The sequence below is a fragment of the Barbus barbus genome, assembly GCF_936440315.1.
Source record: "Barbus barbus genome assembly, chromosome: 44".
Lineage (NCBI taxonomy): Eukaryota > Metazoa > Chordata > Actinopteri > Cypriniformes > Cyprinidae > Barbus > Barbus barbus.
In genome coordinates, this window is record NC_136722.1 from 19,286,902 (window position 1) to 19,400,000 (window position 113,099).

At 37.7% G+C, this 113,099-nt stretch overlaps 2 protein-coding genes across 4 annotated transcripts; both read right to left on the reverse strand.

Annotated features, from left to right (window-relative positions):
- Positions 1-1,132: 1,132 nt before the first annotated feature.
- Positions 1,133-16,439, reverse strand: LOC306863130 (noelin-3-like; the record flags this gene model as incomplete). The annotated part of the gene is made up of 6 exons (XM_079406330.1): positions 16,213-16,439; positions 10,100-10,243; positions 3,752-3,907; positions 3,328-3,547; positions 1,986-2,092; positions 1,133-1,810 (listed from the first exon to the last, which is right to left on the reverse strand). The coding sequence occupies exons 1-6, from the start codon at positions 16,279-16,281 to the stop codon at positions 1,133-1,135; spliced, it is 1,374 nt and encodes a 457-aa protein (XP_079262456.1). The 5' UTR covers positions 16,282-16,439.
- A 21,067-nt stretch (positions 16,440-37,506) lies between these two features.
- Positions 37,507-108,210, reverse strand: col11a1a (collagen, type XI, alpha 1a). Of its 3 annotated transcripts, XM_079406830.1 has the most exons (67): positions 107,858-108,210; positions 103,183-103,347; positions 101,909-102,122; positions 99,453-99,615; positions 93,575-93,700; positions 90,232-90,318; positions 88,933-89,037; positions 87,422-87,730; positions 86,610-86,672; positions 86,430-86,471; positions 86,219-86,281; positions 84,780-84,854; positions 83,245-83,328; positions 82,797-82,853; positions 81,423-81,476; positions 80,840-80,893; positions 80,661-80,714; positions 80,515-80,568; positions 79,398-79,451; positions 79,246-79,290; positions 79,031-79,084; positions 78,907-78,951; positions 78,233-78,286; positions 77,269-77,313; positions 76,204-76,257; positions 75,836-75,880; positions 75,365-75,418; positions 75,232-75,276; positions 74,407-74,460; positions 74,203-74,310; positions 73,982-74,035; positions 69,550-69,603; positions 66,317-66,361; positions 66,176-66,229; positions 66,050-66,094; positions 65,364-65,417; positions 65,228-65,281; positions 64,869-64,922; positions 64,662-64,769; positions 63,237-63,326; positions 60,831-60,884; positions 58,100-58,207; positions 57,762-57,869; positions 56,853-56,906; positions 56,366-56,419; positions 56,167-56,274; positions 53,864-53,917; positions 53,644-53,697; positions 53,454-53,507; positions 52,721-52,774; positions 51,920-52,027; positions 51,541-51,594; positions 51,295-51,348; positions 50,526-50,579; positions 48,006-48,059; positions 46,953-47,060; positions 46,249-46,302; positions 46,059-46,112; positions 44,979-45,086; positions 44,067-44,120; positions 42,744-42,779; positions 42,599-42,652; positions 42,258-42,504; positions 41,678-41,790; positions 40,531-40,599; positions 38,896-39,129; positions 37,507-38,813 (listed from the first exon to the last, which is right to left on the reverse strand). In XM_079406830.1, exons 1-67 carry the CDS (start codon positions 107,976-107,978, stop codon positions 38,667-38,669), a joined length of 5,463 nt encoding a protein of 1,820 aa, XP_079262956.1. In that variant the 5' UTR covers positions 107,979-108,210; the 3' UTR covers positions 37,507-38,666. The 3 variants fall into 3 exon arrangements, with proteins under 3 accessions (XP_079262956.1, XP_079262957.1, XP_079262958.1); XM_079406831.1 differs by lacking the exons at positions 87,422-87,730; positions 88,933-89,037 and adding an exon at positions 89,251-89,409; XM_079406832.1 differs by lacking the exons at positions 87,422-87,730; positions 88,933-89,037; positions 90,232-90,318 and adding an exon at positions 89,251-89,409 and having other exon boundaries at positions 107,858-108,179.
- Positions 108,211-113,099: the final 4,889 nt, after the last annotated feature.

Here is a 113,099-nt window from a genome sequence, read left to right on the forward strand (position 1 = left end):
TTTGGCTTTAAATAAATAGCTCACTAAGTAAAATTTAAATGACTTAAAATTAGTTTGAAATGGGGTGGGGACTGCACAAATGTCAAAACTAAAAAGCTATTTAAACTTTCTGATAGCAGATATGTTGCAAGACTATGTCGCAAGAAATATTCATAAGAGATGCAATGTGTGTGATGAGAGGAAACAGCAGTAGTAAATCCCTGTGGGTGATCTATTCCCATCACTGAATTGATGGCGGTAAAAGTGCATTTAAATTCCCAGTGCCCTAGCAGACAGGGATGCTTGACATAGACATGAAGGGAGAGGAAATTGCCGAGAGAAGTTGGAATCATCCCTCCCAGCTCCTGTACCCTTGATCTTGATTGAAAATGCCAAAGGACAGCATTCAAAGTCATCAAGTAAGAACGGCTGCCCATAAATGAATGTGAACGAAACCGCGGTCGGGCTTGTCACAATCATCAGCAAATGACCTCATTATAACCCAGACCGAATCCTGACGAAATTGCTCTGTGTCGCACACAGCCCTTTTCTATTCTGTTGGTTACATTTATGGATGTAGATTTGTGGCTTCGTTCAAGTTGATTTATTGTTTTGTTCTAGATTTAATATAAAATATTTCCTCTCACAGTGACAATGAATGTTACAATCGTTTACATAGGTTCATATTCACGCCTCTACAGTTTGTACAACTAAACTTGACACAACATTAGGTTACCAGGAGAGTCTGGAGAAATCAAAGTCGCCAAAAACACGCCACTATATAAGAAAATGGAATTTCTGATATACAAAGACGGAACGGATAACAAATGGCAAAAGAATCAGACATTCATGCAGTAGAGCAATCCGTCTGCGGCTCACGTTGTGAAATATTGCAAGTAAGGCCTAACTTTCAGAGCAGCTATGAGCAGATGAATAAAAGAACTTCAAAATCGTTCTGTTTGTAATGGCGTTGCATCATCAAGTCTTCATGTGTCATCAGTCACGGCAAGACGATGCTTGACTCAAACTGCAGTCTATGGTGAAGTAAAGGCAATATATCTCATTAACTTTGGGGAAAGAACCATAAACGAGTAGAAAATAACAGCAGAAATTCAAACTGAATTGTCCTTCTTTCTTTTATCCTTTGAGTCCATTAGGAGTCGTCTTCGGTTTTGATGACATGAAAAAGCGTGACATTGAAAATGACCTGATGTCCATTGTTCCAGGCGTAAAGCGCCCGTTCTCGAGCATTGTAGTCGAGCATGGAGATGTGAAAGTACTGGTTGTGGAACGGGATGTCCATGTACTCATACGTCGAGGTCTTTGTGTTGTACGAATAATACACCTTGGCTCCAGTCAGGTGGGAATTGGTGATGTAGAGCGTTCCGCAGATCATGAAGGACTCGCCTGCGTTCCTTTTGGAGTATTCTGTGTTCCACGTCTGGAGAACTTCTAGCGTCTGCGGTTCTAACTGAGAAATCACAATGTTTCCTGCGTTCTGATTGGTGGCGTATACAGCCCACAAACCCAGCTCGTCCGCCATCAGGTCGATGTCTGAGAAGCCTCCCCAGGTGTAGGGGTAGACGTTGTGGAAGCCGGCGTACTCCAAAGCTCGTTGGGCGAGAACCCGTCCGGTCTCGAAGCTGTATTTGACAATGATGTTGCTCTGCTCTTTATTGTAGTATAGAGAACCATTGTAGACAACATGGTTGGTTCCAGCCCATTTAAAGGGAAGGTAATAGGTTCGCGATTCCAGGCCAGAGATGAAGTCTGCGATGCTTTTGTACTCTCGAACCACCTTGCTGTTGGTGTAAGTATCCATATACCAAACCTGTGGGAATATGACAGAGTGAGATTAAAGTATGTAGATAAGCGGCACACTAAATTATTTTACACCTGGTGAAAAGCAGGTGTTAGTAATCCTGGGGAGGAAGAAGATTAATCAGGTATATGGCAGAACATTCATCAGACTGAAGAACATAGCGCCTGCCTACTTCAGAACTCACCCGGTTATTTCTTGGAGATGCAAGAGGGTCGGTCATCCATGCGCCAAACCGTGTTCCAGATGTCTTTATAGTAACAGGGCCGGTGATTTTCATTAATTTCCCACATGCTAGAAAAAAAACAAATGAGTATTCGTTATTTAAATATAATCATCTATTTTTCAAACGGCTGATTTCGTAGAAGCAATTTCATGCATTCTAAAGACTGTTGCTTTCGGTGCATGTAAAAAATAACAGCAACTCTTAATGATGTAATAGCTTAGTGCATCCAACCCCCAACGCTAGGATGTAATTATCAGAGATATTAATAACATATTGGAACATCTGTTGAATTTGCCTAACCAACTTATTAATACTGTAAGGCTTTTTAGCACTTCATCTTCAGAATCACAGGTGTTATTTGAGGACCCCTGAAAACACATTGTTATTTAATTGCCAAAAAATAATTCAACCTCCATTACAGAAAAACAGAGCTTGGAGGTAAATCTATTATTTTTGTATTTTGCTTTGGGCAGGATATTTTATTTTTCAACTGAGACATCACTTTGTGTCTTTATTTTGCAGGCTGAATTGTAATGTACTTTAAGCAAAATTAATTTTGGGTATTTAAATTTTGCTTATTAATGTACACTGTGCTATAAATCAAGGGGAAAAGGAAAAATAAAAATATTTTCACATCCGGTGCTGTTTAAATTTTGGTGTCAGTGTGATTTTTGTAAAAGATTCAGCAAAGATGCATTAAATTGATCACTGAGCCACTAAAGAACCCTAAATATATTAAGCAGCACAACTGTTTTCAACGTTTATAACAATAGGAAATGTTTCTTTATGTTTCACCAAATCAGCTTATTAGAATGATTTCCGAAGGATCATGTGACACAAAAGACTGGAGTAATGGTTTTGTAATAGTTTTGAAGCACTGTCACTACAGCCATAAACATTCAGACAGATGCCTTTGGCTGTTTTGACCCATCTCATCATTTTTTGAGCATCCTGCCTGCCACGAATATCGCATTTTAAAGATAGCCTGTCATGTTAAAAAAAGTCCAACAGTTCAAACCCTGCATTTTAATTCCTTCACCTACACCTTCATCTAGCTGTTTTTAAATAAGCTACATGGAAATACCCCTTCAGAAACTCATTGGAGCAGGTGAGCCTGAATCCAAATTTGGCTTGTTGATCATTAACCAAAAATTTTAGTCAGTCATAGCAGATGTCAGTAACATATAGAGGTTTTGATTTATCTTTAAATGTTCTTTCAAAATGATATAATACTAGCAGAATATGGTCTCTTTAAAATTTCACAAAAATGCTTTAACTGTGCATAGCTGTGGATTATACTTACTGAGTTTGCTCATGCAGTTTCGTAGACGATTGTCCAGGCTGAGCACTCTCTGATAGAGCTGCTCGTAGTCATAAGCCCCCAGCTCCTCCTGGATGCCCATCAGCACGGCAGACAGATTCCTGATTTCCTCTTTGAACTGAGAGATCAGCTTAGCATCTGTTTTGTACTGCTCTAGCACAGGAATCAATGGCTGGAGTTCATCCATATGATCTTTCAGCTCCTGTAGACACACACCCACACAGATGTTGTTACGCTTTACACGTTGCTCACAACAAACAATGTTTAGCCGTAAAACGCATTCCATTATAGTGAAATTCGATTATGCATATATTTCACCTTTTAACATAACACATGCAATATTCATGGCTAATTTTGATATTTGCATTTCCAGCAGCAGGTCTTTTGTAACTTAATAAAAACGTACCTTAAAGTTTCTAGCCATTATAGTTTTCCTGTCCTCTTCAATTTGCCGGAACTTGGTCCGTAACCCTTTCATTTGATTTTCCATTTTCATGACATACTGAAAATCGCGCTGCGTGCGCAGATTAAGGACTTCAATTGATTGAGACATATTCTGTACCTGTGTCACAAAACCACAATTCAGGAAGTTAGACAAAACTATATAAAATAAATAATAAAACAAAGAACGGATTTCAACATTGCTAATAATAAGCAATGTTTATTGAGCAGCAAATCAGTATTAGAATGATTTCTGAAGGATCATGTGATACTTAATCCTGGAGTAATGATGCTGAAAATTTAGCTTTGCCATCACAGCAATAAATTTGATTTTTAAAAATATTAAAATAGAAAGCAGGTATTTTAAATTGTAATAATATTTCACAATTGTACTGTTTTTACTCTATTTTTGATTAAATGAATGCAGCCTTGGTGAGCATAAGACACCTTATCACCAAAAATAATAAAATAAATCTTACTGACCCCAAACATTTGAACTTCAATTTAAGGTACATTTTTGTTTGTTTTGTTCCTTAAGAGAAACTGTTCGCTTTTTTTATGGAAAACAGTACATTACTTGGGCGTCTTGAGGGTGAGACGATGAAATTATTATTGTGTGATCTCCATTCCACCTCAGCAGGTCTGCGTAAGACATAATGGGAAGCACTTTCCAAAGACACGTTTCTTTGCATAAGTTATGGATAAACTGACTACAATTAATGAATCTTTAAAAAGGGGCTGATAAACCCCCCCCTAAACAGTAGCTCCAATCTCACTGTGTTTCACAATTCGTCAAACGGTCTGATTAGCTACCTTGACTGGGGCACGAGAAAAGCGGAAATCCATGAATCATGAATGAGAAGCGTCCTCTGTAGGCCCCGACTTGCTTTTCAGGCTATAGGGAAAATGGAGGCGTTAATAAATGTACATATCAATATTAACTGCAGTCAGGCTCCCGCTGGATTGAGGCATGTATAATTTATCATAAAATCAGGTATTAATGACCTGCATAAAATCAGCCTCTTGCGAACACAGTTGAAGCACCCATCAATGCTTTTTCTTTTTTACTTTGTGCGTGTGTTTAAAGGTCCTAAGTGGGAATGAGACTGATAAAAGAAGATAGAAACTGATGGGGAGGGGAATATGTAATGTGTGACTGAAAGACTGAGAGAAAGAAAGAGCAAATGGACAAGTGCATGTGTGTGTGTCACAGATCTGCCAGGCTCTGTCACCAACCAATCACAGTGCACTCCCTCACCTGAGTACTGATCACACGCACCTGCACATCATTGATCCACTCATTAGCCATGCCATAAAAACACACACCTCACAGCACTCAGTGTTCCGTTCATGCAAAGAGGACTACCATAGCTATCACAGCTCTATGCCTACTACTTATCTCCTTGTATATTTACCTGCAGTGTCTCTTTCCGAGTGTGTTCTCCAGCGATCTCCAGTCAGTCTGCTCCTGTGTTCTGTCCCCGTCTGTCCTTACTGGTTCTGGAGGGTTCCACTGCCGATATTATCCTCGGACAGCCTTGGTTTGTTCAACATGAGCCCAATATTTCATGGCATACTGGTGAGATCCTGAAATGGGGTAACCGATGCTTTTCCAACTGTTTTCCTAATGCACCTAAACCTGTCTCTCCTTCAGTCGATTCCATCGCCTTGAACTCCACGTCCATTGAAAGCCCTCCAGAGAAGTTATCAGTAGACATTCCTGCCTGTTACTCCCATTTCAGTTATGTGTTCTGTCCCCAGAAAGCCTCCCAGTTGCCTCCACACCGGCCATGGGACTGTGCAATAGACCTCTTACCGGGTGAGCCAGTGCCCCCATGGAGGAGTATATTGAGGAGGCACTCAAGTAAGGTTATATCATCCCTCCACATCCCTTGCTTCTTCGAGCTTCTGTTTTGTGGCCAAGAAAGATGGAGGATTACGACCTTGCATCGAATATCGAGCCCTGAACAAGATAACGGTCAAATTCCGTTATCCCCTTCCTCTCGTCCCAGCGGCATTAGAACATCTTCGCGGAGCCACCATGTTCACCAAGTTGGACCTCCGCAGCACCTACAACCTCATCAGAATACGTGAGGGGGACGAATGGAAGACGGCCTTTGTGACCCCTACTGGCCACTATGAATATCTGGTTATGCCCTATGGTCTTGTCAACGCCCCCTCCGTATTTCAAGATTTCATGCATGAGGTGCTCCGGGAGTATCTCCACAAATTTGTGTTGGTCTACATAGATGACATCCTCATCTACTCCCGGAGCATGGCCGAACATCGCCACTACGTTGCGGATGTCCTGCAATGCCTGAGAGACTTCCACCTATTTCTCAAGGAAGAGAAGTGCTCCTTCCATCAGTCATCAGTGCAGTTCCTTGGATATATCATCGATAGTGGTGGCATCCAGATGGACGAGGGGAAGGTGGACACCATTTTATCGCCGCTTCATCCATAATTACAGCTCCATTACCAGCCCACTGACCAACCTGCTCCGCAACAAACCCAAAGCTCTCTCCTGGACCCCAGCCGCCACCGAAGCCTTTGAAAGGCTCAAGGAAGCGTTTACTAATGCCCCAGTCCAGACCCCTGGAAACCATTCATTGTGGAGGTCGATGCATCCACCTCACGAGTTGGTGCCATACTCTCCCAGCAGCCGGGGACACCAGTTAAACTCCATCCATGTGCCTTCTCTCGCAAGCTCAGCCCGGCGGAAAGAAACTATGACATAGGTAACAGAGAACTTCTAGCCATTAAATTGGCCCTAGAAGAGTGGAGGCATTGGTTGGAGGGTGCACAACATCCCTTCACAGTTCTCACCGATCACAAGAACCTGCAGTATCTGAGAGAGGCCAAGAGACTGAACCCTTGTCAAGCCCGATTGGCCCTCTTTTTCACACGCTTTAATATGGCCGGAGATGTTAGTAGGATCGTCCAAGGCTTGACTGTGCCATGTCCAAAAGTCCACGCCACTTACCAGCAGGCAAGCTGCTTCCTCTGCCCATTCCCTATCGGCCCTGGTCACATCTAGGAGTTGACTTTGTTACGGACCTTCCTGCCTCCGATGGTAACACATGCATTTTGGTGGTGGTTGATCGATTTTCTAAGTCATGCCGTCTTCTTCCTCTCAAAGGCTTACCCACAGCAATGGAGACTGCCGAGTTGATGTTCAACCATGTCTTCCGATACTTTGGTATCCCTGAGGATATCGTCTCTGACCGCGGACCCCAATTCATATCAAGGGTATGGAAAGCCTTCAAGTTCCTAGGTGTGACCATCAGTCTGTCCTCCGGATACCATCCCCAGACGAATGGGCAGACCGAAAGAAAGATCCAGGAAGTAGCACGATTCCCTCAAACCTTCTGCCATGGCCACCAGGACTCTTGGAACCAGTTCATTGGCTGGGCCGAGTACGCCCAGAATTCTCTGCGCCAACCAGCCACTGGTGTGACTCCGTTCCAGTGCGTACTCGGTTACCAGCCACCCATGTTCCCCTGGTCTGGGGAACCGGCGGATGTACCATCAGTAGACTACTGGTTCCGAGAGAGCGAGAGGGTCTGGGATGCTGCTCACCACCATCTTCAGCGAGCAGTGCGTAGGCGCAAAATGACAGCCGACCTTCGAAGATCCGAAGCTCCCAAGTACCAACCTGGACAGAGGTCTGGCTGTCAACCAGGGACATCAGGATGCGCCTACCCTGCAAGAAATTAAGTCCCAGATTTGTTGGCCCCGTCACCATAATCAAGCAAGTCAACCCGGTCACTTACCAGCTTCAGCTTCCCCCTCAGTACAGGATTCACCCCATATTCCATGTTTCACTGCTTAAACCTTACCACCAGAGCCGGCGCCAGGGCACCTCCATTGGGGTGCATTTAAATTTCTAGAGGGGGAACAAATCATGTTGTGTGTGTGTGTGTGTGGGGGCGGGGATTGCATGCTCTGTGTCTCATCGGGGGCGGCGGCGGGGGGGGGAGGGGGACTTTGACAATCTGTGATCGCGTGCAGTTGCTGACGCTCGCTAAAGCCTACAATCGCTTTCTTATGTGCGCTCTTTTATCGGTACTTTCGCTTTCAAAATCGATCGCGTTCAACAAGGAGGGGAGAGGATGGAAAGTGGGGGGGCACAGTAACTCGTTTGGTACACACACGATCACAGTAACCCTGCTTACCACTCTACTGTTTCTCCCTCCACAGAGCCTGGCCCGACGGAGGAACCCGCTCTCCCATTGATCCTGGAAGACGGCACCATCTACCAAGTTAAGGAGATCTTGGACTCCCGGCGCCGTGCTGGTCGGCTGGAGTATCTTGTAGACTGGGAGGGCTACGGCCCAGAAGAGAGATCATGGGTTCCCAGAGAGGATGTTCTTGATCCTGTCTTTCTTGAAGAGTTCCATGCCAGCCATCCGGGACGTCCAGCACCCAGAGGGAGGGGTAGACCACCACGACGTCGGGGTCCTTGGCCCTCGGGAGCGGGCCGTGGAGAGGGGGGTAGTGCCGCAGATCTGCCAGGCTCTGTCACCAACCAATCACAGCGCACTCCCTCACCTGAGTACTGATCACACGCACATGCACATCATTGATCCACTCATTAGCCATGCCATAGAAACACACACCTCACAGCACTCAGTGTTCGGTCTCGTTCATGCGAAGAGGACTACCATAGCTATCACAGCTCTATGCCTACTACTTACCTCCTTGTATACTTACTTGCAGTGTCTCCTTCTGAGTGTGTTCTCCAGCGATCCCCAATCAGTCTGCTCGTGTGTTCTGTCCCTGTCTGCCATCTGGGTGAGGTGTGTGTCCAGTTCGTGTTCCAAGTTCCCTGTCAAAAGAAGATACTCAAGTTAACACTTCTCCAGATTACCGAACACCTCCAGGATCACCACTCACCTGTCTCACTCCTTGTTGCTCAGCTTTTGTCAATAAATACCTATCAATTCATCCACCTCTCTGTCCTAGTCCTACTTCTGTAACAGTGTGTGTGTATGTCAGTATTAGTGGCAGGCTACAGTAGCTCCTGAAATGTGTGAGTCCCTGAGGCAAAACAGTACATTAGTTGTCCACACAATATATACTAGCCAAATGATGCCTGTGTATGTTGATAGGAAGAACAGAAAGCAAGAAGAAATGCAGACAGATAAAAACGTGTGCTATTACTAGGCTTTGCGATAATTTGAATATTCAAATTATTTTTGCAATTCATGTGCTATAGAGATATAAAACTAAGAAACAGTGTGAATATCATGATTTTAATGTGCTGTGTTTTTTAGCCATTAACTTTCCAAAAGACAGTCCCAGATGGATAGTTTTCCACTCTTTTGTGAGAATGAGAACATTAAGACAGAAATATTCTAATAGCATTAAATATGTTTTATAAATAAGTATTCAGTTGCATAAATGGCATTGGAGTTGTAAGTTTGATTCATTGTGTGTATACATGCACTACTGTTCAAAGGTTTTTGGTAAGATTTTTGGTAGGTAAGAAGCATAGTTTGCCTACCCATTTGATCAAAAATACAGTAAAACTTTAAAACTTTGAAATATTAAAATTTAAAAGAAGTTTCTTTTATAATAATTTTTAAAATGTAATTTATTCATCAAAGCTGAATTTTCAGCAGCCAATACTCTAGTCTTCTTATATTTATATTTATTCATTTAGCTGACGCTTTTATCCAAAGCGACTTACAACTGCTATATATGTCAGAGGTCGCACGCCTCTGGCGCAACTAGGGGTTAAGTGTCTTGCTCAGGGACACATTGGTGTCTCACAGTGGATTCGAACCCGGGTCTCTCACACCAAAGGCATGTGTCTTATCCACTGCACCATCAACACCCGTGATGTCTTCTGTGTCACATGATCCTTTAGAAATCATTCTATTAATAATAATAATAAAAATAATATATTGTTGATTTACTGCTCAAGAAACATTTATTTTTGTTATCAATGTTGTAAATGGTTATGCTGCTTAATACTTTTGTGGAAACCGTAATAATTTTTTTTTCAGAATTCTTTGATCAGCAGAAAGTTAAAAAGAACAGTATTTATTTGAAATGTAATTTTGTATGTAAAAGTATTTACAGTCACTTGATCAATTTAATGCATTTTATTTATTGCTAAATAAAAGTTTTATTTCTTTAAAAAAGGTCTTACTGACCCCAACCTTTTGAATGGTAAGGTGTATATATATATATATATATATATATACTGTAAATATGTATCTCCAGTATAGCGTGTGATGAGATGTGATGTGATATACATCAGAAAAATAAAGAAGTGTGATAAAATGTGTGTGTTTATGCATGAGACCTTCTCCAGTAGCTGCCGGAGCTGTCTGCTCTTGGCATCCCTGGAGCAGAGGTTTTGTTCCGGTGCGACCACAGTGCAGATACAGCGTCCGTCAGCATCCTGTGCTGAACTATACACCTGCCATCCTTCCTTGGGACCAATCGTCTGCAGAGACACACACACATATACTTTAAAAGACTAGTTCACCCAAAAATTCTGTCATCATTCACTCATCCTGATGTCTTTCCAAAACAATATGATATGACTTTGACAGTATGATTCTCTTCTGCTTGAAAGAGAAGACTGTTAACTTGAGAGCCGAATCAGTCCGATTCCTAAATAACTTGAATCAGGTGTTTTATCGTAAAGATCCAAATGAAAGTATGATTTGTTTATGCATTGGACATTGCTACTTTTCATGAAAATGCTAAGGAAAACTAGGGCAAATGTCAAGATTTCCATCTATTTGTTGCACAAAGCAATCACACAGTATGACTTCAAAAGACTAACTATTTCACACAAGTCACATGGACTGCTTTTGTGTCATTTTTGAAGCTTGAAAGCTTTTAAGCTTCATCACAAAAAGTCATACCAGTTTGGACTGACATGAGGGTGAGAAACTGACATAATTTTTAGTTTGGGGGGAACTGCCCCATTTACTTATCATTGAACTCATTTATTTTATTGTGCTGTAGGCAGGTAAATTGACAGATTTTATCCACTGAGTGAATTCAAAGGAATGTCATTTTAAATTATATTTCTTGTGCAGCCTTTAGATTACCTTTAACAACAAGGATACGGCGTGAATGCTAAAACCCACGGTTGTCTTTTATATGAAGCAGGCGAAGGCCTTGCTAACTGTTAAAGACTTGTTTTTGCGGACTATAACAGTCAAGCAGGCGTGCCATTACCCCCAGACAGCAGTTTCTCAGGAGATTAATGAAATAAATAGCTTGGGTGGACTGAAAAGCCAAGGAGGTCACATCATAAACCTGCTTTTATCTATTGAAAATACTGGACCCGAGTGCCTGTGACATCATAAAGTGGGTGTGTCCCTGTCAGTCACAATAATGCCAGTGTTCTCTCGCTCTAATCCACTTGCGCTGTAACTGATCCAATTCCCCAGCTTTGATGTATAATTTGTACAGTCGAGCCTGAGAGTTGATATGCGAGACGTGTAACCGTGCACTCAACGGATCCACAAATACAAGCAAGGCTAAAAAAAAATAAAACAAAAACAATACAGGACGAAAGAATTGGGATAGTGAAAAGACAGGATGGAAAGCGATAGGGAGGTTTTGAGGATTCACTTGAGAGAACAAAAAGATAAGCTGAGGACAGAGGCATCCCATGTCATATATGCATGTGCACACGCTGATTTTACTGTTGCCATCCTTGACTGCCTCCGCTTCTTTTTTTTCTACCACTGCTACATATTTTCAATTTCTTAAAAAAACATTCTCTTCTCCATTTATGATTTTTTTTTGCAAGTTTGACATTGCTGTTATACAACAGTTCAGTTAACAAGACGTTAATTCATAGCTTTCAGTCACGTGACCGGCTCCAAGACATGGAGGGCAAAACATCCATAGAACTGTAGCACAAGCCTGTCAGTTTTTCATCTGTTTCCCAGCCGCAAATATTTAGATCACCTCTCAAAAGAATAAAACAAAGGTATGTGAACAAAATGCAAGTTTTGGCCATTTGCAATCCATATTAAGCACCCGCGGCAATATTTCAATCATTAAACAGTGCGACAAAACATTGTAAAAAACACCTAAAGTGCCTTAATATATTTAAAACAGTAATATTAAAAGATCAAATTTAGTAATCACCATATTAATGATGCATGATGCTATGAACACAATCCGCTTAATGGTTCAGTGTTTTCCTTATAATGGTTTTCTATGGGAAACCATTTAATGGGAAACTTTGCACATTGTGTTTATATTGTGGGTTCATCTGCTTGCCTGTACAAAATATACATCATTGATAAGCTGAATTTCGCCTTTTAATATTTTTAATATTTAATATGTTTCATTCAAATTTCATTGGTTAAGTGTAAAATTCAATGACTCGCATATAAAAGCAGTCTTATTTCATTCCTGAATAATTTGGAGTTTTGAATGAATCGTTTAAGTGAATGGTGACTTGTTCATAAAGGCAGCCATTAGTTTTGTTTCTGAATGGTGTTTTTTTTTTTATGAATCAGTTGAATGAATGATGGCTCACTCATAAAGACCATCATATCTTTCAGTCCTGAATGAATTGGTTTGAACAAATCAGTTTAGTAAATCGATTGACTCGCTCATAAAGATGGCCACTACTCCTGTTCCTAAATAAATTGGTGTTTGTTGAATAAATTGGTTAAGGGTATAATTCAATGACTCATAAAGGCAATCTTGCTTAATTCCTGAATGAATTGGTTTGAGTAAATGTTGACTTGCTCATAAAGACAGCCACTATAGTTCCATTCCTTAATTGATTCTCTCACTTATAAGGTGATCACATGTCACCACCTACTGGCAAAACTATATAATTTGCATACAGAGTGACTGAAAAATCCCCACCACTAATGCACAGACTGACAGCCTGTCTAAACCACTAGTGAAATTGCTTCTATTTTGCATTGCAGTATTTTCTGAAAGAGTAATTTCTGATAAATGCAGTGTAAGGCAGTTATGCATGTACCTTACATTACAACATCAGCAGTATCTCAACAAAGCACTTCAGTTATGAAATGATGGATTCTTTTACAGTCACACAGAGTACGACATTCATGTCCACTTTTAAGTTGCTGAAAAAAAATCGTGCATGCCATCCAGACAGAGAGAGAGAGATTTGAAAAACAGAATATATCACTACAGAGCGTGGAGGAATATACAATGACCATCCAGGTACTGATGATCATGTCTTTTAAATGGACTCCCATTTCTGTCCTGACGGTGGAAATCATGTTTTTAAAAGTGACTGTTATGACTAAATTCAAATAGTTCATTTGAAAAAGTTTGGTGGGGAAAAAATGTGTAAAGTTGTACATTTTGGGCATGCTGCTAACACAGTAGTAAATGCAGGGGTTCATGTCTGATATTTGTACTGTGATAATTAAATACAAAGCAGAGAAAACAGTCCTCTAATCTTTTGTTCTCACTAGTATTTGACTCTGCCATGCTTTGCATCAAGTGCTGGTATCAACAACACCCGTTTGAAAATTAAAAGGCTTAGCCTGCTGCTTACAGAAATTGATATTCTTTTTTTCTTTCTCCCTTTCTGTGGCTTGCTTACTCTTGCTTTCTTGTGCTCTGACCTCTAGACTATATCTCCATATCTGAGTACACTTCTGAAAGCTAGCGAGGCATAGAAAGATAAAAGAAAGTCTTTCATTCATTATCAGCTATCTTTGTAAAGTCTCAGCGATAAATCTGTAGAGTAAAAAGTGAGGGTGTGGCAGTTCGTGCATAGCAGATTTAAAAAAAAAAATTCTGTATAGGTATGATGGTTTATTTCATTCATCATATGTGTGTACTATGATTATCGGTACTGCAAAGGTAAATGGAAATACATGTGTATGCGGTGACTTTCATTCATTCATTGTTGTTCATAATGTTTGGATTAGAAGAGTAGATAGTCAGCAAACATATCTCTTGAGATTTCATAAAGTCAGCTATGCTCTGGGTATCTTTTATGAATGTCACGTATAGGCTACATCAATATTTTGAGTGTATTCTGGGTCAGATGACGAAAGATATTCACAACTGTTATTTTAGTATCACTGAGATACAGTATAGTTGTATAATTTTAATTCGTTTTTATTGTTGTATTTTGTTTTTTATCTTAAAGTTTTTGTCATTTTGTTGTGTTTTTATCATTTTTATTATTATTTTTTTTAATATGTCAATATAGTTTAAATTAATTACTATTTCTGTTTTAGTTTTAGTTATTTTAGTACAGCAAGTTAAACTAAATGAAAATGACCAAATTTTTTCCTCGGCAACTGGCTGAAATAAAATATATTTTATTTTATTTCAAGTAATGCAAATGTTTATGGATTTAATTAATAAAACCCTGATTCGCAGCACCACATTAAGAAACATAATGACATTGGATCAATACATGACCGAATTGACTTTTCCATTCAAACTCATACAAAAACTGTCCTGCTATAATACTAAACTCTGAATGCTAAATGAGGTGAAGGTTTGCATTATTATGGATCCCTTCACCAATATTAGAAAGCTGTATCCCGTAGGTGTGTAATGCAATTTGTCACCATAAAAAGCACATTTCAGCATGTCAAATTAATCATCATGAATCACTCATCCCACAAGCAACAACAATGTAATTAGAAGCCCATTATGCTAACGTCCATTCAGTTTCATAGTCAAATAGCTCAAACACCCTCTTGCTAGGGTCTATGGGGGATTTGCAGTTTTCTTTTGTATGAGTGTTTATTTATGGACCTTTTGACATTCTGAAGAATTTCTATGGGGAGGTTAAAAAGCCAGCATAGAACTAGTAGTAAAGTTCATTGGTTAAACAAATGGTTTCCGAATAAAAGCAATTAATTGTCTAGTCCATCAGACATATGTCTCTGTATGTGATTAGTTCACTTCAGCACCACGGCAGTGTGGACAGCTCCTGTCTGCCTATGACTAAACAACTGAAGCACATCACTACACTCATTTTAGCACTTGTTACATCTTGTCATGGGGATTTGTTTTTTTCGGCAGGAGTATCTTTAAATTAAAATGTCATGCAGTTTTATTTGAAAACGCTGTATGAAAAGAGATAACTGCTTAAAAAAATCAATACATTTCATGAAAATGCTATTCGCAAACTAAATGTAATATATATTTTATTATATATTGTATTTACTATTATAATATTATATATATTTATTATTTATTCATATTTTAATACCAAAATTTACCTTTTTTTGTTTTTAAGGCTATAATCACCTGAATATGAAAATGAATATGACTGTGTAAATCCAACATAATGCAAATAAGCAGTTTTAAATTTACATGCATTGCCTTTCAGTCCCAATCGTCCCCTTCCCAGGGTGCACTGGGTGTGAATAATTATTGTTGCATTTTCTAACCGTTTGCCTGTTTTATTTACGCTGTTGTTGATTTTGTTGGCACTTGCTGGTTTGTGCATCTGTTTGCATTTAAAATGATGAGTTTGTTGTTACCTTGTCTTGTTTCATATGTGCATTTTAAACACTCTTTTTGTCACGTTTATGTGATGAGTATTTATGACAATAGACAATCACTGGGCTTTTCAACAAAGGAAACAGTTTACTTATCATCTAAATACAGCATTTTCAAAAATATTCTTAGTTAACCAATATAATTAAGAAATGTTTTATACTATTCATAAAAGTGGAAGTTGTTTTGCAACAACATATTTTTTTTCTGTTCTATGCAGTTGCTCATTTTGATTATTCACTTTTGTAGAGCCCATTTGATTAATATTTTAAACATTTTATTTAATTAATAATATTGCTTTATATTACTTCCTCTATCATTTTTACAGTGACAGGTTATTTTGCTTATTTACTGTGCTGGGCAGTGGACCAGAATTTAGTATTACACCATTATATTCACTGGCTGGTGAAATCATATCATAAGTATGCATCTTATGAATCCATACTGGCGATAATGTAAAATAAAATAAAATAAAATAAATCTACAGAATTCACATTTCCAATGCTTATAAATATCTGCTGCATGTCAGTTTTTCTGTTTGTAACTCACTAATGTAATGCATTCCCAGCAAAACTGGAAAACATCTGGAAAGACAAATGGTGCTTCATGCTTGAATAAACCAAAGTTTATTATCTGTGGACCTCAGATGCAATAGATTTATCTTCCTACAACACGTACATACCACCTAGTATATGATGCATAATACTGAGGACTCCGGTGTTAGAGGACCCCATGAAATTATTCTATACCAAATTACATCTTTGAAGCGGCAGTAGGCAACTTGCTATAATTTAAAATAATAAATAATTTATTTCCCACTAAAGTTTATGTAGTCAGTTTCAGATATACTCGCACAGAGAAGCAAAAATCAAGAAATGCATGATCCTGAAATATTTTAGCTTGCAACTCATCACATCAACTTACCATAGATGGATACAGTCCGAAGACAATGAGGAAAAGCAGGGGATTTAATGCACCGAACAGAAGGATCATGCTGTCACTGCTCTATTGCACTTTTCTGGGGTTAATATCGCGTCCTTGGCGTGGCAGATGATGCCCGAACAGAACAGGGCGGATAGATCCACATTCATTACCGTGCTGCTCCGCCGAGCGAGCTCCCGCGTGCAACTAATACTGAGCGCGCGCTGTCCAAAATTACGACCGCACGCGCATGAGGATTCAGCAGACAGCGCACTAGAGCACCCAACACTACCAAGGAGACCTTCACAGCGGATGTGACATCATTTGATTATTCCAAACGTTAACTTGTTGAGCTATGTTGGTGAGTGCATGTGGCCACTGCAGCGTTGATGCACACTATAGTTCCAAATGCGCAACGCTTAGCTCTGTGAGCTGAAATGGTAATGTTGTCACGGTCGCCTGTGGTTCTTAGGGCAAACGTGCACGGATAAAGTTCCACCTGCAATTGCATAGTCCATAGACTACAATGGGCTCCAAATGTCTGTGACCACATTTAAAAAAATGGAAGTCTGTTTTGTTTAAACTTACTAAAATTAAGTTGTTTTTGTTTATATATGAATGAGTGAAAGAATGATTGAAGTCATTCGATTTTTAAGAAAATTTTAACGGGTCATTCTCACGGAACGCGGGCAGTGGAATTGTGTTAAAAACTTAGTGTCTACAAACTTACGTCGCGTTTTTTGAGACGAGCAATTTTTTTTAGATGCTGCAAAAGACGCGAGACTCGAGCGAAGCTGTCAAACACGTCCGTTTAGCGCAAATTCGATAGGAAAAACAATAGAAATGTAGCGCAATGGGATGGAAAAACGCTTTCTGTGTGAAGTGCCTACTATTTTTGCACTAATAATTTACACGCAAAACAAAGTAAAAAGCTACTTAACTGCAAGTTATTTGATTTCAATAGGACCCAACATGCAATTTTACTGTTAATTACAGAAAAAAAAATCAAACATCTTCTGTAAAGTATAGAAAAAAAAACTATAAATAAATCCTAATTTAGAGTAAAATAAGTAAAATACGGGTTCCAGTTTCTATGTGGGTGAAGCAGACGAACAATCTACATGCCTGGCCAGTGGTCCAGACCACACCAGTCCTCCGGTTTTTCCACGAGCCCGGAAGTGGGTTTCGAACAGCGCTGACCTGGGGGCTAAGGTTGCTGACCCTGCTTTAACATCTGTCCGGTCAGCACTGAAATCTGTTTTCCACCCTCCGGTTTCAGCTCCCCGAGCCAATTTGATCCTCAGCTCAGAACCCACGGCCATATCCCACTCAAGCCAACCGTCGTCCATGGCCAATGCCAGTCTGCCACCCGCGACTCTATCAAACCGGCCACCGATTGCAGCCCACATAAGCCCGCCGTATATGGACATCCTATCTTCCAACTCTGTGAATTCTCTCCTCAAGGTGATTCAAGATGGCCGCCCTATTGAGGAATATGTTGAGGAATTCCTCGACCTTTCCTATAGAGTTCCATTGGAGGAAAGAACCTTTAATCCATATTCTGGGGTGGTTTGAATGACCATATCTATCAACAGATGCCGGCGTCTGATGCCCTCTGTTCTCTGGAACGCTATATTGAACATGCATTGCGGTTAAGTGACTCTTCTGTCCCTGTTGGAGAGTCTTACATCAACTTCACTCCTCAGACAGTTGGATCAGCATTCACCGTCGGCGACGTGGCGGATGATCTCCAGTCTTCACCCATCATAACCACCGATCCCTAGTTATGCCCGCCAGTCCCGAGCTCGCACACCACATGCCCGCCGATGGTCAGTTATCACCTATCAAAACCGCTGATCGATAAACTTCACACAAAGTGGCCGTCATCACCGAGCCTTACACCGTGTCTAGTCCAGCCTATGTCAACATTCCCAAGCCCTATCCAACTCCTATACCAGTCACAGTACTCCCGACAGGTGAGGTTACGGTCAACCCTGTGGATGAAACCATAAGTCCCATCCATCTCATGGCAAGCCCTCCAGTGCCTGCTACTCACACGTGCTCTCCTACGTCTCCGCTGGTTCCGTCCAGCTCCGCGCTGCCTGAGCGACCCAAAGAATACGCTCCTCCAGAGCACCCTCTAGTGCCCGCTCCTCCAGAGTGCCCCCAAGAGTCCATGCCTACAGAGCGCCCTCCTATGTCTCAGCTGGTCCCATCCAGCTTTGCGCTTCCAAAGCGCCCTTGGGTGTCCGCGCATCCAGAGCGCCCCCATGAGTTCGCTTCTCTTAAATTTTACCCAGAGGACATTCCAATTTGTAAGTTTACCCTCGAGAGAGAAGCCGATCCCAGATAATCCAGTCCTCTGACCATGGCCAGGAGTGCCGTTCCCGATCCCCGAGAATCCAGTTCTCAAACCATGGCCAGGAGGGCTGTTCGCGATCCCAGAGAATCCAGTTCTCAAGTCACGGCCAGGAGTGCAGATCCCAGAGAATCCAGTCCTCAAGCCACGGCCAGGAGTGCAGATCCCAGAGAATCCAGTCCTCAAGCCACGGCCAGGAGTGCCGATCCCAGAGAATCCAGTCCTCAGACCACGGCCAGGAGTGTCATTCCCGATCCCAGAGAATCCAGTTCTCAAGCCACGGCCAGGAGTGCAGATCCCAGAGAATCCAGTTCTCAGACCTCGGCCAGGAGTGCCGATCCCGATCCCAGATAATCCAGTTCTCAAACCACGGCCAGGAGTGCCGTTCCCGATCCCAGAGAATCTAGTTCTCAGACCATGGCCAGAAGCGCCGTTCCCAGTTCCAGGGAATTCAGTTCCCCATTGAGCCCAGGAAGGACACCTGACCCCCATTCCAGTCCTCCATCTTCACTGGTCTCTGCCAGCTCCGCTCCTTAAGAGCACCTTCGAGAGCCCATTCCTCAAGAGTGCCCTCAAACACCCGCTCCTCAAGAGCGCCCTCGAGAGCCCATTCCTCAAGAACACCCTCAAGTGCTCGCTCTTCTAGAGCGCCATCCTTTTACCAAGATGGGCTCAGGGAGGGTCTCATTCCAAGATCCCATCTCCAGAACCAGTTCTAGTGCTCGAGTTTATGCTAATGTCAATCCTAAAGGCCAAAAAAGCCTTTCAGGAACCCCTTGAATGTACCGCCAAGACCAGGGAGGTTGTCGGTGAACCTATGGCCTACCTTATTCCTGCAGTAGTTGTCATTGGTAATCGGTCTGTGGCCTATGTTTCTGCTGCGCCTGCTCCACCCTGGTGGGCTTCGGTTCCACCCTGGTGGGTTTCAGCTTCATCTGCTCCACCCTGGCGGGATTCCGGCTCCGTTACCCTCCATGAATCTCTTTTGCATGGACTGGGCACTCCATCCCTCCTGGTTCCTCCACTGCCTCGCCTCTGTAATTGGAGCATCTGGAAGCCGCTCCTTCGGGGGGGGGGGGGGGGGGGGGATGGGGGGGGGGGAGGGTAACTGTCACAGTCACCTATGGAACTGCACTGCATTTCCCAGCATCCCTCTGGCCACTCACCTGCACTCCCTCATTATCACTCCTCCACACCTGGTACTACCAATCATGCTCCCTATATCACATCACTCAATCCAGACACTCATTGTCTGGTCTTGAAGTTACAAGCTCGAAGTTACAAACTCTTCATCTGTCTTACCGCTTACCTGCTGGATCATTAAGGCCCAGTGGATGTCTTCCTCCAATTGATGCTACCGAAGGGAAAGATAAGGACTATTATTAAGCTTCATTGAATTCTAAGTTTTTTTTTTTTTTTTTTTTAGCTGACGCTTTTATCCAAAGCGACTTACAATTGCTATATATTTCAGAGGTCGCACGCCTCTGGAGCAACTAGGGGTTAAGTGTCTTGCTCAGGGACACATTGGTGTCTCACAGTGGATTCGAACCCGGGTCTCTCACACCAAAGGCATGTGTCTTATCCACTGCGCCATCACCACCCATGTTAAGTTATCGCACTTACCTGTTAAGGTCGTCTTCAGTTTGTTCAAGAAAGAAGCCTTTACTTTTACTCATCCTCATATGTCTCTCCATCCTATGTGTGACAACTTTATAGCAACTGTAGCAACTTTATTTTTTTGAAGTATGTACTTCACGTGCAGTACGTGTAAGGTCGCCGTGATTTTGCCAAGTAAGACATGTTCCTAGATTAACATCTTTTGTTGATCCTGGATCAACATTACTGTCTAAAAATATAGACTTAACTCAATCCCTAACCCTACCCATAATTTATTCCTAAAATCAGAGGGAAATGATAGCTGATTAACAAGGGTGTAGAAGCACCAGACCGTGATCATAAGCCTAAAACAGATATTTCCTGAAAAGTTATCTCTCAATTCTGATTGGTTCATTGGAATGTTGTTCCAGGATCAACAAGGATGTTGATCCAGGAACATGTTGTACTTGGTGAAATCACGCTTCACCCTCTGTGAAGGAGGCTTGCTGGTTAGTTTGCTTGCTTCAGACTAGTTGGAGCGAGGAATCTGATTTGCGGCATCCTCTTTCCTTGAGCCTTTCTGTGGAATTCCAGCTCCTCATGTTTCAATGTTCTGATCACATCTTAAATTTGTCTGATTCAGTCTCTGATATTCTACATTTTAAAGGGCAAAGCAGATATTAGAAGTTGAAGTAAGTTGTTATATAACAATGTTAATAAAATAAATGCTTATAAAGGTACAAATAATTATTCAATTTAACTTTACACTCAAATTATTTTGCTGGTAATACAATGCAGTTCTGACAGAGACAGGATGTACTGACATACAGCATCCTAAAGTGTTAATGATTTATGCAAAACGGATGTCGAACATCTTCCAAAACCACCCACATCTGTTGAACTGATGTCCATGAGGGACGTCTACATGAGATTCATTCAGGCAAAGGTGGTTACTCAACACACCTACTGCCAAGATAATATTTCAATATGACACAGTGGGTATTCTTTAAAGACCTGGTCATACATTGTTATAGATAACTACTACTTCCTTTCTTTTTTGGATGAATGCAGTTTTTAACCACCTGCATTTTACTCACTTTTTGCAAATGTTAGTCACATCAGTTAATTATACAACCAACAGCATAATTAGACCCTACTGAAATGACCCTAAGAAATGAGAAACAACCCCTCTGCATTCGCTATCTCATGAAAAGTATTCAGTAGGTTTGAAATATCACAGTTCTGTTCATAACCTGTATATATAAAAAAAAAAAAATAAGAGTGAGAGTTTCCACGTGGCTTATTGGAACACTAGTGTGCAATTTTTTTTTTCCTACCACACGACAAGCTAATAGCATGGTTGTCAGCATTAAAAGGTATAATTGCTGATTTTTGCAGTGCAAATAACATGTTTTTTCGTGAGTTATTTTACCTATGGATCGATGCATTTCTTACAGATTTCTGCTCATTTGAAATCGGATACAGATGAAGTAGCACTGTAAGATTACATTTGTTTGAATGCATTATTGAGAAAGTGATTGCGTGTGAACAAGTGTTGTAGTACTTGTTTAAATCATGCCTTCAGCTGAAAATATTCAGTATAGGAAAAACAAATTCCTTGAGAACTGCCTTCACATTCTTTCTGATTTGAGTGATCCTTTTCTATCAAGCTAGCTAAATATGTTTAACACTTGAGTTCTTGCTAAATATGCAGTTATATTATGGGCTGTTGGCATGAATTGTACTCGGGATGGAGCGGTGGTGGAGCGAATGAAAACCAAATCCGCTCCTCTCTCCATTCAAATTCACACCGCTCCGCTCCTCTCACATACTCTGATTGTGAGTAACTGTTTCTGTCATGACAAATCTATTTCAGAACCAGCCGCTATCAAAATAATCTGGCCGCGGGCGTGGACCAGATATTGCTGGCGGGCCAGTTTTGGCCCGCGGGCCACCTGTTGCCGACCACTGATGTAGAGCAAGTAAAAGCTTTCCATGAGAGTTTGCAGCTTGGGTAAGACAGCAGCCTCCAATTCAAGCTAATACTAATAAATACTAAAGCAGTTAAGAAATGAGAGTTTATGAAGAATGTTGATTCGCTTTCAGGCTCATATCCTGAGCTGTTTTCTCTTATGAAAAGTTATTGTTACTCTAGTTAACGAAATAATACAAATTTAAAGTTATGAAAGTTCTCCGCCATACACGGTATAATGGTTGTCGGATGATTTTGTTCACACACAGCAAATCCTCATCGTGGGTAAATTGTGCTCGGCAAACATCGCTGGCAGAGCATCTTGTTTGAGGATGGTAAATTGGAGAAATTCTCATCTCGCGTTTATTTGCACAAACAGCCTTCTCTGAGAAAACAAAGTCAAGTGTTTGAAAATGAGCTTTTGTTAAATTATTCTCTGCATATTTATGTAAAACTTATTGTAATTTGGCCTTTCATATTTCACTTGCATTATTCATAAGTTTATCAGAGGACTCTATAAAACTGTTTACTTTTGCTAATGATCAGGAGACGGTGTTGTTCCTTACAAATTTTCCTCCTGCTTGTCTTCCTATCTGTTCAGTTCACTCTTGAACACATAGTAATAAGGCAAATTTTGAGTGCTCCTGGTCTGTATTTTGCTTGTGAATACATGCTTGTGGCGTTTTTTGAGAGTAGGTGTGCGTGTTGCGGCCTAGTGTTAATGAGCCGCCGAGCACCTGAGCTTCCCACACCACCTCTTCTTTCTCTCTCTCTTATTCATTATTGCTTTACTCAAGAGTTCAGTTGCTCAGCAACACCTGCCGATGGCTTTAAAATTGGTATGTTTCTGAGTAATTTTGTTTTACTAAAAAGCTAAAAGGCACAGTTTTGTCTGGCAGGTCATCTCGATTATCTATACTGTTTTCCAGTCCAGGGTCAGAATTCATTGTGTGTCATTCTTTTAAAGTGTAGTTCACCCCAAAATGAAAATGTACTGAAAATCAGGCCATTCAAGATGTAGATGAGTATGTTTCTTCATCAGAACAGGTATGGAGAAATTTAGCATTGCATCACTCTCTCACAAATGGATGCTCTGCAGTGAATGGGTGCCGTCAGAATGAGAGTCCAAACAGCTGTTTAAAACATCACAATAATCCACAAGTAATCCTGTCCATCAATTAACATCCTGTGAAGTGAAAAGATGTATGTTCAGAGATATTTTGGACAGTTTTCACTTGTAAACAGTGCTTGATCTGTGCATATTTCTCTTCTGATTCCGACGGGATGACTTTTTCACTGGAAAAAGCAATATGGATAGAGGACTCATTTTAGCTGGAAGCAATGGATTAAAGTTTAAAACATTTTAATGATGGATTTGCTTACAAACACGCAGCTTTTCACTTCACAAGACGCTAACTGATGGATTACTTGTGGAATATTGTGACCCTCATTCTGACGGCACCCATTCACTGCAGAGGATCCATTGGTGAGCAAGTGATGTAATGCTAAATTTCTCAATCTGATGAAGAAACAAACTCATCTACAACTTGGATGACCTGAGGATAAGTAAATTTTCATTCTTGGGTGAACTGTTCCTTTAATGTGTAGCAAATACACTTTTAAATATAAAAAAAATATATACAGTGTATCAATTTTTTTAACCTACATGTAAAGGACTTTGATGTCTAATTACCACAGGTTTCTGCAAGAGGAATGTAATGCAGAACAAACAAGGAACATTATTTTTCCCTGGCTGAGTCATTCTCCAGTAACAGGCCACAATTTAGCTGACACTGGCTGCTGGAAAAATAACAACTACTGCATCACATGCATACACAAAAAAACTCCTGAGATTCATATTTCCATTGCGTATGATTAATAATAGCATATTATAAATTAATCAGTAGTGCAAAATGTCTGCAAACAAGTGTTATATGCTGCACTAATGGCTTTTGAAAATTAATAAACAAAACTTTATTAAACCACAGAAGCTCAAGAGTACTGGTACTGCACTAATTACCGCAGTAAGTCACAGGAGGAACCCAATGCAGCAAAAAACAATTTTTTCCTGCCTGAGCCGCTCTCCAGTGACAGAGCACAGGGAAGCAGTGTGTCCATACAGAAATTATTACCTGAAACGGTACTTTTGCACCAGCACTTTTAAAATTATTATGGATTTTAAATGCGAATTTGTTAGTAGTTGATTTTGGTATTGATTTTTATTTTTTCAGTCATGCAGGTTTCATTTAGGTTTAATATCTGTTAAACCACTGTTTAATATCTGAAAAAAATAATTCCTGGAAGAGAGATGAATGATGAAATATTTGAGATATTAATAGAGTGGAGTGTTTGAAAGCGTGTGTATTTAATAGTGGCGTTGCATTGAGATATAATCTTGTGCGGTCGCAGCTATCTGCAGTAGCACATACTGATTCAAAACAATGATACAAACCCCAAGAAATGCAGAAAACAAAAACAGCTACTTTCCCTCTCATAAATCACTGAAAACCTCTTTTCCATTACAGCTGAACAAATAACATCTCCGTATTACAAAACACCTGAAGGGCCAGGAGGCTTCTGCAACAGTCGATGTTCTATAATAATCAAATTTTAGCTTTATCACAACACTCAGATTTGTCGAGGGGAAGAGAGACAGTATCCGAAAATGTGAGAGACAAAGAGAAAATGCGGATGCAATTGGAGAAAAGGGAGTTCAAGGTGAGGTGTGTAATCTTTGCTTCATTAATACTGTATATTCAGTATGTGAGATTTGGAATAGTGAATCCTAAATCATAATATTTTGACAGCAGTATGCCTAATATTTCAGGTAGATTGTCTAAGTATGTAAAAAATCTTTATATATGTAAAAAAAAAATAAAAAAAATATATATATATTAGTCTTTTAACTGAGAGCATTAGTACTCAAATAATTGATTTGTTCATTTGGACATGAATTATTTTTTACATTTTACAGTGGTTAACAGACAAAGTGCTTGTCATTTGACACTTGAAACTAGTTATAAGACTGTTTAACTCCTACATACAGTATAAAGCATATGTGGGATCAAGATTGCAATTTTATTATGTGGTAATTTGTCCCATTACTACCATAATACATACTCTAACCTACATACTTTCCATTCACCAGCGAAGTACATAATTGTAGTGCATAGTAGCAGTGAGCGAATTATGATGCAGCCAGTTGTTAAACTGATTTCCACGGTGTCTCCTTTTCTCTTTCTCTCTCTTTTCTCTCTCTCACCTCGGCAGGAAATGAATAACGACAGTTTATTCCAACACAGAGTTTGGTCAGCCCGTCTCATGATGCACATCTCAATCATTCCCGTCATTATGCTGTGATGATTAGTTTAAACAAAGTGTCGACGGAGCGCATCAGGGAGAAACGGCTCTCAGGGTACTTTCGTTTAAACTCCCAGCATGGTGCAATGCATCCAAATGCCTCCTTACATCACTGTCTGCCTGCAGGGATGAGGAAGATATGGTTGATCTTCCTCACACCCTGTGTTGAATTCTACAGGCTCTCCTGTGCGCCTGCTTCACAGATCTCCGCTCAAACAAAAATGGCTGAAGGAGTGATCTGTCTCACGGCCCATCAGACCGAGGCATCCTGTTTCTGTTGTTGAGGTGCTGCTTCATGCTTTCACAGGGGATTCAGCGAATCCCTTAACCCCCCACCCCCCCCCCCCCCCCCCACTCTCACCCCAAGTGGAATCAGAGTTCTTCTCACACAATTGCTGGTTTTTAGGAAGGCTTATTTTAAAAAAAGTTATTCTTTCATTTGCCCTCCCTCTGGGCTCAGAGTCTGACTTTCTGTAACTGATCCAGAGAGGTCATTTTTAGGAAGGCTTATTTTAAAAAAAGTTATTCTTTCATTTGCCCTCCCTCTGGGCTCAGAGTCTGACTTTCTGTAACTGATCCAGAGAGGTCATGTTGGGTCTTACATAAAGACAGACAGAGCAATGTTTTAAGGAAATTTTCTAGAGAGTTCAGAACTTATTGAGTCATACTGTAAATGTCCCTTATTCCACAAAAGCCACCTGACTTCTTGTTTTAGTGGAGGCTTGGAATCTAATCGTGTACTGGAGTCAGTCTGTCTATAAGGACTCAGTTTTCAACAAATAGATTCTGACCGTAGGACTGGACACAGCCAGACTCTGAAGAACTTACGTTTTTTGAGTAGTATTGATTGCAATTTAAGTTAATTTAGTGCCAGAGTGTAGGTTTCCAGACTGCTGTACAGGCCATCCGATATAGAGGGAAATATACTCTGAACTAAACAAGATAAACTTAAGGAAAAATGTGTAATTTGTGAAAATGTGTATTGTAAATAACGTTTATGAGTTACTCATTTCATTTGAGTCCATTAAATAAAAAAAATATTTCTTAATATTATTATTCCTTATTTAGCTGAAATGTAACATTTGTAAATTAAACATTAAATGATCTCAAAACTAGTAATAAGCATATAATAGTAATAAGCATTAAAACAACACTTAATTGTACTCTTTTTCACTCTTCAGTCCAAACTAAAATCTGCTAGGAACTAGAATTAGTTTTTTTAAAAATACAATTCATTGCAAAAATTTTTTTAAAATAAAATCCTTGAGTAGCTCTTTCACAAATTTAAATGGATTGCATACAGAAAAATTAAGTTGTGACACAATGTGCAAGAAGTATGCTGCATTAGCTTTTTTTTAACTAATTTTCTGTTGTTTTTATTGGCATTTTCCATCGTCTTCTTCACCTAGGACTTAACAAGCAACTGTGAGTGTCTGGTGGACACAATTAGTGCAGTTAATTCCAGACACGTGCAGACGATACATACGTGCACAAGGTTGGAAAAGTTGGACTGTACATGCACGGTCCAGCAAACACTGCTGATAATGAAATTTACATTATTTACATGATTTTGTGTGCTTTTGAGCAAGATGCCTGATGATGAAATTTAAATTGTGTTTTTGAGCAAGATGAAAATAGGGGCTATTTGTTATCGTTTAATATTCTCTTATTTGGGCATGTTGGGGGTTACCATTTTGCTGAAGAGCAGTGCTTAGGATCATTTTCAAACCGATGGGACCAGATTGTTTATACCCTGGTGCCGAATAGGCCATTCCAGGATGACACAAGTTTTAATTTTAGGAAAAGATCCACCAATATATTCTTTCTGTCAAAACTCCTTATGCACGAAGCATGTTTTATTAGATTGTCAGCCCGATCTCACGGCAATTCGTACATATTTTACAAGGTGGCTCATTTGTACGAATTTGTACAACCTCACTTGTACAAATTCTTACGGTTTTTTTGCTCAATCATACGTATTTTACGAGTTTCACAATTCGTATCAATTTGTACAAATGACCTACACCTAACCCCTCCCCTAAACCTACCCATCACTGGGGTCTAGATAAATCGTACAAAAATGTACGAGTGAGGTTGTACGAATTAGCCACCTCGTAAAATACGTAGTAATTGGCCGCGAGATAGCATTGTTTTAACCCCGTGAGAAACCTTTTTTACTCAGTAAGAATTTTACTAATTTAAACCAAATTGTTTTAGAGTTTGTAGCAAAAATAGATATAAAAAAAACTGATATAGTTTAACTATAAATTTTCTCACCAGGAAAATAGCCACAGAAGCTGACATGGCGTTAAATAACAAACAAACAAAATTTGGTTTAAGATCGCAAAATTTGTTTTGTTTTTTGTTGCTACTCAATTGGTTATTGCAAATAGCATTGTAATGCCCAGTCACCTTTTCTTGCATTTCCTGCGAGAAGCAGGAGTTATTTATAGAAAAAGGAGAAAAAAAAAACATATTTAGGCAAAAAACGTTTGAGCAATGTCCTCTTATTGTAAATATAAAGGTTTCCTCAAACTTTTCTTCTGAAGCCGAAAGAACACTCAAAAACTAACAAACTAAATCTCAGCTTTAGAGTGAAATCTAATTATACACATCAAATCATTTTGCATGCGTTCTTAAATATGATTTTTTTTTGCCATTCATTGTGCTACAACATCTCATGATGTAAGACGCTAATTCATATCAGACCCGAGGCAACTTCAGCATAAAACGTTTAATGAAATATGCTAAGCAGAGTGACTCTAGCCTGGGGAGTAACATATAATCCTGTTACTCTCCATGTTGTCAGCTCCTGTCAAAGTACAAAAATATGTTCCTCATATGGGAAATAACAAGGTTTAATTGACTAACTTTATGTATGCGGTCTGAGTGTTGGAGCCACAGGAGCTGTCATTGACAGACTGCTGAAAACACAAGCCACGCCAGGCACTATAGCCACCATTGTTTCCACAGTTTCCAATTTGCTGTGGATAGGCATATAAAGCTTCTGCCCAACAAATGAACATATGGTAGCAGATGAAGCCTGTTAGAGCCAAACAAATGTGGTTCCTTCCACAACTGATGAGTCTTCATACACAAGTCTGTTTATTAGAAACTTTATTGGAAATATGAATGGAATCTTTAAAAATATAAAAAACAGTGATAGATGTTTTATTGAGTCAGTGTCTGTCTGAGTGTCTGCTGGTGGATACTGATCCATTTATTAGTGCTGCTTTCTGAGGCTCATATTGAGCAATTAGACTGTAATGATTTTCCCTTGGTGACTGAGAAAATTGGCACAAATCCCATAGACTTGCACTGAAGGAGGGATCCAAACTATTTCTAGAGACCAGTGTACATAGAGAGTGGGCTCTTTTGACGTTTTTGAGTCTTTCAACAATGACCTGAAAAACCAGATATGAAAATCTGAAATGATATAAAAATCTGTTTTAACTGTTTTACAGTTTGGGTATTGAGCTCATTGGCAGGCTGAAATATTTTTTAAAATATTTATTGTTCAACAAGCTGTCTATCTGTCTGTCTGTCTGAGCCATCTTTCTGAAATGACGATTATTTACAATGACAATTATTTTTTTTTAACTGTCATGTAAAAACGCACGGGTAAATTTAAACTAAATACAACAAAGAAACACTCCATTTAAGATTAAGAATTGATATAATATAGCACATAGTACAGTGAATTGAAGTGGTGAATTATATGTACCTGTTCATTTATGTCCGATAAAATGAATAGAATTTTCCAGTGCTACTTACATTATGATAGAGGGATGAATCGGTTTTCAGTTATACACATGAGAGAGAGGACCAGAACAAACTGATTCAATAAAATGAATCATTCTATGTAATTATGAGACCAAAAGGATAATTTAGGAGGATTGATTCGGACTTCCCAGTGCCAGATATGAAAGAAAGTGAGAGAACAAACCAATTCACTAGAATGAATACGAGCAGCATTTTCTTGCATTTCAAATGAAGAAAGCATGAAGACCATTTAGGTGAGTGCATTTGATTACACCCCTCTGATAAAAAGTAAAGCCTTCGATCACACTACACCGCTATTCGCTGGATAAGTACCTAGATTATTATGAAAATAGCTGAACTACTGTCACATTACAGAGAATGAGTTAAATCAGTATAAACAGTATGCAAATTTGGATGGAGGGCTTATTTTTATGTGATGTGTTGTTCACTTGCAATGTGGGCATAGTGTTAAAGTGGCAGTCTTGAGAGAAAAAAATAATGTCTTCTGCAAAAATCCTTGAGCGCAAAAGCCAAAGCACATTTATATCTTATAGTAAGTGCTAGCAATGGCTGTGTGATAGGCTAATTGCCCCAGACTTCAAACCCTTTAAACGTTTGTTTCTTAATTTTTTGCACTGATGTACACACAAATCCTTATCACCAACATCATCAATTAAATGTTGAATCAAATGGAGAGGCACACTACAAATGGCAACCCAGGAGCCAACAGAAACAGAAAACAACAACAGCTCAATAGAGCGAAGAGACAGACAGCAGGCTAGATTTCCATCTCTAACTGATCACAAGCTACTTTTACTTTTAATAGTTTGAAACCAAATCAAACTGTACACAATTTATTTACTGAGCACTAATTAAAGTATGTGAGAGCTGATGTGTTCAAAATCATAGGCTGCATAATTCATTACTATATTTTAGGTGAAAAACAGTATGTGAAAAGATCATTCACAGTATTCAAAACGGTAGCTGAAAAATCTCCAGATGACCTATTTCCAGTAAGATTCTGAAGTGTTCACCCAACAGACACTTTAAGAGGATTTGTGAAGCAGTGAAGCGATGCAAAACTTTTTTTTTTTTTTTACGTATTATGAATGTCAATGGCCACCAGAAAAGTCAATTTGGTTACCAACATTCTTCAAAATATCATTTTTTTATGTTCCACTCAATAGAAACTCATTCAACAGGAGGATGAGAATAATGGAAAAATAATAATAATAATAATTGGGGGAACTAACTTTCATACCAAGAACAATAACGATAAAGATATAATTTTAAAAATCTTTCTAAATGTAAAAGAATAGCAGTGTCCTCACCTCAACTATAACGATAATAGCACAGAGGAACGATATCACTGGAGTCACTTTCTAAAGGATTTTTTTTTCCGGCTGATGAATGATAAAACATTGACAATCAGAATCCATCCTGCTTTAAAGAACTCGAGCAGTTAAAGTGACAGACGACAGAACTGCAGCATGCTGATAACAAACAGAATGTTACGCATTGGTGTGGATGATAATGCTCAAAAGTGTGTACTTTCCCAACACAGAAAAGCACATGCTGTACTTTCACTGCATAGTAAAAGTATACAAATTGACAACCTATATCGCTCCCATTATAATCAAGCATTGTGACGTAGACGGCATTGTTGATTAAAATGGGAGCAATCTAGTTGTCTCTTTGCTTGCTTGCAGTTTAGACACAGCGGTACACTAAAATTGAGGCCGTGGGAGTCATTCATACACAAACCCATAAAATATTCCAGACAGTTTGCGATACACAACTGATTGATTTTTTTTTTTTTTCGATGTTGTTTGCCTCCTTTGACATAACTGTGTCTGGGATGTGTACTCATCAGCCATATAATCTTTTTAACATGAGCAGGGAACTGCAGTCGGCTGGAAGATGCCCTGTGATTGTCGGTGGTTAAAGCTGAGAAAGACTCTCCTGTGGCTGCTGTGGTTTGGTATTCACAGAAATACCACATGTGCACATTAACATAAATATGAATTCGCATAAATGTTCATCATCCTTTGCATTTGCAAACTATAATTCAGGTGAGGTCAATATAATTTTCTTGTTCTTGGAAATGAGTTTGAGAACACTACTGTCTTCTGACTATTCAAGGAAGAATACAATAGAGTTATAAATTGCTTTGTGCAATGTCTTGTGTATTTAAAATTGCATTTGCCATAATCTTTAAGGTTTTAATAATTTTTGGTCATTGTTTTTGGGCTTGTGCTTTTTTCAGCGACTATCCTTAAGTATGTCACATTACGAAAGGAAAATGGCTCGCAGATGCTGTTTCATGCCAACTTAAAACCGTTTGTGTTTACTGTGAAGTAATCAACTTCCAAAGAACAATTTTAGCTAATGACACTGAGCAGAGCTATGTTTAAATCTTAATACAGATAGCAGTAATTACTAAGCCATCTAAACACAGCCTTTCACGGTCATCAATAATTCAGCCAATCAATTCCAACAGCACTTGGATAGCAGCAGGCTTGGCAGAAGATTTATACCGATCTGTGGAGCGCGGCTTGTCAAATAACCGCTGGATTCTGGCTTAACGGCTCTGAGACGACATAATAACACTTTCTCTCTGCTGCACATCACATTAGATCTTTTTGTGCCGTTGTTTAATGTGAGTCTTCTTAACTTCATCAGTCAGGCAGTCTAAAACTAGCCACTGATTCATCTTTAGACCGTTGATATGGGTTTAATGTAACTTTAATGTTATGTATTGACTGCTGGCCGAGGCCAAGAAGTCAATTTTTCCTCTACTGGCTTCAAACCAACTTGGAATATGGGGTTATTTTCTCCCAAATAGGATCCAAACCATAATAAGTTTCCTGGAACATCTGAAAAAAAATCGAACTTCTGGGTGAGTGTAATTTTGTAAAGACTAGCGCTGTATCAAATAAAAGTCAGCCCAAGAGGACATCCTTGAAACATCCATAAAACATATTTTTCACAGAATATTCTATGATGAGAGCCACTTTGCATTCAGAATCCTCCTACATGGGCTCTCAGTTCCTCGTCTTTTGATTCGTCCTTTAATTGTAGTTGTCAGGTGAAATGCCTCCTCGCTTTGAGAACACAATCTTCTCACCTGTCCTTTGCGTGGCCAGTCCCACTGGTGCCACTGACCATCTCCTGAGGGCCACTAGCATTGAGCTGGATGAGCCTGGAGGTTTGAGTGTAATTCGCCTCGACACTCTGCTGCATCACGTTACAGTCCGTGGCAGCAGGACCTGATTGAACTTATTCAAATGCTGGGGTGTCTTTGAAGAGGGTAGATGGGAAGCTTTGTAAGGCAGCCCAGTGGGGCTCCGTGTTGACAGTCTCTCAGGTCTCTGAGAGAGGGAGACCTCGCAAAGCGCCTCGAGCCCTGTTCAGCATCGCTTTTCTTCTTTCTCTGATCACCTCGCCTCTTGTCTCAGCTCTACCCTTGAAGTCCGTGCGCGCTATGAAAGACAAACAAGTGATGAGGGCTCACTTTCTGCCAGATTCACGTCACTGTCAGCGTTTTCCTTACATTTCGAACTTGGTATCCTTGGGTACTGAAGATAGTTGAGATGAGAGAGTGCGGACACCATGTTGCAGAGACATCAACATTGGAAAAGACGACTTTGAAAGAAGGGAAGATTCCTTGGTTCAAGTGAGTTTGAATAGAACTGCAAAAAAAAAAAAAAAGGACAGGACAGGACAGGACAGTCTCCAGGGCCGTGTTGACTATTATATTAATTTATTATATATATATATATATATATATATATATATATATATATATATATATATATATATATATATTCCATTTACGTTTTTGTCCTTTTGTTGTGCATTTTAAAAAAAAAAATTGTAGTTTTTATTTCAATATTTGTTTTAGCTGAAGTGCTTTTTTTTGTTAAATATTTAAGTTAAAGTTTATTTTATTTAATGTAACTAAAATGTAAATTTTTTTATGGTTTTAATTTTAGTTTTATAATAACCCTGCTTTAGTGTTTGTCACATAATGAACTAGTTTAATTTAGGTGAATTAATCAGTTAATTTAGAAAGAAGTATCATATTTAAATTTATGCATTTTAGAGCTTTTATCCAAAGCGACTTGCATTGCATTCAAACAGAATCCTCTTTACATTTATAAGTTCAACTGCACTTTTGCTCAATGTATTTATTGTTTGTTTGCTTAAAACTGGAACTATTTAAAAAACGTTTTTAAAAATGTACTCAAAGCACCAAGTGAGCCAAGACGGTTATTGCCTCAAAAATAATAGGTGCAGGACACCAACAGGACACAGCCATGCACACACACGTACACCACTGCTATCACACACTCTAAGTTGTACGCAAAAGCTGTGATTACAGTGTAGTTCAAAGATCAGATGCTGTCTTTGGATCTTAATGACACTTCTGAGCAGTAATGGCTCATTAGTCCATGCCTCTACAATAATGAACACTTTTCCACCCATTAAACTCATTCGTTGTCCACATGAGGACACGGGGCAGGTGAAGGAGATTAGCAAGTCTTCCCCCACTAGACGAAACCATTGGCTGGTCTCCCCACCCCTCCCACGTACACATTCACAGTCTCAGAGACTTAGCTGCCCTGACCCTTAACAGCCTCAAATCACACGATCAATAAACAGCAGACCAGTTGCCCTTGTGTCTGGATGTTACAGCAGACTCATCAGAATTTGGCTTTTTTTTAGTTTTTTAGCATTGATGTTCAGATCGATCCTTTACATTTACATTTACATTGAATATATATTTTCATATATATATATATATATATATATATATATATGAATGACTTTTGATTCATGGTTATAGAGTTGTGTGACAACTTGCCCTGCTCACTTTTACAAATAGTAATAGTCTAGTTTTCATTCTGCACTGATATGAAATTATGCTTGGACTGTTTGTGAAATTGCCTGTGAATTCTGATACCCTCAACTAGAAAGGAATTTTTATATTCCAGTGTCAGGCCTGTAAAGATGTGATCCAGCAATAAAGCCCAACCACCATTATATACAAAGAGCTTATGTCTCTCACAGTGACGAGATGTTAGTGGCCATGAAGTTCTGAAGGTTATGTGTACAATTACATCTGCCCACCAGGCGTTAAATGCTCGTTTCTGTAAATGGCAGCAAACCCATACACCACCTGCAGTACTTCCCATCATAATCAGTGTTGCTTTTACAACACCTCTCCGCTTGTGCATTTTTCTAATAGCCAGACTTAATTACCTGCATAGAGCTTCATATCCTCATTGCGGTAGTTATGAAACATCCCAGTTATGCTGAATTTCTTGTTAAGTTTGCTTTAGAGTCTTTTTAATGCACGTCTACCTTTTAGCTTAGCAATTCAGAATATCTGCTGCTCTTCTTTCAGCTTTTCTCTTTGAGGATTGCCTTGACTGACATTGACGGAAACTCTCCTGCTTTTTATTTTTTAAAATGAGAGGCTGTTTTATGATTTGAGGCTTAGCGTTCCTTCTGAGGGAATTATGGGCTGGCAGTTATGTGGCGTCTCTCTGTACCCATGCAGCTTGAATATTCAAAGTTAATGCCATTGGCCTGCCTGTTTGATCTTTGTTCATCTGCCTTTGAGGAGACGGAGAAGAGACAGATACGGCCCCTGAAGAGAGAAGTGTGGGTGTTTTTTTCCCCCCATTCCGCAATAATGCTGCAAAAGACAGCACATGCAGAGAATTAATTGAACATTTTCATTGTTGGACAACTCAGGTAATTACTGATGAAGTGAGGAGACAAAACACAGGCAAACACCTCTGTTATGGTATATCTTTTGGAACAAATTAGACAAACTAATTTTTCAAGTGTCCATGCACCCAGCAGAGCATTGCATGTGATGGGGGTGGGGTTTTTAGTCACATCTTCCTGTGATTGGATAATGCATGTGTCAATCAGACAGTAGTGATCTGTTGAATCTTAGGAGAGTGTTTCCAACCAATCTCTGTCTACTTAGACTATCGACGTAAAGTCACATTTATAGCTTAGTCTAGTCAAAAATCACTTACTAAAAATGTTGGCTCATTTTTCAGAGATTTGTTAACTTAAAGGGTACGTTACTCCAACCCAAAATGAAAATTTTGTCATTAATCACTTACCCCCATGTTGTTCCAAACATGTAAAAGCTTTGTTCATCTTTGGAACACAATTTAAGATATTTTGGATGAAAACCAGGAGGCTTTTGACTATCCCATTAACTGTCAAGTAATTAACACTTTCAAGGCCCAGAAAAGTATAAAAGACATCGTCAAAACAGTCATCTGATCATCTGCCATCAGTGGTTCAATCTGAATTTTATGAAGCGACGTGAATACTTTTTGTATTCAAAGAAAACAAAAATAACGACTTTATTCAACAATTTGTTTCCTCCGCATCATCGTAGCGCCATTTTGGAGAGTATCCATAGAACTCAAACTACACATGCTGTTCTGTGTCAGCCGCACCGCTCGGATACGTTTTCTACATTTACTTACACTTTGATTTGAACGAAAACAGCGTATCCGTGTAAGCCTCCCGATTTTCATCCAAAATATCTTAAATTGTGTTCTGAGGACGAACCAAGCTTTTACGGGTTTGGAACCACATGGAGGTAAGTGATTAATGGCAAAATTTTCATTTTGGGGTGGAGTAACCCTTTAAGATGTCCCAAACTCTGAATCAGTAAACAGATTATTCGAACTCACGAATGAATCATTCAGTGCGGTTCGTGAAGCGATTCATATGGAAGCCTGTTTTTGCCACGGAGTAAAAACAACTAACTAAAAAAAGTGTAATTGCACCTTTTTTCTTGCAATTCTGTTTTCATATCTCACAACTCAGATTTTGTTTTTTGCATAACTGTGGAAAATGCTGCGAAAAATAGTTCGAATTGTGAGATGTGAACTCAGAATTCAGAGAAAAAAACAAAAAATCAGTATTGCAAGATATAAACTCCAAGTTTATATTTCGCAATTCTGAGTTTAAACCCCCCCCCCCCCCCCCCCCCCCCCAATGCTGTCTTTTCTTGAAAAAAAAAAAGCATTTTCATTGTTTGTCTTGGCTGTGTGCTTGGGATGTACAATGTCTTCCCACCAGAAACAATAATACAGAGAAGGACCGGCTTCCTGGAAGCTCCACTAAGAGAGCGTGAACTGATTTTTAAGCTTTAAACATGGATATTTGCTTTGGCTCTTACGCTGTTTAAGAACAAAAACACACTCCCACAGGCACATGGTCTTTTATGCATTTTCCCCTTTAGGTTTGTGAAGTTGACTAAACATATATTTTGAGAAAACCATTTCACTTTTACTATAAAGAGGTTACCAGTCTTTGATTAGGCAACCAACCTCCCAGACAAGTTTTGAGAGTGAATTTGCTCAATTATAACACCTCTCCCCCTTAAAGTATGTTATATTTTTAAGTCACGGTTACCAAACGTAACACCGTACCTCATATATTTTAGTAGTTTGAAGCCCTGTCATGCAGAAAAGTTCTTGAGATGCTGCTCAAATGGAGTCCATCCAGAGAGAGTCAAATCCTTTGAAAATCTTTTTAAATGCTAAGCAGAGAATGCCTGCCACAAAGGCTCATGGTGAAATGGCAAACTCAAAGTCTTTGCCTAAAGAAAAATATCAAATTGGCATTCCTTTGAAAGCTTGAATAGAGATATCCAATAATAATGCAGAGAATTCATTGTTGATCTAACCGGTGAGGATACACAGACATCAAACAGCGGATAGAGAGAGGTCTTAAATGGAGATGGGGCTTTCGTATTAAATGCAGTGCCTAATGGGACTCCATGTGTAGGTACCATCAGATTGTGTAGCTTCCAGCGCTCGATTAGGAAAGGAGCCAGAGGGACCTGTATGAAATGAGTATGAAAGTTTTTCTAAAGTAAACACGCTGTTCTTATCCTGTTCAGACATCCCAGATGACCTGCTAATGAGCTGTAATGCATGATGAATGATACAGGAAGTAATTAATTAAACAACGTGTTATGCATGAGTTAGCAAACATTTATTTTAACCAATGCAATTTTGGGATATTACAGCTAACTTATTGGCTCTAAAATGGCATCTTTCAAACTGAAGGTATCGGTCAGATAGATTGCACAGATGTCATTTGTCATTTAAAACCTTCTAAATAACACAAATGCACATACCAAACAGACCATAAAACGGTCTGACTTGACGAAGCAAACAAACAATCCACAACTCAGTTTCATGGTTGGTTGGAATCCAGTTTTTAATAATGAAATGAACCATAAAAAGCACATTTAAAACAATTTCTCATTTTAGTTACAAAAATGGGTCACCGAAAAGGCCTTAGCATTGCATTCACAGAAGGTTTCGAACATAAAGAGGCCTAACAGATATGTATTTTTCCCATTTAAAAAAAAATAAAAAATCCCCACCCAAAATATATAAACTTAACTGTATAACCAAGTTATATACAGGGCACACCATACTTGCATCGGTATGGTTATTTTCAAGATAGTTTGAGGTATGCGACCGATCTACAACTGAAAAAAAAATCCTAAAAACAAACAAATAACAAGCAGAAATTAAATTAAAGTGAATGAATGGCAAGATTACTTAAATCAAGCACAGGAGACAACATTAGTTGCGTTGCATGTGCTGTTGAATCTTCCTCTTGAGGTGTTCAGCGGGCTGAACTGCGAGCGACTTTGGGATGGTCAATATATACAAAGGACTTACATTACAATAATAATAGGGAACTGTTTGAATGCTGTCTTTTATTTGCTTAATAATAAGTACACAGTATTCATCCACAAAATATCATTATTTAATTCTTTATTTATTCAGTTCTATAACTTATAAACGTTCGTGAGGGATTTGGAAATTAAGAGCCAGATGCAATTGTGATACACATGCAAGTTTTGAAAGTGGATTCAGAAACAACAATAATGTACAAAATAATAATTACAGTTTTATTAAAATACATCCTCTTTCTCATAGCACCTCTTTTTTTGTATTTTGAACAAGCACCATTGTTGTCGTCTTTTTTTCTTTAATTAATTTTTTTTATTTTTTGCACTGCACCGATTTTGCACTCCCTTTCTCCGTCTCGTGGACCTCCCAGGTTCACCGATTGCCTTGGCTTGACGTTGTCCTTCACCTTTTCGTTCCATAACAGGTTTCATGTGATCCTTGCCCTACAAGGGCAACAAGTATTTTCCTGGGTAATACATACATACAAGGTAAGACGTGTTCGCTACCCCCATTTTTTAATTCAAAACTTGCATGTGGCAGGAGCAGGGGCTTGATGGTTTGATGAGATCAAGAAAAAAAGTCTTGACTCGTGCGCTAACCCGTCCTACCCTGCCAAGTTATTGGTATTTTTTGTTCTTCGTTTGTGTTTTTAGCCAAGGAAGCAGACTGGACCAACTTCGAATCCAAATTTCTGGTTAGGATCCCCAAAGTCAGTGAACATCACATCGATGATCGGAACCTGATCGATCTTGGGAGTGTTAATCTCCAGTACTGTCTTTCCATAGCCCTTCTTTACCTATAGGACGAGAGAAGGACAGTCAGAAATGTGCGTTGCATATTTAAATGACGCATATTTCAATTTATGATGGAAGACTTACCGCACAGCCATCTGACAGGGCCTTGATGAAGGGGTTGTTGTCATATGTCATCTCCTCGTCATTGGAGCCGAGGAAGCGTAGTGCCCTGTCGTAGCTGTCCGTAGTGGCGTCATGCCAGGCGACCGACTGGTGGCAGTTGTAGGTCAGGTTTTGCCTGGCGGAGGCTGTCAGTAGTTTGAGGAAGGTCATCTGGACCATGTTTATCGAGTTGCCTTCTGCATCCACGTATGAAAGCTTGAGGGTGAAAACAAAAACAATAGAAAGGTTTGCAGGATTCAACATTTAAGTGTTTGTTGAGCAGCAGTATTTTCACTTGGCTCATCAAATATGTTTTTGTATAAATGTTTTTTTTTTTTTTTTTTTTTATATATGTGGAACAGTTTAAACAGTAGTAGTAATAATAATAATAATAATACTGTTATTTATTTATTTTATTCAGCACTAATTATCCTTTACAAAAAATACTTAGGTTTTTAATCTTGAATAATAGCTGGACATTATACAACAATTTAAATAGTGGAACATATATGTATATAGATGAATATATTTATAGTTATAATAATAATGAGTTATAAAATAGACTTATTTTCCCTTTTTAAATATATTACATTTTATTAATAAGTAAATTTTCTAATCATAATTTTTTTTTTATTATGATTTGTTTTTTACAATGTAATATATACAATAAATATAATATAATTAGTGCCGTCAAACGATTAATCGCATCCAAAATAAACATTTTTGTTTGCATAATAAATATACACAGTACACATACATATATTATGTATATATAAATACACACACATGCATGTATATATTCCAGAAAAATATATTATTTTTTTATATTAAGTATATTTATTTATAATATAAATTATATGAATATAAATATAGACATGTAAATACATGTAAATATTTTCAAAATATATACTGTATGTGTGTGTATTTATATATACATAATATAAACAACACATATATATTGCAAACAAAAACTTTTTGGATGCGATTAATCACAATATTAATCGTGACTAAACAATTTAATACATATAATATAAAAAAATATATAATATAATTTTTGTCTAGAGTTATCTTTTTGCATTAATAAGTTGCAATTTTATTCATAATCAGTTCTTATAAGATGAGGAAAAAATCATTTGGTATTAACGTTAAAGCAAGTCACTGGTTTTCATTGGCACCACTAGTAAATTTGGAACTGTGAATAATAAAAAAAAAAAATCAAAGACACCAATACATTGATTTAAAACTGGTAAAGTTGGAACTCTGAATAATAGAAAAAACATTTCTTCTGACAAAGTAGAAAACAGTCTGAACAGACACCAGAAACATAACGCCGGCGTGTTTCACAGAGGTGCAGCAGCACCTTTATAACTCTCAACTGCATCAAATATAAATGCGGTGAGTATGTGTGTTTGTGGGTGTGGGTGTGCTCGGCTTGTTGATGGATCCAGGGCTGCAGTGACAGCATCTTTTAAAAGCTGTGCTCTTACTGATGTCTGTCCATTGGTTGAGTAAAGAAAAAAGACCAAGCAGACCACTCAGGTCCTTTTAGTTTTCGAAGGACTAGATGGTGTTTTTCATAAAGGAGAAGATGAAAGAAGAACGAGAGAGTGCACTTACTATTTTGCCACGCTTAAATTCACTGAACCAGGAGCCAGGAACCTCTTTGGGCCATGAAGATATTCTCACCTTAAAGACGACACAAAGAAAAATGTGAAAAAAGCATAATGGCAAAAGACCAGCTGTGCGCAAAGTTTAAATGAGCAGCAAATTTACTTTAGCAGAAAATTAAATAAAATTAAACCCAGCTATTTTTCATACAGCATCTGTTCCAGCAACTGGAATGAAATGAAAAAGCATCTCACTGAAATATACGGATTTGTTTAACAGCATGAGAACAGCAGATTATTTTAATGTTGAGAATGAGGTTTTCACTCAAATTTGATCTAATTTAAAAAAAAAATATTTTTCGGATCTGAACATTACTATCTGTAGCAAAGACAAAACATTTAAACTAAAGCAAAAAACTGTTGTATGAGTGCATATTTACATTTCAAATGAATCTCCCAATCAAATACATATCCACGTTATATTTCACTCCAAAGAAAATATATATCCCCCTCGGGAGAAATCGGTATATATATATCGGTATTTTCGGTACTGGTCTTTCGGTTCGGTACGCATATCTACCTAATAAATCGTTCCATTTTTTTTTCACGAAATATACATGAATGAACATCTCACCCCTCACGTGTCATATGTCTATGTTATGATTATGTGCTTCTGTTGCTGAGGTGTTTTTTTTCCTGTTCTCACACTGTACTCCCGCAGGAGCATAGTCTGGGGGTTATATTTTTTCTCCTCTCCCTTCCTCATGTTTATGCTGTATTATCTTCCAAAATTCCCTGTCTTCCTGTCCTGTCTACCCCTTGTCATATTGTATGTATGTTTGTGTATGTATGGACAGGTTGATGGCTAATTTCGCTGGTACTTGTGACTAGTGACAAAAAACGGCTACTACTACTACGTTATCACTCAATTCAACCGCGGAAAGATGTCATTAATACAGCTTGTAAACAAAATGTCATTTAGCATTTCGTTTACCTCAGACAAGTTATCAGTGTCTACAGCTCATTATTTGCTAGTACTCCTATTTCATGTACTCATATGGTCTTTAGGAGAAAACCCATTGTATGTGACGATGTTGTGATCTTGTCTGGCTGTTATTGGCCAGTTCATCCTTAGGGTGTTTCAGAATGCCACTCACTCCATTTGACTTTTTATCAGGGAAGATGCAGGTCTCGCCTCCCGCTGTGAAGTTACAGTACACTTTGAAGGAGTCCCCGGAGCATCCCTGGTTGGGATCGATGTAGTATTCACCTGGGAGAAAAAACCCATCAGACATCAGTGTCTAGAACGACCACAGGTACAGTAGGAAATAATTTAGATCATATACGGAGATATTCTTGCATCTCTGCCTGGCTTTCTATTCATTTCCGGAGCTAAAATCACACACTTCACGGGCATCAGCAGTGGCGATGCGTTGTGTAAATAAAATAGCAGGCTAATGCGAGTGCGGTAAAACCAGCTCTGAAAGGTCAGTGTAAGAGCTGGCATTTTGTAAGCCATGATTTGGGAGGGAGAGGTTAGCTCTCGCTGGAGTCCACAGAATGCTAAACATCTTCCCAATCAGCCTTCGACTGCTGCTGCTGTTATTCAAATCAGGCTTAGAATTTTAGAAGCACAGCCAATACCTACTGAGTAGCTTGGAAACCAGCAAGCGCTGCATGTTTTCCTGATTTATCTGTTCGACAGTGTCTCCTTTACCCCCCATCTCGTTCACTTACCGTCTGGGAATTCTGGGTGAGCGAGCTGTAGGTCTTTACAGCTGCGTGCGGGGTTGTTTTGCGTGCCCATGGGGTACTTCATGCGCTCGATGTCCTGTTTGAGGTTATTCAAGGAGCTGAAGATGTCTTCCATGCCCTCTCCGTAGTCCAGCATGGTGCCAGCCTCGTCTGCTTGCATGTCGATGGAGCGACGGGACTTCTTGGGCCTCTGCATAGGCAGAGGCTGGATGATCTCACCAGGTGGACCCTACGGAATGACAAAATGAGTGTACGCTCCATGAGCCTTCTGCATTTTATATAATTAATAATAATCTCCTTGAAGCGGGCAGAAGTTGACTTACAGGAGGACCAGGAGGTCCAGCTGAGCCGGTGTCTCCCTTTTGACCAGCAGGACCCTGCAGGAAGAAGATTGAAAAATCATAAGCCCTTTTCTCATTATTATTATAACTAGCCCTTCAAATTAATTGGTGATAAATTGGTACTTACAGACGAACCCTTGGATCCCTTTGGGCCTTGTGGACCCTAAAGAAAAATGGAAATGCATTCTGTGAACACTGACTTAAAAACATTATATATATTAAGTGTTGAGCCAGCCAAATATAGTTAAAATTACAATTTGTGTGCAAATTTTTCAATTTATTAAAAAAATGAAATATCAATTCACACAACCGTCCAAAAGTTTGAAGTCTGTATTATTTGTAACTATTTTTGAAAGAAGTGTCCTAACTACACGCGACGCGACAAGATTCCAGCGACAAACAATTTGTCTGTCCACACCAGACGCGACGTGACAGGATCAATCAAATATCACAGCCAATCAAAAGCGTGTGTGGGCGGGCTCTCTTTGGAAGCGCACTGCACTCACAACAAAATGGATACGTTTATAATCTAATTCATAAATAATAAGCCTTTTTAACATCATTAAATGTACATACTGAGTGACTGATACCATCTTTGTAATGGAAAACACTTGTTGGTTCGCTGTGAGTTCACAGTTTTAACGGACATATTTGCTTTAATTTATTTTCAAGATCTAAGGTAAACTATCTGTTGTTGCTTTCAGTTTGGCTATAAAGTCACGCTAAATGATATTTAAACTCATATTAGACACGTTTAACTTTGAATAAAGCACATGATCATTATAGACTGCATAGTTTGTATGTTGTTGTTCCAGCCGTGACGTCGCGGACATAGAAACCTAAATTCGAAATTTTGCGTGTCGCTGTCGCGGCTAGTTAGGACAAAAACTCTGATTACCATGGAAAAGATACCTTTTATCGAGTGTCACAGCGTGTGTAAGTTAGGACACTGTGTTACGCTCACCAAGGCATTTATCAAAAATACAGTAAAAACAAATTTTTTTTTATATATTATTACAATTAAAAATAACTGTTTTCTAATTTATTTTAAATAATATTTCATTTATTCCTGTGATGGCAAAACTGAATTTTTAGCAGTCTTCAGTGTTACATGATACTTCAGAAATCATTTGAATAATTTTAAGGATTTTTTTGATGAATAGACAGTTCAAAACAACAGCATTTATTTGAAATATAAGCCTTTGTAACATTATAAATGCCTTTTATAGTCAATTTTAATCAATTTAATGTGTCCTTTAATTACAATTTTAAGAATAATCTGATGTACTTAAAACATATTACTATTCATACTGTCTTAATTTTAACATATCTAATAGCTCTTTTATTTTAATGGTTAAAATACATCATGTGACAACAATTTCAGAAACTGTTCAATCTGACAACAGCTCAACACTGAATGCAATATGCCAGCAACAGAGCAAAGACTCACAGGCAATCCAGGAGGACCAGGTGGACCAATCGGACCAGAAGCACCACCGATACCCTACAGTTTAAAGAGCAGAAGGTTAGAAAGCAGAACTTCATGTGATTGATTTGTAAATGGATCTATAAGACAAGCATGTTAGATATCGGTTTACAAATGTGTGAGGTGACGAGATTCATTTTCTCTCTTAGAATTGTCTTTAAAATTACAATTCTTTTGTCACAGAGATGAAAATGACTCTTGCTGATCATAATCCTCTGGTGTGTATTACACACTGATCATTACACTCCATTAGAGTCAAGGACTTTTGAGTTAATTCTGTGGGGAGAAATGCAGCCTCTGTTACTAAACGCAGGAACAGATCGCAAATCTGTCTAGTGGGAAATGTTAGTGAGATGGCATCGTTTTAAATTTTTTCCAAACTCATCGAAGGGGAGACTACAATTTCATTAGGCTTAACCAGAATGCGTTTAAAGTTGCATTTAAACTACTGAAAAAAGGGCTAGATAAGTCCAATGCAATTTCTAATTGTTTATTCAATCAGCTTCAAAGGTTTTCTATATATTTGCTGAAGCGTTTGACTGCGTTGGATAGGTGTTGTATGGTTCTTCAATGAAGCAAAGAAGAACAAACATTTCACAGTTCGACTGAAAAAATGTAATCGCGCTAGTGTTTGATGGGGACGTCTGGTGTAATAGAATTACCGCTGGCTCTGAGAACCTTTCATGACAGCTTCATCCATAACACGATTATGATGATGTACACAGATGCAATAAGTGCAGACATTATTGTTTCAGTCAGTCGTTACTTTAATTTGCAAGCATTACAGGAGGAGAAGTCCTGATAGGTGCGCTGCTGAAGGTACGACATTAGTTGTGTGGTGGGGTGGAAAGGACAAATAAATCATTAGTGACTCACGGAATCACCCTTGCTGCCAGCAAGGCCCTGAGGACCAGGCAAACCCCGATCTCCCTTCTCTCCCTGCTCACCGGGGGGTCCGATGAGACCGATAAGGCCGGGGTGACCCTGGAAGAAAAACGCATATGATAGTGGATGTCACAGATTAGAAGATCTGATGGTCAACTTTTATGCAAAACGTACAGACAGCAGTGTTTTTATGCACAGAGCCTGGACCCAACTACCAAATTATCAAAGACAACGAATCCACATTGTACCAAAGTTTTTATTAATTAATGTTAAAAATGTAAAGAAAAATGTTAAACAATAATAATAAAAAATGAATAAATTAATGTAAAAAAACCCTAATCATTAAAAAAGTATTAAAAGAAATAAAAGACAAAACTCAAAAATGTAAAAAAAAAAAAAAAAAAAGAAAAAAGGAAAAGCTAAAATAACTGAAAATAAAACAAAGACAAAAAAATAGAATATATAAATTACAAAATAAATTAACTGGGAAAAAATGAATTAAATAAATAACTACATGATATTTAAACTATATGAATAAATACATTTTCATGGCTAATCATGGAAAAAAATACAAATGGAAAAAAAATTAATTAAATATTTTATACATAAATAAATTTTCATTAATGTATGACAAATAAATTGGACAAAAATTAAAAAAATAAAATAACTGGAAAAATGTCATGATTATATTATTTGCGTTATATAAATAAGTACATTTATATAGCTAAATATGAAAAATAAAATAAAATATTTTACTCCAACTTGTGACACCAAAAGACAATAAAACACTATTATTATGTATAAAATAACATTAATATATATTTAATTAATGACTCAATATCTAAGAATCAGCAATAAATTCAAAGAGGATTCCTAAATGTATATAACTCTTAAAATAAAAAAGTAAAAACTTCTGTATATTATATTTAAACGTTTCCCCTGGCTGTGAAACTTTTCCTCTGGCTTCCTGGAGTGACCAAGTCTAGTCTTTATATTTGACCTTGAGCCTCTCTGAAATGTAAGACACCACATTAATAAAAATGGCAGGAAAAGAAATAGAATGTCACTCACCTTCTCACCCTTAGAGCCGGGGTCTCCTTTCAGGCCTGGGAGACCAGGAGGTCCCTAAATATCAAAGAACCAACAGTGAGAATTCAATTTGCGCACATATACCCACATGTACACACACACATAGAAAAGAGAGAGAGGATGAAAGGTAGACAGAAAGAGCGAGCAAGGGCAACGGGGTCTCTTTTCTTACCATTGGTCCAGGTGGGCCGTCTTGTCCAGGAGCACCAGGAAGTCCTTGTTCACCCTGTGAAAATCCATCCAATTACAACAGCCATTATTGCATTGTTTTTGCTTATGGTCTGGCATTGATTTACTGTGGGCTGGACAATGATTAATAGCCCAGATACTACAAAAAGTGTTTTCAAATAGACAAGAAACAGATACAGATTGTACAAGAGAAAGATACAGATTGTAAACTCAAAGAGAGGTGATTTAGTATTCTGTGAGGTGTTTCATATAATTCTGTTCCTGTGTGTGTGCATTTAGCTATTCAGTGGCCGCACAAATGATCTGAATACTTAAGCCACACTTAAAAATGCATGAATTGCATTGTCCACAGTGCAAAGAAAAGAATCATAGCTGATCTTGTACACCAACAACTTTAAGACCACGCAAAAGCTACTAACACTGGCATTGGTGGGTAGTTATCAGTAAGAACTATTGGGAAAATGCCATGTCATGTAATTAATATTCATGAGTTTGAGAAAGTTTAGAGAAAAGGTTAAACATCAAATATTTGCAGACGCCACTTGGTTTCATATATATATACATTTATGATATTAAATTCACAGTACTTTCAGTGCATCTTAAGTGTCCTTATACTATTTGGGGCCACTGTATATTTGTCTATGTATAATGGTGGATGGTTAGGTTATGAGTGATATGGGAACCCACCACAGGACCAGGGATTCCTCGTAGACCTTCAGGACCAGGCTTTCCAGGAGGGCCCTGAGGGCCAACTGGCCCAGTTTTACCTGGTGGACCCTCAGCTCCTGCCTCACCCTAAACAGAAGAGAGGAATATAGAAACTATTTAGATTTTTTGATGCATAAATTTGACATGCAATATCTACTGATATATCACTGAAAAAGAATGAAAACTTTGATGAAAAAATATTTAATTAAAAAATACATAAATGAAAGCATACACACTACTGTTGAACTGTTTAGTGTCAATATTATGCTTTTTAAAGAAATTAATAGCTCTATTCAGCAAGGATGCAAATAAACTGATCAAAAATATCACTGTTATACATAAACAAGCTTTTGCATTGTTGTATTAAAAAATGTAATGTTTTTTTTTCTACTCAACTTTCTATTTATCAAAGACTCCTGAAAAAAATGTGCACCCTATCCACAAAACTGTTAAGCACCAACTGTTTTCAGCATTAATAATAATAATCTTGAGCACCAAATCAGCATATTTGAATTGTATATTCTGGAGGATCATGTGACAAATTCAGATTTACCTTCACAGGAATTTTTTTTAATTTTTACAATATATTAAAATAGAAAATATTTATTTAAAATTATAATACTATTTCACAATATTACTGTTTTTATGCCATTTTTTGACCAAATACATAACTGCAGCCTAGGTGAGCATAAGAGACTTTTAAACAGTAGTGCACCTTAAAAAATATGATATATTTATATAATAATTATTATATTATTTTATATAAATTACTCATTAAAGGTAAGAAACATTACATTGAAACTCTCGGCATGCTTCAAATATGCAATTTAGATGATAAGGGTTCAGTTGATGAACTAAAGCTAAAACACAGCCTACACACTTCAGTCCCACAGTGACAATCTTTCCACATGTTTTAACAGTGAGTCACACTGTCAGAGATGTGCTTTTCTCCCATGGCTCGCTGTGCTTTAATTATGGCAGTGGAGGCTGCGGTATGTGCCTGGGCTGAATTGATTTGGAACGATGCGTTACCTTGGCGCCCTTCTCTCCTTGTCTGCCTTCAGCTCCAGAAGCCCCCGGGGGTCCCTGCGGATAGAGAAAAGGACGTTTTATTTGAGATTTTTTTCTCTGCTAGGCTATAAAACAAATGGGAAAAAGGTCACGGTGAGACATCACGGTAGCACTTCGGGGATCTTGCTTGATGGCTATTAATGGGCGAATGGATCCGCTTGAAGCTCTTTTGTGTGAGCATATACTCATTCTGTTATTTGTAAACGTGATCTGGGCTAGTTGTCACTTTTTTACTTTAGTGAATATTTTTCTTTATTATATTATACTTAATGAGCATACAAAAACTATTTCCTTAAAGAACAGGCTATTGAACATTTCTACCATTATATCCAGGGAAAAAATTGGAAACATATCATGAAACAGCAAAAATGTAACACACACAAATATTTCTAAGTATATAAAATAAAAAGATTTCTACTACATAAAATGTGACGGCTTGCACCAGTCTGACATTTATGAAAAATACCCTTGCCCTGGCAACAGATTTAAACTTTTTAGTTTTACTTTTTATATTTAAACCTTGTTTGAAGTATTTACATAACAGGGTTGTTGGAAAAATATTTGAATTTTAGTTAATTGATTAAAAAATAACTCTAATTTAAGGGGGTTTTGAACTCGATATTTGAAACAACCACTGCTAGAGAAAATATCCATTTGTTTAATTGGACTTTTGATCTTATACTGTACATAGTTACTGAGATGAAACCTGCTTGACAATTTGCCCTTGTCTCCCCTGTGTGATTTTAATTTAATGAAGAGCAGGAAGAAATCAACTAATGACAGCTGGAAGATTCACCAAATTCAATAATTCTCAAGATAGTTAATAGACTCCCTAGTCTCTTGGGTCCAAGACTGAACAGAGTCCAAGAAATAAACAGAGAGAGAGAATACGCAAAGGAATCTCCATATTTATTTCCAACCGCAGTCGGTAAAATGCTGAGAAGGCAGAACGTCCCTGTGTTTGATGCAAAATAAGCTCTAGCCTGAATTATTGATGCAGGAGACTTAATTCCATGACATCAGTCTTCCCGCGACTGTCTTCCTCTTGCAGGATTAAAACACCTTTGCTGATGAAAGGGCAGTTTCTCTAGCCACAGTCGGTCAGCCATTGCTATCCGCGTATGCTGATAGGATGTATAATTTTTCCAGGGAGAGCTCCATCAAGCATATTGGTAAAGCGAGTGGTGTTTTCTCTACATTTTACATGAATAATGGATGTGTGTCTGCAAAGAGATACTATAAAGCTTTATGGAGGAATAATGGGATAGCACAGCGCTGCTTGGGCTGGCTAATAAAATTCAACCAGAGCTGTTTGCCTGATAGTTATAGTAGGAGTCTTTACCACACAGTCCATGACCCCTAGAGACTCCAAAGTGGTACTATAGGGTGTCCAGCAGTTATTTATAGCTGATATTAACATCCATTCTGGCTGGTCCAGTCAAAAGTGCTACACTAAATAAATACGAGGTCCAAAATATCAGAAACACGGGACCACAGCAAAAACCACCTACTTATCTGTCAATCAGCCATTGCCAATTACACAAAATAGGTTAACTTAAAGTTCAGAAAGTTTCATTGTGCTTTCCACATTAGAATTTGATAAATAAATTTAAAATACAAGTATATGACTTTGTGCATCAATGAAGATCACAAAGGATCTACTGCAAGTTCAGTGTCAATGCAGTAAAATTAATATTGTTCACAAGACAAGAGGAAATAATAATATTTTGCTTGCCGGTTCAATGGATTGCCATGAGAAACACCTCAATACAGTCTAAATTGAAAAAGTTTAGTTTTTCCATCCGGAAAAAAATATGCGTAATTTTTGTGACTGGCGAAACAACACTATATTCTGAGAGGCGATGAGATGTCATTTGGCAGAACAAATTTCTCTTGATGTGGCAGTGGGAGAGGATTTCGAATTCCTGTTCCAAATGTGACAGTTATATTTCCTCTTCCTCTGTAACATCCTTTACACCACCGTCCCCTCATCGCTGTCACTCAAACAGGCCCGGGATCAATATAACGTCTGGACTGATTTTCTTCTTTCATCCTGAGAGAGATGTATCACTATAGTGGAGGAAATGAGTTCTGGCTCCGATGCCGTTTAAATGCTGTTTTCGATTTCAGACTGATGATTTAGTATGCGTTATTCATCATCCTGTGAAGGACTTTGTTTTTTCGGTTTACCGTTGAATGGTGCGACCCGGGGTGAAAAACAACCGATTATCTGTGCTGATGAGGATGAGTCTTTAAAAAAAATCGTGACTGTTTTGCACAGGTCAGAATCTTCAATCAATAAATCAATAGCAGTTTTAGATTATTTAATCCATTCGGGGTGAGAAATACTATTTTGTGTATTCCTTGGAAAACACTAAATATTGATCATTAAGAAAGCTTGTTTTCCATGCCAAGGATGGTGAAAAAAACCTGCTAAATGAATGCTGCTTAAAATATAATAGTGATGAAGACTATACATACTCTTTTGCCAGGAGGTCCTGGTGGGCCAGCTTCTCCAGAAGGACCAGGAGGTCCCTAAAACAGAGAGAAGGAAGAAATTGAATCAAAAACAACACAACTGAACCAGCCTAATGTAGATAATAGACTTTAGGTTTAAAACTAAACTTTTCACAACTAAACTGTCTTTTATAATTTTGTGAAATTAACTGAACACAATAAAGAGACACTGGGGTTTCAAAAGCATGCCAGTGTAGGATGGATACAATCTAGCAAAATTATTCAGGTGAGTGATTGATTTGATTTAAAAAGATAAACTTATAATCAGAGAAGGGAAGCTGTATGCATTTTTGTGAAAGTTTGTTGCTCAAAACAAACCTCCCCTCATTAAATTTTCATAGAATTGTAGCTTATAAATGGGCCTCGCAATGAGACTCTCAAAGCTAGACGTTCACATTTGTAAACCTGGAGATTCAGATACATTGAATTTAATGGTAAATTAACCAATTTACCTGCACTGGAAAATCCAAATTACTATACTAAATGTTAATAAGGACTACAATTTATGGGCTGCCACTGTAGGCTCAGGCAATTATGTCTGACTTCCGCATATCCAAAAGCAGTTTATTAATCTACCTTTACTGTATATACTTATACAATTGGAAAAAGCAATGCTCTGTAATTTAATGCATACAGCAGGAAATTATAATGAAAGTCAAACATATAATTGACAAAGTAAGTTTTTAATAAACTATAGTCAAAGGTATTCCACCTAAATATTGTTGATACTCACAGGTTGACCAGACTCTCCATCCTCTCCTTTTTCTCCTGGGCCTCCATCTATTCCCTGATAATCCACAATATTTCAGAGACAAATAAACTGACAATTAAAAAAAATAAGCAAACGCCTTGCTGACAATTACACTGCAAAGACATTTTAAAAATTCAAAATCAATGGTAAATTCACGAAACAACCATTTTTTAATTAAAAAAATAATAATAATTTACAGGACTTTTAGTGATGGATTTTGGCACTTACAGCAACACCTGGCTCACCAGGTGGACCTGGGTCTCCAGGAAAACCAACAGGGCCCTGTAGTAACAGATTGAAAACACAGGTTTAACAGAGTGATGTGTCAATAGCTTAAATGTCCTTAACCATTATTAGGACCCAGAAAAATAAATGTATCAGTCTGAGGCACAGTAACATTTCAAATGAATTACAATCTTTATTCATTTTGGACACATATAGTACTTAATTTCTAGTTAGTGTTGGAAATCTCATATTTAATCAGCATAATCCATCTAAAATATATATTTTTTCTTTCAGTAAGGCTCACCTCATTGCTGTAGTGGCATCTAACTTTTCATGCCTTTTATACATGCATAAGATCCCATGCTAGTTGTGTCACACTTACAGGATTACCCTTGGGTCCATCATCTCCAGGGGGTCCTTTGGGACCTGCAGGTCCAGCAGCACCAGAGGGACCAGCTTCACCTTTCTCTCCTCTCTCACCTTTTGGGCCCTGCAGCATATATAACAAAGATGAAAGGGCGGAATAAAGAGCCCTGAGGCACTCCATGAACAAAAGCACTCTGAGAACAATGAGTTCAGCCATGCTCTACATTTTGATAAAGCAATTCAAAAGAGTTAATCAGCCATTCATGTTGGTATTGACAGGTTAGAGTTTTGGCAGGCTGTAATTTAGATATTCAAAAAATAACAAAGTTAACTTTTTAGCATTAATCATCTGATTTTTTCCCAATGATTTCCACTTACAATGTTACTCAAGGTTTTTGGCACGAAAAGGTTTCTGAACATCAACCAGGCATTGTTTACATGTTAATGGAAAAGTCATAGTTTCATGTATTTTTGGTGTCAGAAGCTGCTGTTTTTTCAAATTAGTTTCAATAAATGGACATTTTGAGTTAAAGTATATTTTTCACGGCACACCTTTATTCTAAAAGTTCAAGGGAAATTTTGTTCTTCATGATATAAAGTTAACACAACATTGTGAGCAATATTTTATTTCCAAACATCACCATATTAAGCATTTCATTATATGATGAAAGGAAACACTTTTATTGGAAACATTCCTGCAATTTAGCAACTCACTTAGTGTGGCCGCTTAATTTTAGACAATCAATAAAGCCCAAGAAGCTTACAGGAAGTGATTACCCGCACCATCACACAGATCTCTCTCGAAAACTTTACTTACCCCAGGTCCAGGCTCGCCAGGAGGTCCAGGGTTTCCAGCTTCTCCTTGCTCACCCTGTTAAGAATATTGCAAGTTATAAGTTATTACACGACACCACATAATTTTGTTATATAATGTTCCATCTGACTCAAAATCCAGAATTTCTAGCATTCTAGAAGGCAAAGTGCAAACAAATTATACTGAAATTAGTTGAACTTCCATTTTGGAAACTTTAATGGAAATTCTAAATTTAACTCCAGTTTCTTCAACTTCAGACAATTAGTAGCACTGCCATTTTGTTGCTTTATAAATCATCTTCCATGTTTTTGAAAAATGACTGAAGATCGGAGATGTCAAGTAGACTCTAATGGAATAAATCATAAGTACTATTATCTCAACAAAGCTGCATGTTGTTTCTTGGTTGCTTCCTAGCTTAGCTGGTCTGGGCTGTAGTGGACATAATGTTCGGCTCCTAATGGATGTAACATCACGGTGACCTGTTACATATTCTAAATTCATCTGCACAGCCAGCCACAGCATTAAATATTGATGGCCTGTGGGCCTGCCAAATAGCAGTGAAATGGAGGGGTATTATCAGAACTGCGGTAATGTAGGCATTAATCGTTTGGTTATACTAATTCAGACAAAAAGATGACACGAATAATAAATTAATGAAGTCTGTAACAGAGATTTGAAACAGGACCATAGCCACCATATTTTTGGGAGTAAACACTGAAGCTGGGAATACTCTTACCTTCTCACCTACAGATCCCATTCCTCCTATTCCACCAGGAGGACCTTGTGGACCCTTCAATAAAGGAAGTCGATTTGTTAAGAGGCATATGTGAAAACCATTAACGCTAGAGCCATTTAGTTAAACAAAGTGGTGTAATTAATGGATTTGCTGATGAGATAAAATGTTCAATGTTGAGAGATGGTCTTACGTCAGCACCGGAAGGACCTTGAGGACCTCTGGGACCAGGTGGGCCAGGGGGACCCTGTGGCGACACAAAGACAAATGAGAGTTTACTAACAGTTGTAGGTTAAACCATAATAAATAAAATAAAATGTGAAAAATTACAAAATAAAATAAAGTCATGTCAAAGGCATTTAAAAAGAACAATAAATAAAATAACTAGTTAGTAATTGGTTACAACATCTTACCATAGGACCAACGTCTCCATTTTCTCCTTTCTCACCAGGTGGTCCAGGAAGACCCTGTAAAAAACAAATGAATATTCTTGTTTTTATGTGCATTTATAATAACGGAAATGCCCATATATTTATATACTACAATACACTGACATCAGCAACCGTGCAAAGAAATGTGCAAAGACACACTGTTGCTGTGATGCACCGAAATGGTCCCTCTGATGAAAAGAGAAGAATAATCTGGCTCAGACGCAGTTACCGGAGGACAGCAATAATGCTTCATTTCAGAATTGGCGGAGAAAGGCAAAAGGGCCATATGGCAAATGGAGGAAGCAGAGGCTGAGTACAGGAGTGCTTATTGAGTTTCACTGTCTGTCATCTTGAAATCCAAGAGAGCAGCTAATATTCTTTGTCAGATTTTTAGCTCATTTTCAATGTGAACACTATATTATTTGTCACCTTTTCATAGGTGGCGAATGGCTATGGGTGAAAAACCTAGAGGACTTTCAACGCTAAGCACAATATGAAAGCTATTTTACCCAGCACAGAATCCCATCTATGCACATTCACTAAATATATTTCCCCAGAGCAGCACAAGTTTCATTTGAACATTTGGGGAAGGACGCGTTCCCCCATCAAACCACTATTACTCCCTAAAAATGCACCTAGGACTTAAGCGAAACACATTTTAAATCCGGAACATTGCGAGAACAAAACGAGCCACCGAAAAGAAGTTAGACGGCCAGCAGTGTGTTTATTTGACGCTGCTCTCTGTTAAGGGGCTAGCTGGAAAATTCATGCCTTTTTTCAGATTAATTAACGGCCAATTAAATGTTTTACCCAGCAGAAAAGGTGAAACATCCATCAGTGAGTAACCAGGGAAGCATTTGTGTTTTAAAGAAGTCCAAAACACTATATCATTAGAGACCTCAGATAAAACACACCTGCGCTGGTGAATAAACAAGCTAGGCATGTGACCCCGGTATCATATGTGTTTGATCCTTGACATTTACTCACTAATTGCTTCGACTTTGGGCGCTGCGCATTCAAAGGCGTTTCTTCGTTAGCTGTAACATGTCAGGAGTGAGGACATCTGAAGTCTAATTTTGTCTGATATTTACTCGCCCAATACCCACATGCCCTGCGGACTTGGCAGACCAACACATTCTCGCTGACTGGTAAGAGATCTCATCGGGGCAGAAGCCCTTAGTCAAAGACCATTAACATAAACACTCATTACAGCCTGAAGGGTGTGTGTGCACTGCTCTAATGTCTATTGGACCGGGTCACTAAATGCAATTAATAAAATCCAAATGGAAGTGCATTACACCCAATTAAAACTCAATTGAATCAAATGGCTCCGAGATTTGGTGGCCTAAGAGGACTATAGGAGCAGTCGATGTTACTCCATTACAGCGATGATTCCTTCAGAGGAATCAGCTAATTGATGGATAGAGAAATGGCAGAACCTTGAGGCTTCAGATCGTAATGTGATCAAATGAAAAGAGAGAGATGAGATGATTAATATAATCTTCTCCAAATACAGTGTTTACCACTAAGACATAACATGACTGCCGATTTGTATGGTTCACAACATGGGAACTCGACTATATTCGTTGACAGTGATGATGAAGATTTTATTTTAATAAAATAAATGCAGCCTTGATGAACTCTTTGAAAAACATTAAATATGTTTTTATATTCTTTTAACATGGGAAAAAATATAAATAAAAATGAATATGAGGTCTGAGGTGTTAGTTTCAATTTGTCAAGAATGCGGTCAGTCAATAATGGCAACGACATATTGTGCAAATATATATTTGAATATATTTAAATGCATAAATATATATTTAAATAGCCTTTGACGAGACAAATGTGAGAACTGCTATATATTACTGCTATATATAGAACTGCTACTAGCCTCTAGTTAAAATTACTGTGCAGAAACTTTGGGACTGGTATTGCACAAAACCTTTTCTACTTTTAATAAATTCACTAATTAGTAGCATAATTAAATTGGTAGTAATTATACCACCAGCAAACCAACTGGTTTTAAACACTTAATGCAATGGACCCTGCTCTTGCATGTCTGTACTGAGTCTGTACTTATTCACAGGGTGATTCCAGCAGAGGGGGAATCAAAAGGAAATCAATTCACATCTCAAACACCTCCCAATGCATCTACTGCCCAGGGCCACCAGTTAATGTTGTTTGTGCAGCATTAGTCTGAGTTACCATGGGACTGGGGACTCAGTGCTACACAAAATAAAAATGTTAGCTTATATTTGGGCCGTCATTGGCACAGCGGCACTCACCTGCAGACCAATGGGACCAGGAGGTCCAGGGAAGCCTCTGGATCCTTCATCTCCCTTCTGTCCAAACATACCCTGCTGTCCACGAGGACCTGGTTCACCATCACCTCCCTGAAAAAGACATTAGTCAGAGTTGCAAAGCATTTTATTATATGCAAAATTTCACAAATAATAGATTTTTGTATGTGCAGTCAAGACGTACAGCAGGTCCAGGAGCTCCAATAGTTCCCTGAAGACCAGGTGGACCTGGTGGACCCTAGTGGACACAATGAAGAACATAATCAAAACAACAGAGCTGTACTAATTCAACAATTCTGTTTTCATAATTATTCAAATACTGGCTCTTTTTGTACTTCTGAGGAAATTATTTGCTTTTAGTTAGTTCATTTCAAGTAAGTAAGTCAAGAACTGCGTAAACTAATTCAGTGATTGACCATTTTAATACGTAATTCATGATTCATGATTGTTTTAGATCAATTAATTAAAAGAACCGGTTCGTACGACTCATTAAATTGTGAATCAGACTATACTGGTTGTGCTGTATGTTTGTTGTTGCATGCAACCAGCAAGGACAACACAAAAATTTTTTTTTCCCCTCCGGATTTAATCATTGGAAGAACCTTAAAAACCGAATGTCATGAAAGTAATTCAGTCATTGTATTTTAAGTAAAAAAATTGAATTTACTCACATGTTCGCCTTTGTCACCTTTGCTTCCTTTCTGGCCTGGTTCTCCCACTTCTCCCTGAAAAGATTTTAAAATCAGTCATGCAATATCCATTTGCCTTTTTAAAACTATATAACGCACATAAATCACACACCGGTGAATATAACTAAAAGAAGCTCCATGTCGAAGTAAACCATTTGCTGTGCAGTAAAAGATATGACATTGCCGTCAACCTGCATGGAGTTTTACTGTAAATGAAATGATAAATATTGTCTCTGTACTAACAGACATGGCCAGATAAAGCATTTCTACAACATATTCTTGGCACGTAAGCCCATGAAGCTTGTTAGAGGATACTGATGGAGAGACAACATTTATGGTACCCTGCGCTAATTTGATTATAGGCCGCCTTTGCTGATGATGATGGATTGGTGGCAAGGGAGAGTGACTGAGAGATAGGCGTGCGTTTCAGATGGACGTGCAGTGTGTGTTTGTGATGATGAAGAATGATCGCTGTCCAAAAAGTGAGGGCGAAGAATTCTGGGAAGAGATGTGAGATATACTAAAGTGGTAGGAGAGAAATAATTTGCTTGTTTTCTAGTACAATATATACATACAATATTAGTACAATTTAAAGTGTATTTTTCTTACTTCACTGGCAAATAGTTTTTTAAAGGACAAAGTGAAGAAATGTTAGTGAGATTTGTGTTTAAAAACTATTTGATGTTTAATGTAGCTTTAGAAGTTGACGGAAAACTTCAGTATGAAAGTTAAGATGAAATGAAATCAGTTATATTCCTGTTGTAGTGTCTGTGAATTGTTTTCAGGAACTGACACATCAAGAAAACATTGCATAGCAACTGTCTTTGGTAATGTAATGTGTCCCCTCTCTCTTGTCTAAACGTATTAATGTGAATCAAAATTGCAATTAACCTTGTCACCATCTTCTCCAGGTGGACCCTGAGGTCCTGCTGGACCTGGCAGGCCAACTGGACCTTGTACTCCATCCCGACCGGCTGGACCTAGAGGACCTCTCTCTCCCTGAACAAAGACACAAAATGATTTTTCATCTTTTGCCAAATCACATTCTGAATTGAAATCTTAATAACTATTTTTTTTTTACATTTACTGAAAAATATATGTGATGCTATGGTGGAGGCTATGCAGTTACTATGCTGAAAGAAACCTTAAACTATTCACTGTCACTCATCAATGTATTATGTAATATAAGAAACAAATTGATCATCTTTATATCTAATCTGCAAAATTACCGGTGCACCCTTCTCTCCAGCAGGTCCCGGGGGTCCCTGAGGTCCAGTACGTCCGGACAGGCCAATGGGGCCAGCAGGTCCTGCTGCTCCTCTCTCACCAGGGGAACCCTATGATGACCGGTTATTTAACATATTTGACACGTAGATACTCCATAGACATATACATGCTACACAAGTCTGATTTACTGAAGCATATACCGCATTAATATGCTTCTAAAGATCTGGCGTACCTCACTCATTAGTCATGTATAAAGGATTAAACCGGTCTCTCCCAAGCGACCACCAAACCCCTTCCTTTTACTGATGTATTTTTAGTGCTGAAAATCCAAATGAGGAGCTTTTGCTTTTGAATGATTTTGCTCTAGCACCAAAAATCAAGACATTTCAGACAATTTTCAGACTATTTTTTTCCCTCTAGACTGCATAAATAACACCATATACAACTGCAGAGACACACCACTTTGTAAAGGTACAGAATGTCTTGTTGATATTTTTCAACCATGTAAACATTACTCCAGACCAGCCGATCATGAAGGGCTCTGTGTAAAACTATGCTGAGGGACTATGACTAGATGACTGTGTTGATGTTAGGTGGTTGCTAAGGTGTTCAGAGTGTTTTTAACATGTTTTTTTTTTATGGAAATGTTTGGCTGTTGCTATCCAGCTGCTAACAAGTTCACTTTTTTTTTTTTTCTTTTTTTTTTTTACATGTTGCTATGTAGGTGCTAAGGTGTTCTGATAGTGTTTGATGTTGTTAGGCTGTTGCTATGCAGTTACTAAGATGTTCTGATTGTGTTGAACATTGCTAAGCGGTTGTTAGGACATTGCTATGTGGTTGATAAGGTGTTCTGAGAGTTTTTAACAAGTTACTATGTGATTGTTAGGTTGTTGCCATGCAGTTGCTAAGGTTATGGCATTTAACATATGCTAATGTTAAAGTGTTGCTGTGTGTTTTTAACATGTTACAATGCAATATTAGGCTGTTGCTATGCAGTTACTATGGTGTTATGATTGTTTTTTATGTTGTTATGCTGATGTTAAGGTGCTGCTATGCATTTGCTAATGGGTTCTGAGTGTTTTTAACATGTTACGATACAGATATTAGGCCACTGCTATGCAGTTGCTAAGGAGGTTTCTGTGCTTTTAACGTTACTATGCAACTATTAGGCTGTTGCCATGCAGTTGCTAAGGCGTTCCGATGTTTTTTTTATGCTAGGGTGTTGCTACAGTATGGCTTTTTAACATGCTACTATTCAGATTTTAGGCTTTTGCTAGGTAGTAGCTAAGGAGCTCTCAGTGTTTTTATCTCTGTGTTGTTGCTGTGTGGATGATATGAGGTTGCTATGCAGTTGCTAAGGCATTCTGAATATTTTTTTACATGTACATTCACATTTAGTCATTTAGCAGACAATTTTATCCAAAACAACTTACAAATGAGGACAATAGAAACAATCGTTTAACATATTACTGTGTTATGGTGATGTTAGGGCTTTGATATGTGGTTGCTAATGAGTTCTGGGTGTTTTTAACTATGCGAATGTTAGGCTGTTGCAATGGAGTTGCTGAGGTGTACTGATGGTTTTTAACATTATTATGCTAAAGTTAGGGTGTTGCTATTTGTTTTTAACATGTTGCTATGGGGATGTTAGGATGTGGTTGCTAAGGTGTTCTTAGTGTTCTTATTGTATGGGATTTCCGCACTTATTTAAAAATCGTAAGTCCTACAACTTTCCTCAACAAGCTGATAAATTTGTGGTATCATATAATTTCCGTGGTACAAATCATGCAGGACAGTTGATGCACTAAATTGCACCTGATAGTGATCTTTGTCTTTGCAAGCACTGCTAATTAAATCATTGCACAGAGTCAATACTGAGGGTCTTCAACAAATGTGGATGAAATTGCCCAAAGCTGTGTAATGTGTTATGGCAAGTGCAAAAAGCGTTGTGAGTGTGGATGATCACAACGGCACAAGCTGTTGAAAGAACAAAAAACGTCCTGTTGGGTGCCAAATCTGCTCTTACTACTGGGCGAACATGCCCTTAGACTTCTTATCTCTCTTTCTAAACGTGGTTGAATTTGTAGACCCCTGTATCTTCATACAAATGCAAATGTATCCTTTATCGAACTGACACAGCTGAATTTAAAACTCCTCAATGACTTTTCATCCATCCATTCTAATCTGGCAGCACACTGTCAAGACCTGAAAAAGAGCAATTATATGGTGACAATACTTATCTTTTTTTTTTTCCTTAAGAGAAATGAATCAGTGAAGAAACGAATGTGGTTTTAATTCGAGAAACTCTTGAGGACATTCAACGTCATGCCCGTCACATAAAATCTAATGAAACAGCTATGGTATAAAATGTCAAGAGGAGGTAATTACAAACCAGTGCTGTGAATTTATCTCGAGACATTCTGGTGGTCACCATCCCACCCTCTAGTGTTAACTAATGCCACTGCATGAGGCATTGTGGGAGACATTGATCCAACTCTGTTTGCTTCGGTATCTCTCGTTTATTGAGAGTATGAATCAGCGGTGCACTCTTCTTTGTTTGTGCGTGTATTCGGTAATGAAGAACACTTTTGAAATCCTTAATGGTGTTTTTGAGCCTTAGATCTTCCTGACCACTCCCTCAACCCTCTCAGACTCCTAAATATTGAATGTTGCTTTTGGTAGAATGAGCTACTCGCACTGAATGATGGAAAACCATGGAAACAGAGTACTTACAACAGGACCAGGGGGGCCCTGAGGGCCCTCGGCTCCTTTCAAACCAGCTGGACCCTGCAGAGGGTAAAAGAGAAAGAATAACAAAATATGAGTGAGTAAATCGGCCTAACAAGAAGGTTCATATCAAAGTGTCAGCATTCGTTATTTTCTCTTGAGCATTATCCAACACGTCATCTGTTATAAAGCCAGATATAAACATGTACTGTAGGTTTTAGTGCACCGTGCCTGAGCAAACAAATCTACCTACACAATATGATCAACACATAATGGAGATTTCACATTTATAGCTTTTGAGAATCCACACCGAAAGTGTTTGTGGTTGTGCTTTTTCAAACTTCGCTTCTTTCATGTGTAGTGACCAGTCATGATGTATTAAAATGTAGGCAAAAATTAAATGTTTGCCTACATTATTGAAAATAAACCTAGTTTTAGGCATCTCTTGTGCTAAGTTTGAATCTATGGAAGTGTGAAAGATTTTTGAGAACTGCAGCTTAAATTTCAGTTTTTGAATTTTTAAAGTTATTGTTTGGCTTCAGAAAACTTGGAATATAGTGCAAATGTGATATTGTTTTGAAAAATTCTCCTTAGATATTACATGAAACAAAGAAAGAGTTTGGAACGACGATTTTTGAGATGACAACATTTCTATCTATCGTTTTTAGAAGAACTATTACATTCAGCCCATGATCATAATTACTCTATTTCTGCTCTTTTTCTTGCTCATAAACTTAACTGCTTCAAATATTACCTGGAACACTGTGAGAAATACAAAATCCTGAAAGGATAATGCTCTGATGAATTCCTATGAACTCCTATTCTGCAATTTCATGAATAAATCCAGAGATATGGTGGTCTCATGCAGCTCTGATTTCACCAACAGTATTGTAAGCTTTTTATTAAAGGGAATAGCTAACCAAAAAATGAAAATACTTCTCCTCATGTTGCTAAAAACTCTCACTTTAAAATAACCTTTACAGAGATTTGCTGTCAAGTCCCAAAAAGGGCAAAAAAGAACCTTAAAGCACTATAAACAGTCCATATGTCTTTATTCCAAATTCTCAATTTTCTGAAGTCATACCAATTACATTTAATATTATTCACATCCAACCTGTACCATGGACACCATATTTGGTTCAAGAGTTGTCACACAGGTAGATTATGACAATCCGTTCCTCACTTGAAATATAGTGCACAAGTTGTATGGACCCCCTTTTATGGCACTTTTTGGCGATTGTATAGGCCTAGTTAACAAGACAAATTAACATACTGGGTTGGTAATAACATGAGTGTGAGTAACTAAAGACAGAGCTTTCATTTATGGGGTGAACTTCTGAAAGTAAGCAAAATTATCTAATGAAGAAATTATGATTTTAGAACTTGTACATTCACATTTAGTCATTTAGCAGACGATTTTATCCAAAGCAACTTACAAATGATACCCACTTCATGACAGACTGCTGAGTCCTGCTGCTTCTAAACTGATTTTTGTACTTGCACAAACTACAGCGCAAACTGACAGCGGGTTTGGTCTCTTCTGACTGTGGCTTTCATTAATCTCCCATATGAGAGAGAAATCCACAGAACGCGACTGCCTGCTGGTTCTGCCTCTACCCGATTGATATTTACTGGCCCCTTTTTCTCTCATAGGACAGTTGTCAACTGGGGCAAAGTAAAAATCAAAATCAAAGAGCTGACAAAAGCTCTCGTGTGTATATATGAGGAGATTTGTGAATCCATGTAAATGAACTTTTGGTCCCATAAACTACGCTTATATACTAATATGAAACTAATATAAAATGTCATGTAGTTGTTTCATGAACGTCTTTATAGGTGCATCTCTGTGTGTGTGTGTGTGTGTGAGTGTGTGTGTGTCAGGTCTCATGGAGCTGCTATTGTGTTTTGTCATTGAGGGCTTGAGATTGCCTCTCTAAAAGGCAGACACACACGGTGGTCTCAGTAATGACTGTTGCAGTCCTAAGAGAGAGGAAAAAAATCGCCCTAGTAGAAAACAATCAGGCAGTGCATGAAGAGCCAGTCTCTGCCACTGACCTTGAGATCAGACATCAACAATGAACAAACAACCTCGTCTCCCAAAATCTAATTGGTAACATTTCCAATTAAATCATTCTCTGAGATAATACATAAAAGACAACAACCCAGCCGCTTCAAAAGGAGGCAAAGGAAAAAACGTGAACCGCAGTCAAATTAGCATAATGTATCTCCGCATTAAACAATGCAAAGTTAGCTTTTTTAGAGGTTATACGCCTTATGAAAGTCGTCGTGGAGTGTATTGAAGTCCAATTCTGTGGATGTAATGAGCCAGGGCTGCTGTCTAACTCTCTGTCTACCTCTAAGATTAGGAGGATTTATTGCAGTGATTTATTCGCGATGGGAGCATGATCTTACCGTCACTCCGGGAAGACCTCTCTCTCCTGGGAACCCTCTCAGTCCTGGAGGACCGTCTTTTCCTGGACTGCCCAGAGGACCCGGATCTCCCTGTGGACAGACAGTTGGCAATTGAATACTTTATTGAACTTCAAATATAATGAACAGAAAATTTACACAAAATGAATTCTCAGCTGATGCTAATGAGCTCGGAACTAATGAAATGATCCTGAATTATTGCTAGCTTCAAATCCACCGTCGCCAGCGCTGGCAGGTCGATTCAATTAATCGATCTCAGACTCCACAGCAAGATTAAAACTGAAGTCTGTAAATTCTATATAATGAAACATGTTTTCAAACAGATTTTTCAAACAATCCATCTATCTTAAATTGGTCTGACACAGAAACTAAAATTTGCTAAATTTTCAGGTCCAAGAAAGTTTTTAGACCACATTTTTGGGGGAACCAAACTGGAATAGGAACCTGGAAGTATTTTATAAAAAGAAAATTTAAACACATTCTTCAATCAAAAACAGCACAAATGATTGAACAATAATGTACATTATTGGTAGCTCCAAATAAATTGTTGTTCATAGAGTTTTAGACACAGTTAATATTTCAGCACAATTAAAACAAGCCTGCCTAAAACAAGTATTAAGAATACTAAAGTGTCTTGAGGGGCCAACAATGCCTTCGAACAGTAATCTGCAATCAGACAGGCCTGCCTGAGGGGCTCAAGAGTGAATTCTGAGATTTAAAATTGCTAGAAAGCTTAACACTCTTTTAGTCATTTGAAAGACGACCTCCACTTGACCTCAGTGTCTCTGCATCTTGATTGGGCCACTGAAAGTGTCAGCTAATAAGAAGAAGAAACAAACGAGCGAAATCAGGAAAATGACTGCAGAAAGACCGTGATACTGACCGCTCAGACTGCGGCAGCATACTCTGCCTCCGGGGTGTTCACTCATGCCTGACAGCTTGTCTGAAGTGGGCCGATCAAGCTGATTAAAGTGTCTCCGTTTAGGAGTGGCAGAAATTGAAACCGAGACAGGAAGGTTGGACACTCAGAGGAATTCAGTTCACCTTTTAAAAGCCACGTCTACTAACAATTTAGACTCTATTTACAAAGGGAATTCAGCAATTCTCCACAGTATGAATGTTATAGCTCTGGAAAAGTTGGATACACTTGGACAGAACGATCTCCACTGGCTCTTTTTTCTTAAAGAAATAATAACTGGAGGTCATAATCAATCATTTTTTTGTTCAGTTTGACCTTGCCTGCTGGGCACTTTTTGTTTTTATTGTTACATTATATGGTTTTCCAATAAAAAAGGTTTGAAATTTAGCTTAACTATCAATAACAAGACAATAAATAATTGTCTATTTGTACTTGACCTCCATATATTCTATTTGGCTGAAAGTCATGTAAACATGAACGTCATTTACCTTTGCACCTTCTTTTCCACCAGCACCTGGAAGACCTTGCTCTCCGGGGGGACCAGGGGGTCCAGGATGTCCTCTCTCACCAATAGGGCCGGTTTCTCCTGTTGGACCCTTTCAAGCCATTACAGACATATTTGTTATTTGTGAGATTAATAGGCAAATCCTTGTGCTTGTCTCAAATAATATATATGCAAAAACATATACACCTACCTGTGGTCCAACAACACCTCCAGGTCCTGGTGGGCCTGTTTTGCCTTGGAAACCCTAGGGGAAAAAAATCACTTACTGCCTGAAAGGCAACCATCTATTGTTGGACCATCAAGTCCAACTGTATTTTATATGACACAATTTCACAGGCAATATGTAGCTGCAGTAATTCACACTAAGTTTATTTCTCTTAAATGTGATAAACAAGCATCTACTGGGTCATGTCATTAATAAAGCCTCTGCCTGGATCAGACAGAACCTCCATAACTCATGCTGGAGTAACTGGTCAGTGACGTCTGCTATAGGTTATCGCTTAGGCTATTTTGGGTGATCTATAAGTGTGAGTGATCGGAAACACTTACAGTCTCTCCCCGCTGACCAGGGTGACCGGGCAGCCCATCCTTTCCAGGTGGTCCCTAAAACCCAGAACAAGATGAAAAATATTGTAAATGTCACATTTGTCAGCATCAAAAACAGTATAGACAAACAGGTACTTACAGGGGGGCCCTTTGGTCCTGAGAAACCAACGGGACCCTGGGGCCCTTGAGGTCCCTGGAAAAGACAGGAAAATTTTTTTGTGAAAAATCTGCTGTTTTACTTCAAAATAAGGTAACAATGCACTGCATTTTGTTTAACGGCAATATCAGGATCTGAAATGTGAACTAGAAGAAGTGACCTGATCTTTTGTCTTATAATCTCAGTAAAAGTCCAAGGAAGGAAGGAAGCAGAATTTATAAATACTCACCATAACAAAATTTTAATAAAAGATTACAAGCTGAAACTAAGCGCAATGCAGGTAAAGTCAACAGGCTTTCGAAATGCTTAAAAGAAACACTTCAGATTCCAACTGAGAAACAGAATAAATAAACAGGAAAATACTAAAAACTAGAGGAAGAAACGAGAACAGGATTTCACAGCAGAAATAAACAGCGCAGCATCAGATTTCGAGTTATGTGAGCCTTAGACAACAGCCTTCCAGTGGTCTAATGCTCAAGAGCTCTTCATAAATCTATAACAGCTTCCAGACGTCCTCTTATCTGGAGTACACCCACATGCTGAGCTAATCCTCACTGCGCTTCCTGCAAAAGCATCCTCTCTGAACGCTTCAAGCCTTACACCACCTCACTGTAGATGGTATGATGGGATAAAAATGTTTACTGCAATGCATTCTGGGTGACACTTACTCTCTCGCCGGGTGGGCCAGGTGGACCGTCGTTGCCCGCTGTGCCCTGTTGGATAATGAGAGAGGAAATCATAAGGACTGTGCAACGTAAGTGATTGACAAAAACAAAGTCTGAGGGAAGTAGTACCTTAGGGCCTGGCTTTCCTGTTGGGCCTCTGGCACCACGTGCACCACGAGGACCCTAAAAATATCAGCATATATAGAGCTTGGTGACTTGCATAATTCAATAAAGAAAAATTAAGTAAAAATGGAAGGGGGAAGTGCATACCGTCGGACCTCTTTGACCTCTTGGACCGGGTTTCCCTGCAACTCCCTTTGAAAAGAAAGAAGAGAAATGAGTGTGGTAAAAATTGAGGGAGAATTCAATAGCTACACAAAGCAAATCCAATCACTGCAGTTGCTGCCGTTCTTTTTGCCAAGATGAGATGGCAGTGTGTATGGGGGGAAACAAGCATTGGATACCTTCCCCTAGGATTTCTGGGAGCCACGGCAATATTTGTTTCAGATGAGGTGTAGGTGTATTAGAAGCACACAGACATACACACATACAGTACACTGTCATTTTGCTCTCTACTCATGGGCAGGATCTAAACACTTGGAAAAATAGCAGCTAACCTGACATTTAGTTATGAATAATCATAAACGTTTAGGGCACAGTTGCTTTTGCTAATAGGTTTCCCAACAACTCAAGATTTGTTTGCAAGTGAGAGCGATTGCCATTGAATTATTCGGTGAGGGTCTCTCAAGGGAAATGCTCGATTAGTTTTCCTTAATGATCAGTACAATTTACTGGTTCCATGCAACATAGGGGTTTGAGGAGTGTGATGTACAGTATGCAGAGCCATAGCGCTTTTTGCTCCATGATTATTATGGATTTCAGTCAAAATGTGTTGTAATTTCCAACTGTTGTGAGGAATTACTGAATTTCTACTAGTTAGAAAAATATACTAGTTAAAAAATCACTTAACTTGTATCTAGCAAGGCAGCTTGGTAGGCTATTTGTATTGGTACAGGTACTGTACATCACTCTTATTGGTGCTTTACCCTTTCAAATATTAACCATGGTTTTAACCATGTTTTTTGTCGTATTGATTAACATTTGTATAACCACATATTTATTTACTACAAATACCATGGTTAAACTATGGTTAGTGTAGCAAAACCACAATTCATTTGCGGTCACCATGATTTAACTATAGTAACTATGTTTTTTTGGTTTTATTTGTAGTAAAACCATGGTTAATTTTCATAATTGTAGACTTTACATAATTTATCTTTAGCATTCTGTCAATGAAATAGTCACAAACATACAGTATCTCCATTTCTTTGATAAAATGCATCTAAAATGTGAATCTAAGTGAGATTTTTACTCAGTAAAGTCCAGGCTCACTTATCGCTTGTTAGTATTAAGCTACTCATGTAGCTTAATACTAACAAGAGAAAACATCTGCTAACTCTTTAAATTAGGTAATTTTGGTGATGCAATTAATAGCTAATAAGAGTAAGCTAAATAAAATGTAATTTAAAAACAGAATTAGCTTATGTGATAAGCTAAGCTAGTAGGCTAATCAACTTGCTAAGCTAGTACACTGAATGGTAGCTAGAAAAGGAAAGCTAACAAAATAATTTTTTTTTAATTCAATCTTCTTTGGTAATACACTATTAAATATAACAAAGTGATTTTGTAATATTTCTAATGAGTCACTGAATAATTTCAATCAGGATTCAATTTAACAGGTGGGTCATATTTTAATGGCACTACCTCAATTCTACTGCATACTATCAAAGCACCTTTCAAGGAAAGTCTGTTCACTCAGCGGCCATATTTGCAACGCCTCCAGGCAGCAAAAACAAGACCAAGTCCTATCTAAATGAATGGGTGAATCCTGAAATCTCAAAAACTGCACGCTGAACTCGCAATTAAATTACATATTTCAAATCAGCAACAAATTCTGAAATGAACTGCCCCATGAATGTTGTTACTTATGCTCAAATAAAAAGCTTAGTTTTTAAGGCAAGACCAACCAATACACATGCGCAGTTATATCGAGCTTATGACTGCGCATGCGCATCGGCTGCTCTAGCCTCAGGTTTCTATGGGAACCGAAGCTTCTAATGACCGCTGCAGTGATGCAATAACTTTACAGATCAGCGATTGGTTCTTTCATTTAGAAGGCGGGACTATTCTGCCATATTGCGTGTTGCAGTTTCTTCCATTCATAAGTATAGGGCTGTATCCGAAATCGCCCCCTATACCCTCATTCACTATTCCCTACATTAGTCCCCTCATACAGTTCACTTGAAGGAGTGAATGAAAACGAGTGAGTGAATTCGGACACTGAGGAAAAGACTGCCACTTTTGCATAGTTTGCTTGCTGTTTAATAATAATTTGAAATGGGCAGCTCCAGTAGTAAGATTGAAGGATATATCTTGAACTCTGTCACGGAAATTATGTAAACCCTAATAGTCAATTTACAATTAATTTGCACCTGTGTTGTATTACGCTGTATTACGCCGTGGACGAGCGCTTCTAAAATGTACAGCGCTTGTACACTCGTTTTTGCGGTGCATTGTGGGATTGAATGAGTGCACTCAAGAACGTCCACTATGGTTTCGAACACCACTTAAAATGGATGTCCCCTAAAATAGTGCACTATTTGAGGGTACAGGGAGCGATTTCGGATACAGCCTAGGAGTGAACCGTCTTTTACTGCATCCCAAATGACGCACTATACACTATGCACTTATACACTTTGTACTTATGCACTATGTACTCAACCATGTAGTATATGAATTCTATAAGGTTATTTTGTCATTAATAATCGGAGTCTGATAGCCCCTCCCCCTTCGTGACATACTTAAAGCTGCGACAGTTGAGTGCATGAAGTGTTCAACATTCCACACTTAATTTTTTTGGTTATTTAAGTGCATCATCTGGGTATTTAAAGTGCACTTTTTCTTTTCGGAGTTTTCAGTGTGAATGCACTACTCGCACTATTTATACTACAAAACGTCATAGAATAGTGCACAAGTACGCAAGTTGTGACGCACCTTTTGTATTTCTACAGTCTTTGATACCATGTAAAACAGCCTTAAATGTAAAGGTAAATTTTGTCTAAGTGTAAATGTAAATGCAAAAGCAAATGTAAATTAGTAAATAAGTGTAAATGTAAATAATTAACGATATACATGTGAAGGTAACTGTGAGGTGAGTGTCTATGTAAAGGTAAGTACATTCAGATGGCCTTTGACCCAATGTATTCACACACTTTTGCCCACTTTCTGCAAGTAAATAGTTTTCCAGATGCATGGTTGTCGTTGAATCACCATGAATGCAATTGTTCCTTTATCTTTTGTAGTCACATATTGATTCGTGTCCGTGTTTTGTACAAAGTCATCATACAAATCCTTTCATAAACGGAATCAATCAGCCTTTTTCATATGTTTGTTATAATGCAGTGTGCACTTCACACAAAGCAGGTTGGAAGAATCCATCTCACCCTGCCTCCTTTCTCTCCGTTGGCTCCTGGGAATCCGGGGAAACCAGTCGAACCCTGCAAATCAAAGAAAAAGACTTAAGGGAGGAAGAGAAGGCGGCAGGACCTGCATATTAACGAGGGATGAACTCCAACAGTCCCGACTCTCCTACTGATTCCGACAGTTAAATGCCATTACAATCTGTTAGCATTAGCATCCTTGGCTTTGCTACTTCCACTGTAGTGTTTTTAAATAGCTGTGAGACTGCTTTGTCCCCATTGTTGGCAAGCTTTTTTCTCAGAATAATTCAGCGGTTGAAAGATAGACTTTGAATGCGTATGATATATCCCAAGATAAACAAGGCCGATCTCGATTATCAGTTTCCTTGTTTTGTTTGCACAAGACTAAGCGCAGGAGAGCTTCAGGAAGGGATCGCTTGTCAGTGTGGAAATACAACGGGGTCCACCGAGGACAGTGGACGATATAATCAACTGAAACAACAGACACTGGACGAAAACAAATGGACACTCAGTCAGATAAACAACCAAACAGAGTTAAGATTAAGAGTCACTACTGATGAGTCTTAATCGCTCTCATTCGCACTTCTTGTCTGTTTCTTTCTCTCATTTTCAATGCAGTAAATTAAAAATAGCCTACCCACGTTCCTCAATCCTGGCAGCGGAATAAGCATTCAAGAAAGAAAATCAATACATTATTTTACACATTCATTTTAAGGCCAGGCCTCTTGGAGAATCAGGTTTGATTTACCACAAAGGATATTATGAAACTGTAAAGGTGAGACATTGACGAATAAGCAATGACACATAAAAAAATGCCACAACTCTGACGCCAGTAACCACTCAGACAGTGATGGCTGGTCTTCAAAAGTGCACTTCATGATAACTTAAGAGTTGGCAGGCTGTTTGAATCCATTCCAGAGATGATGGCATGTCAAAGGGCTTGTAATCACATCACTTGTCTGTCACTCGTTAATGCTCCTAAATAGGAGCGGATTTACGAGACTGTAAATCTACCAACAGAGTCAGCACCTCCACTAGGACTGGGCTTTATTCCATCTTATTCAAACAAATTCATGATAAGCTTTAAACGTGAAATATTACATTTCTACTCCACTATCGGCTGCTGCAAAAATTGTGAAAGAGATTTCCCTGAACACTCCCTCTGTCTGTCATTGGTTTGACAAACAAAAACACCTTTGGTTAAGCTTGTGTCAAGTCCATCGGGACATGCAAACAAACAGGTTTTGTCAACCTAACACCTCCAATATGTATTCTTACATAATAGCATGTTAAAAGGAGTGGTCTGCAAAAGTTAAGAGGAAAAATAATGGGAAAAATGTAAAACTAAATGACATCAAATTAAATAAAATCATGTTAATAAATAATAAATACATTTACAGGATTTGACACTGTTGGCTTAATAATATCTTTTTAATGACATTACCAAAATAGCTTTCATCAGTGGTTAAAAATTTGATTTTAAGTTTAACTTCATGTACCATGTATAAAATAATCTAAATAAATTCATGTTAATAATACATAAATGTTAATATTTTCCGAATTTGGCATTGTCTAATGTATTTTTTGATGATGGAGTTTTCAGTAGTTGGAAATTAAGTTTAAAATTTAACTTAATTAAACAATTCATATTCTGAAAGTACACAATTATGGATGTAGTAGAAACAGTGCGTTCACAGCAACAAACTTCTTGTAGTGTAAGAATATATATATATTTTTCAAGTAAACAAGTAGTAATATCTTATACACAAAATAAAATACTGATTATAAATGATAAATGTAACCCTGGACCACAAAACCAGTCATAAGTGTCAATTTTTTCAAAATTGAGATTTATGTATCATCTTTCCATTGATGTATGGTTTGTTAGGATAGGACAATATTTGGCCGAGATACAACTATTTGAAAATCTGTAATCTGAGGGTGCAAAAAAATCAAAATACTGAGAAATTGCCTTTAAAGTTATCTAAATTAAGTTCTTAGCTATGCATACTACTAATCAAAAATTAAGTTTTGATATCTTTACAGTAGGAAATTCACTAAATATCTTCATGGAACATGATCTTTACTTAATATCCTAATGATTTTTGGCATAAAATATTTTTTTTAAAATTTTGACCCATACAATCTATTTTTGGTTATTGCTACAAATATACCCCCGCGACTTAAGACTGGTTTTGTGGTCCAGGGTCACAAACACAGTTACCAAGTCTGCGTATTATACACGACTGTGGGCTTTTTGTAAAGTTGCGTGAAAAAATCCCTGGTTGCGGGTTGCAGTTTTTTGGGCTTATTTTTAAAAAAATATGGTTGCTTCTTAGGGAAATCTGACAAGCAACTTTGTTTCTTTATTTATGTTCGCTGTATTCTCCAGTGCATTGATTGACACTCCGTCTGCTTGCAGTTAATAGCCAACCAGTGTAATAATATAGGTGCTGTAGCGTAATTTGCCAAATGTTCCACCCCCTCATTGGAGAAAAATCACATTCAAAAAGAAGGCGCGTGATGCTGTTCTGGTCTGTGGACTTCCGTTTACTCACCACCAGAGGTCACTCCTCCATCACATTGACTTTTGCACCATGCTACTGTTGCACTTCACCCACGAACTACAATTCCCATCATCCATTGCACTGACGACACACAGCTGTCACCAATCTCACATTGCTCTGATCACACAGTTGATTGCACTGATTACACATGCTTTATAAGCCTTGAACTTCCTCTCTATCTTTGCCGAGTATTGTTCTGCGTATAACACTCTCCTAGTGCTAGCTGCCTTACCGAGCCGTCTGTGTTCATGTTTAGCTCTGAGTCTGGTTCTACCGTATAACACTCTCCTAGTATTAGCTGCCTTACTAAGTTACTGTGTTTTCGAAGTCTAAGTTTAGTTTGTTTTGTTTATAATCTCGTTTCCTGTTTCCCACCCTTGTATCGTGGATTTACCCTTGTCTCACCATTTCGGACTCTGTGTATACCTCGTTTGGATTATTGCTAAGGTTATCAGACTACCCCTCTTCTTAAACCCTCTGGATATTATTCGCCAATCGAGGACCCACGCATGCCTTTGGATTACTCTTGTGTCTTGCCCGTGCCATACCCGTTTGCTGGTGTTTTGACCCTGCCTGTTATTTTTCTATGTTTATTAATAAAAGCTTGCAAATGGATCCACACGTCTCACGTCTCGTTCACCACGTTACAGATGTAATCCAAGCATTGATAGAAGTAGACGTAGAGGAGTGGGATGACTTTCTTTTAGCCTAATTTTTACAATGTTTTTGTAATGTATTAATTATCACGGGCTGTAATAAAAAACAAGTAGTTATATCCTAATACTAAGAGTAAATACATTTGGTTCAAATAGCCTGGTATGGCAAGATGGAGCAGTTTTGTGGTGCTTGGAATTCTTTATAATTATTTAAAAACAAATATTGCCACATTGATGGCTCAAGAAGGTGTAATTGTTCAAATAACACTGTTTCATTTTAAATTATTTTAAGTTTCATATAAAAAAATTGTAACCTAGTGTTTTTCAAGTGTAATATTTCTGTAAAGGCTGGGGACAGAAAAATTGACATTTCCATAGAATGACCCCTATATATTTAAGGCTATAAATATGTGTCTATGTTACAGCTCCCCTTTGAAGCTCTCCTTTTCAATCTCTCCAATCCTATTCTGCTCACAGGTGATTGGAGATGAGTTTTGTTCCCACGTTTGTTGCAGTTTGCAAATTTTTGTAAAATAGCTTCTGTTTTTGCTTTTCAGATAAAAGAGATAAAAATATACGTTTCAGTTTAATATGTTGTAGGCTCATTAATTGGTAATAAATAATTGATAATAAATAATATTGATGATAATAAATCATCAAAAAATATTGGGCTTGTTTTGGACTTGTTTTTGAAGCTGCGGTTGCTTATTTATCTTGCGATAGTTGACAACAGTGGCCACAAATGACTGTAAAGCTCACTCCATATACAGTGACCAAACAACATATCAAATTCTGAACGGAAAATTCTGAGTCTTCCTAATTGTACGAACTAGGTGCCTGTAATGATGCCAATGTTTGTCATTGAAGATCTCCAAACCTCCAAGGCCACTTAAGGTCTAGTTTGGAGCTGGCTTGGGCCAGATTGGGTACTGCTGCTACAGCTGATGCTGTTGTTGATGAAAGGCGCTGAGGTCTGACACAGGCATCTGTGCTCCGACTTCTCCTCGCTGCCTGCGTGACCAGCATCCCCAACAGCACAGGGAACAATCCTGGCATGAGCTGCTCATTTTAAAAAAGCCTCACTCGGTGCAGCATGCATAATGCATTCTCAGGAGGGCATTAGTTCATGCTAATGAGCCAAGTTGTTGTTTAGCTCATAAGTGAAACAATCGTGATGCAGGTACAGGTGTTATGTTCAATTTAAGAGCATACCTTTGGCCCTTGACGTCCTGGATAGCCGGGCAATCCTGGAACACCAAGTTTGCCCTGATGGAAAACAAGCCAAGGATCATTAGTGCAAGAACATCTCTGGACAAACAAACATCTCATTTGATATTAATATTCCAAACACAAACTCAAACGCATCAATTCCTGATGCCCCATGCCTCGGTAATCAACTAACAATGGTAATCCGTAATTAACAAGCAGCGTACCTTTTCTCCAGCAGGTCCCAGTGGTCCAGATTCACCGTTGGGTCCTGCACGACCCTTCGGGCCCTCTGGTCCATCCTCACCTCTGGGTCCAGCCAATCCAAGCTCACCCTAAACATGCACAGAAAACCAGCCAATCAGTGCAGCCCTTCATGGGTTAAATTAGCATGGGCTGAAAACCAGCAAGGCTGGATGCAGTTTATTTACCCTGTCGCCTTTGAGACCCATGTCTCCCTTGAAGCCTGGGAAACCATCCTCACCCTGAAAAGTAGGATGAGACATTAGGGAAAACATATAGAGTGATGAAGCTATAGCTTCTGCACATAAATACAGCACCATTAATTCTTTAGCATTGTACTAGATCTCCATCTGCTGACATTAATGCAGTACTGCAACTGGTTAAAAGTGTGCAAACGGCTAAAAGTGATCTAACAGCTAAACGTATGCTAACTGTTATGATTCATAATGTTGATTTAAGATTGAATTCTCATTCTCTGTCCCTAAACATCAGTCGGAATCTCTCGCTTACATGTGCATGATGCATTTAGCAACTTTGTGACCACCTGACAGCATTGTCAACTCAACTAATGCCCTATTTAATTGGATATGGACACGGCTACACACTCAGTCTTGTTATGATGGCACTACAGTATCAATCCCACCATCAGTTGAGTGTCATTCTCAAACATTTTTTTTCTACATTGCTAAATTACAGCCGACTGCAATCTGATTAGCATTCGTTTCAAAATGCGTTGATGGTTTTTGAGAAGGGGAAAGAAGAGGTTTGTGTGGCTCTGGACGCACTTAATAGTGATGGAGTGATTTTGAATACGTTTGAATTTGTCTTGAATACGTGTTATGACACTCTCTCTGCATGATTAAGCAACACTTATGATATGATGTTTAAGAGGAGAGAACGTGTAGTGGCTGTTGGACTCTTTTTATGCAGATTTAGTGACCAGTAAGTGCCACTGCAATGATTCTTAGTGCAAGCATCAACGTCTAGCAGCGTCATTCAAAAAAATGTTTTACCTTCTCTCCTTTGCCTCCCTTCAGTCCACGAACACCATCAGCACCCTGTAAGACAGAGAGCATGTGATCAAGCAAAGATCACAAGCTCAACGAAACACCAATAAATCTCTATCAAACACAAAAAATGCTTTACCTTCACACCGCGAGGGCCAGGATAGCCGATGGGGCCCTGGGGACCGGACTGGCCCTGAAAGTGACAACATTGAAAAATTATGAAATGTGTGCGGCGAAGAACCAATATCTGTGGCTGAGGTAACCTTGCAAGAGGTTTATAGCTAAACATACTGATCAGATACTTTCAAACAATGTTTTCTAAATCTGAAAGAAGAAAACCAAAGTCAGGCACAAATATTACTTAGGCACTTTTTTGAGGTTTTGTTGGCCAGACAGCTAAAAGATCAAGACTAATTACTCTCCAAGACACATTTACCTCCGAGAACAATTTGGATTTGCAATATTTGCTGCTCTTTAGATGCCTGGCATTAGCATCATCACATAAGTAAATACATTTTTATTACTAATCCATAAATAATAATAATACATATAGAAAACCGATCAACCAGTACACATTCTGCATAAATGCTCCCTAAAATTGTTTCCTTACCAAAGCTCCTTTCTCTCCAGGTGGACCCTCTTTACCAGGATGTCCCTGTAAAATAAAGACAGATAATATATATCTCAGACATATATGTCTCTTTAGTGTGTAACATTAGCTATAGTTGTCAAAGTTTGCTGTAAATATCTAAAGATTGTGTTTTAAATCACTTGAGTTGCATATTCAACATACATCTTTGCTATGATGCTTCTATCGTATCAATTATGTCAGCAAGCAAAATATGTAAGAAGATAGAGAATCGGTTATGGCCTTTGTCAGAGTTATAGACAACGGGCTGTGAAATATGTTTCAATCATCACCTATCAGTTGTTTAGCAGACATGAATCACTTGATATATTAGTATCACTGATACTTACAGGAGGTCCATCTGCGCCGGGCAATCCAGGCAAACCAGACCTTCCCTGAGGACCCTGTATGAAGAGACAGAGAAAAAGAACTTCGATTAGATTAAGAAGAATATCTAAGACCATAGATGCCCTACAGGCAATAACATGCACTGAATCATGAACCTATGAAAAATGAAATGCTAACAGAAATAAATGCATGCTCCGCCGATGTTTCGAGACTAAGTCACATCTATCCTGCACCCGAAGCTCATTTTGCATTTATTTATGTAACCAAAGCAAAAGAGCAAGAAAAACAAATACAAGTGATTAATAACACTGCCCTGCAGCATATGCGCTGAATGAAATCCAATATGTTTCTTACTAATTTCTCTTTTCTCATAACAAATATGATGTGAATTTCATAGGATTTTTGCTTTCAACAACCATTTGTAAGGTGAAGAAGTTCTTAATCACTCAAAAAACTGCCATAAAGATATGATTCCTAGCTACCTCCGAGCCAGGTTACAACTATCTTTTCAATTATCAACCAATTTTCATTTGTGTGACTGAGAAGACATTGTTTTATGCCTAAATAATAAATATATTTATTTAAAAAATACATTGTTTTATGCCTACTCCAGATTTAATCACTCCTTTGCAGATTGAAACCAAAACTTTATTTATTTTTATTTTATTATTTTTACTGCTTTTGTTACATTTATATGTATATGTATGTATATACAAATCGTTCTTAATTAAAACTGAAACATTTTTGGAACTCAGCATCATCAAATTAGGTAAATCTTTTTTTTTCCCCTCAGGCCTAAAAAAAAATTAATAAAAAAAATTAAAAATTTTATATATATATATATATATATATATATATATATATATATATATATATATATAATTTTTTTTAATTTTTTTTTATTTTTATATATGTGTATATATGGAGGCCTGTGTAATGATAAATAACCAGAAATGTTATCAAAAGTTTTATATCACCACAATATGTTTCATGATCGTTCTTTTTGTTCTCCTTCTGTTCAAAAGGACACCTGAGAATTATACGCATGAAAACCACAAAATACTTACTTTTTCTCCAGGCGGTCCGATGGGGCCCTGTGGACCTAGAAGACCCTGTACAACAGAAAACAGACAACGTCAAGCTTTGTTGCCATGGCAGCAGGGCGGGGGGAGATAGAGGGGTAGGTGTGTGGTAGAGAGGAGCCCAAACTGATGACTTACACCCAATAATGGACTTATTGTATTGTCCCTGTGTGTGTGTGTGTGTTGGCAGGGTCACTCGTATTTGCACAGAGTGCTTGAGTGTGTGTGCATACACACGTGTGTTTACTGTGTGTGTGTTTACAGTGGCTGATTCAGTGTATTTGTGTATGTGCTGACCAGGAGGGAAATTTAAGCTCACTGCTCTGATTCGACCGCTGCAGGTGGGGCGTTATGAATGAGACGCTTTCAGCTGCCCACTTCCTCTGAGCCCAGCTGAGGTTTACAGAAATATTTCAAATAATTTCACCATGCCCTCTGAGCTTCAGAGTCGTTCGGAAGTAAAAATGATAGTAGGGATGAGAAATTACATATGAATGATTTAAAGTAAAATATTTCAGATATTTATTTGAATATTTAATAATAAATAGATATTCAATATACATGATTTATTATTTATTATGGAGCTATATATTAATTATTGTTCCCTTTTTTATTACTTTTTATTTTTTATTTTAATACAATATACCACAATTACCAATACTTTCTTCCCAAATTCTAATAGGGATTGCACCTATAGATAATTTACAAATTAGCATTACTGTAAGTCAATAAATAAATACATTTTTAAAATTTACATTATCTGATTTTATTAAATTCTGTCACATTTCCAAGGGAACCCTCAGTATAGAAAGAAAATTACAATTTAGATGACATGGGATTGCTTGATCCAAAGTCAACCAAACTGTATCTTACATTAGAGAAACAATACTCAAATCTTACAGTAAAACCTCTGAGGTTCAGTGTCTAAAGTGTGTTTGTTTGTTCTCACCTGTGCTCCTGGGATTCCCTGTTGACCAGGAGGGCCTGGCTCTCCCTGGGGTCCCTGTTCAACAGAAAATGATGGTACATGTCAGCTTGCACCCTCAGCATGTCAGATCACCAGAAATGTTCTATATATCTCTGTGTGGGTTAACATACATGCTTTACTTGTTGATGTGAATGTGATGCAAATATAGTGAGCACAATACTGACAAAATGTAATATTTATTATATCGACAATATTAATGTTAAAGCAAGGCTACTGTATACCTTGTTCAAAATGCCTGTCCTCATATTTTACAGAAAGTTTAGTGTTTATTACTGTTCAACATGTTTAGTTGAAAAATTAGCAAGACTAGCTTATGCTCATGGCATATCAGTTTAGAGGGGTCATGATTTAGCATTTATACTCAAACAAACAGATGAATTTACTGTTGTTCTTGTTAGTCGTAATTTGGTTCCAAAAACAGAAGCTGTTTCGATCTGATATACCAAATTCCAACCTATTTTGTTGCACAAGATTTATTCGTCACTGTGGCAGTAAGAAATTAAATTTAAACTTGACAGTAGTCCTAGTAGAGATACATAAAGGCCGAAACAAGTCTAAAACTAACACTCAACAAGTATTATCAGCATCTGAGTCTATCGTCATAATGCCATGTTTACGAGATCCATGTCTCTTACCATGTTTCCTTTGGGACCCTGTGGACCATCAACACCAGCAATGCCCTGCAGAAATCAATTGTGAAAGATTAGAAGCGAGCAATCAGCATCATATCCACAAGATTATAAATTAAAAATCACTTACAGGTTGTCCAGGAGCTCCAGGAGGGCCTCTAGGGCCGAGCAGACCTCGTGGCCCCTGAGATAAAAAGAAATGTGAAGGTTCTGATTAAAAAGAGCAAGTATTCTCTTCTGAATTTGAATGGGAATCATGATAGGCTGTTGAGGGGACTCTGCCCCCTGGTGGCAAACTGGAAATAAAACATTTAAAAAAACAAAAACAAGGTAGAACACACTTACACTCTCACCAGCAAGTCCTCTTGGTCCAATTTCTCCATCTTCTCCCTGTAAAGTAGGAAGAAGTGAAGAGAATATGGTTATTCTAATAGCTGAAACAATGAAATGATAAGATGCCCCCTTTTTTTTCACAGGTGATTCAGAAAAGCACTTACCCTTGGTCCGTCCTCTCCGGGAGGTCCATAGGGACCAGAAGGACCGTTCTCACCCTGTCAGAAAGAGACCGACAGGAAGCGTCATTACATCCAGCTGAATATATAATCTTTTCACCTTATTTTGAAAGTGATCTAGGGAGCCATCTTGGATCCTATAATTATTACCTGTGTTGACATGGGAAAAGACTGGAAATACCCTACTGTAAAGTTTCCAGAGCAGAAGACTCTTAATTTCACCTCGGAAGAGCTCATAATTATTTATTCTATATCTATATTATAACAAATCTGTCAGCTAATGTTTGATGTCCTTGTTTCCTATGTACAGTAAGGTGGTAAGAGTTTTGTTGTTGTTAAAATTAAACATTGACATTTTTTGGTGCCTATTACATTACATGTACACCTATTATTTGTTTATTTATTTATTAATTATTATTAATATTTTATTTGTTATTATTTATTTATTTTTACACAAAAAAACTCATGGCATTAAAAATCATTGTAAAGAAATCTAAATTGTGTTAAATAAAAAAAATAATCAATAGCACTGGGATAATAATCTGCAATATACTTCAATGTCAAGTTATTAATATTTGTAATGAAAGTTATTCAAAAGTGTTCTGAGCTTCAGCACAACAGAGATGTTCAGAAATAAGATAAATCATGCTGAAGATAAGACATTACCAAAAAACAAGGTTACATGAATTAGGTAAAATAAAAATTGAGCTTGTTATGAATTAAAGTATTTAAGCCTACAATTTAGCAAAATCAAAAGCTGAGTAGAGAGCATGAAATATGAAGAAATTAACTTGTTTGTGGCAATGTCTGTCATTTTTTTAGTTTATATTGCATTTAGTTATTTAATATGTAACAATATACTGTATATTAATTGTCCATCTTTTTTATTATTTTATTTTATTTTATTTTAATATACACAGTTACCTTTGCCAAAATCTTATAGGACTTGCATCTAGCAGATAATTTATCAATTAGCATAAGCTGGAAAATTGTTGTGAATCTCTTCTTATACTTGTCAAAACCTCCTCTAAACAACCCTGATCATTTACTTTTATTTTACTGCATTTCTCAACTGAATTGATTTGTATGTGTTCATACTCACCCTGTGTCCCTTCTCACCAGGCAGACCTGGAAGCCCATCAAAACCTCTGTCACCCTGAGAAGTAGATGAGGTAAAAAATTCAAACAATATATTTATATGTACTATATAGCATATCACATATATGTGGCTGAGAATATTTCTTGTACCTTAGATCCGGATTCTCCAGGCATTCCACGGGCCCCATCGGCTCCAGCTCGACCCTGTCACAGAAAGATCAGAGAAGATATGACTATTATGTGTCCATTCGCTAACTGAAGACTCATTCAAGTGAAAGCAATATTTAATAATCTTTTGTGCATGTGAAAAATAACGAGAAATATCTTACTCTCTTGCCAGATTTTCCCATTTGCCCTGGTGGGCCTTGGATACCCCTTGGACCCTATGGTGGAAGGATATATGATTATTTAAAGTGCCCCTATTATGGATTTAAATCTGAAAGTGCACCGTGTATAAAGTTATTATCTCTCAAAAGAGAGTTGACTGTGAATCATTGAAACGAGTCGTTTTTATAACGAATCCCAAGCCGTTTCATGTTGACCTCAGGACCTGGGAATACTTGATATTTGCATTGGTCTGAATGAAAATGCAAATTCATTCTTTGCCACTAGGTGCCGCTTTTGGAGCGTTAAAAGCTCACAAACACTGCTTTAAATGAAATCGACCAATCACCGCAGATTAGCGTCCCGCAAAGGAGGGGTTTAGAAAAATGAGTCGTGGAGCATATAAGGAAAAATAAATGCATATTATAAGAAAATGCAAGTGTTTTTAGACCTTGCATGCATGTCAACCTGTTGTTGGGGACTCCCAAAACCAAAATATGAACCTTTCATAACCCATAATAGGGGCACTTTAAGTAAGTAGATAATTCGGTAGGATGACCTTTGGTGGTGAGAAATGCTTAGTCTTACCTGAGGACCAGGGTCTCCACTCTCTCCCTTCAGCCCAGAAGCTCCTGGAAGACCCTGCATGTGGTTGACACCAGAGAGAGAGAGATGTATTAGACCAAGACTAGACCAAACCAACATGTTTTTAACATACAGAAAAGATTGAGATGCCTGCATTATATACAAAGAAACAGCAGGTGGCAATATTTCACAGCATATACTATTCTTGATCTTTACTCACCCAGAGAATCAAAATAAGCCCTGAATAAAAGTTAATGTAGTTGACATAATGGGTTGGACTTGTTTAAAGATGTAGTTATTGCACTTTACTTTAGGGAATTGTGCTGTTTCTTTTGCATCGCACCACATGAAACTGTTGATTTGGAAATTGCTGCTATTCCAGACAGACTGTCCTAGTTTTCTTTATAACTGATTTCAAAGATAATTTGAGAGTTGAGCTTTGCATTTATTCCTTGAAGTACACCCTACTATAAGAAACCATTTGGAAACTTAAAGATTCTCATTTGTCTGCTTTTTAAATGACACATCTAAGGATTGCCAACTAGCCATTAAACAGCAGCTGCGTTCTTTTCTTAAATAAAGATTATGATTTCAAAGTCTCTCTTAAATTCCCACCCCTCTTTTCATGCTCAGTCAGTCACGTAAGATAAGTATGACATGACATGGCTGTGGTTTTCACTTCTCAAATGCTTATTTTAGGTATTTTGTCATTAGTTTGGTCACGCTGAGTTCACCGGCACATCGTGTTTCAACAGGTCTGTTCTTAATCTAGTTACCTGGTCCAGGGTTAGTGAGATACTATTATGGTTCTTAATAATATTTTGGTTTAATTTTTATTTTAATGTTTTCCGTTTTCATTTTAAGTTTATTTAAAGTTTTAGTAATTTAGCTGTTTTTTTTCTACAAAAAGTTTACATTACTTTTCATTTGTTTTTCTCATTATTTTAGTACATCAAGTTAATATAAATAAAAATGCCTTGGCAACTACCTGAAAAAGTAAGTTTTTATGTTTTATTCTATTTCAGTTAAGGTTTATTTTAATTCAGGCAATGAAATTGTTTCTCAGTTAACTAAGATAACCGCGACCTTGCCTTTCTACCCATTAAAACGTAGTCAATGAAAAGATATTGTGATATAAACATTTTGGAGCCCAATATGTGTCTTCTCATAGAGGACATTTGTTGGGATGATTTGGGATGTAAAAAACATTTTGCATATATAAATAACAGGACAGTGATGGTGTTTTGCATATACATAGCGATGAACTTTGAATCACTGCATGAAATTGCATTGCTCTGATTTTCAGTCAGTAAAACTGTGATTGAAAAGCTGATTGAGTGGGACTTTTGCAGAGGTCATGGGGTCACTGAAACTCACCACTGGGCCAGATCTTCCAGTGAGACCCATTGGACCTGATGGACCTCTCATGGCGAGCTGCGAAAACAAACCAAGGAAGCAAAATCACCAAAATATCATCAAACATATACAAGAATTGGCAGACATCTACTCCCCTCAGCCAGATCTGTCCAGCATTAGTCAAGGACAGATCTGAGCACTAATCTGCAGCACCTGTCGGGTCGCCCTCCTGCGGGTCGTGAACCTTGCTAGTATTTTTAACTAGTCTCTCCGCATGAGTCAAAGTAGACTGTGCTGCTCCGTTTCACTCTTGTTTTAGCACAAACAAGGCCGGAGCAAATCCCCTCCCCACCCTGTGACCTACCACCCCACCTCTTCCCTACAAACAGTCAAGAGTCCCCCACCTCCCCCTCAGCAAACAGCTGGGTGAAGCTCGAGGGCCATTTGGCCCTTCACTTCTCATACTCACCCTGGCCTGAGAGAGAATGGCCTGAGCCTGGGCCTCCTGAGCTGACACCACTGGACCCTTTTCCCCATCACCGCCAAACCGGAACTGTCAAACATGAACAGAGTATTCATTATTAACATTTTAATTTAGAAAAACACTTCATACTACTGTATCCTACACTATAAATAATGAGTCAATCCAACACAAAAAGCAATATCCTGAATATTTAATTAGGATTTAGTCAGTATATTTAATACATTTGAAAACTACTAAACAACAATATGCTCTAAAGAAGTGGAGTATGCAGTCATAAAACACTTTATACAGCACTGTCCTATACTGCAAATTAAAAGTAAATCAAATTTGAAAATTAATATTATGAATATGTAATTAGGATTTACAATACTACTACACAATATGCTGTAAAGAAGTGAAACATACAATCATTATTTCTATTTTATAGTTTCATTACATAAAACACTAAATACTGTAGTATACTATACTGTAAATAGTTAATCAACTATGAAAAGCAAATATTTTTGCAATTTACTAAATGACATGTTCTAAAGAAGTGAAGTATGCAGTCATTATTTTCATATACTGTATGTATCCTTATTATAACATTCCATACTCATATTATATTATAGTGTACAAACTAAGTTACTAAAATACAAAAATAAATATTATGAATATTTTATAAGGATTTCAATCCTTTCAAAAGCTGCTAAATTATTCCTAATATATATATACACGATAAATTACAAGATATTACCATTTATTTATCATCATTATGAATAATACTTCTATAGCAAAATATTGTGAATCAAACACAAAAAACAACATTCTGAATATTTAATTAGGATTTTCAGTACTTTTGAAAAATGCTTAACATCAGGCTCTAAAGAAGTGAAGTATGCAGTCATTATTTTCAGGTATGTATCCCTAGGTAACACATTATATTATATACAAATTACAAAATATACAAAATTTAAAAAACTCAGTTAGTCAACTATGAAAAGCTACATTTGAAATCTTTCATTAAGATTGACATGGTTTTCAATACTTTTGCAAAATAGTAATAAACAATGCTTTAAAGAAGTGAAGTACCTGTATATGCAGTCATTATTTTCATTTATGTGTAATGCTTCATATTATAATGTAATATAATATTACATATTATAATATAATGTAAAAACTCAATCAAATATGAAATGTAGCATTACAAATATATAATTAGGATTTAGATGTTTTTCCAAAACTATTTCACAATAATGAATTCTAAACAAGTGAAGAATGCAGTCATAATTTTTAATTTACATCATCATCTATTTGCATGATTTTCAATGTATATATGCAAAAGCACCAAAAGGAACATTTCATACGTATTTAGTTGGTTTTTAATACTTTTAAAGTCACTACACAATCATTCTGTATTCTAAACAAGTTTGATATAGTTGTTTTCATGTATGCATTATTGCTGAATACAAGCATGAAACTGATGTGCAGAATAGGCTGGACAGATCTGCAAAGATATTTGGCGGATTTAGGTGTCTTACTGGTAGCATCAGCATAGTACCAGGAGGGCCTGGCAAGCCATCCGCTCCGGAAAGACCAGCACGGCCGGGAGGACCCTGAAGAAGCAGGAAGAGTGGGAGAGAAAGAGAGACGGGATTTATCAGTAATTTGACACTTCTTGACTTGACGACACACAGGTAAGAGAATGCCAAGACAGGAATGAGAAACAGAGGGGGATCGAACAGAGATAGACCCTCTCACTTCCGTTAACCTTTAGTGAAGTTGTCCATTTTTAAGATACTAATTGTTTTCATTTTCTAGCTCATGAGCACAGGGGAATATCACTACAATTATTTTTTATCTAGGACACTTCATATGCCTGTCCAGATGGTTCGCTGTTGTCTCCACCAAGTCCAATCGCAGCAAATTATCACACTGTTTCATTTTTTTGCTACAATTATAGCTTGGCAGGTTCTGTTAAAAAACACTAATAAACAATATTAAATGCTATCCTGAAGTGTACAGGTCTTAGTTTGACAAAATCATTAACAGGAAGTACTCAAGATCCCAGATTTTATTGATATGCATTCCATTGCAATTTGTACTTTAACAGTCTTATATCTAAATAGTGTTTTCTTTATTCTCACTTGTAAAGTGAACTGTATTAGTCTACAACTGAATGCTATTCTGATGCAAATTATTTATTTAGTTTCATCATTATCATTCTCGTGTGAGTGCTGTTCTGTTAAAGTGTGAATTTACATAAACGTGCAATATCCACAACACAACCTAACATCAGAACTCCAGACAGACTTTGGAGTTGGTTTGGGAATTTGTAATGATAATTATCCTCAAACAGTTAAGGAAGAAGATGTTTTTGTGAGCAATGTCTGTATTTTCCATACAGAAATAGATTAAGGGTAACGTGCTGCATTTAATGAGAAATTTACCCACTGAACAATGACTGTTCGTTCTGAAGTAACGTGAATTACTGCAATTCATCATCTGGGAACGTTAACTTGCTTTAATCTGTGTTTCTAAATAAAGCAACTCAGGGTTTCACATCTGAAAACTAAATGTGTCAGAGAGAGTTGTAAATGTGCCCTCAGGGTCAGGAATCTGCCATGACCCTGTTCAGAATAAACTAGCATTATGTTTTGTTTACCGACACATTTTCATGCGGTCTTGCGGTTTATTACAGCCAGACTATTTTTTTAAGCTTTTCTTTCTTAGCACATGTTTTTCTCTAGCCTAGCCTGTGTCTCATTATGTTCATCACAGATTTAATTTGAAATGCCTCTTTTCCCACTTAATCACTGTTGATTTTTGTCAATGATAAATTAAATTTCTGTAAAACTAAATATGACAAAAGAAAGATCAAGTCCTGAACCTTAAATAAACCTTGTAAATGCTCTGAAAATACCTGTGGTTGTCATAAGCAAACATAGCACTGGAGTCAAAGACTGGAACTAATTTTTACCCTGTCACCAGGATCTCCGGCTGAACCAGGGGGGCCTTGTAAACCTGGAGGGCCTGGAAGACCCTGAAGACAAAAAGAAAATTTAATAAACAGAGAGACTGGAGCACAGTGATGATGACCAATTACCAAAATATTTTAGACTTTAAAAACCTTGCATATTACAAAATATTGCATATTACAACTGATGCAAACAAAAATGCAGGTAACTTACAGCAGGTCCAGGTAGTCCAGCAGGTCCTTCAACCAGCATTCCCTACAAATCACAACAAAACCAGAATAAAACAAACTGACCAGAAAAGATTACAGCATCAGATTAGTAAATGGATATTTATAAACTAATTTCAATATTGTTCCCGAGGTGATGAATGCCCAGAATTTAATTCTCACTCACCGGCTCAATCACTGCAGGTTCTCCTTTTTCTCCCTTCTGACCCAGAGCAGCACCACCACCAAACTGCAAACATACAACAGAGGTTAGACGCAACAAATGATAGACAGACCGAGAGAACTATAGATAACGTAGCAAGAACGACAGACAGACAGACAGACAGACAGACAGACAGACAGACAGACAGACAGACAGACAGATAGATAGATAGATAGATAGATAGATAGATAGATAGATAGATAGATAGATAGATAGATAGATAGATAGATAGATAGATAGATAGATAGATAGATAGATAGATAATTCAAGATGGAAAGTGTGTAACCAGCAATGTAATGGACAAGATCTGATGCCATCAAACCTTAGCTCATGTGGGCTGTAAGATACAGGTAATGTAGTTTTTGACGGAGGGGAAGTATGAGCTTCTTAACGGGGTGGAGGTGGAGAAAGGTGTGTCTGAACAGACAGCTGGGTCTGTGGTATGGGGTAATTGCCACATCCCGGGGCGATATGGGAGATAAGGAGCTGACAGTCATGAAGTTCAAACTACAGTTGGTATGAGAGTGTGCATGTAAGGGATCTGTGAATCTATATGATCGATGTGATCTATCGTACACAGAGACGGGAGGGAGACAAAATCGATACGGACAAGAGGAAGAAGTGCAGTGCAGATTAATATAAACCAACACACGAAACAGAAAAATGGTTGGACCCCATGCAAAATAGTGCACTACAAAGCCAACAATGCATGCTAGATTCCCATATCCAACAGTCTGAGTGTTGGACGACACCCTCATATGGGGCTCAATACTTACGTCCGACGTCACTTCTGTTTCAGCAATGTCGGTTTCGGCGGCAACCCCTGGCCCGAAACTGTCCTCGTAATTGGACGTAGGGTTTGGAGCCACATTGCCAAACTCATCATACGCCCCATACTCATATTGATTTTTGTCAAGCCCAGTCACATCATATTCCTTAAGATCATACTCCTTAAAGTCATACGCGTCCACTCCGACGGGGTCGGCGGTGCCGCTGGGCAGCACGGCTTCTGGGGCAGAGGTCGGATCCAGACCAGCCTGGGCCGTCTCAGTGACATAGTCACCGAAAACTTCCTCTTCCACAGCCTTATTATACCCAAGCAATGCAGCCGGGCAAAGGTTCGAGCAACGGAGGGAAGATGGATGTTAGTTAAGCAGTTAAAGCAAATACTACTGTATCTAATGCAAAGGAGGAGCAAAATGATTTGCATAAGAGATATTTATTAAGATATCCAGGGATATCCCTGTCTTTTTTACACAATAAACATAACAGTAAAGTTAAATTATGTTTATAGGTGAAAAAAGAAGACAGAAATAAATGGCATAAGTCTGAAATGACACTACAATGTTTACAAATACAAAAACTAATGCATTAATGATGTGATCAAATGCAGGAACAGATCAAATTGTAAAAGTCTGAGTCTGCATTTGATTACAACAGCCAATATTTACGGTATGTTTAGCACATAACCATAAAAAATAGTCAAGGAACACCAGTTTTTATTTCAATACTGAACATCTAGCACAGGGCATTAAGATATTTCCAACTGCAATTAATTTGAGAAAAAACACAACTACTTATTATGTGTCTGTAATATCCAGCATAAACTTACTGTAGAACTGCATGGCTGTCAAAGAGTTCAGTTTTGTTCAATATAGTTCTGATAACTAGAGCCAGAACTATTCAACCAGACTACACTGGGGATGGATGATATTATGTTTTGTTTCTTTATCAGAGGTCCATATCTTTGGGTCACTTACTGAGGGAACTGTTTGGCGTGTTATTTTCTCAATGATAGTTAAGGCTAGAAAATGGGCAACCAGTCAACATTTAAGCAACCAATTCCAAAACTCCAGCCTTTACTTATAGCTGTGTGATAAATTCACTGCTTTATATTTAGATTTAATTGCTGATTTCTCTTGAATGCAGCCTTATATATCATTGATATCCACAACAGAAAGCTGAAAACCAGCTGCATGACAATCCACTGAGAAATATCTACTTGATATTCAAGACGTCCAAAGTTTCAAACCGGAAAACATCACAGGAAGTGGATTGGCTAAATTTAGAACTTGGTGGTTTATAATATCAGCTTTATGTTGATGGATAAAACAGTTCCCTTGCGGATACAGTCCCAGAGTTGAAAAACACAGAACAATTGCAAGGAATTGTTTTGTTTTTGTCATTTCACATCAAATACTTCCTCATCATATGTGCTCCTGGATTTCCCCCATTCTGTCCCACCTTTTAGTCGCCCTACCATCATAGAATATAATCAAATGATTACCTGGTTTGGTCCAGTGGTTGCGACAGGAGACTGAGTTTTGGAAGCATCTACTGTTCCGTAGTCAAGTTCACTGCCTGTATAGTACTCCCCATCTACATTGTTAGGCTATAGCAGTTTCAAATTGAGAAGAAAAGAGGAAGAAGATAAGAAAGGAGGAATTAACACAGTTCAAGCAGTCCACAAGCGTTACAGGCTGGATCCATGAGGACGGCACCTAGATAAAGGGGTGGACGGCACGCTCAGACTATCATCAGAGATTTCCCTCAACGAAAGAGAGATCTTGATGGGTTCTGACATGAGCTACGCTTTTACTATTACCCCTAGAGTGGCTTTTCCTGGTGGCAGGTATCCATATCTCTTCTTCTTAGGTGCTAACTTTTTAGCCTGTTTTGGCTCCTGGTACTTATAGGGTTTGGAAAAAGATTTAGGGGACTTTCTCGTCCTCTTCGTTTTCATGGAGACACTACGTTTCACTCTCTGGAAGAAGGTTATGGTGAAGGGAAAAAGACACAACGCATCAATATATCTGTGTTAGAAATAGGTTCACATTTTTTTCAAACATGGCTTGGCTTCAGGATAACTTACGCTTTCCTTCAAAAGTTTGGGGTCAGTTTTTTTTTTTTTAAGAAAATAATACTTTTATACAGCAAGGTGCATTAAATTGATCAACTTAACTTTTACATTGTATTAAAAAATCATAAAAAGGTTATAAAAAGCATAAAAATGTTTCAAAAACATTTAAAAAATCTTTCCAACCCCAAACTTTTTTGTCATGTATATTGGAAAAGTAGATATCAAGCAGGTTTCAGCAGTTAAGTATGTTGTTGTCATACTATAACTGAGCAGATTTCAGGCTCGCTTCAAAGAACGGTTATCCTAAAAATTAACAAAGCAACCCATATTCGAAAAAAACGGCCATCATTTGATTCTTAAGTTCACATAATATCTCTTTTTTATATTAACCCCAGTGTACAGAGTTTACAAACACAGACAGACAACATATAGTACATGGGCAAAAGTATGTGAACTGCTACAGTAATTTATGGGCCTGGCTATTTAAGCTAACAGGTGCTTAAAATCTAGTATACAACCATATAATCTCCTTAAACAAACATTTTCAGTAGTATAGGGCGTACCAAAGTGCTAACATCACAGGACAACGGTGTAGAAGAACTTTACTGGCCCAGACAAAGCACACACCACATGCTTTTGCCCATGTAATTTATACAGGTCAAGGAAAGGGGGCGGGGTCACCCCATGATTGACATAACAAACACATCACATATTTCCTACATTTACCTGCGGCTCAGAATATTCATCTGTCTCTGTGGGGGTCGCTCCCTCATAATAATCATATAAATCACCGTATTCAACAGCAGTTGTGTACTGCACACAGGGAGAGGATGAGAGAGAGGTTAGCAAAGCATACACATTTCATGTAGAATGTAATCTACCCTTGGGTGTATTACATACTTTGATGGTTAGATTTACTGTATAGCTGGTTTTATACAGTACATATGATTAGACACAGGTTTATCATACACAGCATATTATCATTATTTTTTACTAAAGCATCCTATGTTAGAGCGCAACGGCATGATCTAAACACCTAAAATGTTTGTGTTACTCTCTACTGTGTGAGTTCAGCATGTATGAACATACTACATTAATTATGTTAATGAATAACATGTGATGCACTTATTCTGATATACAGGTGGGTATTTAAAACCCTATAAAAACTCCCTGCATGTCTGAAGCAGAGATAACAGCCATATGTTGGCTGCTTTCTTAACTTTCTCATCTTTATTGTGTGTAAAACCCCATTTGCCTTCTAAAGCAAAGGGTGACTAAAGGCTTAGATCTATAGAAAAAGTTAAATCTAGTAGATTTTCTTATTTCTAACACATTTCCTCAAGTCCTATATTACAAACCGAATTCCGGAAATGTTGGGATGTTTTTTTAAATTTCAATAAAATAAAAACTAAAAGACTTTCAAATCACATGAGCCAATATTTTATTCAGATAAATTTATTCAATATTTTATGAGAAATTTTTAAATGTTATGCACAAAATGAGCTCATTTCAGATTTGATGATTGCTACAGGTCTCAAAATAGTTGGGACGGGGGTATGTTTACCATGGTGTAGCATCTCCTCTTCTTTTCAAAACAGCTTGAAGATGTTTGGACATCGAGGTTATGAGTTTCTGAAGTTTTGGTGTTGGAATTTGGTCCCATTTTTGACTGATATAAGTTTCCAGCTGTTGAAGAGTTCGAGGTCATCTTTGACGTATTTTTCATTTAATGATGCGCCAAATGTTCTCTATAGGTGAAAGTTCTGGACTGCAGGCAGGCCAATTCAGCACCTGGACTCTTCTACTATGAAGCCATGCTGTTGTAATAGCTGCAGTATGTGGTTTTGCATTGTCCTGCTGAAATACACGTCATCTGGAGGGGAGCATATGTTGCTCTAAAACCTTTATATACCTTTTAGCATTCATAGTGCCTTCCAAAACATGCAAGCTACCCATACCGTATGCACTTATGCGCCTCCATACCATCAGAGATCATGCTGATCTGAGGGCCCAAAGACCACGGGCATCTAACAAAGGTCTTCGGCCTTGTCCCTTACGCACAGAGATTTCTCAATTTTTCTCAAACTTTTGATGATGTTATGCACTGTAGATGATGAGATTTGCAAAGCCTTTGCAATTTAACGTTGAGGAACGCTGTTTTTAAAGTATTCCACAATCTTTTTATGCGCTCTTTCACAGATTGGAGAGCCTCTGCCCATCTTTAATTCTGAGAGACTCTGCCTGTCTAAGACATCCCTTTTAAACCCGGTACACACCAAGCCGATGCAGACGAACTAGTGGCGACGAAAGCAGACTGTTTTTTCAAAATTTCAAACAAAATTTCTTGTTTTTTCAGCCCTTTGTTGCCCCCGTGCCAACTTTTTTGAGACCTATAACAGGCATCAAATTTGAAACGAGCTCATTTAGTGGATAAAAGTGTAAAATTTCTCCTTTTAAACATTTGTTATGTTATCTATGTTCTATTGTGAATAAAATATTGGCTCATGTGATTTGAAAGTCTTTTAGTTTTCATTTTATTCAAATTTAAAAAACGTCCCAACATTTCCAGAATTCGGTTTGTAGCTATAAAATTTCATGTGTTTCAAAGAAGGGATTTTATACACACAGACAAAAAAGTACATCCAAAACTTATAACTGGCATCAGTTTAGAATATTAAATTAATATTAATATTAAATTTGGATTAATATTAATAATAAATGTTAGATTTCTATGTGCATTCATCAATTATGACAGATTAATGAATGAATGGTTTTTGCTTTATGTAGCAGTTTTTCTGTCTCTGCTCCTTCACTGCAAATAACGGCTGTTAGAGCAGCAGGAAGGCCGATAAAGCCACTGAGCCTGGCTCTCCAGGGCTTCATCCATCAAACACAAGTATATGTTAATCCTCATACAGCAAAAGAGCTCATAACACAGAGACTGCACTGATGATCTGTCCCTCTTCACTGTTCAGCCAGGCCGAGGTTGATTTATGAACAGAGCATCTCACACACGCTCGTCGAGTCAAAATGCGAGAAAGAGGGTTATTGATTTCTCCCATACAGGAGACGACCCTCTCCCTGTTTCGGCAGGATGTAATGGGTTGAAAGGACTTGCATGTGGTGTCTGTGTTTACAGGAGTCATAACAGAGGTCAGAAGTGTCAAGGTGTGGCTGACTTTTGACCTGTTATGTTTTATGCATTAAATTAATAAAAATTGGCAGTAAAGACTTTGACACTGTCATAAAAATTTATATTTTAAATAAATGCTGTTATTTTGAACTTTATAATCATCCAAGAATCCTAAAAAAATCCTGGTTTCCTCAAAAATATGAAGCAGCGCAACTGTTCTCAACATTGATAATAATAAGACATGTTTCTTGACTAGCAAATCAGCATATTAGAATGATTTCTGTAGGATCATGTGACACTGAATACTGGAGCAATAATGCAGAAAATTCAGCTTTGCATCACAGGAATAAATTATTAGAAAACTGTTATTTTAAATTGTAATCATTTTTCACATTGTTACTGCTTTTACTGTATTTTTCAATCAAATAAATGCAGCTTTGGTGTGCATAAAAAAACATTCAAAAATATTTACTTTCTAACCCCAAATGTTTGAACGTTTGAATGTTTTGTAGCATGTATGAAAATTTCCTTTCATAATGAACATTTCTGACTCTGATTAAATAAAATAATAATAATAAAAACATATTATAATTTTTTTAGTTGTCCATACAAAAAAATAAAAATAAAAATAAATAAATAATAATAATGCACCAAAATATGATTTTAATTTAAAATGCTATTTTGATTTGTAACATTTTTGGCCACTACATAACTCCTGTACTTGCATGTTATTTCATAGTTTTGATGACTTGTGTATTATTCTAAGCTGTGGAGAACAACAATAAAGTACAAGTCTATGTGTCCAATCATTTGACTGGTAGCGTCAAAAGTATTAACAACGTGCCAGACTTCCAGAAACCTTTGGTCTACTGGTCTACTGGATGCTGCAGGAAATACCATTTCCTCTGCTGGTCAGCGCAAAAGGTCTACACTAACCTCCTTTTCGGGCTCCTCTGCTTGCAGTGTGTCCTTGTGGGGGACGTCACAGTCTGGGCTGTAGTGTTCACAGTAGACGAAAGCTGCTTTAGGGTCGGCCACAATTAGCAGTTGTTGGATGTCACCCTGAGGGGACGAATTACAGGAAGATTCATGAGATACATGTGCTAAAAAATACCTCTGTTATTTGTAACATATATGTATTATTAGTACACGTATATGTAATATATTTTCTGCATGAAAAAAATAACAAACCCATCTTATCCTGGTTAGTCAAAACATAATAAAAATACCACTCTTGTACTGCAGGAAATACATGCAATTTTGGAATTGCAAGGCAACAACAAACCACTTTCTCAATGAGGAACCCAGGTCAGATGGTTCAGGAAATTGCTGTTTTATAAGCAGGTAAATAAAACGTGTTTCATCATGAAACACCTGGTAATAGAAACCCACACAGGAAGTTTCCTCTCATATAAAATGCTGCCTGCTAAACAATGCTTAGGCAACAATACATAAAACCTTCTGGTCAACAACACGTTAAACACACATACACATATCCATATAAAACACATGCATGGTCTTTCTTCCACTTGAGTGAAATCTGTTCCTCGCCATTGTGTCAACAGCATATGTTTAACAATTGGATGATGAAATACATAATTTACTGTATAAGGTTTTGATTTAAGTGATTACATTTGTGCATTTTTAGGCCACATGTCTTTTATGGGATGTAATTATCAGATCCAGATCTTTCTGCTCAGATGCTGGGGTGATTAAGTGTGACCTGGGACATGCATGACTTTTACAGTACAGTACAAAAGTAGATCTGGGGGATGTGTTGGAACCTGAGGTCTTTCCTTGGCACTGTTACAAAGAGAGAGAGAGTCTGTGCGATTTAGCAGCAAGGCAACCCCAAAAAAAACCAAAAAAAAACCAGCAGGCTTGGACTTGTTAGGAACGTGTGTGTCTGCACGTGTGTGTGTATTTTTACACCGCTCTCTGTAAACTCAACTGTATAAACAGCAAAATGCTCAGGTGTGCCCACAGTAAAATAGAGGATGCCTGACCTCCTTATTACAAAATACCACATTTTATACAGTACTGTTATTATTTGATTTATGCAAACAAAACAAGACATTTAAAAGAATATAATACACACCCATGTCGATTCATATGACTTTCTTTCCTCTGTAGTACACAAAATGTGAATTTTTGAAGAATATTCTGGCCTTGTTTTCAATACATTGAAAGTGGATGAGAATAGCTTCACATTTTCAAGCTACACATTAACAAGTGGTTCAATTACCGACATAAGTCACCCGATAACTTTGTGTGAGGTAAAGGATGAAATTTAAGTCGCTGTTCAGTGAAAATCTTGACATCCACACTTGATCTGAATTGGAAAGTTAATGAAAGAAATAGACTGTGGACGAAGTCAGTGAATCTTTAATTCAGTTCACAAATCTGGTTAAGTTCAACTCACTAAATCAATGATTCGTTCACAGCAGTTGGAAAATTAAGGTTAAATTGCAATTTGTTCCTCACACAAAGCTATCAAATGACATCAAAATAATAAAAAAATAACACAAGTTATTCAGACCACTTTTAACATACTTTTATGCTGCTTTTTTGTAATTTCGTAGCTTGACAGCCTCAGTTTTCTTTCAAATTCAATAAAAACAAATCACCTTTTGTTTACCAAAGAAATAACGTCACAGGTTTATAACAACATGAGTGATTAAACAAGCAAATTTTTGGGTGAACTATCTCTTTATATATGTCATTATCACTAATGTATCATCTAAATCATCCACAATAATCAAAATTCATAAAAAAACAATCAATATCATTACAGTTGCTGCAATGTCATTCCAAGCCGTGTTTGCATCGATCACCTGTTGCTCTGTTACATACAGTACATTTACCAGACCATGAAAGCCAGGATTGGCCCCAAAAACCAGGCTTGGCATTACAGTCTGGTGCCAAGATGGAGGGAAAAACAGGGAGATCAAGCCAATGGCTGAATAAAAGTGACATGTATTAACTCATTTGTCACCCACACAACGTTAACAACTCCCTGGACCCTGCAGAGCTTATTCTGAGTAAAATACGCATGAAATCCTCATCTAAGGCTAGAACTGAATCAATTCAAACAGACTTAAGCAAATAATTTAGAAAAATCAAGCCTACGCAGTGATTTACAGTAATGCAATTACATCTGACTTGTATAGAAGCTGTCATGGAATAAAACATAAAAAAAGGTCACTGCAATGGTTTTCCTCAGAATTGTGTTTTTATTTTTATTTTTATCCCATATATTTGCAATGCAGAGGCTATTGTAAAATAGGTAACTTAACTTTAAATTGAATTTTATGAGGAATTTACAGCAGATCTCGCTCTGTTGCACAATATTAACAACTGTTTGTGATAGAGAACACTGTAACCCAGGTAAAATGTTATGGAATATTCATGCAGTAATTTATCAACATTTTTAAACAACATGTACCAATAGCATCACTCAACAGCTTTTTGCTAACGACCCTTGAGTCATTCGTAAACATCTCAGTTTGTACTAAAAAGGTTGGTTGTCTTGAAGGCCCAGTGTGTGAAAAACTATTTAAGATGCAGACCCCCAGCATGAGCATACAGTAAACCTGCCAGTCGGAAACCTGTCATTAAGCACCATAATGTTGTAAAGCTTTACAACATGAGAGAATTTGGTCAGTTTTCCTCAGTCATTTAATTGTACTTAACTGCTTTAACTACAGAACTGGAGAGAGCCAATGGTGGCGAACACCAAATCGGAAACAAAAGGAGCAGTGAACTTTGATGTACCCAAGCCTTGAGCCATGAACCGAGCGACCTGTCAACACACCCAACACTATTAGCTGTGGTCAATGCTATTTGCTCACATCACAGACAATATAATAATTAAGATAGCAACCTGGCCATTTAGGAAAAAAAAGTGTCATTCAAAGTGTGTCAACATCCAGTGCAACAATTCATGCCTTTTGCCAACCGTTTTTGTAGGTTTGATTGATTTGGTAGGGGAGCAGTAGGAATGAGGAGCCCTGCTGGTTGAAGAAAGGTTCTTATTCATTATGAGACAGAAATGAGACATGTAAAAAGTATGGTAAAAAAACTAAACAAAACAAAAAAACACTATGTCATCTTAAATCCTTTGTGTGGGCCACTATCCTGCAAATAGCACATTGTACACTTTCAAACTCTGCTAAATCAAAGGCTTCTTTACAGGCCCTACAAAGCGTTGATTCATTCAAGGTTAGTAAGAGATGTCGCTCCTATGGGTCTGACCAGGTATTTCCTCCATATTTCCCAAAATACACTTCAGAAGTAGCCATACAGTGGTAACAGTCATAGCATTCACACTCTCACACAGAGAACTCTGTGTTTCCAACTAAATCCCAAATGACACACCAAATCTAAATACTGGTCATACCTCTCGTAGCTAAGAAACTGTCTTGGATGAAACTGTCAGGTAAAAATGTATGAGATAATTTCTAAATTACATTTTGACAACCTTCTTAACATTTGACTGCTTTTATGTCCAAAAGCCCAATAGAGCTACTTACTGTAAATGTTACATTGCAAAAAAGAAGAAGTTGCAGATATATAGAGCTCCACATATGACTTGTGAAATAAAAAAATAGATCTTATGGCCAAAAAAGTAAGAATTGATTTCTACAATTTATTAATCCCTGACTATGTTTTATTAATGTGTTTCCTCATTTTAGTTAAATCATGGTCATGATTAAAACAAACTAATAAGTTGTGGGAATTATTTCTATTTTTTATATCTATTTTTTTTTTTTTTGGCATGTGAGGGGCTCCATAGATATTACATATTGAGCATAAAGTTGGTATATTAGTTGGCAAAATTAACTATGAATTGATTAATAATTCACATAGTAAAACAACACAAAAACCACCAAATCATCAGAAATCATCAGAGAAGATGTTTCATATAGATAATATGGCCCAAAATCATAGTTAAATTTGATAAATTTTTATTAAATCAACTTAAATACTCAATATTATATATATAAAGCCCCACACATGCAAAAAAGTTAATACCAACAATTTCTTAGTTTATTTGGTCACACTTTATTTTGATAGTCCACTTTAGACATTCTACTAACAGTAAGTAACTTTGCAACTACATGTCAACTAGCAGTTATTAGAGTATTAGTAGACTGTCTGCTTAATATCTTCTAACACTTTATTTTGATGTGTCCACAACATACTGACTATAAGAAACTTTGCAAGTATATGTCAAGTTAGTCTACTAACCCGAAACCTACCCTACTGAGAGTTAGTAGACATGTAATTGCAAATTAATGAGAATTATTTGACATGTAGTTACAAAGTTACTTCTAGTTAGTAGAATGTCTAAAGTAGACTATCGAAATAAAGTGTAACCATTTATTTTAATTTTGAGATCCTATATACAAACAGATTCATTTTGAGATCCTATATAAAAAACAAAACAAAACAACAACAAAAAAAATTTAATTAAATGTTACGACGTCATCACACTAACAACAAGTCCTAATTAAAAGTACTTGCATTAAAGCAATTTCATCAACAATACGGGGCAATAAGACATCATTCCCATCCCCCACTAAGTTCCCTCTCCACCACATGGGTAAACACACACCCAAGCCCTCCTCCTTACCAAGAAGCAAAGCATTTCAATATCATCCGTCAATCGGCCCATTGTATGTCGTTATTTACAGCTTTAACTCATTTTGACCCTGCACATTCCACACTGCCTCAATTGTGACTTTTAAGAGAACAAACACACACATAACACTGTGAAACAGCAGTAACAGACACAAGCTACCCTTTTGCACCAAAAACAGTCAACAGAGGTGTTGAAAAGTGCAGAAAGAAGTTGCTAAGTAAATCTATTTATATATGTCATAGAGTATCACAACACACAGTCATGACTGTGAAAATATTTTTATATAAAAATACGCTTATTACTGCTTATTAATACGAGCAGAGTAGTTTTAAAGTTTAAGAATTGGGTAGGATTAAGGATTTTGAATAAGGTCTTGTAGAATAAGATATAAATATGTGCTTTTAAAATAATAATAAAAAGCCAATATCCCAGTAATATTTATGCTAATAATCAACAAGTTAATAGTGAGAATTGGACACTAAAGTGTTACCAATATTCTTATTAACTCACCAAAGTATTTAAAGTGAGAAGGGTACATAAAAAGCATGCATTTTAAGGTTAGTATTGTACTGTATTTAAATGTTCTACAGTCTATACACAGTATTAAGTTCAATTACATAAGAAGTAGCTGTAATTAAATTACAGAAAAAATAAGAGTAATCCCTTACTTTACTTTTCAAGGGGAAAAGTAATTAAATTACAGTAACTAATTGCTTAGTAATTAGTAACACCCGACACTGCAACATCAGGGTTAAAGGTAAGGACTAAATTATGTTTTCATTCATTAGAATTTTAATTTTTCACTACCACTTTAATTGATTGTGTTGAAATTTCGCTGAAGTGAGTTTCTGAGGGTTGAATACTTTAGATGTGATGCAAGGCCATTTAATCTACTAGATGGACAAAAGGAAATACCATATCATATTCGCAATCCACAACTTCTCAGCAGGACATTTTTTGTATTTACAGGGCTGTTTATTTCTCCCCCATACTATTTTTATTTGTCATTAAATGGGCTGAAAAAAAGCATGTGGAGACCCCCGGAGCTTAATTATAAATTTAGCTCTAGTTTGCTCTCCTGTTCTCAAATGAGCAGATGTTGTTCTAATAATGTTAGACGCATCAGGCCCTCACCATTGTAGTGCATTAATGCAATGAATACAGCTTTACCTCAAACGCTTCCTCATCCAGGATCCTGGTTCCAAAAACGGTTATACCATTGGTGTCAATTCCAGCATGGTCACTCCTGCCCAAGGGCTTTGTCAGCTTTTTCTTGCAGTCGACAATGATGGTCACAGTCTTCTTCTCAACACTGATGCCTACACGATGCCACCTGCGATGAACAGGAAGAGTAGGTGATTACAATCCCAGCAAATAGTTAAAGGCCGCCACACGTGAGACGTGCCTTACTTTAAAACCTTAGACAACTTGCCTTCATTCTTGAGATATAACATTCCTGAGTGGACCACATTCCAGCCTTCAAACTTTGGCCTTGTTTAACACTGGATTAAACTCATTAAACTCTAGACCAAATCCCCCCTGTGAGTTATTCAGCATGACAGACACCATGAACATTATAAAAAGTGTGTGTCAGGAAGCTATGGCTGAGAAACTGAACTGTAGAGTCAAAACACTGAGCTGCAGAGGGGAACTGTTGGACAGGTTTGTGGGTAAGAAGCCACAGTGTGATTTCAAAGGCGTATCAATGGCACCCACAAGGGTGATCAATTTCCCATAATCCACTTCATTAGAAAGAAAAACCTCTATTCTGGCTCGTGTCTTTAAAGTACTTGGCAAACTTGAACCGAGACAAGCTTTACTGTGTCTGGAGACCAACATTTCTGGATAATTTAGCGGCTCACAGAATACAATTTACATAGTTAAGAGCGATTACGTGAATGATTGATAGATGTGTGACGGTGTAAAACCACAATATCACACCTTTAGGGATTAAAACATCCTGAGAATGTTCTAGAATTTTAGTTAATCCCTGGATTTGCCAAATGCAATGATTTAAAGTCACACATTTTCACACTAAAAATGATCCATTTTCCCATAGGACATACTGCGATATCTTTCCTAGTGCCGTTTTCATGGATTATGCTTATTATAATGCTGTAAACAACACATTTCACACAATTTAACACAAATGCTTTTCAGATTCTTTACACAAGATCACATTTCCATCATTATGACCAACTGTAATTGTATGTCTCTGAGGAAGATAAACCACAAAAGCATATGAAAGTTATATTAAAGTGATAGCTAATCTGTTTAGCTGTACAAATGATTTTTAAAAGCCACTTTTAACTGTAATTCTTCCTGCATGAGGGAACTGAAATGACAGAATTAGCCCAATTAAGGTGCATTTAACCTGAAATCCTCATCAGCACTATAATCAACATAAGCACTATAATCCCTCATGGAAATATTGCTGTTTTTACAGCAAAACACCCCACCGAACTGATATCTACAATAAAGCCTCTTAAAACCTAATAAGATAAAGCACGTCCATTGCTGTCAATTCATTTTAGTGCTTGAGGATGTCAAATTAAGACTATAGATTTTATGACTCAAAACTGTGACTATATTTCACACTGTGACTTTTTATCTCATAATTCTTCATTTATTCATCAAAAACTTGACTTTATGTCTCAATGTGACTTTTTATCTTGTAATTGTGACTGTCTCACTACTGTTACACTGTAACACTGTCATAATTGTGACTGTATTTCTTGAAGATTTGACTTTATATATCATAATGTGATTTTTGTATCTCAGAAATGTTACTTTATTTCTAGCAACTGGGATTTTATATTTAACATTTGACTATATTGACTTTTTCTCTTGTAATTGTGAATTTATTTCTCACAACAGTGTCTTTATCTCACAATATGGCCCTTTTTTAATAAATGTGAATTTATATTCCTCAAAACTGTGAGTTTATACCTCATAATGTGAATTTATTTTATAATTGTGACTTTATTACAACTGACTCTGCATCTCTGTATCTATATGTGACTTTTTATTTCATAACTGTGACTTTATGACTTGTAGCTTTATATTGCACAACCTTTTGTCTCATTTTAAATTTCTCACTTTTTAATTTTTTTTTACTTTGAGACAGGCTTCTATGAATATATCTTAGTGTTGGTAAGAGCTTCCTGATGATGTTATCCAAGAGGTTAATTTCTGAGGTCATGCATATGCCCCAATGGATCCAACTTTCCATCTTTCTAAAATAACAGTACCCCGAAAGATCACTGCCGAGGTCAGATCACCTACGGACCTGTCTGCTTCACTCCATCAATCCAGAGTCAAAATGAGATCTCCTCTGGCTCGCCTCACAGAAGAAACCACACATAACTAATGTCTCAACAGACACCTGAAATTCTGAGTTGTCTACTTGTTAACTCTCGTCAACTGAAACGACTCTAAAACAGAAATATCTTCCTCCACATATGATCGCTCAGGACTACAGTGTAAAACCCAGCCTGGCAACAAATGACTTCCTGCTGATGACTGACCTCTGTCTGACCCTGTCTGGAGTCAGTCTCTGTCTCTGAGGATGGATCTAAACAGCCTAAAAAAGGTTGATGTATTCAACTTCATGCTTTGTGACTTACTTTCCGTCGGCCAGGTTGAGGGAGCGGAACAGGGGGTAATCCTCCGGGGCAGGCTTGCCTGTCTGATCCTCGTACAGGAAGACAGGTGAGCGGCCCACCTCCACGCCTAGTTGCTGGATGCCTTTCTCGTTGTAGATGGACAAAAGGAAGGACTGGGTTCCAGCTTTGGGCTTGATGGTTGTTAGGATGGAAAAGTCTTCAGGGAACACACCATCTAGAAAGCAGCACAGGCAGAAAACAAGCTCACTGAAGGGTTCATTGGGTTTTTGTCCATCCAAACAGCTAATTGCAATGTTGAAACTGGAAAAAATAATGGAGGACTAGGAGTGCTACTTAAAAACAAAATAAAGGAATTAATTGATTGATTATTAAAATAACAAATAAATACTTGTTTAACTAAATTAACATGAATTAAACAGTTAAATCTTACAGCTTGACAAATGATTTATTTATTTACTTTTTTATTTTTAAATTACATTTAAACTAATTCCTTTGTCATCTGTAAAGCATTTTCTGGCTATAATAAGCAGTTGAATTCATGCAGTTCTTTAATTAGTTACTTTGTTAGCACATGTGCATTGTTTAACTTTTTAAAAAGGCCATTAATGGCACAAAATGAGAAAAACATTCAAATAAGATTTGAAATTTTATACAAACTATCAGACGTAATTTATCAGACCTTTTAATATCCAGCTAAAAAGGGGTGATGCAAGAAACTTGATTATAAACACCAGATATATGGTGTTATATAGGCTGAACAGATATTAGCAAGTAATAAACATGCATCTGTTTTCCACCATATAAAGAAACATCTGCAACATTAAAACCTCATTCCGATTACATAATGCATCTCAAACCTACCATAAAAACTCAGAGGACTTAGAATATGGTACACAATTTGTATGGGGTATTTTTATTGGGGTTCATTGATTCATTTTTATTTGTACATAAAAGAGCAGCTTGGACATTCTGCAAAACATCTTCTTTTGTGTTGCACGAAAGCAAGAAAGGGATTTAGAATGACATGAATTTTCATTTTTGAGTCAACTATCGCTTTAAAAAATTCTGTTCATTTCTTATGCAACTAAGCAGACTAGCCATGCTGTGGTCAAGAGATTTCAGCCAAGTTCTCCTGCCGCTTAACAATACAAGCGTCTTAGTGAAACATGGCCCTGCACAATCAGGGATGGCATCTGCTGTCAAAAGCCTTGGCAACAAAGGGCACATTTAAACGTAGGCAGGATATGGAGACATATTCATGGGGTTCAGCTTACCTGGGAAAAGCTGCTTGGTTGGGGCACTGATCTGGGCATTCTTGCCTATTTTGTAGGCTGTGTCCGGCTGTGATGCTCTTCGGTTTGTGCAAAATCCTGAAGTTTTCTGTACTCCTTCTGGGACAGTGGGAAATTCTAATACTTTTAGGACATCCACAGGTTCTGCTGTATGGGGTAAAAAAAAAATATACACAAAAATGTTAACAAATAAATAAGGAGAAATGCATTCAACGTTTAGCAGATAATCTTTTTTTTTTATAATACTACGTTTAAATACTTTTTTAAATTATGGAACTAGATAAATTGAGAAATGTGTTTTCATGATTTTAACTTAAACTTGAACAGAATGACAAGTTTATTTTTATAACAATACTTTTAAATACTTTTTGAAAGTATTGAACCAGATAAAAATTGAGAAATGTTTTTTCATACATAACTTTGACAGTTTCTTTCATATAGAACGTTTCTTACATATAGATATGCAATAACTAATATAGAGTAATAAAAATGCAAGTAACTTTTCAAGATACAAAAAATGTTTTTTTTCGGATAATCTGCATGCTATATATATTTATAATATTTGATTAATCTTTTAAAATATTTATATACTGCAACCATGATATCAAAGACAAATCTAGGATCAAATATAAAACAGCTTCTGAAATTTTTAAGATTTTGCTGGTTATATTTCAGTTAATGGTTACCTAAATGAAGTTTCTCTAATTATTTAGTCCTATAACAGGCTGTGGATGGTAAGCTTAATAAAAAATGCACAGTCAATTTAACCAACCTATGACCAGAGTGTATCACATTTAACATGGTTTTATGACCCACAACCAATTTTTTAAATTCAATCTGTTTTACTTGGCTATGTGACCAAACTCACACCACTGGTCTTCATTCGTATGAGATTTGACCCTTGTAAAATACCCGAATCCCCCTTCAACTCTTTGGAAGATACTTCAGCAACAGCTGGGTTAAGTAAACTTGAAAAAATGGTTTCATTATGATTAACGAAGCAAGATGAAAGACAAACACTGTTCACCTCGGATCACCCAAGACCTTAGAAAGCACCATTGAGAAGAGTTTCTTCATGATTCATTGCGAATGTATGGCACATTTTTGGCCGTTGGATGTTATCCAGAGTCTACCAGCAGTGCCATATGTGTCTTCTGGGACTTGAGTGAATCTTTGGCATCTACCACATAAAACTGAACACTCAAATCGCCAAAAATAAAGGGCTGCTACATCACAAAAGGCTGGACTCATCCGAGGGAGGTCTAAAATGCTGTAATAAAGACACTGAGGCATTCCCGCGGCAGAGAAAACATTTACAACCCCATTTAAAGCTCTAAAAAGCAAAGCCGACAAACCATTCTTTTGCCGGTTCTTTATGCTGACTGAAAAGATTCTCCACTATATCTGAGAGACTCAATCCGAGCTTTACGCTGAACATACAAGCTAGACAAAAGGAAAACCTCAAACTCAACCAACACAATGACAGAGCTGAGAAGGAGAGTTGTTCTGAGGGATCTTCTGGAGACGTTCTCCATAGCCTCAGGCCTCATATATTCCAGATGTGGTGCTGCAGCCCTAGTCTGACCTTTTGCCATGCAAGTGCCAAAGAAAAATGTCAATACTCCTAAATCCTTCAGAAAACCAACTGAGAATGTGCCGTCATTAGGAGAGCACAGCTGTTGATCTGGTGTCATTCTTTGCATTAGATAGACTGGTGTGTGTGTTTGTGTGTGTGGGAGAGAAGGTTGATTAGACATCGAGTGTGAATGTGGAAGGAGGTACTAACTGAGAGAGAGAGTTGCACATTATCAAGATCATAAACCTGCCATCATTTGATTCTATGGAACACCCACAAGTGGGAGGGGCTTTTTCTACTGGAAGTTCTATAATTTGGATAAATCATTTCATTAAGAAATTCACCGTTATGGTAGCAGGACGACACAAAGGTAGAGTTAAAATAACAGACATCCCAATGGATGCATTTTCATAGGGTCCAGAGAAATACATTTAGAATATTTTTTGAATTTCATTTTTTTTTTAGAATGATATTAAATGGAAAAAGCTGGGGACCTTTTTACCTGCAGCTCCTTGAGACTCTGATAATGAATTCAGTCAGAATCTCTCTCTCTCTCTTTTTCATCCTCTATCTCTCTCTCTCCCCCTCCTCCTCTCTCTCTCCCCTCTTTGACACATGCGTGCCGCTTGGACAAGACCGCATTATGCCACAGGCTCTCTGAGAGGCAACCTCACCGACGGAATTTTTTTGCAAAAAATGTTTCCCCATGTCCCCCCTTTCAAGACTGTAGAGAAACATCAAAGAACAATAAAGTCTTTCAACCATCTGCGTCCCAAGAATACTGTTCAGTTCAACTCATATTCCAGTATTAAAGGGACAGTTCAGCCAAAAATAAACAATTTGTTACATTTAGTCTCCTTCATGTTGTTCCAAACCCTTTCTTTCTTGCGTGGAACGCTTAAGGAAGCAGAATGAAAGTGGATGAGGACCTGACAGTGTCTAGTTCTTAAGACACAGTCTTAACAATAGAGACTAAGTTTATGCACATGGAACACCACTTTTATTGTATGGAGAAGAGCAGCTTGGACTTTCACCCATAATATAAATATCTCCATTTGTGTTCCACGAAACAGAAAAAGTCACACAAGTTTTGAACAACATGAGATTAAGCCAATGATGATGGATTGTTCTGAAACTTTTTTTGGTTGAACTCTATGCAATTAAGTAACATCAGAATGTTTGAAAACACTGACTGAACCACATTTCTAGCCAAAAAACATGCATAGAGTTTCATCACAAAAGCATGACTTGTGAATGTAGCCCAAAAGTTCTTGAGACCTGGTCGGCACCGTCTACCATAAGAGTAAGCAAAGATTTCTGAAATGTGTGCATTGTCTGAAGGAATGCACATCTGAGGTTCCTCAGCCTGAGGGGCTGAGAAAACATGTCAGTACACTGCCAGCTCAAGAGGGCACCCGACAGAAATGCCTTCACAAGCCACAAACCGCAAGGGATGTAACGCACAGCTTCAGAAGGCAAATGAGATTAATACATTTTAAGATTCATTATCAGCTTTGATAGACAAAAGAGGATTATTAAGTTCATGCCGCTCACACATTTTGGTCATATTCAAGCAGCCTTAGGAAATGTGGCAAATGAGAACAATGAAAATCTATTATCTTATTTACATCTGTCATTTCCGAACAACATAAATGCCTACTTTAATTTTGTAAGGACCTTTGTTCCTGTAAGGGTGAGCGAGACCTATCATAAGGCCAGGCTGGGGCCCCTGGATGGCTCCGGGCCCTTTGAAGCCTCCAAAATAATAGGGATGAGCAGAGAGAACAGTCATCAAATAACGGGAAGGCACTTAGTAAAGAAACATTCCCACTGGGAAACTCATTGTGAAGACTGGGAGACATGGGAGTCACAACGTTGCAAAAGCCCCTGCTTGGACTTCGGTGGAACTAGGGTTGAATGGCGAAAGGGTGATTTTGACTGTAACCTACTGTGATCTATGCTAATTCATTACCCGTAGGAAACTGCAGTGCTAAAGCACTTTGACTCAAAAAAATGCTAAAAAGTCTATAGGATATGTAAAAAAAACCCACTATATGTTTTCATAATCAAATTATTTGTTACACTAATGATCAGTCGATCAGTCACGCCAATTGCAAATTGGACCTCCCAGGTCTCATTTACTATAGGCTTAATCAAATTCCTATCATAATTTAATCAAATTTAAAACGGAAAAATCACTCAAATGTGGCCAGAACACTTAAGTCTTATGAGCATACATTAGTATATCAATAACTGACAATCAAAATTTTGCTCTCTTTGAATACATACAATTAGGCTCACTATGTCATCCCTAGAATCACACCATTCAAGCAGAAACTTTTTCATTTTCTTTCCCTAAATGTAAAGCATGGATGTAAAACCCTGAGGAATTCCACCCTGCTAACCGTGTCCACACACACCTAATGGACCACAGGTCCAAACAAAGAGCTTTTTTCCCCCTGAAGTAAATCCTAAACTGTCTCTCCATGACACTCTCTTGACACATTCCACCTCTCCACCCTCCCATAGAGTTTATTAAAGTAGAAAATATGCAGAAACAAAATAAAATTGCATGTATTTTTTAATAAAAGTTTAGGAATATGCAAATTAAATGAACAGATGGTGAACAAACCATGTCGTGCGCAAAGACTTCTTGTTGGTATATAAGTAGATACTTTCACTACTAACTGCTTCAAAGTAGTAGTTTCTGTTTAACACTGTGATCATGATCCGAAGTCTAGTTTTGTTATGCACATATTGTAGACATGTAAAGCCTGATTTATCTGTATCTGTTATATGTGCATAACATTGCATTATTAAATGTATTGAATGCTCTTTTGGGGAACTAGTGGGTTTATTTTAACGAACTACGCAGATTATTCTTCATTTTAATATTACAATGTTTTTTACTTCTTGGGCACTGGTAATATTATATCTTGCAGCACATACGCATATACGGGATGCAGATCTACGATCACCTGTCTAAATCAAATGCGTAAAAATCCGCAAGCGCAAATGCGCATCGCCTATCTGACAGTCCCTACAACTTCATCAAAAGTTCGGAAGTCTATCTTTCCTTACCTGCTCTGACATTTGGAGCCTGCAGAACCAGGACGAGGGAAACTGTGATGAATTTGAAAACAGTGGAATCCAAAAGCCACCTTTTCGTTTTCCACATTGGGGACCACCTTGGCCTCTCCATGGTCGGGAGCCCACAAATGTGCACAAAACCCGGGGCGACCTCTGCTTATTTGAAAATGATGTCCCTTCTACAATCCCAAATGTGTCAGATCTGCTCTAAACAGCCATAGGTGATGGGTATTTTGTCTCGCCGGGCCCCCTTCGATCCTCCTTTCCTTGCGCCCAGCCTTCAGACTAAAGGGATTCGGGCTTTAATCAAAATGAGACGCGGAGCGCTCGATCGCCTCGCCGTCAAGAGGGCTGGACCCAGACCCTAGATTACAGGAAAATGACAAGGGAAAAATACCCCGATTAGCAAATCACGGGGCTTGAAAGTTGGCTAGGGATCCACCCATCAGTTTTGCTAAGTCTCCCCTGGTCGCCCTCTTGCGCGTCCCCCCATGAAAGCCGGTAGACATTTCCCTGGAGTAGCCTGGGAATAAGAGAGAGAGAGAGAGAGAGAGAGAGAGAGAGAGAGAGAGAGAGAGAGAGAGAGAGCGAGCGAACATACAAGCAATTCTAAATGTTTGTTTGGTTTCGGATTGGGGCATATTATGCATTTTTGCATCACCAACAAAACAGTGAAATATGTGTGTGTGTGTGTGTGTGTGTGTATGTATATGTATGTATATATATATATATATATATGTATATGTATATATGTATATGAATGTATAATATGCGTGTATGTGTGTGTGTGTGTGTGTGTGTACATAAATATATGTATAATCTCCAAATTGGCGAATAGGTCAGTTTTACATCATTCAGAGGTTTATTTTGCAAAAATGACCGGAAAAACGGCACATTTTTGGCTTTTAAGAGACTGGACACGACCATGATTTTCTGGATGAGTGATCAGTTATTCAGCGTTTCCCAGGACAACGGCCATTATTCAGAAATATTTGACCGCTTATTGCAACGACTAACCAACCAGAATCGAAAGCTGTGTAATGATGCTTCTGGATGATTCCATCAGTACGTTTTTAAATTTGCGTTACCTTTGTGTAGAACCTACTTAGAATTACACTTTTTTTCAGTGTCAGTAAGCAGGAGAAAACGTAAAAGACAAGAAAGTAATACAACGAAAACCCTTTTTTTTTTTTTTTCTCCAAGAATGCATGTGGAGGTTTGACCGAGAGAAGACTGACAGGCCTTTCCCAGTCGATCCCTCCACTCTCTGGAATGTAAAGGCAGCGTTAATTAATAACATAATGACTAAAAATCTGAATTAAACAAACACAACTATAAATAACATTACTGAATATTTCTTGTAATATTCACAGTCCTTTCAGTTTTTGGAAAACTGGCATCTCTAGGAAATTGTCTGTCAGATGAGGTCAATAAATATCCCATGATCATTTCAAATAGTGTCTGTCTATTTTAGATTCAAATTTGCCATGTTCATACTGAATGCCATGTTAGTTTGAAATTGAATTGTTCAACGTTATGTAATGGATCATATAAACTAATTAGTTTATCAGCTTTGCTTCTAGTACACTGTATACAATGAACAATCAGCTCTGAGAACAAATGGAGAGTAACCAGCTCAGGATTCATGCCAGAAATCATCTCGTTAGCTCCATTTTTGTTAGCACGCCAAAGTCACATCTCTTGATTACGAATACAGTAATGAATGATTGAAATTTAAATGAATCAATGAATAAAAATTAAATGAAAAAATGACTGTACCATTTGCATGCACTAAAATGCAAAATCAATAAGATGATTCACACAAAATCAGTGAGATAATTCATCAACATCATCATAATAAAAAAGCATTATGTCATCACCTAAGGGCAAGTTGGAACTGCACTCAGTGAACTGTCTGCAGAAACATGCACAGTAGATCTATCAGATTCTGAGATTGTTTGCATGCAGCAATGCCTGTGATCATGATCAAGGTTTGATTTGGTGACCAAATTATTTACCAGCTCCTAAAAAATGACAATATTTATACTTTATAAAAATCTGTAGTGTGAATAACTAGTGCTGCATGCAAGTGATTAGTATTTTGACTCTTATTGATTATGATGCAGTGCATTCCTAAATTCTTTGCAGCTGATGGATACTGTAAGAGATCAAAGGTCAAACCATATTCTGACAGTTACATGGCTCTGATATAACAAATTAGCATTCATATACATATTTATCATGTAGCACTCTGGTTGATAATTGCTATAATAAGTCCATAAATTAATATATAAAAACATAAAAAGTGATCCTCATTGCCAAGAACGTGTTAAGTTGTGTGCAGAACACGTTTTCATTTACAATACAGATTCCTGTCAAGTGAGCTGATGTAGTTATGCATGCTTTGAGCAAGATCGTTAAAAGACCACTTTTTTTAGCGTGTTTGCATGAATTTGATACACGACTTGGCTCAGTCCTTACATCTCTTCACAATAGTAAAATAGTTCAGTTCCAACTTGTATCGTTAATTAAAACTAAAACAAACACCATATGCAAAAAAATTGTATTATTATGTAAAATAAATATTATAAACATTATAAAATAAATGTTATTAAATGCAACAAAATATAAAGCAGCATTTTATTTCAGCTAGTTGGCAAGTTGAAAGTTTTTGTTTAGTTTAAGTACTAAAATGAAATTAATTACTATGAATAATAAATACAAATTTATAGTAAATCCAAAGTTGCAAAAAAAAAAAAAGAAATGAAAAATTTCACTCAGAAATTGCAATGAAAATTTTACAATGACTCCAAATTACATGGTGAGTTCAGGTAATTACATTTTGGCCATAACTTTATTTCAAATTCTTCAAAATCCTATATTTTTATACAGATTTAAAGAAGAAATAAAATCACTTTTGAACCCCTCTTCTAAAATAGTGGGAAATTACCAAGCCACTTTTGTGAACTTGATGATGTTTCACTTTACTCATAGAGTGGCAATTTAGATATGACTAGTTTAAGTTTCCCTTCAGCATGAGTATTTGACCTTAAGTGGAATTGTAAGGGAAAAACTTTTCACAGGCACACACTAGCCAGGCACTAGCTTCTGTCCATCAGGGTCTAAACACACAGAGCCTGAGGGAGTATAAAGGGCTCTTTCTGTCTCAGCTCAGGGCCAGAGCGCACCAAGAGCTCAGTCACTCAACATACAACCTGTGCTCTGTGTTCAACAAAGAACTCCCACAGAACACATTCCCTCAACCTGGGGAGTGCCCTTAAACATGAGAAACAATCGAAAATACTCAAATTGTACATTTGAGAAGACTCTCTGAGGTAAAAAATTCTAGACAGTGGGAGGACTGTCATTCTGGGATTATAAACCGGTTATTTTCACTGTGGTCAACCATAGTGGGCACCAGAATAAATACTGGTTAAATATCGCTTCCATTTTTAGAGCGTCTACATCTGTAATGTTCACATTATGCATGGTGTTTTATTTGAATAAATAGACATAATCAGCCTACACAAGCTTGAAATAGCTTTGGGCAGAGGTTCATAAATGCCTAGACCTTTGTTGTGATGTTATTAAGCATTTAAAAGCCTGTGTTGGAAGTTTAAGAAAACATTATAATTGTTGATTATTGCTGATTTATATAGTGTAGGCTAATATAAGTCTAATATCCTGGTTTAAAAGGCATACTAAACCATGTTCAGAAGCCTTTAGTTTATTTTTCATGGCTCTAGAGGTCAAATTTCAGTCTAACACCTAACAAAGTGGATCACAAACTGGGCAGCAGCAAATCTCTATAAATATAACCCCACATTTCAAACCGTTCTTACACCCTTGATCACAAACATACTACATTACAAGCGGTAATAACTCTTTCCTCATGTTTAGCAATGGTTGGAAACTCACCCCAGGGCCCTCAGGGTTACTCAAAGCTGGGTTGTAGATGTCAAATCTCACAGTAGTTCATTCACTCTTACTCAGGAATGCCATTTTGTCTGGGCAAGCATTAAGTCCATTACTTCTGTATAGAATATTACACTGGATTCAATGGTGGTCACACAAGGACCTTATTTTTGGTCATATCTACTTTTTTGAATAAACTGTTGAGGTGGGTTAGTGAGGTTAAAAAGAGACTTAGACACGATCTGAAGAAAATTAATAATAATATAATTTTTTTTCAATTTATGATTTTGGAATTTGAATTGAAATGTGCTCAAGCTCAGAAAATAATCCAGTTTGAATTGGAATGACATGAAGAGGAATACTGAATTTCAATTAAAAAAAAGAGAAACGTATTAAAATAATTAAAAAATGTAAAGTATTAAAAGTTGAAAAGACTGAAGCAGCTTGTCAGCAGATAGACACAGGACACAGAGGTAAGTGCAATACAATCAACAGGTTTATTGAGTAGTAGCAGAGGGGAATGAAATGAGCAGAATGTCCAGGTTAGCAGGCGGGGAATGGGAATGTCTCTAGGGGCTTATCTGAGTGTGAATGTCCTTTTTCCTTTTCCAGTGGATCCGGAGGTAACAGTGGAGCGTGGAAACGGTGGAGAACAGGAACGGTGGAGAACAGGGATAGGAACACTTGAGCAACTGGTAAGTAGACAAAAGGTAAGTGGGTCAGGTTAGTCAACATGGAAAGTTTGAGACCAGACGGTGAGTGAACGGGAGGAGTGCAGGGATATAGTACTTCTGATTAGTGTTGATACGTGGTGGTGATCAGAAATCAGGGGACTCTCTTGACACAGCTAGGTTGATTGTGTGTATAAATGTGTATTTACTCTAAACTGTTTACATTTACATTTAGTCATTTAGCAGACACTTTTATCCAAAGTGACTTACAAATGAGGACAATAGAGGCAAATAAAAAAAAAACTATGTATTATTTATACACTGTATTCATCTTATTTGATGTTTCAAATTCATAATTTAAATGTGTCATTCTCAATTCAATTCTGAATGCCACACAACTTACAGTACTTATGCATCAGGTCCACAAAAAGCTATGCACTAGTAATCTTCTAAAACCACATGAAGAACATATGCTATGACACATGAACCCACTATATCTAAAAAGCAGTTTGGTTTTTAGCGATGGTGAACCGCACCGGGTCTTACATAGCTGTGACTGCTGCAACACTCCTGGATTGTTGAGGAGCACCAAGGACGTATGGCAAGTGAAAACTGTAAAAAGGTCAGTGAGTCAGTCGTTGGAGGTC

Bases quoted from the DNA above. Each gene is read 5' to 3' on its own strand.
- col11a1a (XM_079406830.1), bottom strand. From the start codon at position 107,978: ATGGAGAGGCCAAGGTGGTCCCCAATGTGGAAAACGAAAAGGTGGCTT. The intron at 84,855-86,218 runs GTAAAAATTAGT...CTGCTTCTTCAG, and splicing joins CCGGAGATCCTGGTGACAGG to GGTCCTCCCGGCCGTGCTGG. The intron at 39,130-40,530 runs GTAAGTGCACTC...TTCACCCTCAAG, and splicing joins AATTTAAGCGTGGCAAAATA to CTTTCATACGTGGATGCAGA.